The sequence below is a fragment of the Mangifera indica genome, chromosome 12 (genome assembly GCF_011075055.1).
Source record: "Mangifera indica cultivar Alphonso chromosome 12, CATAS_Mindica_2.1, whole genome shotgun sequence".
In the NCBI taxonomy this organism is placed as follows: Eukaryota; Viridiplantae; Streptophyta; class Magnoliopsida; order Sapindales; family Anacardiaceae; genus Mangifera; species Mangifera indica.
The window spans coordinates 349056-493234 of NC_058148.1; the positions used below are offsets into that span (position 1 = coordinate 349056).

Consider the following 144179-nt stretch of genomic DNA (forward strand, 5'->3'; position numbering starts at 1 on the left):
ATTTGGTTGCATATATATACCACTAACAATTTTCAACCTTGCACTTAATATCCCATCGCCCTCTGTCAGACTTCTTGAGCTAGAATTGAAATCCTTTCAGTAGGATAAATTGCTTCATAACATCTTTCAATTGTACTTTATTATAGAAAATATCATCAAGTTTTACATCATTCTCTTCTTGGGTCGATCTGGTACTACCTAATGATGTTGATAGTTGTGGAGAAAAATCAGGAAGCCACCTAAACGAATTAGTAAGGACATTATTAAAAAATGGCCCAAAACAAAATAAGATCTTCAAGCTACAAACTGTTTATATCTTTAGTAACAGGTGGCATATACTTAGGCTCTACCTCTTCAAAAGGAATATCAGACATATCATTTCCATCTAAGTCACCCCAGTCAGGAACCCTATCTTTCTCTCCATGAGCTCATGAGTTTGCAATGTACAATGGGTCATTGCTTAAATCAATCAAGTTTTCCAAATCATATTTTTTTTCACTCCACTAATTTTTCCTTCCTATCATGTAATTAGGGTACATGTAACAAAAATAAAAATACATTCCTGTAAGTATTAAGACATATCAATAAGACCTTAGACATCTTCATCATTTTGGATCTGTATGGGGTAGTTAAGCTCAATTTTTCTTGGCTTTATTGATAGTTGAAAGTAGTTTCCATTAGAGTAAGACCGCAAAGCTCCTTCAAAAGTTGAATAAATCTCTCAAATGTTGTTCTATAAGAAATTTTAATCAATAGTTTGGATCTTCCAATATATTCCATTGTGTTATCATCATCTTAAATTTATTCTCCTTGGTAATGAACCGATGCATAACTATTCATTTTAATTATCAATCCTATAATGATAAATTTTTGAAAAAAAAATAATCATTTATAACAAAAAATCTGTAATAACTATGTAAAATAGTCTTACAATGATTAATATCAAAATACCCCTCATATTTTTCCAATATTTTATTTAACTTCCTATAATTATTTGACATTTTATTTAACACCCTTGTATATTATCTTGTATCAAAATGCATCTATCTATTCTTAACATTCCATTTAAAACATTTTTATAATGTTTAATATTAAAATACTTCTATATTTTTTTAATATTTCATTTAAACATCTATAATTATGTAACATTTTATTTAACACCCTTGTATGTTATCTTGTATCAAAATGCACATATCTATTTTTAACATTCCATTTAAAATGTTCTTACAATGTTTACTATCAAAATACCCTCCATATTTTTCTAATATTTCATTTAACCCCCTAAAATTATCTAACATTTTATTTGACAACCTTATATGTTATCTTGTATCAAAATTTATTTATCTATTCTTAACATTTTATTTAAAATGTTCTTACAATATTTAATATCAAAATACCCTTCATATTTTTGTAACATTTTTTTAGCCCCCATACTTATTTAATATTTTATTTAATACCCTCGTATACTGCCTTGTATCAAAATACATCTATTTATTTTTAACATGTTATTTAAATCTTTCATATATTATGTAGTATCAAAATACCCTCATATTTTTTCTAATATTTTTTAACCCCTATAATTATCTAACATTTCATTTAATACCCTTGTATGTTGTCTTGTATCAAAATACATCTATCTATTTTTAACTTATTATTTAAATCCTTCATATATTATGTACTATCAAAATACCCCCATATTTTTTAATATTTTATTTTACCCCCTATAATTACTTAATATTTTATTTAACACTTGTATGTTGTATCATATCAAAATGCATCTATCTATTTATAACATTTCATTTATAATATTCTTACAATGTTTAATATCAAAATACGCTTCATATTTTTATAACATTTCATTTGGCCCCCCATAATTATCTAGCACTTCATTTAATACCCTTATATATTATCTTGTATCAAAATATACCTATCTATTCTTAATATGTTATTTAAATCCTTTATATATTGTGTAATATCAAAATGTCCTCATATTTTTTTAACATTTTATTTAACCCCTAAATTATTATCTAATATTCAAATACCCCTTTTACATGACGTACAAACTAGATTTAATAAATAAAATTAAGTTTTGAGTTAAGATTTGCATAAATACTTTTTTTCACAATATGACTTTTTCGATTTGAATTCAGAAATACAAATTTTTTCTTTTTGAACGAACCCGTAATAATTTATATTAAGTAAAAATGAGAGTGAGAGTAAGTGTTTGGGTGATATGAGAAGTGTGTGTAATAAGAGTAAGTGAGAGGGTTTATATAGATGTAGTGAAAGGTAATTTTGGTATTTTAAAAAAAGTTTAGGACATTTTTGCTTAGGAATAGAAAAAATTGGCATTTTTGCTTAAAAATATGAAAATTTGACATTTTTGCTTAATGGAAGGGTAAAATTGGCATTTAATATAATTTCTCTAATTATTATACCTATCAAAATTTATCAAATATAATAATCATTTATATGTAGTAATCTTCCAAATAATCTTCTAAGTAATATATCTTCAAAGTAATCTTTCTATTTTAATAATAAAACGTTACCCAAACTAAACGTCTTTTAGTGTTATTTCAATGGTATTTGATGTAGGGAAATTAAAATAATTACCCCTTTTATTGGGGCAATATACAAATTCACCCCAAATTTTGGGGTTTAAGCAAAAATACCCTTATATTAAAGTGTTTAAACGAAAATGTCCCAAATATCCCCTTAAATACCAAAACTACCCTTCTAAATTAAATTATTATTTTTTTAAGGGTAATAAACAAATTTACCCCTAATGTTGGGGTTTAAACCAAAATACCCTTAATTTAAGGCATTTAAACAAAAATGTCTCAAAATAATACCAAAACTACCCTTTCTCTATTTCTATATAAACCACATATCTTCTTTCATTTTTAACATATCTGAAAGAGAATTCTGAAGAGAGAAAAGAAGTTCGTGTTTAGGATTTCGGGCGAAAAGAGAAAAGTTCGTCATTTCGAGGTATTTATCACTGTCATTACTTCAATCATTATTATTTTATTAATAATGTAATTATATGTGATATTTTATATAATAAATTATAGTTGTATGTAATAAGTAAAATAATACAAATTAGATAGGTTATGTTGTAAATATTATAGTAGTATAGGATAACATGATATTACTTCAATCGTTATTATTTTATTAATAATGCAATTATATGTGATATTTTATATAATAAATTATAGTTGTGTGTAATAAGTAAAATAATAAAAATTAGATAGACTATGTTTAATAATATTATTCTGTCAAATTGAATTATAGAATAGGTATAATTATGCAATAAACATCTATAAATAGTATTTTCAATCGTATTATTTATGTTGATTATATATTTTATTTGGGTAATATAAAATTTATCCCAAATTTTAGGGTTTAAGCAAAAATACTCTTATATTAAAGTATTTAAACGAAAATGCCCCAAATACCCCTTAAATACCAAAACTACCTTTCTAAATTAAATTTTTTTTTTAAGGGTAATACCAAACATGATATTATACAATGTAAAGGTAAAGTGATATTTTCACAAATTAGTATAACATTAATTAAAATATTTAAATAGTCACAATATATAATTGAATTATGAAATAAGTATAATTGTGCAATAGACATCTGTAAATAGTATTTTCAGTTGTATTATTTATGTTGATTATATATTTTATTGTAGGATTAATCTAAATTATTGAATATGCTTCAATTAGATATGGGGGGAAATGGATAGAAAATAGTGACAATGTTATAAAATATGTTGGAGGTAATAGGAAATTGATTAAAATTCCAGAACACACATCATTCGAAAATTAATCTGAATAGTGAGCAACAAGTGTAATATAGATCAAAGGATATTTAACATTTAGTTAAGCAAGAAACCAAAGCATCTCGACGACGACATTCCGGTAGAAATTTTGAATGATGAAGATGTTGAGGTTCTTAACAGTCTATCTAACCTCTTCAAAGAATGTGTTCCAGTTTTTATTATAACTACAGTTAATGATGATAGTTATAAGGCTCAATAAGCAGATGAAGATTTACAAGGTGGTGAGCCGAGCAGTTATCCAGAAAATCAAACTATTGGTATAGAAGAGATTCAAAATATCGAGATCAATCTGAAACAAGAATTTTTAGAGAAAGATTTTGCATATATAAATGAAGTTAATGTTGATTCATTGTATCGCGTAGAAGAATTTTTTAATGGCTACGAAGAAACTTTTCCAGAGTGGAGTGAATTTGATGGAAATGTTGTACATGATATTCCAATTAAAGAATCAGAGGTTGAAGAGAAGACCTATGTTAATAAAGATATGGGAGGTACAAATAGTTTTCCAAAAATAAATCCTGCTAGTGGGAATGTTCGTACTGATGCATTTCATTAGTTATCACCTTTTCCTGATCAATCATCTACATCCGGAAGCTCAAAAGTATCTATCGATAGTAATTCTTCAAAAGTTGGTACATTATTTCCAAGTAAACAACATGTCATTGATGCGATATATCAAGACGCGCTTCGTAAGGGATATCAATTTTTGGTGAACAAATCAGACACGATTAGATGGATGGTTAAATGTCGTAACGAAGAATGTAAATGGCATGCACAAGCAGTTAGGGTGGGAGAAAGTGATAGTTTTGAATTATGTCGTATGGATAGTCGTCACACATGTTGCAAAGATTAGATATTACCTCATCATAGGTAAGCAGGTGCCCGAGCTTTAGGAAAAATTTTGAGGACCAAATTCATATTAGTTGATCATGTTTATCGACTGAATGAGATTATTACTGATATCGCTGACCGATATAAAATTGATATATCATACACACAGGTATGACGGACAAGAAATTGGGCGATTCAATCATTAAGGGGATACCAAAAGAGTCGTTTATGTTGCTGCCAGAGTATTGCTTCAATTTAGAACGTTGTAATTCGGGAACGGTGACACATGCACTAACGGATGAGCAGGATCGATTTAAATACTTTTACATGGCATTTCGTTGTAGTATCCGTGCATTCTAGCAATATATTCGACCAGTTATTTATATTGATGCTGCTTTCTTAAAAGGTAAATATTTGAGTCAACTATTTATTATTGTTGTATTGGATGAGAATAATCAGATATATCTACTTGCTTTTGGGATTGGTCCCAGGGAAGATCATGACACATGGTATTGGTTTTTAACAAAGCTGAAGGATTGTATTAGTGAGGTACCTTATTTAGCCATCATTTCAGATTGACATGTTAGCATATTTTCTACAATGGCTGAAGTATTCCCTAGTGTGCACCACGGTTATTGTTGTCATCACCTCCATTGTAACATGCAATCCAAGTACAAAAAGAATGTCAAAGTCACATGGATATATTGGAAAACAACTAAGGCATACACAGAGTATGAATTCCAATAGGTAATGAAGTCACTGGCCCATATGCACCCTGATACAACTACATACCTATGTGAGGTAGGTTTCGATCGTGGGCACGAGCATATTTTCGAGGGCATAGGTACAATGTAATGACTACCAATATTATTGAGTCATTTAATGTCTTGGTCAGACACACTCGAGGTTTACCTATTACGATGCTAATCGAGTTCATCAGAGGTACATTGAAGCGATAGTTTTATGAAAGAAGAAATCATGCCAATAATATGTGTTACTAAACTTATACTAGATTACTCACCAAATCTGTTTATATTTATATGATTTACAAATGCTTGTACCAGCCCAGTCATACCTTGGTTGAAGATAAGATTGCCAAATGTGTGCGGAAGTCTTCAAACTTGGAGGTGCATCCTATAACATCTGACCAATACCAGATCCTTGGTAGTGGCCAATATAATATCCTGGTCGACCTGACGGAGCGGACATGCACCTATAGAAAATTTCAATTATCATAGATTCCCTGCATGCATGTTATTGTTGTAGCCAGATATATAAAACTCACAACCTACATTCAATGGATGCATCCATACTACAACACAACTTTTTATCGTATAGTATATGCAAAGGCAGTCAATCCATTGGAAGATCAGTCATAGTGGATTCATCCAGAGAAGGCAAGTATTATCCACCCACCGTTTGTGCATCATCGTCGTACGGGCTGTCCAGCAAATAAAAACAGACGTCTTTCACAAAAAGAGGTTATTGAACAACTTATCTGTAGTCAATGTCACCAACCTGGACATACAAAACAGAATTGCAAGAGCCTAATTCCAGTACCTAGTTCTGTACCATCAAGTTCAAGAAGAAAAAAAAGGATGGAAAATAACTGCACTTATTAATTGTACTTATTAATTTTAATATAGATGTTGTTATTGTACTTGTTTCTATAACTCTAATGTTTGTGGTTATTAATTTAAATATAAATGTTGTTTTTATACTTGTTTCTGTAAATCTAATGTTTGTGATTATTACAGAGGATAGATTCTGATTATAAAATGTTATCTTTTTATATTGTTTTTTTCCATTATATTTGTCGCTTATGGTAACGATATAAAAGGCAAATGCATATAAATGAATCAATATATGGATAAACATATATACATATGAATAAATGATGTCGTATATACAAAAACAAATAACATATAAAATAATCGTCAATCAATATCCTGAAAAAATAGTTGCGTGTCTAAACGTGTGCGCAGGCGTAACGAGTCTTCCCACTCAAAAGATAACGATCGGCGAAATGCTAAACACTCGATGTATCGTAACATGAACATACCATAGTCACCTGATAGGGGCACCTGTTACGATATATCCACCACCCTATGCAATGCAAATGGATCATCCCATGGACTCTAGCCCGTGTTAGACCAAAATAATGTCGCAGCTAGCAAATGTGGTATCATCGATGTATATCCCAACATCTTTCGCCTAAATAGCTTCGGGTCAACAGTGAAACTCTGTAAGGAGTCGTAAACCATAATCTTCCACTCCTTCAAATCCAACACCCCTGCTACCCAATACGCATTATTGAAGTTTATTAGGATATAAACCTGCACACATTGATATAATACATATATTAAATCTTAATCCATTATTCTTTGAAAGGTACTGGAGATTTGAATACTAACCTCATCGATCACACCCTAAGGTTGCAAATGCAACTCAGGTGGATAATCTGCATCCACCATGCGTGTAAAAAGCGGAGAGAACTGGTAGTTATACTGATCTCTCATCCAGGCGACATACTCATGAGGGATGTATCCAACAAAGCAACTCAAAATTTTTGTCCAATTCTGTCGAACATTCGTAGTATCATTATGCTGGCATCGACGTAATAACCCCCAAAAACGAATCAACATGCTGGAAAAACAGAAAATATAACGTTATCAGGCCATAAAAGGATTATCTAAGTAAAATACGAAATTAATTTGTTAAAGTGAACTCACCTCATTAGACAATCATCCGAATGTGTCCATGAGTGTACCCCAAAATGCAATTTTGGTCCTCTCACCTATGTCATATACATGACGTTTCTCGAACAGGTTTGACTCTGTATACCACTTCTTGAATATTTTCTCATGCTCAGTGCTTGATAACTGCACAAGCGATTTCATCTATTGGCTCGATGGTTTCAAGTGGTTTGTGTATAGGCTACGAATGAAGGGTCCCTTCTTGACAATCCTACCACGAACTATACGAAAATACTACACCAAAACAAATAATACATCAGGTAAAATGAATAATAAATTATTTCAACCGAACTTATTAAATTTTTTAAAAACTTAAACTTTTTAATACCTTCTGTAATGCTGGAGTCATAGTTGGAGAATCTGCAAGTGAAGCTATATCGACTACATTTTCTTTCGAGACTGGCTGCAGTCAAATACACGAATTAACTAAGTAGGATGATAAATTATTTCAATCGTACTTATTAAATTTCTTGAAAATTCAATTACCTGCTCCTGGTCCTCATGTGCAGGGAGCTCAACAACATCATCAGTGACCTCGTCATCCTGGAATACAATATTGATCACCTATTTTTCTTTGCTTGGAGTGTTAAGATAGACCAAACGGAGATCTTATTGTAACAATAGAGAAAAGACAAACGACTATTGATATTAACAAAAGTAACAATTAATAGTGCGTATTCCGACACTTCACCTCAACCTCCTCCCAAAGCGATACTGGAGCATTTGCATGTGGTGATCGATCGACATCGCCAATATCCTATGAGAACATTAACATTTCATATTAGTAAATCAAACTATTGAACAAAAAATAACAAAGTATACATTATACAATGTATATACCTCTAATGTTAAAACAGACGTCATAATAGGAGCCGCAATCGGTATAGCCGCAGAAACGTCAAGCCACTATCACAATATCGATAGTAACAAGTTTAGAGAAAATCGAAAATTGAATGTGTAAATGAGATATAAGGTTTATATGTCAATGTTATACTAACTGGAATCATCACAGAAGGTATCGATAGAGAAGTCATGTGAAGTGATCCATCGTTGCCGATATCCTGAATCAGTATTAGCAATTAATATTAATTAATCAAAGAGTTATATTTATCAGGATTAATAGATGTACAATCAAAGAATTCAGATATAACATTTATTTCAAAAGGACGTTACAATTACCAAACCATTGTAGAAGGTGCCATCAAAAAAACCTTATGCGATGATATATAATTGCCAATATCAAGAGTCAATATAAGATCTTCTCAGGATGGTCTCTCATCAAACAACTGACATAATAATAATTTCAACATTCACGAGTTAACAGAAGATTAAAATTTATTTCAAAAGTATCATTCTTAATATACTCAAAGCAGTTAACACTCACATCGACAACAGGTGGAGACGGAAATGTCAGATCCCCTATCGATAGTATGTCACCATTGTCCCGAGAAGACTGTAATAGCATGTACAATTATTATCAGGTTTATATGATTGCGTATATAAATAGATGAAATTTCTAGAACTTTTTTACCTGTCCGACAGTATCTATATGGTGATGAGATCGTTCAGCCTCCGTACGAGTTGTCGTATCCACTATACAACTCAGTCTATTCTCTATAAGAGTCATCCTACCCTCAATGCGACTAAACCTATCTTCCATTTTAGCCTCCAACCCGGTAAGTCGATCGAAGATAAGATTTCCCTATCGAGCCAATGCAGCATCGAAGTAATGAATGGAGAATATGGTCCAGTGACAGGAGGATCATCTGATATGTGCTCAGTGGTAAAGGGCATAGACATAGGATCCGGTGATATGTGCTCCTCGACAGGGGACATAACAAGGTCGATAATCGAGCAAGAGTCAGTAGAAAGGGGGTTGAACATAAACGTCAATAGGAGGAGGAGCAACGATCAGAGAACTAATGTCAGGAGGACTTGATGATGCATCTCCTGACGTCAAAGAATATCGACTATCTGACACCCTTGTATATCAAACGATATTCTCATACCAGTTTGTATCTCTCTCAACCGAAGATAAATCTATCGGAAAATTAACATCATCCTGCAAAATATTTATTTTCAGTACTTTTTATTGTTATACCTTATATATATGTTAATGCTTAATAAATTAGTACTTATTGTATCTCCAGTGAAGATAGTTGAGATAGAATCTCATCCCGGAATGTCCTTCGTATGCCATCTCAACATTCGGGCAGCTCCTACAATTGGCGACATATCCACCCATCAATATAACTAGTCCAGCGTCTCATATACCCAAAACTGTAATATCAACATAAATCGGTTATTGTATATATTTACAATCATATTAAACTAATTTTATTTTAAACACATTTTTTGTTTAAATTAATAAGTACCATAACTACCTGAAACACTAATGGAAATCCCATGATGTCATACTGCTTAAGTTGGTTTTCCTTTTTCTTTTTCAGGCCAGAATCTATAGAAATTTGAGAGATATTATCACATACAGAGCGATATGTCATCTGCCACACTCGTACTCCCCATGGGTATGCATTAAACCGATCAAGATGATCAGCTAATTGTAATATTTTTTGGAGAATTGTTTTTCTCAAATCACTCCCTAACAACTCCATGTAAAGATAAAACAACAATGCTAACTTCACTGCATCAGTGTCATCCTCCCCTCACAGTCTCTGCTGGAAAACATGGCTCAGATTAGCATATGTAACTGATTTACACCTGTAAAAATATGTCTGAAGGATCCGATCTGTGGCGTTCGATGGAATATAGACGTCGATATCTACCATATGACTAAATCAAAGGCTTGTCATAATAGCAAACTCATACACACTGAATCTGACATCCACATCATTAACTCGAAACCATAACTCTTCTCGCAAGGTCACTTTATTTACCGCTCGAAGGATAAAGGAATGTATTAGAACCCCACTAAATCTACTATCCTTCAAGTCTAGGAAGTGTTCGAAACAGGTACGTCGAAAAATTTGTAATTGCCTCTCTGTTAATAATTTTTTTATCACGACTCCCACATCTCTATATCCACGTGTAGTAACTTGAGCCTTGAAGTGTTTTTTGGGAGAAAATCACATTTCATCCCTGCCTTCGTCCCTTTTCCTCTTTTGTCCAGCTCCCTATATAAAAATTAAATTACAATTATATTAAATTTATATCAATTTTATATTATAAATTATTCAATTCTATACATAGAGGCCTTATTCAAAAAAACAGATATCAAATTCAAATTCTACACGTCAAAAAACCTTAAGATAGACAAAATTTCAATTTGCCCCTCATATGGAAAATATCAAACAAGCCCTAAAATTATATATAATCTCATTCTGCCCCCTAATTCCAACCACACGAAATCGCATAGCGAATAACTCTAAAAAATCGCATTTTTCCCCCACCACGAGAATTCGTGCGGCAACCACACGAATTCGGGGGGTTGATCATAATTTCACGTGTCAACGAACTTTTCCAATTTATACTCTGCCCCAACACACGATGAAAAAACGTATTTTCACCCCCAACCACACGATATCGTGTAGTCCACGAAGTTTGAAAAGTGCAAAAAGCCACCTCGTCTTCAACAATTTTCACCACGCGAATTCGTGTGGTCATTGCCCCATTCGCGTGGTGACTACCAAATTCGTGTGGCCATATTTCACCTCTCAAACTTCGTTTTTCAAACTTTATTTCAACAACAATCAACTCTACACCTAATCTAACACAAAAGCCCTAAGAAAATTTATCAAAATCAAGCATTTTTGTCCAAAATTTTAAATCGGAACCCTAATGCTAAACACCCAAATTTTTACATAAAATCGCTCAAATCGTGAACCGAAATGCATAAAGAGATGACAAGGATTGTTTTACTAACATTTTTGTCTATCTTCGTGGCCAGAAACGTCGCAAAAATCGTCGGATAAAATCGGAGTTGTCGAGTGCGTGAAAACGCGAATTCGAAATTTTTGTTTTCGTGTGTTTGGCATTGATGCACGTGGTTATGGCCGATTTTGATTGGAGGGGCAGTTTCGTTTAACGGTAAAATGTAGGGGTAATTTTGTTTTACCCCCTTATCTTTGGGCAATTATTTTAATTTCCCTTTGATGTATTGTTAATGTAATTTTTCTCTTATTTTCCTGAAGGGTTGGAGAATGTCAGATTCGCTTCTTCATCCCGGGCGAGCATGGCTTGTATTACCGGGTTAAACAACACAAGTTGCCATCTCTTTCATTACGTTATACTAGCCCAAACCTATAACATCCACAACCAATCCTGAAAACATTCAGGGCAACAAGAGGTTGGCACTGATACCATGAAAACCAGGAATCTCATCAAGCCTAAAATTCTCACACTTGTTGCCAAATCCGAAACATTGTTGCCAGACACCAATCTGCCCTAACAACACAACACAACCTGAGTGGAAGAAAATTAACTGTGTTGCATAAAGTTGCATGCTTGTAATATACAGAGGAAACACATCCAATTTTTGTGTAAAAAAGTTTTCCATCCTCCAACAATGCAAAGGTAAATATGAAGTTTTCTTTACCAGTGAAAAGCTTTGAGAACTCTGCTCTCTAATTGCAGCATGCCAAGATTGGCAATGCAGCAGGGAGGAGTGGGGTAATCACGTGCAGCTTTATTGATATCAATCAATCAATCAATCAAATCCATTGTTGGGTTAAGTGCATAGAGGGGGCTTTTGACTGAGTGTGTGTCTAACTGCCTACTGCTTATATCCATCCGTTGGTGTGCACGTTTGCAGCTGAGCCTGAGTTATTGCTGCATTTTTCTTCTTCTGAGTTTTAACAGTCAAAACTCTTAATTAAAGTAATTTCAAATTGTCAAGTTCCGAGTTGATATATCTTTTTTAACTAAAATTAAAATAACATTGTATATAGTGTTTCTGATTTGTATTTATACATATTGTATATAGGATTAATCAAATTCAACTTTTCAACAGATAAAACAAGTTGAATTTAATCTCAAATTGAGTTTAAACTAAGAATTGAACTCACTTAGATAAATAAGTTGAATTTAAATTGATTTAAGAGTTAATTTATTTGATTTGTTGATTTTGAATTGATTTTAAACCAAATCTTTAAAATTTGAGTTAATGTAAAACACTTGTCTAAGTTTGGTTTAGATCACACCACTATGTGCGTAGTAACAAAGTCTAAAAAGTATTGATAAATTCTTCATGGGCCCGAGCTAGAGAAGAGAAATACACAACATTTTACAAGTCAAGATAGATGATAGAGAATTTCTAAAACTTGTGTTTAAAATCAATATGCTTTAAAATTAACAAACTAGTTTTGATTATTTTTGTAAGTTATAACACACGATCATGATCTTCAAAAGTGGGGAATACCCTTTGGTTTTTTTTTTTTTGGCATTTTCAGACATCCATTTATATCCAATCAAAATAGATAATGTAGTTGGGAAACTCAAAACTCATGCTCAAAATTAACAAAAATTTGATTGTGAATCTCTAAAACCCATGCCTAGTTTTGTTGTATCATTTTATTTTCTAAAATTCCATAAAAAATTGTACATGAATAAATATGGAACTCAAAAATTTTTTTTAACCTTGGATTATGTTACCACTTGTAGGGGTCCGCAAATGTAGTATTGCTTTATTAGCCTTCCCCCTTCAAAAGTTAAAGCAAGCTTGAAGTTTAAGGTTTTTTTTTTTTTTTTTAAATTTAGTATATCATATGGAACAAGTGAAACTATTTTATTATGATTATGGCTTATAATATAACGCCAAATCGAATCAAATGTGTTTGTTTAATGATGAGTTATGATTTTGTAGGTTATAATTTTATATAAAAACAAAAGAATTTGATTGACTAATCTAATGTCAAGTTTCCATCTAGTGAATTTATCTGTTCGTGCTTTTCCTGATTTCGAGTTTTCACGTAAATTTTTCGTGTGTTTTTTGGTTTCTATTTGTAGTTTATTACTTGTTTGCTAGGTTTTTGGTATTGGTATAGCTAAAAGTTGAGCAAGATTAAAGTCCGTCAGGAGAAATAACAAACAAATATACTACAACAGTCTCTTGAAACCAATTAATTTTTGTTTCTTTTCAAAATAAACAAAAGAAATTGTTATAGTAATAATAATACATCTGAGTGCTTAAAACTAGGAAAAGATTCAGCAAGCAATCCCTTCTTAAAGGATTCAATGGATTCTTGAACATCTACCTCAATTAACAAGCAAATATTATTATAGATTTCAACAAGACAAACACAAAATGTAACCCTATAAAACAAGGAAGCTGAAGCTGATAATAACTAGGTTTATTTCAATTAACCACTTGAAGTTAGAGCTTCAGGGTGATGATTTATATTGTTGCTGTTCTTCTTCTTCGCAAGATTGTGCTTGTTGTTGTGCATCCAAACTTTAAGCACTCTTCTCTTTACTCCAATCTCTTGACAGAATTGTTGCACTATACTTTCTTCTTGTTTCTGAATTTTCCACCCAACTTTCTCGGCAAAGTTGACCATTTTCTCCTTCTGATCCTGCGAAAACTTCGTCCTGTGTCTCTTCTTCACCGTCTGTGTCAGCCTCGCCTCCTCCTGATCGTCCGACTCCGACGGCAGTAACCCCATGTTGTACGACATTATCATCTGTTGAGGCCTTGAAGAAATAAGCCCCAACCCCTCCGGAGGCAAAAGGTTCAGATGATGATGGTGGCCTAAAATCAATTTTCTTCCACCTGTATTGAGATTGTGGAGACAATCACATAGAGGAGGGTGGTTTGGAATCTCACCTTCAATTTCTTTTCTGTGGAAGTTTCTATGGCAGTTGCAAACGGAGCAGTTTAGGGCTTCCATGGTGCCTTCTTCTCCACTGGGCATGAACTCTCCGCAGCCATCGGTGGCAGTGCCTCCCATGGCGGCTGCATGGTTTTTGAGGCATTCTCGGTATCTGGTCATCTTCTTGAAGGTGGTTGGGAGATGGGGGTCCTCCATGGGTGAGGAAACGGAGCCATTATTGTTGGTGGAAGATGGGAGAGGTAACGTTGAAGATGGGGTGATATGACCATGATGATGATAATGGTGATGAAGATGGTCATGATGGATCATGTGGGGATGTCCATGTCCATGAACATAGGTAGAGTTTAAGGGAACTGGGATGTCTTCTTCTTCATGACTTGAAAGTCCCATTTCAAGGTATCTCTCTTGCGGGTAAATTTGGAGACCAAAACCAAGAGAGAGAAAGAACAAAGACAAGAGAAGGAGCTTGGGATATTGGGAGATAGATTTTGTTTAAAAGCTTAACACTAATTATAATAAAATACAACCAAAAAAACAATAAATATTGCATAAAAAATAGAGAGAGGGATAAGAATCAAGAGGCAAACCCTTTTGATGATCAAAAGGAGAAAACAAAAACAAAAGCATATAAAATACTCCCCATGGATCATGCATAATTTTGAGCTTCAAGGCCAAACTAGGGCAAACAAGAAAGAGTGAAGATAAACCACATCATTGAAAGTGAGAGAGAAGAGAGGTCAAAGACTCCAACTCTAGCTAGCTCAAAAATGATATGAAACCCTAATTAACTAGGTAGAAATAAGAAAGGAGACAAAGAAACTACACTGATGATGATGATGACAATGATAAACTTCTCTTTGTGAATCTTGAATAATAAAAGAAAATAGAGATTAGGAGGACCTCAAGCTCACAAGTGGAGAGAAGACGAGACAAAGCTGAGAGAGAGTGTGTTCAGGTGGGTTTTGCTATTGAAGCAAGCACTAAATAAGAGCTTATACAAGTGTTGAGGACTGAAAAAAGGAGAGAGAGAGAGGAAGAAGAAGCAATTTATTTTTTTTATTTTGCTTTTATTTTTAATAGACGAATATATGAATAGGGTTGAGTTTAATTTTTTTTAGCAAATTAAATGAAATAAAAAAAAAAAAAGAAGTGGGGTGATTACTTTGCTTGCACTATCAGGGATCAAGTTTACTCCATGTCAGAGAGCGGAGAGAACAAAAGAGACAGAACCACAAAAAGAAATTACTTAATCTTGTAGTCTAAAAGGAAAATTAGCTAAATCTCTGAATTTCTGCCATTCAGCTTCAAACCTTTCGTTTATATGTTTGAGTTGACATGTTTGCCCGTATTTATAGCTGCAAAGATGATTTTAATTAACTCAAAGTATTATATGTAGTAATTTTATTATATATTTAAATATTATTTTATTTTTAATTTAAAGTGATTCAATCCTATAATAATATATCAATATTTATACTGAACATAATGTATTATTATTAGTATTAATTAATAAGGTTGAAATTAATTAGGACTTAAAGGGGTATCATGCTACTCATGTGAATGTTTTTTGTTGCCAGGAACTAAAATGTTAAAGATCATTAGATGTAATTTAATTTCCTCAAGTCAATTTTTTTTCTTTTACTTTTCTGCCCTCGTTTCATTCGTTGCATATTTTGCTATTGAAATCACGGGTTTTTAATTATAATAAAACTATGTATATATATTTTTAGTATATAATTTAAGTATATAAATATTGTATTATTATATAATTAAATAATTTCAAATTGAAGATAAAATAACATTAATTATATGATGATACATAATCTATATACTTATATTGTATACCAAAAATATACACATTTAGCATTGCTCTTTTAATTAATTTCAAAATCTTCATTGATCTTAAAGAAAGAAAGGGAAATTGCCTCCAAGGGGTAGTTTGATTGACAAAGATAAAGACATATCATTATCAAATTTTTGACTTTTCTGATTCGATGATAATGAAATCAATTACTAGACATAAAATCTTTTCTTATTTGGTGTGATTGAATCAGTCGTGATTGGGTCAAAATAGTATACTTAATTAGACATGAAAGGGGTAGCTTAGTTCAAGCAAGAGCTTTAGTCAACATGAACTTGAAAGAAAGGCAGTGAGGGAAGAGCGATACATGATAATTAATTATAAGGATTTTGGCAAAAATAGAAAGAATGGGTGTGGGTTATTTCGTTGAAGCACAAGAGTTAGTGATTTTGAAGAAGGATTTCAAAACTAGTTTTGAAATTATAAACTCATATCTTTGGACAACTCTTACGCATTCACCTGTGTGTGTTGTTTCATCGGATATATAAATAATGTGCATGGATACATGTTCAATCCCTTGAAATTAACAACTATTTCATAGACCTAAACTCATTAACTTATTTGCGTGCAAGTCATAGATGCTAATGTATGACTTATAGATAAACTGATATCAAGCTTAAAAGGGTCACATATATTAATGTGTAGTTTTGGTGAACAAATAGAATAATGAACAAGGAGAGATAGGATCGTAATATTTATTTATTAATTAAATTCTGACTTTATATAATTATTGTGGAAATCACTTTATTCTTTATAATCCATGCCTTTATTCTACAATGTGGTGCAGACCACATTTAGAGACTTTAATATTTTGTTTTTATCTCACTTGTCTCTTCTATTATTTATTCTTCTCTTCTCTTCTCTTCTCTTCTTCTTCTTCTTCTTCTTCTTCTTCTTCTTCTTCTTCTTCCTAACTATATATGTTTTTTCTTTCTAAGGGGGTGGGGTTTTTGGATTCACTAAAAGTAACACAAGCTTGTTAGTTTTTATTTGTTTTGATCAACAGTATAAGGTATAAATTAATTATTTATCTCAAAAATACATGAATTTTGGGTATAAAAAAAAAGAGAGAGAGAGAGAGAAGAGGGCCCACAAGAATTAGTGGCGTGGTGTGGTGTGGACGACAATTTTCAAGATGTTGAGAGAAAACAAAATAAATTATCAGAAAGGAAACACATTGACATCATGTATCTCCATCTAAATCACCATCACTGCCACCCCAAATTCTCTCTTCTGTCTTTGAGTGTGCCTTCAGCCCTTTAAACTTTAAAGCTTAAAAGATAAGATTTCCATCTAACCTGGAGATTTGGGACTCAGTTGTCTCTTTCTCACATTTTTCAATCCATCTACATATTATGACCCCAACTAATCAGGACCAGTGGACCAGCATCTGTCAGCCAATAGCTTCTATTGGCTTGAAAATTATTTTTGAAGTTAAATCAAATTTCACCAAAATTGAATTAAGTAATTTTAACAAAGTTGTCCCTTGTTACTTTCAACTTTCTTCTAATAACCCCATCACCTGCCAGCCTCAATATGCTTTCTCTTAGGAAACCAAGTCTTCCTTCTAATATCTTAATCATTTCCTTTCAAGTCCAAGCACAACCTTCGCTAGCTTGTGTTTATTATTTATGTAATTTAGTGTTATTTTTCTTGATATGATTATTGTATGTCAATTTTTTTTATCAATTTAGGTATCAATATTAATTTTTAATTTTGAATTAAGATTAAACTCTCTTTTACATGATAGTTTTAACACTTATTCATGCTTAATCTTTTAAATTGAAATTGAAATTATAGTATAGGGTTTGATTATACCTAAAGAATATCTTCACAAGGTTAGCCGAGATTCAAGGGACACAATGCCGTTATAGTAGTTTAAACATTATCTATATAAATATGTGGTTATATATTTCTTTTAACTTGTAACCTTGTAAATTAATTATAATCTTAGCACACGCTTATATGTAGACATTATTAGCCAAATCTCATAAATTTATCTTGTTTTATGTGTGATTTGATTTCCAAATTCCTGTCACTTGATTCATTTCTTAACACAGAGACCCAGTTTTGAATATATATTCTTTTTATTTTTGAAAAAAATTATGGTCACTTTACTTGCCAAAGTGAAGAGCTTTAGGGTTTGTTTGACAAGTACTCAATTAGGTATAATTCACAAACTAACCATTAATTTCTATTACTTTTTTCTTTTTCATGTTTTTCTTGATAAAACATGGAAAAGATTATAGATAAATTATTTAAATATTTTATGAGTTTCTGAATTCTTAAAACATATTTTAGATTGTAAAGTTCAAAAATAAAACTATAATAAATTGTATGTCAAAAAATACACAATATCTTAAGAATGAGTCAAGTTAGTAATAGGGTTCAACTCAAGCCTAACCAAGTCCAAATATGGGTTGGCTCAACTTCAGCTCGAATCTATTATGACTAACTTAAACCAAATTTGAGTCAATTTTATGTTGATAAAAAATGTCACTGAAAGATTGTCACTGAAATGAATAGTATCATTAATAAAATAAATAATATTGTCAGTTGAATAAATAAAGTCACCAAAAAGATAAACAATATTTTTAAAGAAAGATTTGAGTAGAATTTAAAATTAAGTTGTTTAGTTAAAACTTCAACTTAAATTTAGTTTAAATCAAACTGAATATTAATTCAAGACTATTTGGTTCAAATCACCTCTAGCTATTGGACTATGGTGCTACATATTATTCTTCTCTTAAAAAAATATGTATATATTTTTTAAGTTTTATTTTTTGGATCCTTCAACTTGAAATACAAAAAGAAGATAGAAATCTCTTTGCTTCATTATTATTACGGTTTGAAACTTGGCTCCCAATTCTTTAATGCTTTCACAATCAGCATTCACTCTTTCAGCATATATCTCATCTTTTATTGAATTCAATATTAACTAGACAATTTATATTTATTGTTTTCACAAATTAATAAATGTTCACTTTCGTTATTCATAAATGTTTTCCAAGAAAATCACGAGGATTACTCTTAATGTATCTTTATATCATCCACTACTGATAAAATAGTTGGTTAGGTTATAAGAATCTCGAGCATAAAGTTAGAAAATTTTGGTTCAATTTCACACCCTTATAAATACACTTAAATACATCATATATTAAAGTTTTTTGACATACTCATAAGTGAAAGGCTCTAGTGGTACATTACTAGGCTCTTTCGAAGATTGACTAATTTAATAGTCAAACTGTCTCAAATGAGTGATTAATATTAGTACATTACAAGGAAATGTATATTTAGGCAAAGAAGATAGAATGATTTTTTACAGTCTAAAAACATTAATATACACTGCAAAAATAAAAACCCCCCAAATTTCATTCCATTATGGAATGTGTAAGAAAGGGGAACCAAAACCACAGATATCCAACTTTCAGTTCCGATTTCTACCCAAAACCAGCTTACCACAGGTAGGTTCCGATTCCAATTTTATGGAACCAATTGATTTTGATTGTGGTTACGATTTCACCTTGTTAAAAACTAGAACTAGAACGAGTCACAAAGTAAATTCTTTGTAAATTGTGAATCTTTAAATAGAATAGATTAAATGACAAATATAATTCATGTATTTGGATCTAAAAAGAAATAGAAATACCAAAGCAAAGCGTAATGAAAATCAAGATATAAGAAGCATATCTACTCACCCTTTTTTTAATATGCATAAAATTCTTGGCTGGCTCGGCCAGTTCATCCATCTAATTCCGTTTCTCTTCGCATTATAGATAGCTACCATCTCATTCCTAACATCAACCAATCTTATATTTTCTATCTTTTTAATTATAAGAAACCCAATAGATAAGGGAGAAGTATTACTAATATAAAGTACTCCATTACACATATACATAATTTAAGCTAATACATGATTAGTTAAGCATTACTAATGTAAAGAAGTACTCCATTGGGCTTGGATGCTAGTTCTTGTAACTAAGTTGTACCCAAAAGATGAACTAGAACCCATTGGAGCTAGGTTGAATGAGTGGTGAGTAGGGCTAAATTCGAACTAAGTTGAGCCATGCTCGAGCTTAGCTCGATTTGCATGAAATTGAGTTTGAGCTCAACTCGTTTCAAAAGAATCGAGCTCGAATTGAGCTTTTGGCTTAATTCGTTATCAAAATGATGTCGTTTTAATACATATTGATCAAATAACATAATTTTATATCAAAATTTTTAAACTCGAGAGTTTGGTGAACTAAAACCCCAAAACTCAAGCTAAAAAATGTTGAACTTTTAGGTTCAAGCTCGCTTAAACTGAGCTTGTTATGGACTCGTTCAAGCTGAGCTTGAACAAACTCAGTTCGAATTTAGATCTAGTGAGAATAGTACATATAGGCTTGGACTTTGTTGCCTTGGGTGGAAGTGTTGGAGCTTGATTGTGAGGTATGGGCCAAAATCTTATCATAAAGTGGCATTATGCATGCATAATGATGTTTGCATTTGTTTTAAGTTGAATACTCCAATACCATTTTCATGCTCTTCCAAATTAAATATAACAAAGCAGTTTTTAGTTAGTTATTGGCCATCGGTTCTTGTTTAGGTTTCTCATGAGTGGAACCGAAATTGACTGGTTTCATAAATTTGGAATATAAACTACCCAAAATTGATCTGTTCAGGGTTAGAACCAAAATAGAAAGTCGAATATCTATGGAGACAAAGATAATTTCATCTTTAACGAAGACAACTGAAGAGAGAAGAAAGAGTGACCAACAAGGCAGGAGGGAGAGACTAACTATTGTGGCAACAAATCATCGTTGAAGAGAAGGAGAAAAGGAAGAATAAGGTTGCTACTGAAAGTTTCTAAAAATCTAAAGGGTAGTGATATGACATCAAGATAAATTTTTGCAATCCTGGATTGAACTTTTGGCCTTCAAAATATATCTACTGAATAGATAGAACTTTCAAATTTTGTTATTAAAAAGAACAAAATTTTCAATTTTTTCTATTAAAAGTATCAAACAAATGCAGTTAAGGTTGTTTTGTTTTTTAAAGCAATGTGATTAATTTAATACGAAAAAAGTTTGATCTCATCAATAAAAAATTCCAAAAATTTGACCCTTTTAATTAAAAAATTTGAAAGTTTAATTTTTTTTCATTAAAGAATAAGAAAACAAAATTAAATCAATTTAATAAAAAAGTGATTTTTGATATTTTCCGGTACTGTTATGCCTTATTTAATTGAAAAAGTTGTAAAAAACTTTTTGTCTCTGGTTATTTCTTTAGAAGATTTAAAAAAGTTTTTTTTTTCTTTATATGAGAGACGTCAATGGAGTAGTAGGACGAACTCTTTAGGATTTAACAGTAAAAATGAGTTTAATTGGGTTTAGGTTTTGTCTCTCAACACACACACACACACACACACACACATATGCATATATGAATGAATTTCTGTTCTTCACTGTGCAGATATTTGAAATGACGTTGTGGGGGTGATGGAATTGAAGATGCAACCAATTAATGCAAAGAGAGATTATATAAAAAGAAATCACGAGCATGAGCTTTCCGTGTTTAATTATTCCATGTGTTTTATGTATTCAAATCAAAGTCTTTATCAAGGTAGACTATGTAAGGGTCATGCATGGAATATAACAAGACACCATTAGACGTTTATTATCTTATCTATCAAAACTTTGAGAGAAAAATAAAAAATAATAGTACTCAATTATCTATTATTACATCAATTTATATAAATAAATTAATATAAAATATTTATACATATCTTTATTTTACAACCAAGACTATTAGAATTAATAACAATTACTTCAATTAAAAAATAATGTGTTGATGCACACAACAATTTTGTTGCCCAATCAAAAAGTGGAGGCGACTCTTCCCAATGAGTGTGGCATAGGGGTGGAAGGGGCAATACCCCTAAGCTCAACAATGATGTTTAACCACATGATACCCGTTTCTTATCATACAACGAATAAAATGTTTAGTCATTGTTATACACTACGCATGGTTTGGTTTTAAGATTTGCCTTAAAAAACTATGAGGGTTTGGTTTAACAACAAGATTCTTATTAAGACATGGTTAAGTGATGATAATTCTAGCATATGTAAACATATAATTCTTTTGTAAACAAACATATTTATTGTAACGTGAAAGATTTTTCTTTTTTTTCTTTACTTTTTATAACTATTTATTTTATTAATCTTACCTGTGTTAAAAAATAAAAAAAAATTCAGTATATAATATTATTATTACTATTATGAAATACATGAGAATGAGTGATGGTGTTGTCCATTCAAAAATCAAAGCTATATAGAATGTGTTGATTAAACCAAGTCAATTTCAGGAATATGACATTGGCTTGAGTGTTGTGTTAATGCAAAAACTTTCTGGGTATGGGACCCTGGTCTTCATATTCTTCCTCAGAATTTTCATTTTGTTTTAAATTTTCAAAACAAAAAGCGAAGACAATAAGAGCTGCTTGTTGGAAACATTTCCACCACTTAAAAATTTTTGTCCTGTTTTACAACCAAAGCTCTAAGGTCTCAAAGATCACAGTCACACACACACACACACACACACACACACACACACATATTATTTGTTCATTCAGCAACTCAAAACATCATTCTCCAAATTAAAGCATGAGATTCAAAGCCAAAGATTCAAAGTCATACTTTTACACACATCTGTTTCTATCTGTACCTCTTTCTGTTTTTTTCCCACGTCATCAACGAGAGATGGGATACAAGGAATACAATATTCGCTAATAATCAATATTAGTAGAAGTAGAGATGGATTTGATCCCAAATGTCTCCACTCAAACGAATTAATTTTGAGTTAGAATTTTAACTCAATTTAAGATCAATTCATTTATCCATTTTGTAATATTGTATATTCAATTGATCAATGTATTGTTTATCTATTCAACTATTTGTTCATTCTTGTATTAAATTAATTCAGTTTAGAATATATAAAAATTTGAATTATGAAGTTAACATCACAAGTATAATATTCGATTCACTTGACGTTGATCCATATCGATCATTTTAAGAAGGTTAATACTTGGTTTAAACATGAAAGAAGAGATAAAAGATGTATACATGAGATTGACCAATTTTCTTGGTGTTTTGAATTTGATGTCAAAGGGTTCACAAAAATTTTCAACTTGTTGCAATGTTTCCATTTATAAATTAATTAGGATGAAATAATAAATAAAATTTTAAAAAATAGTTGGGGAATATTGCTTTATTAAGGCGTCTTTGTGTATTTGGAGTTTAGTGTTTTTGTAATTTCCATGCTCTTTACTCTCTCTAATCCATCCAAAACCAGATGAATGGCCAACAATGCAGCTGAAAGAGAAAGGTGACGAATAAAAAGAAGACAGGCAAAACCGTTTCAACATGTAGCAATATATCATAAAATAAAATATCACTGCATTTTAAACCCTTTAATTAATAATACTAAAATACTTTCTTAGATTTTTTATATTAACCTATTAATTTGTTATCATAAAAAAATATTAGTCAATTTAATTTTTCAAAATTTCTAAAGGCAAAGTGTACTAATTCGATTGATTGATTTTTTTTTGTATTTACAATTATCAGATTATCTTAAATCCATGTTTTTGGCTTTTGAAAATTTGGTTGACCAATCCCTTTTGATCAATCAAATCAGGCGATAAAATTTCTAATAGTTAATACTACATAAATGTCAAAGAAGTGTCACGTTACATCCGGTTGATCGAATTATATTTCTTTTTAGAAATTTATTACGACTAGATTTGTGTCTAACTATTACTTTCCTCATTTTTCTTTATATAAACTCAATCAAATCCACTTGGAAATAACTTTTACAAGATAAAATTTTCATATAGCAAAACATTATTAAGTTATTCACTTTCAAATCTTTCTCTATAATCAAACTCTTGCTTATTTACTTTGTTGATTTCGTATATATTAGATTGTATTACACTTAAATGTTCATACACACACTTTGAGAGAGTTTTGAATTTCATCTTCTTACAAAATTGTGTTGTGAAAGAGTGAATTTCACTCTTATTTAAGCTAGAGAATTTGATCTATAGTTTTTGTAAAGGTTAATATTTTCTTGAAAGTAATGTGTATTATTAAGAGAAACTTGGGAGAAGTTTTGTCAATCAAGGATTAGTATAATACTCTAAAGGATATAACTTGGAGGAGTGGATATAAGTTAGGTTATGTCAAACTACTATATATCACGTGTTTGATTTTATAATCTTTTGACCTTAAATTTTGTGTTATATGTCATTTGTAATTTAGTTTGTATTGATTATTTGTATCATCAACTTTTAACATTCTCATCAAGTGTATTAAAATGTGTTAACACTTATTAAGTTGTATAGAGTGCTTTAATCCTTTAATTTGGCAAGAGAAAAAACCTAATTCATCCCTCTTAGGGTATTCAACCCTTCAAATATGAGCATTGTTGATTAAACTAAGAAAAGGTCAAACCTTTGTATTGAAATTTAAGTGGACTCATGTGTTAGCTAGCTAATAAGAGCTAGACCAAATTTAAATAAGTTACCCTATAACAAGTACAGATAATAGCTCAATTGCTCTTGGGAAGAATGTTGAAATATGTAAGTCAAAATTTGGAAATAAACAAATAAAAATGAAAGAATATTTAATATATTGAATATCTAAGTTAGAATTACTTAAATCATTTTAACTATTAATGCCTAAAACATGTTAAAACCCTAATTAAAAACCAAAATATGAAATATAAATAGATTCATATTTTGTTACTATATATTTAAATTCATATTTATAGGAATTAAAGGGCTATGGAAGGAAATAAATTGTCATGTCATGTCATGAGTTGGGCGGTGAGGTTTTTTTATTGGACATACATTGCCAAGTTTGAGAGGCAATGTCGGGATATTTGATTAAAAGGTAAGACATTTATTAATAACATATAACATCATACCCTTAATCTATTTAGTATAATAATTACAGAATTCTATAATTTTTACTTATTTAATATTATTAATTTAAGTTGTTTTTTTTTTTTAAAAAAAAAAAACTTCTAATTAGAGGGGGAGGGAAGAGATGATAATAATATATATGATTTGAGGAGTCTGATCTTGTCATCTCTCATTTTCTGACTCTCTCTCTCTGTGCATTTGCGAGATCCCATAAAGATAGAAAGACAACAAACGCATGCTTAAAAAATAAGCATCTACTGCCTTTTAATTTGCCTCTCTCTTAAATTCTGTTTGTTGTTCAGGTCCCCCACACCCTCTCACTCTCACTTTCTTTTTAATTATACGTGCGCGCTAGCTGTTTGAAATTATAAGTCTTACCAATCTCATTCGCCTCTCAACTTCATATTTTTCAGTTAAGTATCATATATATATATATATATATATATATATGTAATGAATGACAGTTTTACTAACTCCATTTATCAGAAAATACAATCCCTCTATGGTTCAATATTTCTCTTAATTTTTCTTATATCCAAACTTGAACTCTCTCGCACACTAGAATGCTCTTATTATAAGTGAGAAATGACAACAGTTATCATTGAAGTTGCTGATGATGATTTCAGTACATTGTCTGCTACATTAACCTCTCTGAAACTTTGGGGCCAACCCAAAAAAAAAGCAGTTTGTAGCCAATAATCAGAAAGCACTTTGTCTTACATCTAAAAAGTTGATAATAAACATATAAAATATTAATATTATAATACCAGACTTACATTGCATGCCACCCCCAATATATTGTTGCGATTCTTTTTAACCCATTAGACCTAGTAGTTCTTGTTTAGATACCAAAGGAAGGAATAGAGTAACCAAGTAAGCGTTTCCTGTTAAAAAAAATACAACCATTCTAAGATAATTTAGGTGATAAAAGTATGAATACAGGTCGAAAATTTGTTAAGAGTAATTCTTGGTGGAGTGATTATGGGGGTATATATAGATTTAAAATTTGTTAAAAAATATCTTAACTTATATAATACAATAGCAAATGACAAAAATATCTATATATATATATATATATATATATATATATATATATATATATATATATATATATATATATAAGCACATTATTTTACGCAAACATTATACTCTATTATTTTTGTCAAAAAAAATATTTACATTTTGTTTTATACTATTTGAAAAAATATCACTTTTTAAGGTTTATCTACACAATTTTATCATACAATTTTTTATTAAACATTTATATCACTTTGTTAATTAAATATATAAACTATTATTATCTTCCTTTTATTATAAACAATATAATAGGTGATAAATAATAATAAAATTAGTTTATTGTAAACAGGAGGAACAGGAACAGTAAATGATAAACAGACTATTGTGTATAGTATAATAAGTGATGAATAGTAAAAAATAATAATAAGTGATAATAAACAATAATATTTTATAAAAAATTCTATTATAAACAGTATAATAAATAATAAACAACTAAAATCCTCCATACTGTAAACAGTATAATAATGGATAAATATATAATACTATAGTATAAATTCAATATTTAATAATAATAGAATATTTTATTAATTATAACAAAATATTTTAATAATTAAAAAATTTTTATGACATAATTATTATGTATAAAAAAAATTGTAATAAAATTATATAACCCTATCTAAAAAATGGTATTTTTTCAACATTTTTTGTTTCTGTTACACTTAACACTACAAAGTGCAAAGAAGACAGAACATCTCTGCTGATGAAAGCAATGAAGAATTCAAAATCAGTCTGTGTTGCGTGTAAGATGAACCCTAATGCAGCAAGAAAATGAGTAAAATTTTGGTCTTAGTGCTTCCTGCAAATGCCAGAAGTTTTTGCATATTTACGGATAAGGTCTTTTCCCACTGTCTAGTCACATCAGAAAGAGGGGAGGTGACGGGGTGTGGAATGGCTGATGGCGTCCAAACTGACCCATCTATTGAAGATTCATTTCTCTTTTTGATAATTTTTCCTTTAATCCAGCTCTGGTAACGTCAGCTGAGGAAAACAAAATAAAAAAAAACTGACCCATCTATATGTCTGAAATGCTACAGTCTGCAAAACTGAGCATTGCTGTCGCATTAAAAATGAAAAGTTTTTGTCAAAAAAATATACTGCACAGAAATCTACATCTTTAAAATTTTAAAGTCTGGCTTATGGGGATTCAGGATTTGCCAAAGTTGTAAAAAATACTACATTTTTTTAGTGAGAAAAATTGCTTTTTCCAGTGTGTATTGGTGCTGTGATATTTTTGTTTTAGCTCTAATGGAGCTGTCATTGATCAGGTTGGTTCATTCCAAGGAAGAGCCATTACTGCAATACAAGAATCATGCAACATAAATCTGAGTGCCCTCTTGTCCCAACAAAGCTGTTCACGGTGGATTGCCCAAATCTAGTGCAGTTCTTCCCGCCTAAACCATTCAGCATCATCATTAAGAAAAAAAATAAAAAAAAAGTTTATTTCTTTTATTGCACACATTTTAAGATATATAATTAATTAGAAAAATAAATTGTCAAAATATGATTATGAGTTTAAATAAGAAATAAAAAAAATCCACCCATATAATAATATATCTATGAACACTATTATATACAATATATATATATATATATATATATATATATATATATATATATATAGTATCACTCTTCTTTTTTAATTCTCTTTTATTTACAAAAATATTTAATAAAGAGTAAAACTATGTATACTAACAATAAATAGTAATTTATGTTCTAAAACAGATGTGTGGGAATCTTATCAGGCAAGAATACAAATGATGCATTCTTCATGTTCTTCGGCATTTTCACATTTTCCACAAGCATTAGGTAGCAGAGGGCATTACCAGGCCATTGCTGTTTCTGAAGACAAAAGACTCAGTAGTGCCTAGACTAGAATCAATGATCACAGAAAGGCAAGAACCTAATGCTTCCATTGTGAATGTTCAATGTTATTTTCGACCAAGAATACACCACCAACAGACAATAGTTTCCATTATCTTGTTGGATCACAGGTTATTTATCAAAAAAGGGAACTTGATCACATCTAATTGACTAAAATTTCTCTGAACCTTTATAAGGTTTTGAGGTTATCCTCATCACAAACTGAATAAAATATGTTTTCCACAGGAAACATGTTAAAACTTACCCTTTTGATAAAATGGTATAAACTTTACATATCTGGAAGAAAATTAACAGGTTTACTGATCAAGAGTGATAACATGTTTTTTGTCCTCAAACAAGTATCATTAACATAATTGTGTTTATGGAAACATATTAAGCCACAATTTTTTGTATAAGAAGTTTGTAATTTACTGTGCTATTCTAGTTAACATGGAAGTAACCCCAGGAACAAACCTCACTTCTTAAGGAACATTTCTCTGAACTCATTATTTGACTTCGGCTTCTCATCTTCCCCTTCACCAGGTTTTGGATTTGTTGCAAGCACACCAAGTGGTCTGACGTTCCTTGGAATTGCAAATGTGTTCCTCCCCTTCAGCTGAATGTTATCACTTTGTCTATCAGCTGCAGAGCGTGGCGCTTTAGACTCTCTGAAAATCTGATTGCTACTTTGTGCTGCCATTTAACCCAAAGAGTAAGAAAATAAGATGTAGGAGTTGCAAACTAAAACATGCAAATGTCTATAGACTACAAGCATAAAAAGGCAGAAACAATTAATCACAAATATAAAACATAATTCCACTTTGCCTACCATGTTCACCAGAGGCCCCATGACCAGCAGAACCCTTTCTGTTTTGCTTCGGATTTGATCGTGCAATGCTTATCTTCTTCCCAAGAAACATTTGCTTGTTCTTTCGTAGAGCTGCAGTGAGCTGTGCATCATCAGCAAAATCCACATATGCCAGGCCCTTCAAAAATTGATCAGAGGATATCATAGATTAGTAAGGAGAAGCCTCTGACTGATGCTCTGCAGTAAAAGGGATGCTGGAATATGTGTAAATCTGTATGGTACTGTGGTTGAATCTCACAGGCATATCACATGTAATCAAAATGAAAAATTATGCAGTCTCAAATAAGCCGTCAGACCAATACATGTGACAAATCATGCAATTTAACAATTATTATGGAATTTAAACAATCCACAGGTTTATTTGCGACTGCAGAATCATTTCTTTGGAGAGGAGATTCATCTTAAAACCAAAACCGTAAGAACTAAATAATTTATTGACATGAAGAAATCAATTTGAAGTCTCAGGCGCACTCTTGGGAAATTTGATCAAAGACAATGGACTGCTTATCAACAAAAGAAAATAATATCTCTTAGGGCTATTTTCTTTGCATCAGTGCACATTATGCATACATATGTTGAAATTTAATGGTCAGGTGACCTAATTTAAGGATTTGAGTCATTTCACTTTAAGACTGATGTGCACATGAAAGAGCCAGTGGATAACATCCTCTTTTTTCATTTGAAGCACAAAGAACATTGACAAATAATGGAAGAGAGAGAGATACCCTTGACGTTCCAGTGAACTTGTCCCGCAGAACTCGAACAGAGACAACCCCACCAACATCACTGAAGAAATTTTTCACATCTTCAGAAGTTGCCTAAAAAAAGTTAAAACCATCAAAATTATCTCTCTGTATTTGCCCATACAGCATTGAAAAAGAATAAAAAGCTATCTCTCCCATAAGTTTGCGAGAATCTCTACTTGCCCTGAGGTTAAGGTTTGATACAAATGCAGTACACTCGTCAGTATATGCTTTGGCTCTTCCAGGGTTGAAGTCTTTGATGTGCTGGTCATTTGGATGCTCTTCAACCTTGGGCTTTGCTTCTTCTACTTCATTTTCTTCAGCAAAGTTCTGTGCTCGTCCCATTTCCTTCTCATGCACTTTCTTTGGCTTTTGGGCAGTATTTTTCTGTCTCTTAGCTGGAGACTGTTCGTCATTCATGTTTGAATCTGTTTTTCTCTTTCCATGAACATTTTTCTTATGCAACTTCTCTTTCTGATCTATTAGTTCAGGAACAGACTGGGCTTCCTGCTGCAACCTAAATAATTGCAGCTCTTCTAAGCGAGGTGTGACCTGAGAAAAGGAACAAAGACAAGCATCTTAACCACCTGTTTTAACATGCAATGAGTTGAACTAGCAAGGATTGCATACATTCAATAAATACTAGGCAGATTTCTCATAATCTAAAGACATCTTTAACAGCGTTTCAAATCAGAACCATAAATATAACATAAATACATATACAGCTTTATAATTTAAAGAATACCTATATGATTAAAAAAAATTAAAGTCTTTTATTTTTGAAAACAAGGAATATAAGGAACTTTATGAAAACATGTTTGATTAGAATAAATTGAAATGTATTAAAAAAATGCATATAATCCTAAAAATTAGTGTAGAATCAGAAAACAAATAAAAAATTTCTCAGTTTCTTTTAGTTTTTTCTTCAAAAATAATTTTTCAGTTTTATACCAATTATATTTTCAACTATTTAAAATATTGAGATAAAACTTAAATTTTTGAATTTTCACATTACTTTTCAAAATTATTTATGAATCACAAACAAACTGGCCTAATACTCGTTGAGGAATATACTCATTGAGGAATTCAGACACAAAACTATCTTGCTACAATACTCATTAAGTTACCACTTAAACTAAAATTTTAAACATATAGGCAATGATTCAACAGTAGTATTTAAGCTCTGACAAGAAAATAGCAAAGAGTTCATAATATGTACTGAGGCACATAAACACAACACATTCTTTGAGGTCATCGAAGACAATTGCCAATGTGGCACATTTTAGTCAAACAAATGCGGTTCCTAGATACAGCAGACTTCAGAACCAGATAAAATATCACTAGTTAAACACTTAATTTTTTTTTAAATAAATCTACGCATATTAATTCTCAATAGCAATGCAAAGGTATCATATACATTAGACTGAAAAAAGAAATAAGAGATCAATTGGCACTTAAAACAAATAAATTAAAACTGCAGCAGGAACGTGAACCTTCTGTGTGGCGTGGTCAAAATCTTCAAGTGTCCCGTATTCCCTCTCAAAGCGCAACCAGCAGTGGCAAATATCCTGAAAAATTCTGTTTTTAGGAAAAAATATATATCAACTAATCCAAAATGCAGTATATAGCAATTGAACAAAGTCACTCTGGAGTCATGGACCCAGAAGAACATCACAGGGTGGCCAGATTCCAAAATAATATTTTCAATATCTTAAAATCACAAAGCAAGAGTTCCCAAGACGTAATGAGATCATCAATGAGATCATATAATAGGAAGAGGAGCAAGAGTGGATAGTTGACAAACAATCCAACAAAATATAGGAAGGCCAATCAAGACAAGATGAAAATAAAAAGATTACCTTTATCAAATTAAACCCTAAATTGATCATAGATCAGAGAGAACTTAGATGACTATGTGATAGGTCAGATAAATTATTTACATCAATAAGCTTTCTTTAACCTTTATTATATTCTGACATGAATTTCAAAAAGTGAAACTTGAATTAAGAAACTTTTCTTCGAACATATTGGAAAAAAAAAGCCAAGCAGAAAAAGATATCAGCCTATTGTTCTTCAAAAACTACTCTGCTACTTATGGTTTAGCTGTGCTTCATATATGCCATCAGAGTATCAGTAACTCCAAAGTTTAAAGTTTAAAAAAAAAAAAAAAAACATCATGGATTTCAGCAAGCATGACCAATAGAGATACCGTCATTTATCACTTATGTATGACATGGAAAAATTATTAAAAGGTATCAGTAACTCCAAACTTTAAAGTTAAAATAAAAAAAGAAAAACTATCATGGATTTCAGCAAGCATGACCAATAGAGATACTGTCATATATCACTTACGTATGACATGGAAAAATTATTAAAAACCACATGTTAAACCATTATGATACTGGTGCCTGGGCAACAGGTTGACCTATTGAAAGGCTGCTCTCTGAAAATATCCTCAGCTGCAGAGCATGATTATGTAATAAGATTTCAAAATATCTTTATAAAGTTCACTACTTGATAAACCAACTTTTAAAAACCTAGACTTAACCCACTAGACCCATACAATGCTTTTTGTCTGGTTTTAACTTCCATCAGCAACAAAAAAGAGAATAAAGAAAGATATGTTTCCATTGCAGGTGACAAATATCAATTGATTAAACAAATTTTAGAGGGGAAAAAAAGGGACAAACTGAGAAGGGAGGAAAAACCAGTTTAAAAATATTCAAATTCAAATTCTGTCCATAAATAAATCTAGAATAATTGAAAGCATGTAAAAGAATTATACCTCTGAACCTGTCCCACTAAATCGTTTACTGTAGCATCTCTTGTAGATAGACCTCGCTTCATTTAAATGACCTAATTCAATTTCCATTGCTATATAACCTTGCCAGGCCTCCATCAATGACCCACTGCAAAGCCAAAGAGCAAGTTATATGGAAGCAATACAAAGATGATTCATAAATAAATCATATTGAACTACACAGGATAAGAAAGAGAAAAAATTTAATTGGCCAAACCAGATCTTAATCAGGCTCTCCCAAACACCACGAGCTGCGGCTTGATCTTTTCCCAAATTTTGCTCCAAACGAGCCCAATAAGCATACATATGCAGCAAACCATCTGTATTCTTCATCTGTTGAGATAAGTAATCGGATGCACGCTGAAAGGAAGAAACTACATAGCTAAGTATTCAAGCATATATACTACATCCAATCATATAGGGCCTGCAACTTCGATGGTATACTAAAGAGCTGTCAGGCTGATTGTTTAAAAACACAAGCACTGAAGACAGCCATATATACCACAGCATCACTGTTGCTTACACAAAAACAATGTATAGTTGAATATGACATGCAAATTTCATAAATTAACAGTTACATATAGATTTTTTCTGTGGATGCAAAATATATCAAAGCAATTTTGACTTGTCATCTTAGTGAAGTTGATCATAGCATCATGCAATTTCCAATGCTGAATGAAAAAAATTTTAACAAAGGACACTACTCCATGTTTAAACAATTAACAAAGGGAAACAATCTAGCAATTAACAAAAGCCATCTTAGAGTATCAAGACTTACACACTGTAACTTCTAAATGAAGTGGTCATAATGGTACTCTAACAGCACACTAACAGAAGTTAATTAAAAGACTTTTCTTGACAGTGTAAGTGTAGAAGCACTTGATTCACATTTGAAAGAGATAAATATGCCTGGAACCTGAAATAGGAGACTAGCTACTAGGTCCACATTTTCTTCATCCACAATTTACGATGAATACAGCATCTACAAATGTCTTTGAGAAGCTTCAAGTTATTGTCATCTGGTAAAAACAAATTTAACAAAGAAAAATGAAACAGTATACATATACAAACCTGAAAAGTTTCCCTTATCAATGAAAAATCCAGTGCATCCTCTTCTGCTCCAGGTAAAAGGATTCTCCGTCTCAACCCATCCACTCGAGTAAGGAATAAGTTTAGGTACTGAAACAACAAGGGCCAATTATTAAAGATCTTTAACGCATAAAACATAGATGTAACAAGTTGCAAAGGGAAGTAAGCCAATGCTTGAAAATTTGAGAAAATAGCATCTTTACCTCCTCAATGGTTGAAAAAGTGCATAGAAGAGACCTCTCAAAAACCTGAAATTGGATATGAAAATCTATTTAAACAACACTAAAGCTTGTGAATTTCATTGCTCATAAGCTACTCAACAGATGAAGGGTAACAACTTAAACTTACATTAGACATCTCTTTCTCATGCACATGGCAACGTTCTAAAGCAAGCAAAAATCCAACCCAGAGTTCACCAACCCAGGGACAATTTTTTGTAGCCCTAGAATAAACATCCCGCACAATATTTCCTACCTGAAGAGAAAAAAGATGATTAATTGCTAAAATTACAGATGGCTGAAACATGTAGAATCGGAATGAGAAAATATGAGGTAAAACCTTCAAGGTTTTATCTAAATAGTGAGTATAACCAAGCCAGAGATCACTTGATACAGGAAACTCAGTAATAGCACGTTCATAGAGAAGTTGAACACGGGCCGGATCTCCAGAAGACTGCTCAAACTTCAAGTAGATCTGCAAAAATATGAAATTTAAATAATATTATTCAAACTTTAAGAAAAGGAAAAGGAAAGTGGCCTATTGCCACATTGCAAGTTCTTCCACAACCCCCCACCCTCAGGAAAAGGAGAAAATGAGGAAGAAGAAGCAAGAAAGGCCATGAGAAAATTATAATGAAATTTCAACAGCAATTTTGTTGATAAACTAAAAGCTTAAGCTGAAATAATTAAGGGAACAACACTGGTTTTAAGCTCTGTACCAGGCATCTTTATGTGGTACATGAACCATGCCCAGATTCAGACAAAAAACCAACCCAAATACAGAGGGATGTAATAGATGGGAGATTCAAATCATTACCTTCACTTTAATATCATGTTAAGTTACCAGTTAACCTAAATGCTTAAGATATCATGTAAGAGCCCAGCATTATTATTTAGCTGTCTAAAACAAAATCTGATAGCAAATTCCACATACCATTAATTGTTGAAATTTTTCGGAGTCAGATATACCCTGCTTTGCAATCTGTTCTTCAAAATCAGCTCGAGCATTATACAACTCCAATGCCTTTTGGTATGCTGAGGCAACAGTAGATGGAATCCCATCTAAATCGCTAGATTCAACATCTAGAGCAGTTCCAATTTCCACCTCCCAAGACTTGTAGGCAAGAAGGGTTGACCTTAAGTTAGCAATGGGAACAGACAATTGACGGTGGAATATACTTCGGATGCGCTGAACCTGTTTTTCTTTTTCCTACAAAAGAGCAGTAGCTTCCCAAATGTAAATTTTGAAAACAGGGGCCTTTCTTGATACCATAGCACTTCATATGCAAGTGAAAGAACAAAATTTACGAAATACACATTATGATGACAAAAAGAAGAAAAGAAGTTTCTAAAATAAACTGCACATGCAAATTGAGCCGTGGTTCTAAGAAATATAAAGGAAGACCAATGCATGCATCATAACCATAACAACAAACCAATAGGATGGAATAAGTAAATTAATTAAGAGAATGAATCCTCTTTGGGCACTTTTTTTTTCAAAAAAGTTTCAATATACACACACACATACACACACACTCACCTTAATGTTGGTCTCATCAATGGTATGGAGAATGGCTTGCTCAAATTCCCTGTATGCTTCCCATATTTTACTGCCTTCAGTAACATGTAAACCAGCAGCGGTTATAGCACGCTCAAATAGATTTCTTGCCTTCGCAATACCATCAAGTGTAAATTCACGTACAGATGGATCATACTCTTGCACAAATCTCAAGTAGTCACACCAAAGTGAGACAGACTGCATCAGAACAAGCTCCTGTCAGTTGTATTCGATTTTAAAAAACAACCTAGTTAAAGGACTTCAAGGAATGGAAATAATTTTGTTATCTCATGATTCCACATATCATGTAAAATCTGACTGGAAGTAGCAAGAACTTACTTGGCCAAAAAAAAGTAGGGAAAAAAGATGCCAACACGCAATTGAAACTTCCAAAATGTATTGCCACTCCAAATAGATTTTTATTCCCCAGAAGTTTAAAAATGTTTATCCTATTGCCCAACTTGGTAGAAACATTTGATGATGCATCAAAATAGAACCATGTCTCATAAAACACCATCACAATGCAAGAAAATTGATATCAATTCTGAATTGCAAGGCCTACAGCTACAATCATCCCTAGCATGCAAATGAAACTAATGAGCCAGTTTTATCATTAGTAATTACATATTGAGATAATTTGGCAAGTTAAAAGTCATAGATCTAGCAAGCCAAATCTTTTCCTTTATCAGAAAAATATTTTTTGGATAACAAGAAAATTACCACAAGTGAGAATTCTTAACATCACTATGTTTTAAATCCAAAAATCAATGCATTAAAGAATTCAAAATCCATTATGATAACAGGAACCTACCAGATAATCAGAAACTCCTCTTTCATAGATCTTCTCGATCCCTAAATATGCCTCAGCTCTGCAAAGTTGAAGCAAAGAATCAACAAGAAACTAAACCTTCAGCTATAGAGAGTAATAAAATCTTAAACTATATTGAAAACTTTAGTACCAGTCATGTAGAACAAGAAAAGTTCATAATCTTACAATTTAGCTGAGCCCCCTCTATTTTTTGTTTTGGGGGTAACCATTATCAGGAGGTACACTTATTGATTTTCAAAATTGCGCTTCATGTTTTGTAGAAACAAATACACTTATATAAAAGAGATGCGAGTTATGCAAGAATGCAAGCAGGCTGTCCAATGACAAGAAGGAACTTAAAATCTATAAATAAACAAAATATCAGAGCCACAAATTAGCAAAAACTACCCTCCCAAGTCAAACCCATCACTGCTTCCTAGTTGTAAAAAACGGGGAAAAAAAAAGAAAGAGAAAGTGAAAAAAAAGAGAAAAACTAAAAACTTCATTTCTATTACTGAGGCCAACATTAGAGCTAAAGTTCAGTAAGAAGACACATGAACTTTAATTCAACATTTCAAATGAATCCATTTAATTTTCCTCTTTACCTTCACAAATAAAGGCATACTTCTCCGTAAACATAAACCCTGAGCAAAGAAAATTTGATCATGAAACCAAAAGAACATAAAATAAAACATACCCAGTTGAAATAGAAGCTTCATCTCGAGCCCACTCTTGCCACATAACAGGAGTCAATGGAAAAATCTCATTCATAGCTTCGCTTGCTTGCCTCAGCTTTTCAATCTCACCCATCTTCCTCAAAACCCTAATGTACTAAAACCACCACCAACAACAAAACAAAGAAAAAAGTTTTATTACTAAAATTAAAAATCCAAAAGCCGGGTATTGAAATTCACATTCAAGTGGAAATTTAAAAAAAAAAAAAATACTTGAACATGGACTTCATAGTTGGAAGGTTCACTGGCGAGGTGGGACTCGATATTTTGAAGCTCAAATTTTTGCTGTGCTTCATCTTCTGATTCGGAGTCCGAGTCTGAGTCACTTGACTCGATCGAGTCTGGAGAGTTGGGCTCTGTTGCTTCTGGGTTTTCATTAGTATCCGCCATAGGCGTGTCTGTGTCTTGTCCTTCTTCTCGGGTTCTTGAAGCTAGGGTTTGATCTTCCGGTTCCATTGTTTTGCTCTTGCTCTCTGTTTCTCTGGGGTGTCCTGGGAAGGATCGGGCTTATTGTACTGCCACCGTTAGTTTTTAAAGTCCCATCCCCAAGTTGAATTGTGTTTTGGAAAAAGTAAAAATAATTTATTTACCATACACGAAATTTTAGAGTTGTGATTGGAACTTGTTTGTCATAGGTTAAATGATTATCTGATTATTTTGTCAAATTGAATTACTTGTATTTTTAGGTCGGTTGAGTCAAATTGAATTAAAGTCAGCATATGCATGTCTCAATTTTGATTATATGTGTTTTAGATTTAACATTTAATATTTCAATATACAGTATTAATTTAAATATTATTTTGGCTAAACAACAATTTCTCACCCAAGGTTTGGTATAAACATTTAACTTTTCATCTGGTAATTATTAGAAATCTAAATATCCATATTTCTATTAAATTTTACTATTATTGTTATTTAATAAAAACATTTAAAAAATTATAAATACATCATATTTTATCTCATTAGGTTTAAAAACTATTTTTACCCCATCAAGTTTTAAAACGAAAAATGTTATCCCATCTTCCCCCACCCAAGGTTGGAAAATTAAAATTTTCCCCCTAGATTTTGAAAACCGTCATTAGAGATGATCGCCTTCGATGACGTTGGCTCTCCCTTCTGGCTTAACTCTCTTTGTTGATAACTTTTCAGTCACTGATGAAGCCCATCTCCTCCAACGAAGATGATTCGTCTTTCTTAGAGGAGATGGGCTTCGCCGATGGTTGGAAAGTGATCAATACAAAAAGTTAAACTGGGAGGGAGAGTCAACGTCACCTGAGACGGTAAAGTTTGTCGTCTTCAATGATGGTTTACAAACTCTAGAGGAGAAATTTTGATTTTTTAAATTTCAGATGGGGGTATATGAGATTTTCAAATTGGGGGGGAAAATGTAATAAAACTTAATTTTTTTTGTTAAATGATAGTTTTACACTTAACCTTAACTAAGTTTTCTAACGAATGAGTGAGATTTTTGGATTTTCAAACCTCACTGATGTGGTATTGAGATAGTATCTAAACTTGGGTGGAAAGTAGTCACTTGGCCTAAGTTTGAAAATATTTTTGTTGTTTTCGAGCAAAGTAACTTGCAAATTGACAAACCCCATTGAAAACACAAACACAAAATTGGGGTGAATTTACTCCAAATAGTCTCCCCTCACATCAGTCAATCTTAAATAGGAATTCTAGCTTAACAACTTCATTTTTTTTGTACCAATAACCATGTTATTATTCGTCCAGTTGAGAGTACAGCGATAATAATATTGTCCATGACTCAAATAAAAACTAAAACTGTAAATTATAAATAATAAAATTATATATATTTATTTTAAAAATATAAATATTTATGTATTTAATATATATTATTAAATAATTAAATAATTTTAAATTAAAAATAATATAAAATCCAATCACAACAAACCATCCCTATATTTAAAAAAAAAGATTTGGAAAAAAAGCCAACCAAACAGGCCCACAAGTTCTAAAAACAGAAGGTTTTCAGTAAAAGCGAGAGTTGAGACTGAAACCAAGCTCTCTTTGTTTCTTTCTTTTTCTTACGGTACGTTTCTCGTCTCCTCTTCCAATCCGTAGTCGTTTTCTGCTTGCTTTCTCACTCGATTTTTACCCTAACACTTTCTTTCATCTCTCTCTGTAACTAGGGTTTATTTTCTCAAACTTTTCATATATTTGTTTGTATTATTGTAATTAACTGTTTTCATTGTGTAACACGATAATGCGCATATAGGAAGCTAGTTTTCGCAGCTGATTTTTTACTTCTTTTATTCATGATTTTTTTTAAAGTTTAATAGGATTTATAGTGCATGACTTTTTCTTTGTTGATATTGTGAGAAATTTTGGATTATGAGGGTTTTTTCTTTGTAGGTTTTCATTTTTACCTCTGGATTATCTTTCTATGTTTTTTTTTTTTTTTTGGCTTAGTAGATTAACGTTGATCTCCTCATTATGTATCTAAGGTTTGTAATCTTTGATTTTTTGTTTCTGAATTTTCTGTTTAGATCGTGATATAAATAGGATTGTCAAGCAACAACAATATGGCAAATTTACAGATGACTGGAATTCTTGAAAAGGTATTATCGTTACTATAACTATTGTTGTTAATTTTGATTATTTGATTGATTTTGTGTGTTGCAGCTTTTTATTTTTGACCCTTCTTCGATTGTGTGTAGATTACTGGTAAAGATAAAGATTACAGATACATGGCAACATCCGATTTGCTGAATGAATTAAACAAAGAGGGTTTTAAGGCTGATGCTGATCTTGAGGTTAAGCTCTCAAATGTTGTGGTTCAACAACTTGATGATGTTGCTGGCGATGTTTCTGGATTGGCTGTCAAATGGTATGCAAATTAATTATTGATTGTGTTTTATCAACATGTTTGGTTTGTTACATTTCTTTCTTGCAATAAATCAATAGGCACAGAGAATAGTTTATCATTGCTTGCATCTTGTGGTATTGCAGCCTTGCTTCATTGGTTAAAAAGATCAGTGAGCCATGGGTTGTTGAGATGACTGAGAAGTTATGCTATAAGTTGCTGAATGGGAAAGATCAACATCGTGACATTGCGAGCATAGCTTTGAAGACAATTATTTCTGAAGTCACTACTCCATCTCTTGCACAATCTATTCATGCTTCACTAACTCCAGAGTTGACAAGAGCAATAACTGCCCCGGTGAGCTCCTAGAAATAGTCTATCAATACAGATTTGCTTGAAAATTTAGGGAAATTTGATACAAAAAGTGTGTATAGTATAACAAAGGAGACATTTAGAATGCTTTAGTTGGCAGTAACTTTGTTGGGGATATCGTACATCCAACATTGGAAGGACATTGTCTGTGAAGTATCACCACCAAACTGTTAAGGGTACTTCTCCTGATTACCCTTTCTGCTCCCTGTTGGCATCTTCTAACTAGAAAGAATATTATTATAGACCATCTTCATAGTTGATTTATAGGCAAAGGATACTTAACTCTGTCAAAATCAACATGTATTGTGCAAGTTTGGAGAACTTCAGTGATCTACAGGGTTTAACAAATTTCCATTGGAGTGAGTTTATAATGTTTAATGCATGGAAATGTCTTGGGCACAAGGATGAGAATATAGTTATGATTATTCTTTGACTGATGTAAACACTCAGCAGTTTGGTTTCTGTGTGTTTTTCTCTGACATTTCTTTTTTGGGCGTTCAGGACAAAAGCACAGAGATAAAATGTGAATGTCTTGATATATTATGTGATGTCCTGCATAAATTTGGAAGCCTAATGGCTAGTGATCATGAGGTGCTATTAACTGCACTTTTGACTCAATTGAGTTCCAATCAAGCCAGTGTAAGAAAGAAGACTGTTTCATGCATTGGTAAGACTATGACTTTTGGACTAGTTATCTTTCAGGATCATGAGTTGAATCCATTTCAATATTGTTTTCCGTCATGAAGATCAAACTAATTGTTTAGTAAAATCAATAGTTGATATGAACAATTTCTTTGGTCTTCAGCATCTCTTGCATCAAGCTTGTCAGATGATCTGTTGGCAAAGGCAACAGTTGACGTTGTTCACAATTTAAGATGTAAGGGCTCAAAACCTGATATGATTCGTACAAAGATTCAAATGATTGGGGCCTTAAGGTAAACTTCATATACATTTCTATATAGTGTGCATATGTATCCTTAGGTGATATTTATATTTTGAAGAAAGTGGATGAAAGTTGAAGTTAAAAGGTTACAATTACAACCATTTTTGTTGGAATGTAAGTGAATAGAGATGGAAAGATCACAAGATGTGCAACTTTTAAATATATTTAATTACACCCAAGCATTTCTTTTCTCTGATGTTCTTTTCTGCTTTTTCTTGAAATTTAAATCTTTCTTTAATTAACAAATTATGACACTGGTGTTTTAGTCGTGCTGTTGGATATCGCTTTGGACCTCATCTTGGAGACACCGTGCCAGTGCTGATTGACTATTGCACAAGTGCGTCAGAGAACGATGAAGAGCTTCGTGAATACAGTTTGCAGGTTCTCTTTCTCCATATATGTGTTCTATGTTTGGGAGGGAAGGGGAAGATTCTTCATATGATTGTTTGTCATGTGTGCTTCTCTTTTTTCTGTGGCAGTTGTTTTTTTGATGCCTTTTATATCTATTAATTTCTGTTTGCAGGCACTAGAAAGTTTTCTTCTCAGATGTCCAAGAGATATTGCTTCCTATTGTGATGAAATTCTTCATCTTACTTTGGAATATCTAAGTTATGACCCAAACTTTACTGATAATATGGAGGAAGACACTGAAGATGAGACTCACGAGGAGGAAGAAGATGAGTATGTTTTCACTATGTGTAAACATAATTTATTTTTGCATGATAGACTTATTACTTATTTCAATCTTTTTTTTAGTGATAGTGCAAACGAATACACAGATGATGAAGATGTCAGCTGGAAAGTTCGAAGAGCAGCAGCTAAATGTTTGGCAGCTCTTATTGTATCTCGTCCTGAGATTTTATCAAAGTTATATGAGGAGGTATATCTGTGACTGTATTTTGGAATGTATGTATTTGGGTAACTTGCACTGATAATTAGATTTTTCCATTTTCCTTTGGCCATGGATTTGAGCTTAAGGTTGTAACTTTAGGGTTTTGGTATCAAGTAATAGGTTTTTGAAAAATAGGTTGGTTTCTGTAATGTTGCTAAAAGGTCCCCATTATATTCTTGAAGCTAAAGATGAACGATGGGCTAGTCTTGGTAATGAGTGTTTGATTCTGTAGCAATAGGTTATCCATCATAGTGAAATTGTTAAACAGGGATATCCATCATATTCACCATATTGTCAAGAAATCTTTACCAGTGTAAGACCATGTTTAATGCCTTTTAACTCCACACGGAGCCAAAGAGTTAGTTTGCTTTCAAGGACAGTCCACTCCATCAAAATTTTAAGTTGCCATTGTGATCAGGTCAAACTCAATAAAGTTGTAAAAGACCAGTGGCACTTATTCCAATACTATATTTGTCATTATGCAGTCCATGATGTAGGTTGTGGATGTTTCATTTCTATTCATGCCACTGTTCTCATTTCAGGATTGCTGTTTAACTTTTTTGAATAATTGTGGTGGTCCAGTATTTTTGGTTTAACCTTTTTTTTGAAAATTTTTTATTGTTTTGTTTTCTTGGAGGACAACTTTTAACAGTGTTATTCTCTAATTGTGCAGGCGTGCCCTAAACTGATTGATAGATTTAAAGAAAGGGAAGAAAATGTCAAGGTGATCTGGAAGAAATAATTTCTACTGATATTTGGTTACTCCTGGATTTTATCTCACATTGTTTTTCTGCAGATGGATGTATTCAATACATTTATTGAGTTGCTGCGTCAAACTGGTAATGTTACAAAAGGGCAAATTGACACAGATGAATTGAAGTGAGTACCGTTTATTATTAAAGTGCCAGTGTTATTTTAATTGATGCGTTTTCTGTGCATGGTTCTCCCAAGAATTTTGATTCCTGAATATGATTTTAAGCTTCTTAAGTTCAATTCTACAAAAATTGTATCACCTGCTACAATTTTTTATATTCCTTTGTAAAATGTACTAAGTGGAGATCATTGAATGTGATTGGATCCATAAAATATATTCCTGTCTAATGATCTTTTAGAGGTTTTATGGTTCATTCGTGGATTGCCCATTATAACAATATGCTTCATAGCCACCATTGGTTTTTGGAAAAAATTGATTAATTGATGCATATTGACACCTTCCAGCTATACTTTGAGGTCTGTAGAAGGCAATTTCTTTGTTGGTCTTCATTCTGAACATTGAATTATAATTATCTGTTGTATTGACACTATTGACATATCATTGTGAATGCTAACCTTGTGCAGCCCAAGATGGTTATTGAAGCAAGAAGTTCCAAAGATTGTTAAATCAATAAATAGACAACTACGAGAGAAATCTATCAAAACAAAGGTAAATGTTGTAGATATCTTGGGTTTTATCTGTACTGTGTGCAATGTAATCTATATGCCATTCCTCTTCAGGTTGGTGCATTTTCTGTTTTGAGGGAACTTGTGGTTGTCTTGCCAGACTGCCTTGCAGATCACATTGGATCACTGATTCCAGGAATTGAAAAGGCATTAAATGTGAGTAATATTGATTTGTGTTGAAACTGAATTATGACTCAGTTTAGAGTTTCTTCTGGTGTTGACACTTCTATTTTTCTCTCCATCTCTCTCTCTCAATATTTATTCCAGGACAAATCATCTACTTCAAATTTGAAAATTGAAGCTCTTGTTTTCACACGATTGGTTTTGTCTTCACATTCACCTTCTGTTTTCCACCCCTACATCAAGGTACAAATGCTAGTTCTATTTTATTTACTTCTTGGTTTGTATTTTGGGACTTTTTTGGTTTTTCTTATTCTGGCATTCACCTCCTATATCCGAAGCTCATTTATCTAAGGTTTTCAAAGTCATGTTTGTCTAAGGCAAATGGTGCTTTAAGGTAGTTTACTTCAGTGCACACTTGTGCTAAGTTGGCCAGGCTTCATTAATGAGCTTTTGATTTTGCAATAGGAGTGGACAGACGTGCTTGTTTTCCTAGAACAAGAGGAGTGGTATGTTCTTGAGAGATTGAGTGTTGGCTGATTTATTTCTAGGTATCAATAGCATGTCTAACATTTAATTAACTTAATGAGTCTGAGGAATATGGTCTAGTATGGTGTTGTGTGGTTAGATATATGAGAATATGAATTTTTTTTTATTTTCATACTTGAACCAAAAAGGAAACAAATATATCTATGATTAAATTTTTGGTTTGCATAGATTTTGAATTAGTTTGTGGAATATAGGAGTCATATCTGCTCTTTATTTGTGTTTTGAATCTTTAAGTACATGAATGAAAAATGGCTTGATCTTCTAAATATTATACAAGAATGGAAATTTTCTTTGATCAATTTTTCACTTATCTACATTGAAAAATGTTCCTATTTACTCTTAAGAATTTGTCAAGGCAAGTTGGAAGGAATTCCTCCCCTGTGCTTGTAGTTGAATTTAAATTAATAAATGAACTCACCTGGCGTGTTTCCAACTAATCTTCTTGCAGGCTCTTTCTAGCCCAGTTATATCTGCTGTTGGTGAGCGGTACTACAAAGTAACTGCGGAGGCATTAAGAGTTTGTGGGGAGCTTGTCCGTGTTGTCCGCCCTAGTATTGAGGTGAGATTGGTGTATATTCTCATGCACTTCAAGATTTGTTAGGATGCTGTACAATTATTTGACTTCTGTGCTGCAGGGCTTTGGTTTTGATTTCACACCTTACGTTCATCCTATTTATAATGTCATTATGTCATGCTTGACAAACCAAGATCAAGATCAGGTCCACAGAATTTCATGTTCTTTTAGTTATTTCTTTCCATTTATTTGGTTAAGGTATAGTTGTTGATTTATATTTTTGGCTAGAATTTACTTATATTATCTCATGCTTTCCATTTTTATAGGAGGTTAAGGAGTGTGCTATTACTTGCATGGGACTTGTCATTTCAACATTTGGTGATAACCTTGCAGCAGAATTACCTTCATGCCTGCCTGTTCTTGTTGACCGGATGGGAAATGAGATAACTAGGCTTACAGCTGTAAAGGTTGGTCTGTTGAAATATAAATTGCTGCCGTGATCATGTTGTTGGAACTCTTGTAATTTGGTTTTGTGCTGGTGCATGTGCTTGATTTTGTTGGTATGGTATGACTTGTTAAAGCTTTCATCATCCAAAAGTTAACATGCTATTTGTAACTGCATTAACTAGCCTTGTAGATGGTTCATGAATTTATAATCTGATAATAATTCAAATTACATTGCATTGCCATTATGTGCCATGTGGGATGATGCGAGTAGTGAATTCATGTTTCTGCATGCTTTCACTGAATGTTCCCTCACACTCCTGCTGAAATTGAAGGGATGCATTTTATTAAAGTGATTGGTCATCTTATCTTCTCTTAAAACACCCACATAAAAGGAAAACAGTCCATTTCCTTTCTATTATAAAACTGTTATGTCAATGAAATGAAATGTATCGTAAGGTCAATTATGTGCCCTCGAGGGGTTATTCTATTCTCTTTATTGGTTACTCTGTTGTAAAGTCTGTTATTTTTCATTATTGAATCAAAAGTAGCATCTTGAATAGCTGAATACTTGTAGTTTCTTTGTTGGATATATAGGGTATATTGTGCATTTGTTATATTTCATTATATTAATTTTTTTATGCATAAAACCAACTTCATCCAATTTAGAATTTTTGGATATTAAATTTGATAATAGGATCTGTTGTTGGATGCCTCTAGTATTCTGTAAGGAGTTGGTTACTTACAACCTAGATTTGAATTCAGGCACTTGCTGTCATTGCTGCTTCACAACTGCACATAGATCTCTCATGTGTTTTGGAACATGTACTCACAGAGTTGACGGCATTCCTGCGAAAGGTGTGGAAATTTGTTTATTTGCTGTTGAATTGTAGATATGTCTAGAAAAATATTGACTTCTCTCTTAACTTGGGAAATAGGCTAATCGAGCACTAAGGCAGGCAACATTGGGGACACTGAATTCACTAATTGTAGCTTATGGTGACAAAATTGGTGGATCTGCTTATGAAGTTATTATTGTTGAACTTTCAACATTGATAAGGTTTTTACCTCCTAGTTGGGATTCTTTTGAAAATTTGACATGGTTAAATGCTTTGTTGTAAGTTTCTTAGCCATATTTCTTGATTTGTCTGTATTGCAGTGATTCAGACTTACATATGACTGCTCTTGCCTTGGAGCTCTGCTGCACTTTAATGGCTGACAAGAGGTCAATCCCAAATGTTGGTTTAGCTGTTAGGAATAAAGTTCTTCCGCAGGCTCTGGCATTAATTAAAAGCCCTTTGCTGCAGGGTCAAGCACTTGTGGTACTTACTGTGCTACTATGGATTTTTTAATCTTAATTGTCTTGAATTGTTCAATGTCTTTAATCTTTGTTTGTTTGATATTGCAGGCTCTGCAAAGCTTTTTTGCAGCCTTAGTCTATTCTGCAAATACAAGTTTTGATGTTTTGTTGGAATCTCTTCTTTCAAGTGCTAAACCATCTCTACAGTCTGGTGGGGTTGCTAAACAGGCTCTTTACTCTATAGCCCAGTGTATAGCTGTACTCTGCCTGGCTGCTGGTGATCACAAATGCTCAACAACAGTGAAAATGCTCACTGACATTCTTAAAGATGATAGCAGCACAAATTCAGTAAGTTAAATCTTGAGAAAATGTTTTGAAATTTTTTATTGATGTCTTATTTGCATAAATGGGATACCAGTGAGGGGGTTGAGGATAGGACTATCATGTTTGCCTTTGTTTTACTGAATTAGATACACCTAAAATTGCTTTGGTGGTGGCTATATACTTTAGGAACAGTTGATTTTCTTTCAATACTTTTTTTCAATTTGATATATGATTCTCCAATTCTATACCTCTCAAATATCATGTAGTCTTCTGATAATTGCATTTACCATGGTTTTCCAGGCTAAGCAGCACCTTGCATTGCTATGTCTGGGTGAGATTGGGAGGAGGAAAGATCTGAGCTCACATGCACACATAGAAACTATTATCATAGAATCCTTTCAATCTCCTTTTGAAGAGATCAAGTCTGCTGCGTCTTATGCTCTTGGGAACATCGCTGTTGGTAATTTATCCAAATTTTTACCATTTATCTTGGACCAGATTGATAATCAACAGAAGAAACAATATCTCCTGCTACATTCTCTGAAGGAGGTATGGCTTCACAAATTAGCATTCTCTATTTGACATGGAGGCATTTTTCCCACCGAAATTTGTGTTTTAATTTCTAAATTTTCTTTATGCAGGTTATAGTGAGGCAATCTGTAGATAAAGCAGAATTTCAGGAGTCTAGTGTTGAGACAATACTTAAATTATTATTTAACCATTGTGAAAGTGATGAAGAAGGTGTCCGTAATGTGGTAGCCGAGTGCTTGGGTAAAATTGCACTTATTGAGCCAGCAAAACTTGTCCCGGCATTAAAGGTGTCTGATTATTACAGATCAAAAGGGCTGTTAGCTTTCTCTTACTCAACCATATGGTCTGTAGCATGGATATGTAACAGTATTATTTTTTTGTTGTGTTTCCTAATTGTCCTCTAGGTGAGAACCGCTAGCCCAGCAGCATTCAATAGGGCGACTGTTGTCATTGCGGTAAAGTATTCTATAGTGGAGCGGCCAGAGAAGATTGATGAGATTATACACCCTGAAATCTCATCATTCCTTATGCTTATAAAGGATCAAGACAGGGTAAGTCTCAATTTTTTTTTCTCTTGAGCACAAATGTAGAATTTTTGTTTTGCAGTGAGTCGAGGTGGTTCAGAACCTTATGGTTGTATAATATGGATGTGCAGCATGTCAGGCGTGCAGCTGTGTTGGCTTTGAGTACATTTGCTCACAATAAGCCAAATCTCATTAAGGGTCTTCTTCAAGAACTGCTGCCACTTCTTTACGATCAAACAATTGTTAAGGTATCTTATGAATTGATTGAAGATTGTAGTTGATCCCCCTTAAATGTAGGTTCTTTTTCTGCAGTGTACTGTATATTGTTTTTATTATCTTGAAAGGTAGATTTTTATGTCAAAGTTTCTTAAAAAGATTTTGAAGTCATTGATTAAATTTGAGCTGTTCAGTTTATTTTTCTTTTAAAATGTCCAGGTTTTCTTTGCTTTCCCTGTTTTATGTATTCACAACGCCATCATTAGATCCCTGTTCATCATATTTTCTTATCATATATTCTTGGCTTGGTGCAGAAAGATCTTATTAGAACGGTCGATCTTGGTCCTTTCAAGCATACTGTTGATGATGGACTTGAGTTGAGGAAAGCTGCCTTTGAATGTGTAGATACATTGCTTGACAGTTGTCTTGATCAAGTGAACCCTTCATCTTTCATTGTACCTTATCTAAAGTCTGGTCTTGAAGGTAAGTGTTTTGCCTAATGATATTCTTGAGTAAACCTTCATCTTCCATTGATCCTTTTTGACATGTCTGTTGCACTTTTATTGTAATGGAGTTAATGAATTTTATTACCTTTTGACTAATTCAATTCCTTGCTTATACTACAGATCATTATGATGTTAAAATGCCTTGTCATCTTATTCTTTCTAAGCTTGCAGATAAGTGTCCATCTGCTGTATTAGCAGGTTAGTGATGTAACTGCTTACACTTTCTGAATTTGGTTTAAATTTACCAAGACTAAAAGTTACTAAAGTATATAAAATCTCACATGCATTATCTCTTTCAATTCAGTGTTGGACTCATTGGTGGACCCTCTCCAAAAGACTATCATCTTTAAGCCAAAGCAAGATGCTGTCAAGCAAGAAGTAGATCGTAATGAAGACATGATTCGCAGTGCCCTTCGAGCAATCGCATCCTTGAATCGAATAAGGTCAGCTTTCATGTCCATGAATCCAGTTCATATTTCTATCCTCCTGTTAAGTAAACATAAACTTGCCAATAAGATTGAATACTGCATTGCATGACTGAATCTCAATCTATTACACTGATCATAACCACAAATAGTATGACCATCAAGAGTTCACCGGACCAATGTTTTTAGACTCGGATCAGATGCTGACCCAAAGAAGGGGCCAGTCCGCTTCATCTGATGGTTGGATCGTGATGTGTACCTCATTTGTTGTCTCCTACAATAGTTCTCCTTGCATCAATAATCTGCTTGGAACCACAGATACTCCAAGTTAACAATAACACTCTTCAATCAAACAACAATAGTTAAGATAAAAACACTCAGTAAAACACAAACTTCAGCAGCAATTTTTATTAAATAATTGACTAGAAAAGTTCTCACAATTCACAGATTATTCTGAGTAACAGAGTTAACATAAAAGTTCTCACAACTCACAGATTATTCTGAGTAACAGAGTTAACATAAACCAGATAAATTATTCTGGCAACAGATGTGCCAGATCCTCTCAGGCCTAAGCCCTCAAATCCCCAAATTATCTGCTCCCTCGCCCCTTTGCTTTTTATATGCTGATTTGCTTCTTATCCATCTTCTCTCCAGCTGTTAAATGTGTCATTTGCTTTTTATCCATTTTCCTCTCTAGCTGTTAAATGCGCTCTTTGCTTCTTATCCATTTTCCTTTCTCCAGCTGTCAAATGTGCCAGTATTTCCTTCCCATTTTGAGCTGATGCTAATCCATTTTTGTGCATTGTTCCACTGTTTCCAGCTATTTTCCTTCTTCGGTAGACCTGCTTAATGGGTGGTGTAATAGATCATTGAACTATTTAAGTAAATAGTAAAAATAATGTTAAAAAATATTTTGCATGATTAATCATTAAATATAAAAACTGAATTACATTAACAGAAAAATTAACTTGGCTTGATGGTGTGCAAACTATCAATTGATGAGGTGGTGGGTTCTCAAGTTCCATCAATTTCAGAATTTTTTTATTTTCCTTATAAAATACAAAAGATTGATTTAGTGGAAAAAAGTAATAAATCAAAAGTGATGTTGCTCAATGGTGCTTCCTCACTTACGTAAAGGTTGAGACTTAGGTTTGAGTCTCAGACTTTGCACAGAAAAATTGCAGTTTTATACTGGCATTAGTATGCTGATGTCAGCATATAGGTCAGTTCAAAAGCTAAGGCTGGTTTTGGGCCGGTCCAACTGGCAGGTCCGGTCTTCAAAACAGTGCACTGGACTGCTTTAAGCTTATTTAATCCACATAGCATATACTTGTTCTGAATGCTTCTTGTTTTGCAGTGGAGGAGATTGCAGCCTTAAATTCAAGAGTCTTATGAGCGAAATTTCGAAATCTCCTGTGCTATGGGACAAATATTACTCCATCCGAAACGAGTGAGCCATGCATGCCCACGCCATCAAGCCTGTTATATCAAAATATTCCTGCAAGGAATTAGAAACAGAAGATATTCTCTGATTTGGTGCTTGCAAAGAATAGTAGCTTTTAGGATTTAAAAAAAAAAAAGTGGAAAACATTATAACACCATTTGAGGATCGATATACAAAGGGGTTGAGATTGAAAATTTAGAGTCTTAAAATTTTGCTTGAAGCAGCAGCAGCCAGCTTTATACACAAAGATACTTGTATGTCAGTGTACAGGGTCAAATTTTTTGATTGCCTCTTTTCTCATTGTCATTATCATATTGTTCTCTTAGTTTCTGTTCCTGCTCTTTGCAGAATTAGGCTAGAAAAAATGCAGATTTTGTTCTGCATTTTTTAAGGCAGAAAGAAATATACATTTGGTTGCACTGATTAACTTTATATTTTGGGTTTGAGTCTTTGTAAAGCTTGTGAAATCTTGATTTATTTTGTGGAGTAGTTATGAGTCTAGTTACTGTATTTCCGGGTTTATTTTTCCGACAAATATAAGTGGGGTTTCTAGTTATTAAAAGAAAAAACTTTATATCCAGTGGGGTGTTGGAAGTGGTGGAATCTAACTGGGGATTTGCCATTTTAACTTTTATTGTGCCTATGAATTTCTGTCCTTTCATATGGTTGTGCTATGAGAGGAATATTGGTTAGGTACACAACTCTCTTACCTTTTATGATTGTTATAATATATTTGATTTTTTTTTTTTTCCAAATTGTTGACGGGTTTGGGTTTTAGGCAGGGATGAATTTGAATTGAAATGGCTTAGGTTTGAATTCTCATAAAGTTCAAATGAGTTGAACTTAAAACTAAAGGTTGAAGATCAGTTCAGCTCAAGTGAAAAGGGTCTCTGTCTTTTTTATAATAATATTATATACATAATTTAAACATAAATAATAATATATCATTATATAATTAAATGTTATTTAATTTTTAATTATTTAATTATATAATAATATATTATTATTATTTATATACAAAAATTATTCATATTACTCATTTTTTTTGTGACTCTTATCCTTCGCGGACAAATCTTTGAGTAACTCAACATTTTCCTTTTCTTTGGCATCTTGGAGTTCACCCCAACTTGGATAATGAAATTTGCACTAAAATTGTTTTCGAATTTAACACTTTCATGTTCAATTTGGTTTCGCATTGAATCCTTTTAGAAATCAGATTTGGATGGTATGCTAGCCACTTTATCCCTTTGTGTTCCCTCTGGCCCCAACCCCTCACAAAAATAAGATAAAGGGCAAAAGCAGGTTGACAGGAAACAACTGTTCAGGAAAATACTACCATTATTCTACATAAACAAAAGTTCTTAATAATGCAGTTGTGTTTATATCATGTTTAACAATATTCCTTCCCCGTGTCATTACTCACTAGCAGAAGAAGCCCATTCACTTTGGGGTTAACTACAAGACTGAGCTGGTTCACCGCAAGAAGACTTATGGCCTGGATACAGAAAGCACCAGAAATATTATGTGGTTGCCAGTCTACTCTTCGATCTCAGCATTTCCTCCTCCCTTGAGATGCAGGTGCTTTTCCCTTTTCTGAAACTCTGTCAAGCCCTTTCCGCTTCCTGTTACACCAACCTTACCTTGGGGGTCATCAGGAGACTTGAAAATGCTCTCTCGTTTGCGACCCGAGAAGAAACCTACCTGGGGAAGCAGAGTGGAAAATACTAATCAGAGAAGTTTCTGAAATCATATTTATCAAACACAATGTTCTGGAAATGTTAACCAATATTCAAGATCCCCTTTGCAGGGAAGTAAACAGGGATCAGATTATAAAGACAACACAAATTTTCACATCACCTTTTTCTTGAGGAAAATTCAAGAACAAGAAGTTAGGACTACTCAAGAGGCAAGGTAACACACAAATGTCGTTCTGCAATTTAAACTCACAAATTTTATATCCCAAACGATATTATATCTTTTCATTAATCGTGTTTGTTGCACACAACTGATACCAACTTTTTCCTAGCAATGAAGATCTACAAGTTCATGATGCAAGTAAAACTAAGAACATATGCGGGCATACCTTCTTAGTCTTGCCTTTTGTCGTCTGGAATTGCTGCCAAGCATTTTGTCGCTTGTTTTGGGAGACCTCAAGTTGCTCAAACCTCACCTTTGACTTAAAAGCATGTATTTTCTTCCGTTTGGCGGCTTTCTGCAGATGAGCTAGTGTTATAAATGTTGTCACCACAGTATCATATCAACTAATGAAATTAACAAAAGATTAAAAGAAGGTATAAGTGCAAAGGCAGTGGTAGATTGAGAATCAACAACTAAATCCATGAAGTGATACAGAACAAGTACAGCATGAAATAAATGACTGCAAACACACAAAACTTTGTGAACAAATACTACTTACTACATCCTCTGGGTCTTCAGGATTTATACGAAGCTTTGCAGGTAAACTTCGTGACTGAAAGTCAATTGCAGCAGCTTGCTCAATTTTCCGTTTTATTGCTTGTTTTGTAGCTTCAGCTACCTTCTCAGCTTCCAACAAAGCATTAACTTGAATGGGCCTTACATTGGCAGGATCAACCTGAGATTAGCAACCATCCGTGAATAAATCACAATTTAGTTTTCTAATTTAATTCTAGATGAACCATGGAAACTCACACCCTGCCTCACCCCCCCTATATCTAACAACAAAAAATGAAGCTATAAGGGCACTGGCTAAGAGCATAATGAAAAAAAAAAAATTCAAATATATGTGTTCATGAATAGAAATTCAATTATTCAATAATGAGACAGAAAAATACCTCTTCCTTATTACCCCAACCATCAAATGCTACATAATATCCATTTGGTGTAATAGCCTCAACAGTACCATCATACCTGAATATTCAACTAATCAAAAAGAGAAAACGGGGAAAGGAGGTAAAGCAAATGTATAAAAACAGAAAAATCTAGTAAGAAGTGGATATCTTTTTATACAAACCATTCCCCATCTTCACTCCAAACAGCTTGAACTTTTGTGCCCACTGTAAAATCCCGGTGATGGGCAGAGATGCCACCTGATTCCTAAACGTTAAAAAGGAGAAGATTGGCTGAAAAATCTGTTATGGTTATCACATGGAATTGTATACAAAGAAAAGACAACCATAAAGTATTCTTGACAAAAAATGACGTCAAAGAACAAAAAGATACATCAAGTTTATATAGATGGAAGATACCAGCCACAATGATTGGCAGGCAAATAGAAATAAATTCTGTTACTGTGCAGAATCAAACAAGACACATTACATTGTTATAGCTACTGCTAGAAGAAGCCTATATATCCACACAAAGACATGAAACGAGAGTTTATATGGCAAATTGAAATACATGCATATAGCTGCTGAAACCAGCATATCCAGGACATTTATGCTAGTACATGTAATAGAAAGAGAAGAAAAGAAAACCAAATTTTTTTCACATCGTGGTCAACACAAAATCTTAATGTCATGAACTGTAAAGGACATTCTGACAAAAATATCCAGAAATAGTATATAAAAGTTGCTACTTTACCGTTTTATTTCCATCAGACTGGAGTAAACTAGGAAATGCATTATTACTTGTTCCAGTATCAGATCCAGAAACCGTATTTTGTTTTGCAGTTGCAAGGAGTTCCTCAGTCAGAGTAATCACCTGCATTCCAAATCGTTTAACACAAGTCTAATACAATTAAGGAATACAATTATTTAGATTGTAAAAGGTAAATAATTGTTAATTTCAAACTTAGAATCTCATTGTGACATCGGAAATCAGGTGAGAGGAAAGCATGCTTGACATCACGACACATAGCACCACCTGCACAGGAATCAAGATAGAAGTGATGTGCAACTTGTCGAGGCTCTAAACTTTTTACACATAGCTCCAATAATTCTTTTCCCATTCTCCATGAAGTTGCCAATTCAGGAGAATATGAACTTTATTCAACATAAGAACCATCCTCACCTTTCTAAATCATAAATGAAAATAAACCTCCACGGGATCCATAGCAGTTAATTCTTGTTGCCTATTTGAGCAACATGTTGATCCTTCAAAATAGGAGGAAGCTAGATGATAAAAAGATCTACAGAGGACACCTAGACATCCAAACAACATCTACTGTGATTTTATGAATTCTCAGTGCTAAAAAAAATTTACTACCTTTTCACATAAGAATATGCAAACTAAGACCATATATAGAAAACTCAAGGAGAGTGAACCCCGGACACAAAGAAAATGTGACAAAACAAATAACTTAATGATAAAACTTCACTGAAATAAGTAAAGAAAGATAATATCTAACTCAACTAATCATAAGACTTACCTCAGTGAGCTCCTTTTCCATATCTGCATATTCAGAGTTTCCAGGATCATCAACCAAAAGTTGTCTGACCTGTCCAATCAAGGGAGAAAAATCATTACTCATTGGAGAATAACATGTATGCAACAATAAATAAATTTAGCCAGCATTTACCCAAAATTTCGCATGTATGATTAAATTTAGGAGGTGAGATAGATAACCAGCACCAAAAGAAAAAGACACATAATAATTTAGCAAAACAATTTGAAACAATTAGGGGTTGATTCGAGTTGAACTGAACCCAAATAGGGCTCAGCAAGAGCTCAACTCGAATCTAGAAAAGCCAACTTGACATTAAGATCAACTTGTTCGAATTGTTAGAGAAAAAGAAGAATTGTTCGAATCCAAATGAATCTCCTAAGAAGAAGAAAAATCGTTCAAGAATGTTCAAAGAAGAAGAAGAATCGTTGACAATGTGAACTCCAGTTTGAGCCAAGCTAAGTTCAAACTGAAATTTTTTCGGCTAAAACTCAGCTCGTTCAAGCTGAAAAACGATCCAAGCTCAGGCAGTTTGGATCAAATTCACCCCTAGAAACAATCATATATTGTCCAGATAATAGAACAATGAAAACCCCAAGTTCAATCAATGACCTTAAGCGTAAAATTTGCTGCAACATATGCTAAAAATAGCCCAGATAAAAAAAAACACTTTCACAGTAGAGACGTCTCTCATGAATATAACCACGACGTTGAAGAACAATTTTGACTTTATACACAGTCCAACATAAAATTAATATAAATAGTCAGACTCTAGATATCAACTCATTAAAGCTAAGTCACACCATAACATTTACAAAAAAATAATCGAACCAATCCTACAATAGCTCGAACAGAGCACCGAACTATTCATTAAATAAAACCCTAGTTCGTTCAGTTTGAGAATACCCTCAACTTTAAATTTCAAAAAAACCCTAATCCCAACTCGCAAATTGGCAAATACCCATTTCGTAATTCTCAAAATTACGAAAAATAAACACAATCTAAAAAAATTTGAAACCATTCACTAATACAATAATGAAAAAAGTAACCTGTTGGAGCCATTCTTTATATGTACAACCATTCACGAACTATTCATTAAATAAAACCCTAATACGTTCAATTCGAGAATACCATCTACTCTATATCTCAAAAACCCCTAATCGCAGTTCACAAATTGGCAAGTACCCATTTCGTAATTCTCAAAATCAAGAGCAAAACATAATCTAAATAAAAGTAGTACCTGTTGAAGCTGTTCTTTATACGTAGAAAGATTTGAAAAGAGCTCTTCTATACTCAACTCTTGTCCCCCTTGCATCTTGTTAACTTTATGAATTAAAGACAACAACGAAAGAGAAACAAAAAATATCAAAACTTGAAGTAGACGATCAAAACTCAGAGACAGCTATAAAGAAGATCAAAACTTCAAAGAGAACCTTTCCCTTGATTTGAATCCCTTTAAATCTGTTTATCTTATTCTTATGACAGAAGCAATTGGGCTCGATTCCGACCCATTTACATATAAAATAAAGGCCAAACGACTATTTCCCACCCAAGGTATGCTGTAATGACGAGTTTCCACCCTTTAACTATGGAAACACCAAACACCCACCCATGGCCGGTTAGATTTAACCAAACCCTAACGGTGGTAAATTTAATTGCATTTCCCCCCCTAAAAGTTTAAAAACTAACATTTTTTCCCTAAGCTAAGTTTGAAAATATTGCATTTCCCCCCCTAGGGTTTATTTCCAAACCCTTCCAATTTCCAAACCCTTTTCCGTCGCTTTCTCCGGCGCCATCAACGGCCGTCTTCCCCTCCCGACGGTTTCTCTTCCACCGACGGCGCCTCTCAACTCGACCTCAACGTATCCGACGCAGAGATAAGCCGTCTGGGAAGAGAAATCGTCTTCCCAGACGACGAAGACGAGATCGATCGATCTCGTCTTCGTCGTCTGGGAAGACGATTGTCTTCCCAGATGAAGACGACTCGTCTTCCCAGAGGACGACGAGTCGTCTCGTCGTCTCGTCTTCGTCTGGGAAGACGTCGTCTTCCCAGACGACGACGACGACTGGGAAGACGAAGAACTTCGTCTTCCTCGACGAAGTTCTTCGTCTTCCACAGCTTCTTCGACTCCGATTGGAAGTCCAAATGGGAGGAAAGAGTTCTCTGGAAGGTGAGGATGCTTCGGGAGGGAGAGACCGTCTGCAGTGGAGCCGGAGACCGTCGGCAATGCTTCGGGAGGGTGAAACTGCGATTTTTGAAAACTTAGGCTGGGGGGGGAATTTTAGTTTTTAAAGTTTAGGGGGGCAAAATATATTCTATTTTAGTTTATTTTTAATATTCTAGAGAAAATGACAATTTTACCCTTGTCACCGTTAGGGTTTGGTTAAATCTAACCGGCCATGGGTGGGTGTTTGGTGTTTCCATAGTTAAAGGGTGGAAACTCGTCATTACAGCATACCTTGGGTGGGAAATAGTCGTTTGGCCTAAAATAAAATCAGATTGCCACAATGGCGCCCAATTTAACCTTACATAGGGCCAATAAAAGTATGCTCACAGACCATTAGTACAAACTTGAATACAAATAATGATATATTACTATATATTAGAGTGTTTTGTTTTTAATTTAAAATTATTCAATTAAATAGTGATAAATCAATGTTTGTATACATATTTTTATTAAAAATTTTAAGGTGTATACATTTGGAAATTTGTATGGTTTGGGCCTTGACGAGTCTGACTAACGGTTGGTCCAACAATAAATTGAATAAATATTAAAACAATATTCAACTAAAAAACATTGTGATCTGGTGGTATATTACGTATATTCTTAGACAAAAATTTGGTTACATCATGTTGACATCAATGTAATAAATTGATTGACGTGATTTGTTCGATTTAACCGTAACTTGATCTAATCTAATAGCTAACAATAATTTAGACATTGATTTGAATCAAATTAACCACCAAGTCTCAATTGAACTGATTCAAGTAATTGACCTGTTCAGGTTTTAAAACACTAGTATTAATCAATGATTGTAAATCATCTACTATAGTTAGTTAGTTAAGAAATCCAAAACATAAGAGATTAACTATAACTATACAAACATATAATGGATATGGTTCAATATTTAAACATAATTTTCTAGAGTTTCTAATTCATTTCATGTACCCAATATGGATTTAGGGACAAAATTTGCAATTAACACTTCATGTTTAGTAATTAATTAAATAGATTTCTTTTGGCCTATCTTTTGTACTTTATACACACACACACACACACACACACACGGATGGTTGACATATTAACTTGATATATCAAAATATTCTAATTGACATGGTTAATATGGATTGATATGGTCAAATATTTTAGTTGATATGGATTGATATAGTCAAATATTCTAATTATCTTATAGATACTGTTAGACCTCTGTTTAGCTGCTTAATTGTCTCATTATATATTTTTTCTTCTTTGTTAGCATGTATCTTGGTTGTATATATTCTTAGATAATATTGAAATACACGAGTTGGATGTTTTACGCAATATCAATTTTTCTCAAGGTATCAAAGCACTTCTTCACATAAAATACAAACTAAAAGCCACTGTTTCTAGCCTGTGACATGACAAAGAGAGAAACAACAACCAAGAATGACATAGATGAATCTCCATATCTTTTTTGTTGCTTAGATCATCTAGGCCTAATATTTGTATCGAAGCCTTACAACGGTGACAATTTTGTCACATGAAAGAGTTCCATAGAGACAACCTTATATGCAAAGGGCAAGGGCAACTTCATTTAGGGCTGGATTCGAGCCGAGCCAGCTCGGGCTCGAGCTCGGCTCGGCTCGGTTCGAGCCGGGCTCAACTCGGCTCGATCGAGCTCGAGCCGAGCCCGAGCTGGCTCGGGTTGGCTCGGTATATTTTTTTAAAAATTTTTTTATACAAAACGGCGTCGTTTTGATTTTTATATATATACAAAACGGTGTCGTTTTGATATAAAAAACGAGCCGAGCCGAGCTGTTACCGAGCCGAACTGAAAACGAGCCGAACTCGAGCCGAGCCGAATTCGGCTCGAGTCGAGCTCGAGCCGAACTCGAGCCGGCCCTCAAAAAGCCGAGCCGAGCTCGAGCTGGCTGCAAGCCGAGCTCGGCTCGGCTCGAATCCAGCCCTAACTTCATTGATGGAAGTTTGCCTCAACCAAAAAATACATTGTCAAATTTTCAACGATGGAAAAGAAAAAAATGATGCTATGGTGAAGGTGTGGCTTAAAAATTCCTTAGGAAAAGAAATCCAAGAGACTGCTCATGATATATGGAATGAGCTTTGCGAGAGATACAGGCAAAGCAATGTCCCTCACTTATACAAAATTCGAAAGAAATTCTCAAATTTGGTTTAAGCATATGATGAATCATTGACTCAATGTTTCACCAAATTTAAAACCTTATGAGAGGAATTGCATATGTATGATGCTATGCCAACTTGCACATGTCATGCCGCAAAAGATCATCAACAACATTGAGAGATAGAAAAGGCACATTAATTTTTGTTGAGATTGAATAGTGGATAAAGTAATGCCCTAAAACCAATCGTTTTGGATATTTGTGACTATGTAATGTATTCATTTATTAACAAAAGGTTATTATTCATGTATGTTGATATTAAACATAATATGTTTGTAAAAATAATATATTCTTAGAATGATAAAATCATGACAAGAGGATTGGATAACTGATCATGAGAACCATATGACACATTAGATGTTCATTTTAGAAACGCCTATAATCTCGATATTACTATGACCAAGGACACCAGTGATAGTGATGAAATTATTATAATGTTAAACATTTCTATCATTTTTATCAGTTTATGTTACAAACTTTTATTTTAATATGTTTGGCTACATATACTATGGGGAGGATGCCGATGTTATTATGTGATAGACATTTTTTGTACACTTTTGATAGTTTTTGTAAAAAAAAAAAGGTATTTTTGTAATTTTTAGAATTTATGAATAAAGTGTTATTCAAGTTTTTATGTGATTCACTTATGAGTTTTTGAAATAAATGTATACTTAAATGGTCTAATAAGTGACAACTCCCTCTAGAGAGTAGTATTGCTAGAGGGTGTGCTGCAAGTTGATATCAAAACATAATTTTGGTACCCAAAAGATATATTAAGTATGTGTGTAGCTAAATAAAGTAAGAAAGTAAGCCCCTCATGTTATGTTGACTGCATTTGTAGCCGATCATTATAGGTAAAATTTTATGATATCTGTTAAGTTTATATGAAGACTTATAGTTCTAGGTTTTTTAGGAAAATAAGGCATACTAGAAGAAAAACTAGAAATGATAGAGTGACAAACCTAGGACAATTCCCTATACAAGTTTGAATACTTAACATATTAAAAATTTAATCTAATAGGTGTTGAAAGAGCAGAGACGTGCTCTAGCTTAAGTTAATGAGTCAGTTTAAACATTAGCACCACAGGCATAGGGCTCAATGGATGAGGTATCCATATAGTTACCGAGGACAACCAAGATTCAACTACTTCCTATTTTTAATTTTCCCAACATAAGAATCCATTACAGCTGAGGAGTGGATGAAGTTAGTTAAGAGTCTTATGACCTTGTATGAGATGACAAACTAGGAAAGGATCATGTATGCCACATATTTTTTCAAGTCTAGTGCTAGAACGTGGTGGAATCTGGCCTAAGAGATGGCAAAAATTTCATAAATGTCTTGGTCAAAGTTCAGAAATAGATTTGAGGTAGAGTACAAAAGTGGAAACATAGTCAAGGAATAAGCCAATAACTTTAATAATTTGGCGAGGTATGCCTCTGAGATTGCTAATACAGAGATTGAATGGATAAAGAAATTTGTATATGGGTTTGATCTAACTATAACCTGAGATATCATAATGGGTATACAGCCGCCCTAGTCGTATAATGAGGTCCTAAGTAGAGCCTTAAAATCTAAGGTATTTTAAAGAGGATGTATGGCCAATCCATACTTACACAAACCCTAGTGCCAACATTAGTGTTTTAATCAAGAAGCAGTAGTGCTTAGACTCAGAGAGGCCTTTCTTCAAGTAGAAAAGAAAAAGGTCATTCTAACCTAAGGGCCATAAAAAAGGTTAGAAGGGAAACAAGAAGGAAATGGACCATAAATTCCTATGTGTCAGAAATGTGGCAAACATCACAAGAAAAAATGTTTGACTAGGTAGGTAGTTTGCTTCAGATGTTGTTAGTTAGCATATATAGCTAGATTCTATCCTAAGGCTCTAACTCGAGTCAAGTAACTAATGGGAAAAATGACTACAAGAGTGTTTACCATTACACAAAGACCTGTTGAGGCCAACTCGTCCATAGTTACTGGTCAAATTTCTTACTTTGGTACCTTTTTATATATTTTAATTGATTGTGATGCTACTCATTGTTTTATAGCCAAAAGTTTAGTTGAGAGGTTAAAGGTATAACTAGTAAGGGTGGCATAAAGAGTTAAGATAAAGTTACTAGATGGCTAGTTAGTGGTTAATGATGAGATGCTTCTAGGACAAACCATTGAGATTAAGGGTAGGTAACTACTTATGGATCTGATAGTCTTTGAGATGTTGGATTTTAACATGATCTTAGGGATGAATTTTCTAGGGAGAAAAAAGGTTGAAATTGACTATCAATGTAAGAAGGTTTTATTCTGTCTAAAGAATGGTGATTAGTTTGAGTTCGGTAAGGGGCATATCAAAAATATGATGATTAAAGCCATGAAGGTAAGGAAAATGTTAAGTAAATGGTGCATTGATTTTCTAGCTCACATAGTAAGTAAGGTAGAGTCAAACTTAAGTATTGATAGGATGCCAATTATTCAAGAGTTTTCAGATGTTTCTTAAAAGAGTTATTAGGATTAGCTTATGAACAAGAGATAGAGTTCATTACAAAGTTAACACCAGACAGAATGCTTATTTCAAAGGCACTATATAAAATAACCCCAACCGAATTATAAGAGTTAGAAAAAAAGCTCCAAGAGATACTGAAAAATTGGTTCATAAGACTGAGTCATTCTCTTTGAGGAGCTCTCATCTTTTTTTGTAAAAAAGAAAGATGGATCCATGAGGATGTGTATAGAGTGGTTGTATCTATTTGTGCTTATTTGATTACATGTGTGTGGAAATTGTAATGCACAACCATGTAGGTAAGCCATATGTCCGTGTATGTTGTGACAAGGGCAAAATGGTCTTTTCTTATGTGATTCATGAAATTTGGCTAAGTCTGGAGGCATGCACACTCGTGTACGATGTATCCTACCCTAGTTTGCATACCAGTGTATAATTCATGCATGGCTATGTATTAGGAGAGAGTACACCCTTATGCATGACAAGTACACCTCTGTGTACAATTAGGAAAAATCAAGGAAAAGGTATAAAAGGTTAGTAATGATTATTGATAATAATGGTAATGACTATTTTACTCCTATAAGGGATGAAAACAAATGATAAAGCCCTTACGAAGGTTGCTTGTGATGGGAACTCTTATAGGCATGTCTGATTATGTGAATGACAATATGAACCACAACTGGAGTGATTTTGAGTTGAAACCACCAATGACATACCTTGAGAATTTTACCACCAAGCTATGTGTAACATGTGTTCCACCAAGTTGTGTGCAGCATGGATTTATTACCAAGCTATGTGTAATGTGACTTGTTACCAAACTATATGTAGTATGATTGTGTCACCGAACTGTGTGGTGTGATGGTGAAAACAATAAGGTTAGTTTGTGTGACTATCTATATGACCTTAACCTTAAGCTTGGTGCATATGTACTAAGTACTATATATAAGTGGTGTCAAGGATATCACATGCTTTCACTAGACATCGAGGATGTCATTTTTATATTGTTAGATATGAGTCATTAGGGATGACGTCGATTGTGAAATAAGGCACAAGGTATCAAATTACTTAAATAGGCATCTAGGATGCTAAGGAAAACATCCAAAACACCACAACCTCGATGGATATGAGATATTTGGAAATATTATATAATATTGTGCTATGTGTTTACCTACTTATTGAGTGTGTTTCACTTATTGTGTTTCCTTGTGATATTGCAGATAGATTTATTTAATAGTGGGGCGGCTGTGAAGGTAGCAAGTTAACATAAGAAGTTGCATAAGGTGTGAGGCATTTTAGTCAATTATATTGTGTTTTTTTTACTTGCATTCATTTATGTACATGGTTTCCTTTATGATTTAGTTTTCAAACACTAGATGTGGATTAAAATATCTATGGTTTGACTTATACACTTTTGGAATTATGAAATTTGATATTTGGATTTGAAAACTAGTACCAATGCATTTATTACTTTACTGCATCTCTTAGGAAATTTTGAGTTAACAAGTCTCTTTAGATACATATTTTAAGTAGAGGTATGAGTCCAAAGAAAAGTGTTATATTTTTGGTATTAGAGCATGGTTTTAAAAATCTATAAGTGTTAAGTATTAATATGTGCATAAGTGTTTACGTAGCCTTCATACAATGTTGACCGCTTCTGCATGCTGACTATTGTGATTATTATATAACCTACATTTGAGTTATGGTATGTATGTAGCTAAACTTGTGTGTGATTTTAGAATGAGGAGGTCCATGAGAGTTATAGGCAATGAACAAAAGGTAGTTAGGGAAAAACACAGGGGCAAGCTTTTGGTGCAGTTGCAACACCACAGATGGATACTCTTATAATTAGATAAGTTGTTCAATAGATTCTTTAGGAAAATCATGAGGCATCAAAAAGTGTAACACATCTGATAGAGGTCCTTCATATTGCTAAACACCTACTAGTTATGAATATACAATCTCAATAAGACCGAATAGGTGAAAGACTTCAGAGAACCACAATTTTTAGAAGTAACAAGGGATAACTACATCTCATGTATAGTTTAGCAAGCAAACACCAACTTTAGAGTTTTTCAGTGGTATAAAGACAGGGTCAGTTCTAGTTCAGGATTGGCTTAAGGCCATAGAGCTCTTTAAGATGACAAATCATGAAAAGATCTAAAATGTCACTTATTTAATGAGAACTTATACAAAAGATTTGGTAGTGGACACTATAAGACGCTCATTAAGTAAGTTTAGAGAGGCCTTTGAAATAAAGTTCATAACACCTGATATTCTCTATGTCTAGGTACAAAAGTACCTTAACCTAAGACGGAAGTACATGACCATGAATGAATTCTTCATGAGACTTAATGCACTGATTGGATATGCTCTAGGTGTGGCTTACATTGAAAAGGGAAAGATAAATATTTTCATCATTAAATTGGGGTCAAACATAGCAAAAGATATGTTATATTATACGAAGGCATTTGGTAGAGCTTAGAGGTTAGACATAGCAAAAATGAGAAGACCAACCAAGGTGTGATGATCCTCCTCCTTGCCATAGGTGTGGGTGTAGGCACACAAGTGACTACACAGGACAAAGATTGTGTTACCGATGTAAATAGTTAGGTCACTTCACCCGTGAGTGCATAACTATAGTACTAGTCCATACTAAGTAGATTACTAACGAAGGTCAAGCTAGGGTTTTTGTTGCCATTTTGGCATAGACCGAAGCTAGTCTATTTAGTATGACGAGTCAATTGTTTTTCCATTTTTGTTATTTATATATGTTGATTGATTTTAGTGCTATGCACAATTTTATTGCACGTGGTATCATTGAGATGCTAGGATTATAGCCTATATCTATTGATAATATATGCATTGAAATGTTTGATAGAGACAAATTTCTTAATAATCAGATATTGAAGGGTGAGACAGTGACCTTGACAAGTAAGAAGATGATAATTAATCTGATTGTATTTGATATGTTTGATTTTAATATGATTTTGAGTATAGATTTCATAAGTCGATATGGAGCTGAAATTGATTATAGAAAGAAGAAAGTCTGGTTCTGTTTAGATGATAGTGAAGAGTTCACCTTCAGTGAGGGTCATAACTGAGTATGATGATTAGAAGTGTTAAAGCTAGAACAATGTTGAGTAAAGGTTGTACGAGTTACTTAGTGCATGTTATGAGTGATAATTTAGTCTCGAGTTTACAATCCACTCTGGTTGTATGTGAATTCCAAGATGTGTTTCCTAATGAGTTACCAAAATTACTATCAGAGAGAGGAAAATGAAGTTTACTATTAAGTTAGCTCTTAAGAGAATGCCTATCTCTAAAACACCATATATAATGACCTTAATCAAACTCAAAGAATTGAAAAAGCAGTTGTAGGAACTTCTGGATAGTGGTTTCATCAAACCAAGCTATTTACCCTAGGACGAACAAATAATTTTTGTGAAAAAGAAGAAAGGGTTGATGAGTATGTGTATTGATTACATAGAGCTAAATAAGATAACAATAAAGAACAAGTACACATTGTCGAATATTGATGACCTATTTGATCAATTAAAAAGTGTTTCGGTCTTCTCAAAAATTGAATTGAGATATAGGTATCATCAAGTTCAAGTTGTCAAGAGAGACATTCCAAAGACTACATTCTGAACCAAATATAGACACTATAAATTTGGGGTGATACCCTTTAGATTAACAAATGCACCGATAATCTTCATGGATTTAATTAATAAAGTGTTCCAAGACAATCTTGATAGATTCATTATGGTGTTCATCCATGATATTTTAGTGTACTTTAGGACTTGTGAGAAGAAAGAGCAACATCTGAGATTTGTATTATAAAGATTACATAAAGGGGGCGTTTGGTTTGGGTAATGTTTTATTACCAAAATAGAAAGATTACCTTAAAGATAGATTACTTAGAAGATTACTGGGTATAAATGATTACTATGTTTGATAAAATTTGGTAGGTATAAATAATTATTGTGTTTGGTTAAAGGTAATAAAAGATTACTAGTAAATTATTTTACTTAAATGCCCTTGAATATAATTATTTAAAAATATTTTTTTATATTATTTGTCATTAATTAAAAATAAATTTATTTTTGTCTCAAAAAATTAATAAATAATAATATAATTATAATAAAATCAAGAATACCTTGATAAATTTTAAATACCTAAGGTGAATGTGGTATTCAGATTACCAACTATATCACCTGTCACGTCAGCATTGGTAATAGAATATTACTGTAATATTTTATTACTGACAAACCAAACAAGGGAATAAAAGATAGATTACCAAGGTAATCTTTCAATACTAGAACCAAACGCCCCCAAAAAGTAATTATACACTAAGTTCTCCAAGTGTGAGTTCTGGTTAAATCGAATAGCATTTTTGAGAGACATAGTATTAACTAATGGTATCGCGGTAGACCCAAGTAAGGTTAAGGTTGTGTTAGATTGATAGAGACCTAAGATAGCTAAGAAGGTTTGAAGCTTCTTAAGATTGGCAAGGTATTATAGATGGTTTATGGAGTTGACCAAGAAAAATATTCTTTTCAAATGTTCTGATGCTTCTGAAAGGAGTTTTTATAAGTTGAAACAAAGATTGACTTCTATGTTGGTGTTAGCACTAACAACCAAAGGTGAAGATTATGACTTGTATATAGATGTTTCTCACCAAGGTTTGGGAGCTATGTTGATGTAGAGAGGAAAGATGATCATTTATGCCTTTGTAGCTTAAAGATTATGAGATTCGATACCCTACCTATGATTTGGAGTTGGTTATTATGGTGTTTACTTTGAAATTTTGGTGGCATTATTTGTATGAAGTGAAATGCAATATGTACACAAATTATAAAAGTTTAAAATATTTCTTTACTAAAAAAAAAATTGAATATGAGTTAAAGAGGTGGTTAGAACTAGTAAAAAACTATGATTGCCCAAAATAGATGATTTATTTGATCAACTAATATGAGTTATAGTGTTCTCAAAGATTGATCCAAGATCAGGTTACTATTAGGTAAAGGTGGTTGAGCAAGATATACCCAAGACAACAATCTGGACAAGGTGTAAACATTTTGAGTTTGTTGTAATGTCATTTGTACTGACCAATACCTTTGCAGTGTTTATGAACTTGATGAACAGGGTGTTCTATGACTGTTTGGACAAATTCATAATGGTGTTTATTGATGATATTCTAATATATTCCAAAAGTCATGAGGAATATAAGGAGCAACTGAGGTTGACTTTGCAACGGTTAAAGGAAAGACAGTTGTATGCAAAATTTTCAAAATATGAATTTTGGTTGGATAAAATTGCATTCTTAGAGCATATAGTTTCAACTAAGGATATATCAATTGATCTGAGTAAAATTAAGAATGTTAGACTGACAGAGGCCAAAAACTATCAAAGAGGTTCAAAGTTTTCTGGGTCTAGTTAGGTACTATAGATGATTTATGGAAATGTTTGCTAAGCTAGCAAGACCTTTCATAGATGAGGGTTTTTGCTACTCAAATAAGTGTTTTTCTTAAGAAAGAGTTTATTCTCAAATGAACTAATGAAATAAAGGTAGAACTTTATGAAGTTTTATTATTATAAGATACCACAAATGTTAGACAGGACAATGTGTCATCACTAATGGTCAATCATAATAAGGAGGTCACTTTATCGAGCAAGCCAACTCAAGGCACATAAGTGCTATATAAGTCTAGCCAAGTATGCTAAGAACAAAAAGGATTTAGTTTTCTCTTGACTTAACATGGTGACATACTGGTTATCAATGACGATGAGCCCATGACTTATACTGATGTTGTTTCAATCTAGACTTTGAAAAATGGCTTGAAACCATGAAATTTGAGATAAACTTCATATACCAGAACCAAGTATAGACTTTGGTGGATGCACTTGAAGGGATCAAACCTGTAAGGTGCAAATAGGTTTTCAAAAGAAAAATCGACATGGAAAGTAATAAGCGTACCTATAAAACATTATTAGCTACCATATGTTTCACCTAAAAACATGGCATTGACTTTGATACTAGTTGTTATGCTTAAGTTTATTAAGATTATGCTTCTTATAGCTATATACCATGACTATGAAATCTAATAGGTAGATGTCAATATTGTCTTCTTAAATGGTAACCTGGTAGAGGATATGTATATGACATAATCCAATGGTTTCATTCTTGATAGACATATAGATAAGGTATGTAAGCTACAAAAATTCATTTATGGACTAAAGTAGGCAAGATATGTAAGCTGCAGAAGTCCATTTATAGACATAAATAGGCTTCAAAGAGCTAAAACATTCTTTTTGATTAAGTTGTACACAAGTTCAATTGCATTAAGAATGAAGATGAACCATGTATGTATAAAAAAGCCAGTAAAAGTGTAATAACATTTCTAATATTGTATATCAATGACATATTAATTATTGGAAATGATATACCAAACTTACAATCGGTAAAGACTCTATAAAAGACTTAGAAGAAACAACCTATATCCTTGGTATCAAGATCTACAATGATAAATCACATAGATTGTTTGGATTGAATCAAAATACGTACATAGATAAGATATTGACTAGGTTCAATATGAAAGAGTCTAAGATAGGATTCTTGCCTATGTCTCTTGAAAGAGATATGTCCTTAGATACAATCTGATAGAAACAAGATAAGTCAGATCCCATATGTATTCGTTATAGCATTTTCATATACGTTATGCTATGTTCGAGGATTGATATCTTATATGCCTTGAGCATTTATAATAGATATCAATCTGATCTAAGTGAAAGTCATTGGAAAGTTGTCAAGAATATCCTCAAATACATAAGAAGGACAAAATATACTTTTTTGATTTATGAAAGAGAGATTAACTTTACTGTATGAGGATACAATGATGCTAGTTTTCAAACTCATCGAGATGACTTTAAATCCCAATCAGAATTTGTGTTTTGTTTAAATGGTAGTGCAATTAACTGGAAAAACTCTAAGCAAAGTATAGTTAGTGATTTTACAATGGAGTCCAAGTACATTGCTCTCTCTGAAGCAATGAATGAAGCTATTTAGATTAAGAAGTTTATCACTAAACTTGGAGTGATTCCCAACATTATTAAGCCAATTGAGCTTTATTGTAACAACAATGGAGTCATTGCTTAAGTAAAGGAACCAAGGTCTCACCAACAGTCTAAGTACATACTTAGACGATATTACCTAATTTAAGAGGTCATTCAACGTGGAGACATACAGATCGTAAGGGTTGAAACAGATGACAATTTGACAGACCCGCTGACCAATCCTTTGTCGTAGTAGAAACATGATACGAATATTAAACATAATGTGTTTGTAAGAAAAATATGTCTTTAAAATGGTAAAATTGCAACAAAATGATCAAACAATTTATCGTGAAAACCCTATGACACATTAAATGGTCATTCTAGAAATATTCATTATCCCGATGTTATTATGACTAAGGGCACGAGTGATAGTGATGAAATTATTATAGTGTTGAACAACTCTATCAAAAAGTGGTAACAGTTCTCATATGTCAAAGTTGTTAGCTGAAAGCTTGGTGCAACACATGAGTACATGTTATAGATGTGTTCATTAGATAGACCCAACAGGAGAATTTCTAGATGAATAGTTACTTCAATGTCTATAAGAATAAATCCTTTAACTTATGAGGTTTATGTGGTCTTTAGATTTGAAGTCATTCAATTAGTTTCGTACAAATATTGGTATGGTTTGACACTATCTAACATGTCGTCATAAAGATAATAATTAGTCATATGAAGATTTGTATGGAGCTATAGTGGATTAATAGATAATTTGTCACTCACCGAGTACGAGAGGTGATATCTTGCAGAAGAACACTAAAAGACATCATAACTACTCAAATATATAACCACAATAGGATTAGGTTCTATTCTGATTTGAGTCATTTGGTTATTGATGTGTATTAGTTCATACTAAGAAGTCACTAAGATAGACACATATCTATGTCTTAGCTTCAAGAGATATCGATTAATGAAAGGATTGAACTATGTGCAATTATATAATGGCCAAATGACTATTTCCCACCTAAGGTTTGATGTTTTCTCAAGTTTCCACCCTTTAACTATGGAAACACCAAACACCCACCCATGGCCGATTAGATTTAACAAAACCTAACGGTGGCAAGGGTAAAATCGTCATTTTATCTATAATATTAAAAATAAACTTAAATAGAATCTTTTTGCCCCCCTAAACTTTAAAAACTAAAATTTTCCCCCAGCCTAAGTTTTAAAAAATTACAGTTTCACCCTAGGGTTTCTTTTTGAAATCTCTGGCTCCATTGACGACGGTCTCTCCCTCCCGAAGCATCCTTTCCTTTCGGTGATCTCTTTCCTCCCATTTGGACCCCCCATCGGAGTCGGAGAAATCGTGGAAGACGAAACCCAGTCGTCATCGTCTTCATCTTCCAACTGCGATCGGGCTTAATCTTCGTCTTCATCTTCCAACTACGATGAAGAAAACTGCGATCATCGTCGTCGTTAGATAAGTCGTCTGGGAAGATGATTTCTCTTCCCAGACGACTTATCTCTACGTCGAATGAGTAGTGTAAGAGTTTAGGGCGGTCGTCGGTGGAAGAGAAACCGTTGGGAGGGGAAGACGACCGGTGATAGCGTCGGAGAGATAAACCCTAGGGGGAAATGCAATATTTTCAAACCTTAGGGGGGAAATGCGATATTTTCAAACTTAGCTTAGGGAAAAAATGTTAGTTTTTAAACTTTTAGGGGGGAAAATGAGATTAAATTTACCACCGTTAGGGTTTTGTTAAATCTAACCGGTCATGGGTGGGTGTTTGGTGTTTCTATAGTTAAAGGGTGTAAACTTGAGAAATCATCAAACCTTGGGTGGGAAATAGTCGTTTGGCCTTATATAATTGATAAAGTTGAGAGTAGTTTACTAACACTCTATCAGATGAGTGGCCATCATACCTAGTTAGAGGCTAATCTTGGTATGTCTAGATTTGATATGAATCTAAATATTACCAATTTGATAAACAACTTATAGGTTACACACACACACACACACACATAAGAGTTAATTCAGATTCTAAGGTATTGGATTATTTGGTAATCATCCTGGTGTACATAGGGTGATATAAATTCTGGAATGAATTGGGTTTATGTAAAAGGATTAATTTAGCCCTATTTGACTTTTATTGAGACAAGAAAGAGCGGTCGTGTAACACAAATGACCATTCCTATTAAGTAAAGGGGAACAACCATGCATGCGATTAATGCATGACCATTCATGGCATTCTCAATTTATACGAACGTGATTTCATAATTTAGAATGTTTATTACAAACCCTAACCGTTAGCCATGACTCCTAATACACACATATACTATCCACAAAGCCCTAACTACTTCTCATCAGTAGTAAAGCCTCTTCAACTTTGTGTTTCAAGTGGATACTGAGGCGCTGCCTCGTTTATGGGTTGCATAACGATCTCAATAGCCATGTAAAGTTTTGGATGAGCCTTTAAATGTAAGTGTTGTTTCATAGAACACCCTATGGTTGTTTATGCATGTTCATGCAATTATTCACTATAACATGATCTTGGTGAGGTATTCAAGTTTCTTTCTCTATTTTTTTTTTATTTTTTGTAATGTATTTCACTGCCCTATTGGTATTCGATGACTAAAAAACCCAATAATAGTAATTTTGGTTGTCTTCAATCAAACATTTTATCCATGGAATTGATGCTAACTTTAAGTTAGATATTTTTTTTAGCCTTACAAAAAGAGCACACAATTACACAAAGACAATAGCCACATCCCATATTCAAAGGTGCAACCTTTCCAACAAAGAATGATCATTCATTGAGGCAAACCAAACAAACTAGAAATAATTATCAAAAGTATGTGATCATTGTGGAAAGAATGGGCACCTTAAAAAGGAATGTTTTGAAATTGTAGGCTATTCACCAAATTGGAGGACAGGCCAACCAAAGGGACAACAACATGGACTTAGTGCAAGTCCAAATGGCCAATGCACAATAGCTTGACATAATACATAATAGAAGCAAGGACACAACGATAGTATAACTGTTGTAGCTCATCAATAAAACACAAACTTGCAAGAATGCACCATTCCAAATTTGGGACTAATATTAGAACAAATGTCAAAACTAATAACAATGTTGGATTCTCAATAAAATAATGGTAATGAGACCTTAGCTTTTGGCAGGTAAAGGCACTTTTATGACTAATCATTGGATCATTGATAGTGGAGCCTTAGGGCATATGGTTGGTAATGATAAAATATTTTATTGCGCTAGACATGTTTCATCTTATCCTCTTGTTAAAATACCCAATGGTATAATACTAGAAGTATTACAAATTAGACATGCCTAAGCCACACCAAACATTAAATTAAAGGACGTGATACACATACCTGGTTTTATTTGCAATATTCTATCTGTAGCCAAAATTACCAAGGACCAAAATTGTTCTATAATATATTTCCCTTATTTTTGTATTTTTTAAGACCTACATTCAAGGACGTTGATTGGTCTAGGTAAGCGTTGAGATGAGGTGTATTAACTAGAGAAAGTGCATCAAATTGCAAGTCATAACATGCTTCGTTCTGATCCAATTTTGTGGCATCAATGCCTAGGCCACCTACATTACAATAAGTTGCATTGTTTATTTCTTTTCCAAATAAGATTGATAACATATGTGATGCTTGCCATAAGGCAAAGCAAACTTGATTATCTTTTCCTTTAAGTTGTACACATAGTGTTAAGCCTTTTTTTCTTATTCATGTGGATATTGACCAACCCTCTTTAAGTGGAGCACATTATTTTTAACTATTGTTGATGGCTTTTTTAGATGCACTTAAGTATTTCTCATGAAATTCAAATGTTAAACTCGTGATTATATGACCATGTTCTATAATTTTGTTGAAACCCAATTTGGCACTGAGATACATGTTATTCATAGTGATAATAGTACAAACTTTTTATCCTTAAATGACTTCTTTATAGAACATGGTATTGACCATCATACATCTTATGTTGGTACTCCATAACAAAATGTTTGAGTGGAACACAAGCATTATCAAATACTTGATGTAGTTTGAGCATTATGTTTTCATGCTTATTTGCCCTTGAAATTTTGGGGGGAATGTGTATTAATTGTTGTTTATCTTATTAACTTGATTCCTACACCCATTCTTAATAATAAAAATCTTTATGAAGTTCTTTTTGTTAAGAAACCTAGTTATGAAAATTTGAGAGTATTTGGATCTCTTTGTTATGTCTATAATAAAACACATGATAAATTCTCACTTCGCTTTACACGATGTATTTTTCTTGAATATTCACATGGTAAGGAAGGTTTTAAGGTGTATGATTTAGATAAAAGGAAAATATTTGTGTCAAAAGATGTTATCTTTTATGAAAGTCATTTTCCTTTTCAGCCAAAACCTTTTGTGACCTCTCAAGAACCCATCGTGAAAATTTTGAACAATTTCTTGTACCACCATAACAAAAACATAGTTGCAGGAAGAAGTTCCTTCCCAGACAATCATTCAACCAAGCCATGTATAAATTACCTTACATCAATCTAACTCATCCACATCACATAACATAGCCAATGCAAAGCCACATCATAATCGACAGGTGTCCACAAAATTAACAAGTTATGACTATGAATTGTTACCCTTTCTAGTTCCACCTCCTGAAGCTCCTCTACCAATAATCAATTTGAGTAAGTTTTGTCCTCTTTCACAAATTTTATCTTACTCTCATTTTTTCAACTCACATAAAGTTTTTCTAGTTTCTTTTCTTCCATAGATAAACTCGGGATTTTAACCAAGCTATTCAAGACTCAACATGAAGACATGTTATGCAACAAGAAATTAATGTATTTGAACAAAACCAAACATAGAGCCTTAAAGAGTTATCACTAGAAAAAAGGCTATTGATTCAAAATGAGTCTATAAAAGATCAAATATTAGTCAAATGGAACAGTGAAATACTTCAAAGCACATCTTGTGGCTAAGGGTTATACTCAATTGAGGGGATTGATTGTCATGATACATTTTCACTTATAGCCAAGATTACAATCAAGATAATCAGGCTACTCTTCACTTACTACAAATCTAGTTTTTCATGAATGTGCCAAACACATCAAGATTGATTGTCATTTCATTTGAGATTAATTGCTTACCAAGGAAACATACACCGCACACATTTCTTTTTCTCATCAAGTAGCTAATCTTCTCACCAAAGCATTAGGAAAAGTTGTTTTACTTTGTCTTTTTAGCAAGTTAGACATTGGAGATCTCCACACTCCAACTTAAGGGGGGAGTGTTGAGAATATAAGGTTGACATATGAAGTTGATATGCCAAAATATTGTAATTGATATGAATTGATATGAATTGATATGGTTGATATGGATTGACATAGCCAAATATTCTAGTTACCTTGTACATACTATAGGACCCTTGTTTATCTGCTTTATTATCTCATTGAATATTTTTTCTTCCTTATTAACATGTATCTTTGGTTGTATATATTCTTAAACAATATTGGAATACACATGAGTTGGATGTTTTACCTAATATCAATTTTTCTCACAAGTATAGCCTAATACTTGTATGCTAAGGAAATAAAGGCAATGAAGATCTTGATTCATCTAAACTCAATAAATAAAAAAAATATATATATTTTGATGATCATTGTTATCTATTTGGTCACCAATAATACTTTATAGCTTATATTTATTTTGATAAGAGTACTTTTTAAAGGGATTAAACTTTGTCTTTATTTCTATTAAGATTATTGAACTCTCATATTTTTATATTGAAAAAATCAAACTTGTATCTATAAGGGACTAGAATTTTAGCATTTTCAATTGAAGGTAACGCACAAACACAATTAGGATTGTTTTTTTTTTTATGTTTTATTGTGGAAGTAAGGTAATTATTTGACACATTCAATAATAAATATTTGAAGTTCAATACCTTTAATGAAAAAATCTAAAATTTAATCTGTTTAATAAGAAAACTTAGTTCAATCCCTTCAATAAAAAAAAAAAAAAACAAAGTGTAGTCTCTTTAATTAAAAAATTTGATTATTCGATACCTTCATATATTGTTCTCCTCTATTAATAAATATAAATATTGACATATTATCATATAATTGCAATATTTTCAAAGTCAAATCGAATGTAGGCTTAGTGAAGGGGGCACGTAGTCTAATCGGTGGTTAGACAGATAAACTGTTCAAATAAATAATCAATATAATATTAGAAATAATTTTATATAGTTAATCATTGAATAACATAAAAACAAACTTCACCTAATGACACACATATATTCTCTAAATTGATGGGTTTAAGTGTTGGGTTCAAATCTTGGCGATGGATTTTTTTTATTTGCCCAGGTTTTAAATCACAAACAAGGTTTGCTCAATTAGTTAGATAGATTGGTTTAGTTTGTGAACCATTTGTGATTGACTGATTTTAATTAAAAAAATAACATGCAATCACATAATGACACGTTAATATTTTTATTCATGTTTGAACCTATTATTAGTGCATGCATGTAGTATTACTTGGTCATTTTGGCCGTGTGTGTGTGTGTGTGTGTGTGTGTGTGTCTCTCTCTCTCTCTCTCTCTCTCTCTCTCTCTCTCTCTCTCTCTCTCTCTCTCTCTCTCTCTCTCTCTCTATATATATATATATATATATATATATATATATATATATATATATATATATATATATATATATATATATATATATATATATATTAACCCTTTGAATTTAACTACATAGTGCTTGGGTTTTTGGAACAAGGTATTATCAAATTGATAACCAGATGAGTGGAACTCCAAGAATTGGGGCAAGAATATTGTTTAAGTGGACAATGACATTCTTTTAGCCAACATTTCATATCATTGGGGGAAGGGATCAAATTGCAATAAGAAGACATGTTGGAGACATGTTTCTTAACATAAAGTAATTTTGTGATTGACAAGAGAAACAACATAACTTCTCACACTAGTTGGGTTTTGAAATTGGTCATCTATCTCTTTTCTTACTTTATATGTAAGTAGTGTTTAATTCAATTTTCTTCTTTATGTTTGACTTAATAACATTTATTTCCTTTTGGATATTTGAGAATAGGGTAACCAAGCGTAACTTAAGTTTGATTCAAATGAAAAATGGTTCAATTTGAGTTCATCAAACTAAAGTTAAGGGTTGTTTGAGTTTAACCCAATCTTTAAGTTTGAAGTTTGAAGTTTGAAGTTTGAAGCTCAATTCGAATTCATGACTCAAATTTATGGTTTGAGTTCGTAGTTGATTGATACAACAATATTATTTTATTTAGTAATAGGCAAAATGATATTATTTTAATAATTGTTTGATATAATTCGAATTGAGCTGTAAGCTGAACTCGAATTGAATGGATGTTGTATGTATGTGTGTGCGTGTGTGTATCCTGCATTCAGCATCTTTCATGTAGCTTGTTGAACTTAATTATACTAAAAAAATACATGAAATTATATATGATATCATATATATAATTAATATATATAATATTCATAACAATGTCATCACATGATAATTTTAAGCTATACTTTTATCTCCATTAATATTCCCACTGTTATTCTTTGATGAATTATTATAGCTATTGTTCTCGCTCAAATCCTCCCCTTGTTTCATCATGTGGTCATATTGCTCCTGTTGATTATTCCTCAGTGGAGTAGAATTCCGAGAATGCCACCTTGCCCAGAAGACATAATTTACAAAATTCAGCATGCTGAGCACCGCAAGCATCCAATAGAAAAGGTCCAATCTGTCTTTGTTGAGATCATTGTCACTGAGCCACCCTTCCTTCGAAGTGATTTTGTTTACCACAGAAACCAAAACTGAGCTTAAATAAAACCCAATTGAATAAGAACAGTAGGTTAAAGCAGTTAAAAATGCCTGCATGCCTTGAACGGGTTGTTTATAGAAGAACTCAATAAGGCCAACGGCCGTGAACATTTCTGAGACGCCAAAGATCAAGAATTGTGGGGTGATCCAGAAGATGGAAATGATTTTGTTTGAGTTTAAAGCTAGATCACGTCTCCTTTTCTCCATGAGGGCAGCTGCAACCATCGAAAACGTTGCGAAAAAGAGTCCAAAGCCAATTCGTTGCAGAGGGGAGATGCCTGATTCATGGCCTGTAAACTTTCTTGCAAAGGGGACAAAGAAGGTGTCATAGAGGGGCACTAGGAAGATGAGGATTATGTAGGGGATGGATTGAAGGGAAGCTGGAGGGATGCTGAAGGAAGTTGTGAGTTTTGTGTTCATGGTGCTCCCTTGTTGGACTGAAAATGTTTGAAGCTGAGCTAAAATTGTATTGAAAATAATTGTACATGCAAAAATTGGCACCACTGAGATTATGACTTTGGCTTGTTCTACTTGAGTGACACTGCACAATCTCCATGGACTTTCATTTCTGTTGCTTCCTTCTTCAACTTTGATGCAGGCTTTGTCCAAGAATCTGATCAACATAAATTCATTGTAATTAATTAAGAGAAATTATTCAAATATTTTCAAGAAAACTATCATGTTTTTTTTTTTTTAATTATAGAGACCAAATATTTTTCAATTGAAAAAGGTAAACTCTCAAATTTTTTTATTAAAAGAATTAAACTTTTACATTTTCTTATAAAAATAACCTAATTATCAATATTTTTTTATTAAAAATATCAAACATACATATTTAAGATTTTTTTTTATTGTGCTATAAAAGCGAAGTGATTAATTTGATATCTTTAATAGAAAATAATGAAAGTTTAGTCATTTTAATAAGATAATATAAAAGTTTATTCTTTTTAATTAAAAAATTTAAAAATTATTTCCCTTCGATAAAAATAACTGATAGTTCAAAAATCAAACTAACTACCTAAACCTCGGAGTATGGAGCAATACAGCATTGTTTGGATTGCCAAGGGTGAGATTGTTTGGGCTTCCATGAAGCATCTCAGGGTCTGAGGGACAAGTTTGCTTTCTCTTTAAAATGGCCGATACAAAAACCTGAGAAGTTTTTCAGAAATTATTATTAATTATTCGTTGTTGATGAATATAATAGATGTAGAGAACAAATAATGAGATATTGTCTACTTTTATTTTTTTTCATCATAATATTTTGTTTTTAAAAAACATCTTGCAAGAAAGAGATGTTAAAAATTTATTTAGTAAACTAATATTATAATAATTTTAGTTTAATAAAATTAGATAATTAAAAAGTTTAAGAACAATTTATAAATAAATTTAAATTATTAATAAAAATAAGTTCAATATAATTAAATATCATAATCTAGACAAACATGATCAGTAAATTAATAAATTTAAAAAATATAAAATCAATTATTTTTATATCTCTAAACTAATTTAATATAGTATTTTATAACTTATACGATGATCACAAATTAGAATGATTTTGTTTGTTTTTAAAAATTAATCTTATAGGAGAGATAATAGACTTGTATTAACCCGAACCCTTAATTGTTGCTCGATCAAGGATAACTTAACCGTTGATAATTACCTGGGCAATAGGGGTGAGGAGGCTGCCTTGAGGGGTCTTGTTTCTATAATAAAGAGTGCCGGAAACCAAGCTGATGAGGCCAATTGCCATGGCGGCCGCCGAGACTCCAAAGCCAACGTCCATGCCGGAATGAGTTTGGACATAAACAAGAACAGTGAGGGCAATAAGTTCACCCATGGAGAAGGCAAAATATGCAGCATTGAAGTAGGTGGAGATCTGCTTTGATTGCCTTGGATTATTCTGATTGAATTGGTCACCTCCATGAGCAATCATGTTTGGCTTCACACATCCACTGCCCAACGCCACTAAATACAGTGCTAGAAAAAATATAAACTTCTTGAAGCCCTTTGCTTCTTCACAGTTTTCTCCGTCAGTTATTACATTGCAGGGTGGTGGCTTCAATTGAGGAAGATGAGCTTGAACTGATAATAATATAAATCCCTGAAAAAAATTGACATAAAAACTTTTTTTTTTGTTTTCTAATTTCAAAATATTCGAGACTTTCGCATTTGAGATTTTACAAATATTAACTTTATTATTTCAAATGAGATAACAATTTCTGCAAATATTGAACCATCAACATTTTTATGTTAAAATGATTGAATTTTTTTTATTAGAATGATCAAACTTTTAAAATTTTCTATTAAAAAAATCAAACTTTTAAATTTTATCTATTGGAGTATATAAATTTTCACTATCTTTTATTGAAGTTATTAAATTAATCACTTTGTTTTTAACACAAAATAAAATAAATAATTTTGATTATATTTGTTTGATATTTTCAATACAAAATATTCAAAGTTTGACTCTTAATAGAAAAATTTAAAAGTTCTGTCTATTTAATTAAAAAAAGTAAGAATTTAATTCTTCCAAATATTGTTATCTCATTCGAAAGAGAGACTTACAGAAAGTTCGACAAAGCCAAAGATGATGATGGCCCAGAAAGTCCCAAGATAAGAATCTGAGAGGTAGCCCCCAAGGAGGGCCAAGAGGAAGATAGTGCCAATAAAATTTGTGACAATATTTGCAGAGTGTGACAGAGAATAGTGCATCTCATTTATCACATAAGTAATGAGATTGTTCCCAACTGCAGCAATGGCCATTATCTCAAATGCTTGAAGCCCTGCAGCCAATTATTTATCAATTACAGTAGTGAGCAATCACAATTCACAAGTCAAAACCATTACTTAATTCTTTTATATATAAAACAAAGTGGGATGAAATTATTTAACTCTCTTACTTTCAGCACTAAGTTTCTACTGTTTTACCCACTAAGATAACATATATGAATATTCACAATAATTTTAGAAAAACAAAAATACGGCGGATACAAACCGAGTCAAATACAAATATCTTTTGACTTGAGTATGGGTTGAATGGAAAATTGGATGATTCGAGTGTTATGAGACAAAAGTTAAGATTAGCATAAATTTAGTTCAATTCTTAAATTCAAAGTTTAAATTTTAGTTCAAGTTCATAATTTAAATTTGTAGTTCATTAACTATATGATATTATTTTATTTGGCAAAACAACGTTATTTTATTTGACAAAACGATATTGTTTAATCAATTATTTGATATACTCGAACTATGTCACAAGCCAAACTTGAATTGAGTTATCATTCAACTCACAAACCAAACCAAGCTAAATTCTTTTTAATTTAAGTTCGATTTAGCTTCAAAATTGAGCTTGTTCTACCAACTCAAGTACAATTTAAGTTTGATATAAACAAATTTGAGTCCAACCAAATCTAACCAACTTCTAAGTCTGAGCCGACCCAGGGCAATTAAATTGTCTGACAAGAGTCAACGCTCAAGAATTAATGCCAGAAATTGAGTTGGAACCATTCAACAACTAGGCTAACTGAGCTTGCTTCTTCATCTAAAACTCCCTCAATATTTAGCTATATATGAGAGCTAGTGAAGCCAAGAAGCCAAATTACTCTCAAAAGCGTAAGATCAAAAGATAGATAACAATATATATATATAGTGAAAAGGATGTTAGGTATGTACCGAGAGCGAAAATGGCAGCTTTCATTCCTTCATGTTTAATAGGGTTGGAAGGTCTGCCTCTCCAATCAACAGTGTTGTCTTCAACAGGAATCCTTGCTTCCATTTCCATCTCTTTCTTTCTTTCTTTCTCTTTCTCTTTCTCTCTGAGATTTGATTTTTTCTGTGTATAGATTGCTATAGCATAGAGTGAAAAGGTAAGATGATGAAGTTGGAACGAATTGTTGTCTTACTCGATGGGGAAACTTGAGGTGAATTTATAAGCCAAAGAGGTGATGGCATGGCGATGGCACCCCTCTTACTGCATTTCTAATCAATAACTTCAAACTCTATGATGACAAAGTTTTGGGAGCCCCACATGCACAACATACCACGTGGATAACACTTGCTCCAAATAAACAATACACCGTTATTTTGTTCTAGTAGTTGTCTATTTTAAACACAGTTTGTTACGATTTTGTGTATTATTAAGATATTATTCATTTTAAACAAATATACTATTATAGTTTTAAGCCTCACGTGCACAATAAACCACATGGGTAACACTTGGCCCAAATAAATATTACAACATTATTATAATATAATATTTTAATCTCTTATTAAGATATTATCTATTTTAAACATATAATTTGTTATAGTTTTATCCACCATTGAAATATTGTCTATTTGGGACATACAATTTATTGTAATTTTATTTTTACATTTTATAACTCAAAAAACGTTTTAATAGTTTAAATACTCAAAAATTACTTAACCAATATTCTGTTATCAACCTCAAGTCATATGAAATGTTCATATATATTTAATATCTCTCATATATTTTGTTAATATGGAATTTGCTTACAAATAAATTATGTACTCTTTCTACTTTTTGAAGTAAGAAATTTTTAGATATCGTTTTCCTATTTAAGAGGTTTATATGCACAAAGAGTAATGTAATACACACTTATAATGAGTATTAAATCGAAACTAATGATGATTTATTTTCATATAATTAAGTATTATTATATTTTTATATATTGTTTGGTCTATAATATAACTATATACACTTTAAATAAATATTAACTTTGGTCAAATAATAACGAGTTATTAAAAATAAAATAATATCAAATCACATAAAGAGATACCATCATTAATTATCAGTTTGGTACAAATTATAAATTCAAATAACACTACATAAAAATATATAAAATATCGATTTTTTTCCTCAAAAATTTAAGTTCACATGCATGCGTGCATGTTCTATTGAGTTATCGTTTTTCTTGGCATTATCATCTCATAATAATATATAAGATACATTATAAGATTCTTTGCATTTTCTTATTGTCTTATTCATTTATGAAAATCCACAAATTTACTATTTTTTGAACTCTAAAAGGCTAAAATCCTTGCATCAAACACTCATAATAATTTTAGGGCTGTCTGCCAATGAGTTGAGTTGCTTGTAGGAGCTCATGGTTTGGCTTGATTTGATTAAAGTTGAGTAAACCTTAAGTTTGAGTCACTTAAGTTTAACTTTTGAGTCAAGCTCGATTTTGATGTTGGTTGAGTTGATGACACATTTAAAATCTCATCTCTTGACTTTAAATTTAGGGAGCAATTATAAATGGCCAAAAGACTTATTCCCACCCAAGGTATAGTGAAAACCTAAAGTAATTTTCTCAACCTTTTGAAAACCCAAATACCCACCCATAAACAAAATTTCGTTAAAAACCTCAGTTAAAGTTAAAGGTAAAATCGTCATGTAACAAAAAATTTTAAAAAACATGAAATTAATTATATTTTTCCCTTTAAGTTTTAAAAATTAACAATTTCACTCCTATGTAAAGTTTTCAAATTTTGAAAAGTAGCATTCCCTCCTCGCCCCCCTCCCCAAACTTAGGATTTTCTTTGTCCCTACTCCAGCCACCATCTTCAATGAATGACAGTTAGTCTTTCTTTCTCCTAGTGATGTCTCTCAATCTGAAGCCTTTGGACAATGTTTAGATCAAAAAATCCAGATGCGAAGGGTGTTTGGATTTCATCCAAAAGGAGAGGGCTTTGAACCGAGAGACATCATAGGAGGAAGAGGCATTACTAGGAGAAAGAAAGACTAGTCGTCGTTCGTTGGAGATGGTGATCAAAGTAAGGAGGAAGAAACCCTAATTTTAGGGGGACATTGCTACTTTTTAAATATATAAATTATGATATTTGAATATAAAATTTAAGATTATAAGATCAAACATAAATTTTTTTAGCTGAGGTTATCTATCTTCCAACTCGACTTAATTGACCAGAAGCAACTATGACAAGCAACAAGACAACTAAAGAAGTTTCTCAAGCAATGAGGGACGTGGGTAGATTCTCTAGTTTGAGATAGAGAGAAGACCTCATTTAATATAATTTTTTACAAAAATTTTCTTATATTTTTTCCATGATAGTAAAAGGAAGTCATTTCTAACTTTCCCATCAGGGGATTTCCAATATTTTTAATATTAACTTTTATTCAACTAAAATATGAATAAGTCATTTGAATTGTATTTGAAATAGAAATACATTAATTGTCGTAATTTGAATGTACTTTTTCTCGTTAGTCATATAAATATAAAGGAACATGAAAGGGAGAGAAAACATAATGACATATTGCTAAAATTTTGTCTAGCATAGACATTGTTGACAAGCCTACACTCTTAGTTATAAAGTTGGGTAATGTAAAGAGTTGTATAAATCTCCTCTTGAACACAATCATTGTTGGAATTTTGATAGGTCTTCAAGAGGAGATGGTGTTTGATGCTTGTATCTCTTTCTTAGGATGCAAGCCTACGTAGATCTTAGTTTGTTCTTGCACTATCATTCCCAGTGAGAAGGATAAGCATAGGTTGCTCCTGTGTCCTCTTGTTGGAGGATGTGTTGTTTTTTTGTTAATATATATTTTACTTAAAATAAAAAGAAAGAAAGAAAGTGATGCTAGAGGTCATGAATCTATATCATATATATACAATCTTCACTATATTCATTATACTTGTACATCATCCATAGGAGATATAAACATCACATAATAGGTTACACTGTGGACATAGGTATTCCAACCATTGAAGCAGAATCTTGTTAAAAATCGTATGTCCATATTCTTTCTTAATCATTCATTTCACCCAATAAAAGACATCAAAGTCTTATCATATTCTAATTGCTCTTACCATAACCATATTTGCACAAGATTTTGAATTACTTATATCGTTTAGTGACGAGAAATTAAGTCAACAATTTCTTTCATCAAAATTCTAATTATAATTAAAAGGTGACAATGCATATGGGAAACAAATGATAACTTCCAAAACTATAATATTGTGTTTAAACCTTCTTTTTAAAAGGAAAGAATAAAAAGGAAAAAGTTGACTATGCGTAGGAAATAAATGATACAATGAATTAAGCTATCTGTATGGCTTGTAAGCTAAACTGAGTAAAACTTTCTTTACCTTTAGTTTGACTTGATTTCATAAATAAACTAACTTTTTTTTATTTGAGTTCAACTCAAATTTAACTTAAATGAATTTGAGTCGAGCTGGTTTTTAAGATCGAGCTAGCTCGGTTTGAATTTAGCCCCAATCCCACTTATCCAATATTGATATTAACTTAATTAATTGGCACAAAGCATTACATCATTAAGGATATGCCGCCCACTAATTACAAATTTAAATTAGAAGGAGATGGATTCTTCATTGCACTTAGTGAAAGTAATTAATAATTAGTTGTGTTTGCTAACGTACTTGATGTGGGTAAATACAAAGACAATTATAAAATCAAGTCAAAAAAAGGATCACAAAAGCTATTTGGGAAATACTAATATATAGTGCTTACATGTCTTATGCAATGGTGGATTCAAACCAAATCCAAATAAGGACCAAACTGAGTTTGACTCAAATCCGAAATGGTCAGTTTTAGATTGAGCTTGACTCGCTTGATTAGCGATGGATTCATCAAAGCAACTACTAAAAAGTCATCATAGTAGAAAAAGAATAGTCATCATATATGTAGAAAAAAAAAATGATGAATTAGAAAAATGATGAATCTGTAGGTAAATTTCAGACAACTTAATTAAGTTGAGTTAGAGCAAACCTTACTCAAACTCGGGTCGTTCAAGTTGAAGATCGATCCGAGTTGCTTGAGTTCACCATTAGTCTTATTTGTTACTATAAAGAATTTATCTTCAAGGTTCATTTCATTCACTTCCTTAAGAGATCAACAAGAATCTAAATTATCATTCAACTATTCTTTAAAACTATCTAGTACGGTCACTTCAAAATTATTTTAAAAAACTATACGATGACATATGTTTGTTTATATAAAATTTGTACAAAAGATATTGGGAAATTAAATTAAATACCCCATCTTACCCTAAACTAAACAAAAATGCCCCAAAAATTTTTTAAAAAAACCAAGACTATCTTCACCACTTCCATATAAACTCTCACTCTCATATATTTCTCATACCTTTCTCGCATCATTCAAATTCTCACTCTTACCTTTATTTTTACTCAATATTTGATTTATGGGTTTGTTTGAAAGGAGGAAAATTCATATTTTTGAATTCAAATCGAAAAATATCGATTCGTGAGAATAAGGTATTTACATGAATCTTTACTCAAAACTTAATTTTATTTGTTAAATCAAGTTCGTATATTATGTTAAGGGGGCATTTTGATATTTGATAATATATTAGGGTGTTAAAAAATATTAGAAAAATATGAGGGCATTTTAATATTAAACAATGTATTAAGTTTTTAAAAGAAAATATATGGACATTTTGATAAAATATAAGGTCGTTTGGATGCAACACAACATCTGAGGGTATTAAAAAAATGTTAGATAAATAGAGAGGGTATTTTAAAATTAGACAAAATATTAAGGTGCTAAAAAATACGCCTATAAGAATATCAAATTTGTATACGTTAAGAAAATGGGCATTTGGATATTAACCAATATATGAAATAAATATTTTGGCATTAGATAATGGATGAGGGTGTTTAATGAAATGTAAGGAAATCAGATGTGGCATATTAATAGTTGACCATATATGAGGGGGTTAAATGAAATTATTAAAAAAAATATAAGATTTTTTATGATAAATATTTATATTTTTACTAAAATTTTTCATTGTAGGATTGATAATAATTGAAATGGTTGGTTATGTTGCTATTCATTTCCAAAAAGAATGGATCCAACGTAATCAGAATACAATGAAGTATATTAGAGGTTTTAAAAAATTGGTAAAAATTCCAACTGGAATAATATTTGAGGGATTTATCCAACTTTTAATGAAAATGATGGTATCAGTCCGATTTGAAACTATATTCAACTATACATGAAACTAAAAGGTATCGAGCTTGACTCCTCGGTAAAAATTGAAAATGATGAAGATGTGGAAGGCCTTATTGACATGTCGGAATACTTCTAGGAATGTTTTCCAATTTTTGTTACATGTATCACAATCCAAGGACAAGAAGATGAAGAAATAGGTGGCAATGATGATAGTGAAGTGAAAAAGGAATCTGATAGGGAAGACTTGATTGATTTTCAAAATGATGCATTCTATATTGCTACTGAATTCTTGGAGACAAAGAGAGGGTTCCAAATTGGGGTGACTTTAATAGGAACAAAGAGACTAATGTTCCTCTTGAGGAGCAAACTTTAGTGATATGTCACCAGTTAACTGTGATATAAATAGTCTCTAGCTTGAAGATTATATTATGAATAGAAAGAATTATTCTAAATTATTTTTTGATAATGTCCCTACTGATCCATTTAAGTGGCTACCCGATTTTCCTCTACAACCTTTAACATCATCAAATGGTGCGAGATCAATACGAGAGGGGAATGTTGTAAAACTTGCTGACATTTTTATGATAAAGAACACTTGAAATATGTTATGAATCAATTTGCCTTAGAGAAAAGATTTTAGTACAAAGTGTTGAAGTCAGACATGGTGAGATAGAAGATTAAATGCTATGATGAGAAATGCGAATGGTTTTTACTGGGAAGAAGAATAAAACCCAGTCAAGTATCTGAATCCGTAACATGAATCCTACACACACATGTTCAGTAAATAAGATAAAGCTACATCACAAACAAGCTAGGCTCAAGCTTTAGGTCAATTAATAAAGTCAAATTTTGTGTTGATTGATCGTATTTATCAGCCTAAAGAGATCATTGTTGACATAGTCAATAGGTATAAAATTGACATATTATATTCACAAGCTTAATGGGCAAGAAATTAGGCATTACATTCATTGAAGGGCTCACCGGAATAGTCATTTATGCTTTTACCTAATTATTATTATAATTTAAAACGTGTTAATCAGGGAACTATGACGCATATAAAAACAGACAATGAGCATCGTTTTCAATATTTTTCATGACATTAGGTTATTCCATCTGTGCATTTAAACAATATCTTCGACAAGTTATTTGTATTAACATTGCTTTCCTTAAAGGTCGATATATGAGACATTTGTTTCTTGCAATGGCCTTGGATGATAATAATCAGATCTACCCAATTGTTTTCGACGTCAGTAAAAAGGAAGATCATCAAATGTGGTGTAGGTTTTTGACAAAGCTTAAATATTACATTAATGAAGTACTAGAGTTGGTAATAATCTTATATCGACATCATGATATATACTTTACAATGACTGAAGTCTTTCTATATGTACAACATGGATGTCGGTGTAATCACCTTCTTTGTAACATGTAATCAATGTACAAATACAACTTACAGGTAATGTGTTTATACATTTCTAAAATTTTTATACCTTTGAAAATTTTATAAATTTTGATAATGAAGTGCTCATATTATTTATAAACTCATAGGTAGCATATGTATACTGGAAAACAACGAAGGCATATATAAAGGTACATTTTGAGGTTATGATGAAATCTATTGATAAGGTGCATCTTTAAGTAAAGGTTTACCTATGTGACGTAAGGTTTCACTGATAAAGTATGGTACATTTTCTAGGGCACAAGTATAATATAATGACAACTAAAATTGTAGAGTCATTTAATGACCTTGTCAGACAAGCACGAAGTTTGCTTATCATGATGTTAGTCGAGTTCATTTGGGGCATATTACAGTGATGGTTTTACATGAGGAGAAACCATGCAAGTATGTATAGCATTAATACTAATTATCTAATATACCATGACTTTTTACTCTTATGCTAGTTTATTAACAGATGTGCCAATGCTTTTTAAAATTACCAATGAATGCCCCCATCATGTTACATTATAGAGAAAGAAGAAGCTTGGTTGCCATATGTTGAAGGCTGCACACTTGGAGCTTCACCTAATTACAAATATTCGGTATCAAGTTATAAGTAGTGGTGGATATATAGACATTGTGGACTTTCATAAAATGGCTTATACATGTAAGAAGTTTCAATTTTCATGTATTTCATACAGGCATGTCGTTGCTATTGTAAGACATATGAGGCTCACAAATGTATATGCATGGGTTTATAATTTCTTCTTCATCGATTACTATCGTGCAATGTATGCAGAACCTATCAATCTACTGGGAACCAATCAGAATGGTTACTTGTCACCAAAGAAAAATTTATCCTTCCACTTATTCTTAATCATCGTCAACCAAGCCACCCTTCAAATAGAAATCGACATCCTTCACAGGGTGAGATCATTATACCAAAGGTTTATGGTCACTGTAATATACTAGGGCATGTTTGAACAAATTGCAAAAGCCCAATACTAGTTCTATGCTCTGTGCCATTGGGTTCATCCAAAAGAGATCTTCACAACCTTCTATTTAGTTTGATTAATGTTTAACTTATGTATTTGTTAAAATGAGTTGTAATCGATTCATTTTGATTAATGTTTGAAAGTACTAGTTCAAATTAGATGTAATCTATTTAGTTTGAGTAACGTTTGATTTATTTACTTATTGAAATTAGTATTATTTATGTAATTCATTGAACATTATATCAGCATTATTTATGTTCCAAACATGTGTTAATTTCATTAACTCAATTATTATGTTTTATCCATTATTTAAGTTCAGATTCATACTTTATTAGGTAAGTTGCAATAAAACTGAAAAAATGAAAAAAAACCTTAAATCAAACTCTCAACCAATAAACCATTGCAAATAAATATATACATAACAACTCAAAAATAATATGAATAACCAATGATATATACAAATGTATATCTGCGATATACTCGATGCAGTGGAAATACAACAGTGAGGCCAAACGTCTACGTATCAAGGTGGATGACTCACGGGGGAAATCCAAGCCCTATGAAAGTGTTATACACTGTATGAAACATAACATAAAAATATCACAATCATTGGAACCCTTACCCTGCTAGGGAACACCCTTCGCTCAATGTAATATCAAGTGATCCTCTCGTGGTTTAAGCCTAGCGGTGGTCTAAAAACTCGTCCTAACTAGTAATGTTAGGATGAATGTGGTGTAAGGTTGCATCTGCTGCATAACCTCATCATGTCTGTTTGTATAAGTTGTCTCGAAGTTATATACGATGATCGATCAATCATGTAAATACAAGACTTCAATGACCTAATAAGTGCAATCGAAGTTTATATAGATGAAAACCTATAATAGACACACATGTTGTATATAAGTAAATTATAATAGAAACACGCATATATAATACCATATCGACCTCCCCTCATGGTTTGTAAAGCAAACCGAACATATAATCCGTTTTCACCATCTTCATGAATAGCTAAGCCACTCGTACTCATTTGGCGATGTGGTACTCTAACTCTCATATGTCATCCTAATATGCCCCACGAAGAAGGTATGGGTCGTCATCCAACTCTATGGGACAATTGTTTGTTGCTTATGTTGGTATCGACATAATAGTGCAAGAAGGAATGTACATGTTGAAATGGAGATAAAACATGAATTTTATTAAGTTTTCACGGATATATAAAACATTTAAATAAAGTCAATAAATATAGACCACTTACATTGTCAACCAGTCACTCAAATAAATCGACAACTATATGCCAAAAAATGACTTTGGATTTTGGTCTTATGCAATAAATGGTCATCGGATGTTCTAGCTTTGGTGTACCACGTGAGGAAAGCTTCTTTACACTCTGTAACAAAGGATGGAATGGTCCAAACATATTGTTTCACCTTTAGTTTTATTAGATTTGTATACGAAGTGTAAATGAGTGGACCCTTCTAGATGATTGTACAATGAGTGGTCTACACTAACTGAAAAATTACATAAATTTGTTAATTCAATCATTCATCTTACTTAACAAACATGATGAAATCAGTTAATGTTATCTTCTCGACACCATATTATCAAGTTAACCATCTGTACCCTCAAGATGGATTGGAAAAGTAATTTAATATTATCAGTGATCAATTTATCTGAAAATGTACAAATTATAATGGATATACCTCATCCTACTCTTCCTATAATATAACATCGAGTAACTCATCTCCCTGTAAATTAATATCAATGACCTATTTGCTTGCACTGGGGAGGTCAACAATTAACCATAATTATTCATCCTAAAAAGAAGGAAAGAACAATCTAAATATATAGAGTAATATTTAACTGCATTCAACTAACTGAATAAAAATAATCTATGGTACCTCCATGATCAAATAAGTGTACGTGGAGAACTCTCAATTGATACTCTCTCATGGCCAGTACCTTATACGAATATTAATAATAAATTGTTTAATGAAATTTCATATAAAATATACTAACAACAATTAATTACAAACCTCAGGTGAAGGAGCTAAGGGTCTCCCAACACCATCGTGAATATTCTGTATGAAGTTAATATACATGTTAGACAAATAGATAAATACAGTTTATGAAACGAATAAATAAGATGTGGCTTTGTCACTTGCTTGACTATATCTAGTCATGAACACGTCACAATATCCTTTAAACAACTTATATGATCCTCTAACCTAGACTTTTGAGAAGACATCTACTTTTACAATACAGACATTTGGTCCCACAAACAAGATATCTCACCTAATATCATATTGCCCCAATAGGCCAATGCAACATTTAAAGAGGACAAAACAGGTGACAAAATCGATAGGCACTCGTGCATGGGGTGTTTAGTAATAGGGCCATGAATGTCATGAAGATGTGTGGTCTCAATGGTTGGGGTCTCAATGACAAGGCATGTAGTCTGCTTGGTAACAAAGGTCTAAATATCAATAGGTGTCTTAGGAGTAGGGGCTTGAATATCCATAGGTGGCATAACTAGAGAAATTATATCTCCTGTTGAAGAGGCTGCTAAAAAAGATAAGGATGATTAGGGATCCAATATACCCATGTAGGCCACAATGTCAGCATTCCATCATATAGCCTCTTCAACTGTTGACGGTTAAAATAGGAAAGTAACATCATCTTACTTAGTCAAATACATAATTAAACATATTTGCCTTAATCAATAAATCAATCAACTAATAAATTAACAATTACATACCTTATCACCGATGAATATAATTCTCATATGACTCTATCCAAGAATATCTCTTGTATGTCACCTAAACATCCATGGAGACGAATCAATAACAATTAAGTCTACCTAATTATACAGGGTATCGATCGTCTTGCAGATCTAATACTGCAATGTAAAACATTAATATTTAAATTCAATTAATAATTTTTTATTGACAATCAATATATATAATTAACAAATATACACTTACTTGGAATGCAAGCGAGAACACATAAATATCATATTTACGCATATCCAACATCTAATTAGAGCAAATTTTATCACTCATTTGGGACATTGACTCGTATGTCATTTTTCTCACTAGAACACCCTATGGGTAGGAATTGAGACTGTTCAAGTGATTGACCAATTGGAGATACTCTACATATACTTTCTTTCATCTATTGTTCCCTAGTAACACCATATGAAGGCAATACAACAAAATCATTTTGACGACATCAACATCGTCATCCTTTCATGGCATCATGAGGAAAACTCACTCCAAATCATGATACTGCACCTTTTGACATTCCCAAAAATAGGTATCCCAAATCCTATCTCTAGATCCTCATAGAATATATGATGAAAGTGCAATAATCTGATTGAAGGTAACTCGATCATAAGTGCAAACTCGAATGGGCTGAATTTCACGCCAACCCTATTAATCCTAAATCAATACTCATTTCTCCTTAATCTCTGATAAAACTATCTTAACATGAATGAGTGCAACAATACTCTGTTAAATCTTGTATTTGGTAATCAGAGCAAATGCCCAAAACAAGTCCTCTCAAACAATCATAACTATGTATGTGTCAATGTAGATTTAATCTTAGATATTGTGGGTCGTTGTACACGAGAAGTAATCTCTGCTCAAAAGTGTCATGCCTCATCTGGGATTCTTAATTAGCTATCCTCACATTTTCTTTTATGGAAAATATTTTGTAAAAAATAAATTATTATCATGACAAAGTTGATAAGAATTTCATAAAAAATAGACATAAAATCAAAGACAAAAATAAAAAAACGAATATCAAATTTAAAAACTACAAGTCAAAAAATCCTAAAATGATAAAAACTAAAAATCGATTTGAAATTTGGAAACTATAGGTCAGAAAGCCTTAGAATGACAAAAACAAAAAAATCGATTTAAAATTCAAAAACTACATGTCAGAAAGCCCTAAAATGAAAGAAATTAAAAAGCAAACCTAAAATTTGAAAACTACATATCGAAAAACTCTAAAATGACAAATATCAAAGAACAAACCTAAAATTTAAAAATTGCACGTCAAAAAATCAAATAGTTATAAAAATAAAAAACTAACTTAAAATTCGAAAACTATATATTAGAAATATAAAATGATAAACATAAAAAACAAACCTAAAATTCGAACACTACACGTCAAAATATCTTAGAATGACAAAAACCAAAAAATCGATTTGAAATTTGAAAACTACACATAAAAATCCAAGAATGACAAATACCAAAAAACGGATTTAAAAATAAAAAACTATATGTCAAAAAACATAGGAATGATAGAAATCAAAAAATGGACATTAAATTCAAAAAATACACATCGGAAAACTCTAAATTAACAAAAACAGAAAAACCGAACTAGAATCACAAAAATAAAAAAAGAGACATGAAATTCGAAAACTACATATAAAAAAAACCTATGAATGAAAAAAATAAAAAAATAGACCTGAAATTCGAAAACTACATATCGAAGAATCCTAAAACAAGAAAATAGATATGAAATTCGAAAACTACAAGTCGACAAACCTTAGGAGTGAAAAAATATCAATTTGTCATCTTTATCAGTTTTTTGCCCTTCCATAGGTCTGATAGTTTTAATTTGCCCCCTAATCAATTTTATGCTCTACAATAGGTCCTACAATTTGAAAAAATTAATTTCTCCCTCCCTCGAGGTTACTATTCAAAATATCCCTCCTCTAAGGTTTCCCTTATAATCTCTCAGGGTGCTCACTATTTGAAATTTCGCAATTCCCCCCTCCCACATGGCGTCGATCCAACTCAAGGGAACTTTTATCTACCTCAGGGAATCCCAAAGTCCCCCGAGGTGGATCGTTGGCCATAGTCATGCACTTTTGATTGAAAGTATCATTTCAATCTCCTATTTCAACAACAATTGAATCAATATGTGTTTTGTCTATGTACATGTTAAGAAATACAAAAAATGAATAACTACACCTAAAAGTATCAAACTATCACATTTTTTTATTGAAAAAATTAAACTTTACTTTTTTTAATTGAAATTATTGAACTTTAAGATTTTTTTTATCGAAGAGACCAAAGTTTCTAAATTTGTTATTAAAGTAATTAAATTTTTAATATTTTTTATTAAATATATCAAATAAGTATAATTATAATTGATATTTAATTTTGTTTTTAAAAGAAAATAATTAGTTTAGTATCTCTAATGGTAAATAATGAAAATTTAACCTTTTCAGTCAAATTCTAACAGTTTAATCCTTTTATTTGACAAATAAAGTTAAATTCTTTTAATTTAAAAAAATTGATAGTCGGATAGTATTGTGTTGTTATCCCCATTTTTAATATTTGTATGAATTTTTTTAACAATTTTTTCCATGACACGCGGCAATAAGCTATTGGTTTGTCGGCAAGAAAGGTCAATTCCAACTTAATCGTTGATGTATTGCGGTGCTTAGATTTTCAAGTACAACGGAAAGAGTATTGAGGGCAAGGAGGGAGACAAAGTGGAAGCAACACCATTTTAATTCTAGGTGGATCCCACAAAAAGCAAAACTCAATTCTCATCAACCCAGTTTATAATTGACGCTCTTGACCTCCGTCTCATCCTATCCATTGGTGCCACTTAAAACACTCCTCCAGTTGAATTAAATTTAAACTCATATTAAATTGAATTTAACTTAATTTTGAAAAGTTTAATATTTATTTTTTGAAGTAATATTTGATCCCTTTCAATAAAAAAAATCATCCTTATTCCGATTAATAATAGGAAATTTTATAATATTACTGATAGATGTAAACAGGTTGAATTTGTGTTTATTATTACCAAATTTATTGTGCTTGTGATTATACTCGACTACCATATTACTACACTCATAAAAATTTAAAATTTTATATTTATAATCCTACAACTTATCTCTTTACTAAGGGATAATAAATAAATGTATAAATTATAAAATACAATTTTTTAATTAAATTTGAGTCACTTATTTCAATCTTAAATTCATCAAATTTGATTTAACATATAATCAATTAAGTTTAATTTGAGTCTAATTTTATTTAGTTTGACTCGATTTGATTACAACCTTAATACGACTATAAATATCTACTAGACTCAATCTTATTTGGTGAACCTTGACCGGTGAAATTGTAATCATCTCAAGGAATTTGATGAAGTAAAAGTGGTTTCGGAGTAAAGCTGATGAGCAAGGCATGAGCACTAATTTGTTTTCTCAAATTTGAGAAGATGACGTAATCTGCTTTGACAAATTGCGAGAATGCTCAATTTATACCACTTGGGATTTTAAATATTTTATTTATTGGCCATCAAAAGTTATCACTTTAATAATGATTAAGTTGCTTTTTAGTGTCTGTCAACCATATTCAATCATTTTTTTTATTTAAAATAATGTACATTATGGTTTTACCTAAAACACCATCAAAATGATATTCTTGCAAGCATTAGATTTGATATGGGTTAATCTTAAATAATTCACAATTTGGAATCTGACTCAAAGTCAAATGAGTTTACTCAAGATTTACACGAAATTAATGAGTTAAAGTTCAAATTTAATTCAAAAATAACTTTATTTTGAATTCAATTTAAAAATTTGAGAATTAGTGTGTGTGTGTGTGTATGAAAATAAAATGATAATATCTATTATTAGAACTATTGAAATGATTAACATAATTTACTTCTAGGTAACTTAGCAATACAATAACAGTAACTTGATCAAACCATTGAATTTATCTAGATTAGGCTTTGGCCATCAACACTATTATATATATAAACAAATTGGTGGTCTAGTGTTATATTGCTTGCCTCCCAATTATTGAGATTAAGGTTCAAGTTTTAATAATTACAAAAAAAAACAAAAATAAAAAGTTTGTATAACATTAGAAATTACCAGTGATTAAATTGGAATTGCAACCGCAGAAAAAAGTCAAATGATTTAAAACCTTTTAAAAACTTCTCCTAAACTCAGTTGGTTATTAGTAATATAATAATTTAATTTTCTTTTTCAATAAAATTATCTGTAATTATAATGAATATCAATTTATATATCAATAATAATATATCATCATTTTGAAATAGACATATATTGATTGAGAAATCCACAAATGGTGGCTTTGATGCCCATATAAATACATGCAGCAATCTCAACCCTTAAAACAAGTCAAATGAACTTGAACACAACCCACAATTTTTAAAGGCAAACTTGAACCAATCCACAAATGAGTTTCATCGAATCATTCTCCAATCCATTTTCAAAACCCTTTTCGTCATTTTGTATAAAGAAGTCAAAAAGGCTTGCTGGTTGGATTGGTGCCTCCATATAGCTCTTTGTTCTCCACCATCACTATTTCTTCTCCTTTTGTGGAGAATTTCATTTCTTTCCACTCACTTCCCTCCTTTGTTTTTCTACTCTTGTTTACAAATTGACCCAATAGTTCATATCATTAAATTGTGTTCATATTAACTCCAATTCAATCTAAAATAAAATCATTTCGAAAATATTCAACTCTAACTGAATATTCATCCAAATAGCTACACACTTACTCACAATGCAATAATGTTTTGGGTTGTCAATATAACATATATCATTTCTAGTGTAACATTGTTTTTCTAATACAAACGTTTTGAATTTTTTAAAACTTGGATTTAAGTTTTCTCACCTTTGTAAACTATTAAACGACAAAATTTTGTGGTTTTTTCAATATTTTTTTAACTTTAGAAGATTTTGGTTGAACTTTTTAAGTCAATAGAAATTCGCTAATTAGGAATCTTTATTTTTTTTTCATATAAGTACTACCCTTAAATAATCAAATAAATTAAAACTGAAAATTGGTAGATATCGATAAAATTCTAATATGGATCGTTATGTATTTTATCACACCAATTTTTATAAATCCTAATGTAAGTATTGTCTTTTTACCTATATTATATCATATAATAAAATCATATAATTAACCATGCATTGATTGAAAAAATGACTCGCTTGATATCTTTCTCTAATGTCTTTGAATCCTCCAATCACATTCTTTATTTATAAACCTTGAAATACTTTTTATACTGTTCAAAATCTATAATACAATAAAATTTTATTGAACAAAGTTAGATTCACCTATCTTCTAAACCTATCCCTCTCACAAATTCTAATTTTTTTAAAGAATATAAAGTTGTACCATCAAATCAATCAAAAAAAATTAAACTATTAAATTTTTTTTTTTTTTAAGAATAAGATTGTATTATTAACCGTAAGTAATATTATATATATATATTTATTATTAATTTATTTATACATAAAAAAAATAATAACATATGATCAAATGATGAGCTCAAGACATGATTAGTTTATTTGAGTTTGACTTAAAAAATATATAAACCTTTTTATTTTTTTGTTATTAATTTAAATCTCATAATAGATAAGTTTATCAACTACCGCCAATATTTAAAGAGAAAAAAAATTAGAGATATAAGTATAATATTTAAAACCTTTAAAGGTTTAATTATATTTTATTCAAATCCAACAATGAGCTTCCAATCTCACGGAGTAACCATCCTTAAGCTCAACTCAATTAACACTCTTAAAACTAATATAATAACATATGATTTTAGAGATGTAAAACTCAAGTTTTGCCTTAAGGCAATTAAATTAAACTCAAACCAAGCACTACAAAGTTTCACTGGATAAGCTTGCGAATTTATGACTTGAGTCAAGTAAGATATTATTAAGCTCCTAAAGATTTTAAATTTTACACTTACACCTTTAAAATTTTTTTTTTGGGTTATTTTGAAAATAAGAAACAATTTATAAATTCATAAGTTATGAGATTTCAATGTAATAACTTTAAAATTAGGACTTTAAATTAATTATTTGAATAGAGATTGAGTAAATAATATTTTTGCAAGTTCAAGTTGAGATCTCATTGGCTCTATAAATCAAGTTCTATCTTAAGATAATTGAGTCAAACTCAAATCAAACACTATTTAGCTCAACTCAGTTAAACTATCACATTATGGTATAATTCTTTATTTATAGGTCAAATCTCGGGTAGTTTGGATTTCTTAAACCACACAAAATGGTTTTGAGAGGAAAAAATATAGTCATGTTGAATCAATCAACCATATCTTCCAATTGATATATAAATCTAAAGCAAGAAACCGTGATCTTTCTTGATGTAGACATGACAAAAGTCTTCAATTCTTTGAATAGATTTCAAAATTATATGGACCAACCAAGAATTCAAACGCTATAGGCTCTTGTTTGACATTTTCTCATCCTTACAATCTCCCAAATATCCGGTATCAGATTGATTCATGATTGGTGCCAATTTTGACTTGTTTGTCTTACATAGCTAGATGTCTTATTACAATCTAGTTGCATGTATCTCCATGTGAAAGTCAAACGAAACTCACGCTTTAGGATGATCAATTCAAAAAGATCATAAGCACATAATTCGACTCCACTAAAGTATTAATAAGCCCCAAAAATTTTAAATCCTATACTTATACCTAAATATAAAGATAATTAATATATACAAATCTTAGGGTCAAAATTAATAATTAAAAAATTATTAATAAGCCCTAAAAATTTTATTTTTCTAACCGAACTTGAGTAGGTAAACTTGTCTCAAACTCATGCATGAGTCAAAATCTCATCAATTGAACGAATTCATACTCCTCCTAAAGTAATTGAGCTTAACTCTAGTAAGCAAATACTCAACTCAGCTCGATTAGTAATGACATCACTCCGATATGTTATTGCGTCACTCTTTCATTCAATTTATACCAAGTCAATATGTATACAAAATTTATGTATAATATTATTGATTGTATATGTGAGATCATAAGCAATAAATATATGTGTATTCAAACTCAACTCAAATAAAGATCAGTTTGAGTTTCACTTGAATTCAACCAATTGGTAAACAATGTTGTGAGAGAAGATGAATCCCAAAAAATAAAGAGCTCTAATGTGACAACGTTAGTAAACCCTCAAACTCTTGAACCGGTGTGTTATATATGTGTGCACATGTACGTGCGTACGTGTGTGTATATATAATGTTAAGCTGAATGCATCAAATGATGAATAATAGATGTCTTAGTGCATCAAAATTCATCTGCTTGTATATATTTATGAGCAAACAATTTGATTTATTTAAGGATTTCATAGTACAATTTATTCTATGAAGCCAAATAGCGTATAGATGAGAAAAAAATAATAACAATCATCATTGTTGGAAACAATTTAACATGACATAAATTGAATTTTGTAAATACTATAAACATAAATATGCGTACCCCACTTCGAGTTTGCGATGAAACCCATTCGAACACACACCTTATTTGCCCATATATTGCATTCCTTTTAGGAGACAAGAACTACTATGCAATTTTGGTTCTGTGTGTGGAGAAGAAGAAGAGAAAACTTCTTTTGAAAAATATTATGTTGATTACCTTTGAGAGAAGACAGTTTTGAGCTTTAAATAAGAGTCTAATTGCCAATAACTTCAACACCAACTACCCTTGGCAGTTAAAGTAAACTAGATCAAGTGGACCCAGACCTACTATCTCTCACTTACAAATGACAAAAGACTTGAACCAAATACTTATCTATAAAAATCCTATATGAAAGTACTTTCATACTTAGGAGTTAAATATTATGTATTTATTAGGAATAGCATAGTCATTTCAACCCAAATAAAACAAAATAAAACGTTAGGCTCGCAACACCTCAGACTTACTCGATAACACTAGCTTCTTTTAATCCCTCATTTATTATTGTGTTATTTTCCTTTGTATTCATGATCAAGTCTATTCTCCCATATGAATGACATGATTAGCCAATCAATGGACACATATAATATATAAGTCTTTCTCTTCTACTTAAAATTCTTAATTTAAACTTAGTTGTTTTGATAGTCATATTTTATAGATTGAATCATATGTGGCCATATGCGTCAAGCTAAGATAGCAACACTAAGAGTAAACATCGAACAACAATAAAGAGTTAAAGGGTATTAACATAAGGTAATTCTCATAAAGTTTCACATAGTAAAGGGGCAGGGATTCATCCTTTCACTACTTTAATTTTTATCTTACTTATGTACGCAAGGTATGAATCATGTGCTACAGTGTGTAATTTCTGAAATATCATTCCTAACATTGTACAGATCTTAGTTCAATTGCTATACCTAACGCTTAGGCCGAGTTCTTAATCATCTTCACATTTGTCAGTATTTATCCATATTAAGAACTCACATCTGGCATTTACAAGTTGTTTGCACGTGAGGAATCCAAATCAGTCATTTTCAAATGTATCTATCCATGACCTTATCTTGATCAATCATCAAAGGGACATTTTAACTTCAATAAATATTTCCTTAAGAAATTTGTCTTTTCTTAGCATGTTCTCTTAGCATCACTTTTCTCAAGAATATTGTCTCATCTTTACATTCTTTTTCAACGTCAAAGGCGATTGCTTGTGTGAGTTAGCCAATCTCTAACTTATGTGAGATTAAAATTTTCTTGAGCTAAAAACGATGTGTATATAGTGAAAACCCAAGAATTTCGAGATGCAAGTTCAAATAAAAATAAATTTAAATTCATGGTTTTCGACGTTGAGTCATCATACAATATATAAATTCAACAACTTATCAATCATAGTCTATGCAATTTAAGAGATTTAACATGTGCAAGATATACTTTTCTTGGAACAATCTCAATCAACGGATCAGTGACCATGCAATGTGTAGAATTACATTGTATGTTTATTTTCCTTTTGGAAATGGAGTCTCTTAAAACATTGTGTCTAATGTCGATATGTTTGAGTATCCTATAAAATTCAGGATCTTTTATTTCAATGGATAACTATTACTTTGACAATATTGTTTTGTTTACTCAGATTCACAAAGAACCGTCGTAATTAAATAGTTTCTTGCACAATCACTGAATAGGCTATATACTCGACCTCTATTGTGGATAATATTACACATCTTTGTTTCTTATCGCTCTAAGATATAGGCTTTCTAGAGTAAGAACGCATAGTCAGAATTTGATTTGTGTTGGTCTAAATTATTTTCTTAACCGGGATCTAAATAGTTAATTAAACGCAAATTCAATCCTTAATCACATAAATAATAATCCGCAAAACTTTTTAAAATATATCAATATTCTATAGACAATCTTTCAGTGTTTTTTTCAATATTGAATTATATCAACTAACCAACTTGACAACAAAAAAAAATGTCTGGACATGTATGCACCATAGCATACATAAGACATCTGATGACATTTGAATAGGTAACTATTGACATTTCTCTATTTCTATCTTAAGTTTTAGGACATATAACTCAACTCAATAATTCATCATTTGACACAGGAGTATCAACAAGTTCATAGCTAACCATATTGGATTGTTCTATAATTTTTTGAATATTACGCTCTTGTGATAGAGTTAAAAGTTTCTTCAAACAATCCCTTTGGATTTAATTCCTAATATGTAATTTATTTTCTTACATCTTGTACGTCAAAAGTATGGATAGTCATCCTTGGATTATCATTATTTACTTCAACTCATTTCTAACTTTTCACATATCGTCACTTGTATTGACAGAATTACAAATTTGTTATTAAACTTCATCACTTAAACATAGTGGTCTTGATTGATCATTTTAAAATCATAAGGTATTAGGTCTTATACAATTTCAAGTACTAGTGTTTAGATGACAGTTTTAGGTCATTCAACATTCTTAGACCTATAACAACTAGATCTATATGTCGTTTCACACAAATTTCTTTGTCAAGTTCTCCACTAAGGAAAATTGTCTTGACATTCATCTGATATAATTCTAAATTCAAATGTGTTACTACAATTAGAATCCAACATATTAAGGTAAATCTTAGAAATGACAAAAATGTTATTCTTCACAATTTATATATACTCATTGGGTATAGTTATTCGCTAAAAAGTGAAATTATATTTATTTATTGAGTTATTCCTTTTACGATTGATTCAAAAAACTCATTTGTTCTTAATAGATTTTCAACCCGATAGTTAGTCAACCGAAACCTAGAATTGATTTGTTTTTAATGTATTTCATATTTTCTTGTAATGCATCTTAACATTTTTCTAATCAAAAAATGAGACAACTTCTTTTATGATTTTAGGTTTTTCATCATCTTAGGTGGTGAGTCACTAGAGTACTTTCAGATGTCCACTCATATGCAATTGAGGATTATCACTCTCACTATTTAAAATAGATTGAAGTTTAATCTTAATGTTTCCACTAGATTGAAATGAACAAAACAAGTAGTAGAGGATCACTACTCTCACTATCCAAAATAGGTTGGAGCTCAATTGCATTCGCTCCCACTAACTAAAATAAGTGTAGGTATTCTCTCTTAAGACTTAACTAATGATTATTAAGATGTACCTATTCTCCTTTTTCTCTTATCTCATTTAGATGAAACATTTATCAAAATCATCCATATTAAGAAAAAATATCCTCTATGAATATAACATCTCTTGATAAAACTTTAGTTAATCTTCCAGTGGAATCCTCCTTAATGAACACATACATTTAAGTGTTCAACATATTTGATAAAGATACATTCCAATCTTATTGGTTCTACTTTTTCAAACTTATGGGAAAAGCTATGGATAAATACTGCAAACCACTAAGTTATGAAATTTGTGGTGGGTTAAATACCTTGCATTTTATTAATTTGGGTATAATATCAAAATAGTGGATTTTCTCTCGTACATTAGTAAGCGTCACTCTTTAGCAAGCTATAATGTATTCGTTCAGTCCCAAAAGTTTTAAATTCTTATCCCAAACAAGATCATTAATTACAGGGCTAACAGTCATCCTTGAATATTATTAGATTATATACTATCTATTTTCCAATTAAGAGAGTACGAATGATTATATATAGTCTCAATATACACCATTAGATCATCAAATAATCACATCATATACACAATGCGATAGTCCCTAGTCAACAAACTTGCATCAATTAGAAAAATATGTTTTGAAACACCAATATGTGTTTGTCACGCTCTAAAAAAGGGTTTCACACATGCTAGAAAGAGTTATTCACGCATTCATGCACAAAAATACGACCCTACATGACTTCACATGCTGAGTCAACATCACACACACCTTCACACATTGAAGCGATACCTATACGTGCTTTCACATCCCACCATGCATCAAGAAAAGACTGTCACACACTCACACACACTAGTGACCGCAAATTAACTGCTGACCTTCGAGGACCAATCAACCTTTGACTATTGACCGTTATCTGACTTATGGGTTTTGACTCAGGTCGGGTCTAGTAGACCCATTAATCGATAGGTTTTGACAAAATAATTGACCAATAGGTTAGGCAATCATGTTTTCCAACTCGATTGTAACCTGGACTTGCATAGAACCCAAATTATTTTGGCCATTAAATCAATTGTTTTCCAGCCATCCTCTAATGACTAGACCATAGGGCTTTTGTAGCCCTATGGGTGATCATCCTTCTTGGACCAACAATGTCCTCCAATGTCATCAAATTCTTGTGATAAGGCAGCGAGAAAAACATGCCTTTTTTATCTCAGATTTGGCTCTAAATCTATCAATTTTGGCTTTATTTCTACCTAATTCATAATTTAAAACATGTAAAACAATTCCAAGCAACCATCCAACTTGTTTCCTATCACCAATTTCATATAATTTTGGTTGAATGTAATTCATACCCAAAATTCAAATTTAAACATAAGGAAAAGGACTATTTCCCACCCAACTTTTAGGCCATTCTCAAACCCATACCCATGAGAGATGAAAAACCCCTATTTCCACCTATGACCAAACTGTCATCCAAATTTTCAGTTAGAGACAAAAGTAAAATCATTATTTTAATTATAAATCTTAAAACTTTAAAATTTCATCATTTCCCCCCTATAGGTTTTAAAAACTAACACCTCAACCCATCCTAAAAGTTTAAAAAGTTTAGATTTCACCTTTAAGGTTTGCTTCTTTCTCTGGCTACCATCGTCAACCGACACATTCCACCAATCTCTTATCAACGACTACAAAGGACGACGAAAGACTACCCTTCATCACCCAAATCTGCACGATGATGTATTGTCCAAATTTGGAAGAATAGACGAAGGACAACACTTCGTCGTCTCGTCTAGATGACACGATGAGTGACAAAAGGCAACAAAGTGTTGTCCTTCATCTTCTGGGTGGAGCGACGAAAAAAGACGTTCTCATCGCACGGTGGTGCAATGAAAAGATCTTTGTCTATTCACCGTCTCTTTGTCGCCCCGCACGACGAAGAGATCTTCCTCTCTTCATTGCCCCATGTGACGAGGAGATTAAGGTCTCTTCATTGCACCACCACCATCGCACCAGGAGAAAGAGAAGGCCAAAGATGACGTCAGAGACGATGTCGAAAGATGAAGTTGAAGAATTGGGGTGAAACTACTATTTTTGAAAGTTATGGAGGGCGATTGCATTTTGAAAAATATGGAAACCCTAGGTTTAGGGGTGAAAATGTTACTTTTCAAAGTTTAAAAAGTTTAGGTAAAGGTGAAATGTTATTTTCTAAAACCTAAAAGGGGTTGAAAAGTAATAAACTTTATAACTTTTTAATATAAACAGTAAAATAACTATTTTACCCCTCCTTTTAACAGAAAAAATTAACAGAAGTTTGCCTATTGGTGAAAAAAGAGGTTTTTCATCTCCCGTGCATGTAGGTTTGAGAATGGCCTAAAATTTGGGTAGGAAATAGTTCTTTTCCCCTTAAACATAATTTCAATCACAAATTGAAATTCCAGATTATAATAATAACATAATACAAAATTTAATTCACAAAAAATATGACATATTCGTGATCTATGCTCTGATACCAATGTTGGAAACAATTTAACATGTCATATATTGAATTATGTAAATACTATAAACATAAATACGCATACTCGGCTTTGAGTTTGTGACAAAACTCATTCGAACATGACATGAGGTATTGACATGAGTCATTTCCATGATCCTATTTGCTTACGTATTGCATTCCTTTTGGGAGAAAAGATCTACTATGCAATTTTGGTTTTGTGTGTGGAGAAGAAGAAGATAAAACTTCTTTTGAAAAATATTTCTTTGCTTACCTTTGAGAGAAGACAGTTATGAACTTTAAATAAGAGTCCAACTGCCAATAACTTTCACACCAACTACCCTTGGCAATTAAAGTAAACTGGTTTGAATCAACTCATCATGAGTGAACCCAAACCTAATAATCATGTATTATTACAATATGTGATGCAAAACTAAAGTAAAATGGTTGCCATTCAAGGCAAGCATTGGAATGATGTCACTGAATTATGATGAGAAAAGAAAACCTCAGGTACCTACCATAAAGCTCTGCCCAATCTAATATTTCATAAGGTCCAAGAAAGGCTACACAATGTACAAACTAATAAAGATGTATTATTATATTATTAAATGTTATTTTAACCATTATTCAAAATCATCTAATAGACGTCATCATTGATACCACATATCATTACTCATTTTAACATATATATATAGAGTACACAATTAACAAAAAAAAAAAATACTCCAAGTCTATTTGTATATGTCTTACAATAAAATTCGTTTGTTGAAAGTCTTGACTAGTAAGTTGATAGTGAAAGTTGGAATCGAGTTCATCTTCCGATCAAATATGTCTAACTGCCAAAAAAGAAAAAATAGTTAGATGCGTAAATGAAAAGGAAAGAAAAATGTGTGTATAGTAATATTATTTGAATACTAATAATTAAAAAAGAGTGATACTATATGCATAAATAATGACATATTACTACATGATTAGATAGTTTTAAACAAAAGATAACAACACTCAATCATATGGTGACATATCATTGTTTGTGCATATAATTTTATTGATAAATAAAACTATGTAAACAAATAATATATACAAACTATGTCATTTAAAGCCCTTTGACATATACACTCTTAAAATCTTATGTGTTAACTTTGAATATAGAAATATAGTTTATAAATATAGGAAAATTAAAGTAATTAGCCAAAACAATGGGGGTTTAAGGGAAATTGTCCAAAAATTAAGGATTAAGTGAAAATGCCCTACTTTTCTACAATGACCAAAATGCTCTTACATATAAAGCAAGACTTTTACATATTCTTTCCAAAATTTCCCCTAGTACATTGTTGAAATTCAAAGGAATTATGGGTCTCCCACAAGTCTTCTATGGCGCAACATGCATTCGTGTTTTTCGTCGACTTTTCATGTTTTTCGACGATCAAAAATGACAAAAAAGGTTAGTACATCATCTCTAATCTTGTTTAAATCAATTTATTGTTAGGATAATTGTGATTTGATAAAGATTTTTAGTGTTAAATGTTTTTTATTTTGAATAATGCATAAAATGTTTTAATTCTTTGTTTTGGTTTAAAATTTTTTAGGGCTATTATGTTATAAGATGTATAAATTTGATTTGTGTTAAAATTGCAGGCTAAAATGAAGATTTTTTACTAGAAAATATGTTAGTTTAGTTAGAGATCCGACCAGGGGGACCCTTGTAATCCCCGAATTAAATTAAATCTCCACCGAGCTAGAACAATGGCTCTTAGGATGGGGGGAAATTTTCATTTTTTCAAAGAATTAGGACCTAGCAAAGGCAGGGGAAATCCATGGGGGCGATTGGGAAATTTTATAGAGACCTGAGGGGTGATCTATGAAACATGGGGAATACGAGGTATAGAGGAAATTGAATTTTTCGAAACTATAGGGTCTGTAGGAGATCAGAAAATTGATGAGGGGGAAAAGGAAAACCCTAGGACTTATGTAAGAGTAAAAAATATATAAGGGGATAAATTGATATTTTTCATAGCTAGCGTTTTTCAAAGTGTAGTTTTTGAATTTTATATCTATTTTTCTTATTTTAGGATTTTTCGACATATGTTTTTCAAATTTAACATTTGTTTCTTGATTTTTGTGCTTTTTAGGCCTGTTTTATTATGTAATTATTGAATTTTAGATCAATTTTTCAGTTTTTATCATATTAAGTTAATTCAACATTTAGTTTTCGAATTTTATGTCTATTTTTCCTAATTTAGGGTTCTTAGATGTGTCATTTTCAAACTTCATGTCATTTTCTTTATTTTTGTGCTTTCTAGGCCATTTTCTTATGTAATTTCCGAATTTCAGTTCAATTTTTAAGCTATTTCAATATTTAGTTTTTAAAATTTAGAACCGTTTTTTTTTTATTTTTGGTCATTTTAGGATATTTCAACTCGTACTTTATAGATTTTCAAACAATTTTTTTATTTTTGACATTCTAAGGAATTTCAACGTGTAGATTTCGAATTTCGAATTTCAATTTCATTTTTTTCGATATTTGTCACTTTAAGGTTTTTGAAAGTGTAGTTTTCAAAATTTCTTCCAATTTTTCGATTGTTGTCTTTCGAATATATTTTCATATATACTTTTTTAATTTCAAATCGATTTTTTAGTTTCTGTCATTCTAAAGCACTTCAACATTTAGTCTTCGAAATTCAGGACAGTTCTTTTGTCATTCTAGGGTATCTTCACTTCTAAATTTCAAATTTTTGAGTGATTTTTTGGTTTTCAACATTGTAGGGTATTTTAACATGTAATTTTTTAATTTCAATTCTGTTTTTCGATATTTGTCATTTTTAGGTTTTTAGACATGTTGTTTTCAAATTTTAATTCAATGTTTTGATTGTTATTATTCTGGATATTTTGACTCATACTTTTCGAATTTTCAAATAATTTTTCAATTTTTAACATTTTGGGATATTTCAACATGTAAATTTTTAATTTCAGTTTTGTTTTTTAATATTTGTTATTTTTAGGTTTTTGGAGTATAATTTTCTAATTCTAGTTTAGTTTTTTTATTGTTGTTATTCTAGGATATTTCGATGTGTACTTTTCAAATTTTAATTTGATTTTTCAGTTTTTATTATTTCAAAGTATTTCAAGTTTAGTTTTAGCAATTCGTGATTGTTTTTTTATTTTTGTCATTTTAGGATATTTTGACTCATACTTGTTAGATTTTTGAACATTTTTTTAATTTTTAGGATATTTCAATTCTATGGTATTTCAACGTGTAGATTTCAAATTTCCCCAGGGCAAATTGATCCACAACATCTTTTAAGTGTTGTTTATTATGAAAAATATCACAAAACTTTACAACATTCTCTTCTTGAATCGATCTTGTACCACTTAATGATGTTAAAGATTATGGAGGAAAATCGAAAAGCCACTTAAATGGATCAGTGGTGATATTGTTAAAAAATAATCCTGAATAATTTTTACTACCATTATAGGATCTTCAAGCTGCAAACTATTTATACCCCCAATAACAAGTGACATATCCTTAAACTCTATCTTGTCAAAAGAAATATCAGTCATCTCGTGCCCCTCAAAGTTATCCTAGTCAGCAACTTTATAGAATGCATCATTATCTAAATCAATCAAGTTTTCCCAATCAGATTCTTTTTTCACTTCGCCAATTTTTTCTTCTTTTTCTTCTACTTATCCTTTGATCGAGGTACATGTAACAAAAATAGGAGTACATTCCTTGAAGTATTGAAACATGTCAATAAGACCTTAGACATCATCATCATTTTGAATCTATACAGGACAATCGAACTCAATTTTTTTTGGTTTCATAGATTGTTGAACGTAGTTTCTAATTGGATCAAGACCACAATGTTCACTCAAAAGTTGGATAAATTTCTTAAATAGTATTCTAGAGGAAATTTTAACCAATTGTTTACAACCTCCAACATATTTTATTGTGTTATCATCAGGTTGGATCTATTATCCTTGAAAACGAACATAAACATAACCAGTTATTTTAATTATGAATCCTACAATGAAAAATTTTGGAAAAAACTTAAATATTTATAAGAAAAAATCTACAATAATTATTTATTGATATATATGTCACATCTAATTTCACAAAATGTCTCCATCTACTCTTAACATATCATTTCGATCTGTCTAAAAATGTTTAATATTAAAATGTCTCCATATTTTTCTAATATTTAATTTACCTCTATAATTATCTAACATTTCATTTAACACCTCATATGTTATCTTATATCGAAATACATCTATCTACTTCTAACTTGTCAATTAAACCATCCTAAAATGTTTAATATCAAAATACCTCATATTTTTTTAACATTTTATTTAAACTCCTATAATTATCTAGTATTTTATTTAGTACCCTCATATGTTGCTTTATATCAAAATGCATCTATTTACTCCTAACATATCATTTAAAACTGTCTTAAAATGTTTAATATCAAAATACTTCCATATTTTTCTAATATTTCATTTAACCACTTATAATTATCTAACATTTCATTTAATACACTAATATGTTGCCTTGTATCGAAAAACATCTATATACTTCTAACATCTCTTTTAAAATCGTCTTCAAATGTTTAAATCAAAATACTTCTATATTTTTTTAAAATTTTATTTAACCCCTATAATTATTTAATATTTCATAAAACACCCTCATATGTTATCTTATATCGAAATACATCTATCTACTTCTAACATATCATTTAAAATTGTCTTACAATGTTTAATATCAAAATATCTCATATTTTTCTAACATTTCATTTAACACCCTCATATGTTGTCTTGTATTAAAATGCATCGATCTATTTGTAACATTTCATTTAAAACCTTTCTACAATATTTAATATCAAAATACCCTCATATTTTTCTAACATTTCACTTAACCCTATAATTATTAAACATTTCATTTAATACCCTCATATTTTGTCTTGTATAGAAATATATATATTTATTCCTAATATTTTATTTAAATCTATCATACATTGTGTAATATTAAAATGCCCCTATATTTTTTTAACATTTCATTTAACTCTTAATTTATTATCAAAATATCCAAATGCCCCATTTACATAAAATACGAACTAAATTTAACAAATAAAATTAAGTTTTGAGTTAAGATTTGTATAAATACATTTTTCTCACAAATTGATTTTTTTCAATTCGAATTTAGAAATACGAATTTTTTTCGTTTGAACAAACCTAAAGTATAAAATATTGAGTGAAAATAAGAGTGGGAGTGTGTTAATAATATGAGAAGTGTATTATAAGTGAGGGGTTTATACAAATGTGGCAAAAAGTAGTTTTGATATTTTAAAAAATATGTAGAGTATTTTTGCTTGAAAGTTTGAAAAGTGGTCATTTTTACTTATAAATAGGAAAACCAGACATTTTTACTTAATAAGGGGCAAAATGGGTAATTATTTTAATTTCCCATAAATATATAAGTTATAAAATTTATATATGATATTTTAAAATAAAGGGATTTAGATATATTTTTTACTCAAACTCAAATCATTCATTTTTATCTCAAGCTCAAAGTCAAGCCAAGATATTACCAACTCGACAAACTTGAGCTCACTCTTAAAATAACCAAGTCAAGTTTGAATCAAACACTACTTGATTTGACTCAGTTACACCCATCTTGCTGATTAAGATTTACATCCCTAGTTGAACACTTGACGACAATGGTGACTATCCATCAAGATCCCGATGGAGGTAGGGGTTAAATATTATGAAACTTAAGAAAGCAATGGGCAATGAAATGATGCCTCTAGCCAAAAAATTCACAGCAAGCTTTCCAGAAAACTAAGGTTCAATCGGCAAAAACAGTCCTACATCTGTTCCACGCATAAATTCAAGATGCTTCAATTCTAACACGATTAAATAAGGCATCACTCATATATTTCAACTATTTACTCACCTTTCTTAACGCTTTTCAAGTGCTGCAATTTACTCTTTTAACTATGTTATTTTCTCGAATATATAAGAGTCCACTAATTTTCCGCCATCACTTATATGCTTAATAATACATTAAATTAGAGAAAAGATCTAATTTATTAACAATTTCAGTCAAAGGGCTGATATGATGAACCATGATGTCCTAAAAATTATATTATAACCAAGGTTAACCGGACTAGCCAGCTAGTCCAACCATTAGAACTGCCTCAGTTGATGGTTTGCCTCTGGTCAAATCCGAGTATTGACATTAGTTATATTTTATGAGGAAAATATAAAAATTTTAGTTGTTGACCATTAGTATGATTTCCCAGCAGCGGATTTCCATATAAAGTATCACAGTCCTAATAATTCATGAACCCTTCTATGGGTTTCTTAAATATTTCTCACCTAAAATGTTGTACAATCAGCAAAAGGAAAAATAACTATAACCCGAAAAGCCAATTAAGCCTCGGTTGAAATGATAGCGATTCCCTTGTAGACTCGATGTCCAATAGACAAGAAATGACTTTTGTTTAGTCTTGCCTTTTACAATGGTGATGAGGACATACGAATATAAACCAATATGAGTGATGATGACTTGGAGAGAGTATTAGGTCGCAATGATCTGATAGCTTAGCAGATAATAGTATCACAATGCTTCCTCTTAAAGGGCCAACAAAGAGGAGCACCATAAGCGAAGTTTAAGCCTTGGTTGACACGGGAGAGCAACCAACAGCTTATCATGCCTACATCTCAAGTAAGACAACATAAAACACAAGGGTCAACAAAGGCATTGTTTAAGGTAACTAAGGGTTGTAAGTGAAGTTGAAACCTTCAAAGCTTAAATTAAAGTAGACGAAGGAGAAAGGGAAGGTTAAAAAGCAAGTCCAAAACAAGTTATCTCTTGTCTACTGGACATCGAGTCCTCAAGGGCTAACTTGTTGACCCACAACTAGGTTTATTTCAAATTTCCTTTGAGCTCGAGCCAACCTATTGGCCCTTGGGGACTCGATGTCTAATAGACAGGAGATAACTTGTTCTTAGGCTTGCTTTTTGAGCTTCTCTTGGTCTCTCATTTATTTTAATCCAAGCTTTGAAGGCTTCAACTTTGTTTACAGCCCTTAGCTATCTTAAACAGTGCTTTCATTGGCCCTTGTATTCTACATTGCCTTACTTAAAATGTAGGCATGGTAAGTCATTGGTTGCTTTTCCATGTCAACCAAGGCTCAAACATTGCTTGTGATGCTCCTTTTTGTTGGCCCTTTAAGAGGAAACATTAATGATGCTATTATCTGCTAAGCTTACCAGATCCCTACAATCTAATACTTTTTCTAGGTCATCATCATTCATATCGGTTTAGATCCACTTGTCCTCACCACTATTGTAAAGGAAAGGCCGAGCACAAGTCATCTCTTGTCTATTAGACATTGAGTCTACACGAAAATTGTTGTCGTCTTAACTCAGGCTTCATTGACCCTTCGAGTTATAATTATTTTTCCTTCTATCAACTATCCATTTTAGGTGAGAACTATTGAAGAAACCCACAGTTGGGTTTATGAATTATCAAGGCTGTGATATTTTTATACAAGAACCCATAGTCAAGGTTCCTTCAAATTTCCTTTGAGCTCAAGCCAACTTATTGGCCCTTGAGGACTCGATGTCTAGTAGATAGGAGGTCACTTGTGCTTGGGTATTCTTTTTGAGCTTCTCTTGCTCCCTCATCCACTTTATATATATATATTGGTTTGTATCCATTTGTCCTCATCACTATTGTAAAAGGCAAGGTCAGACACAAGTCATCTCTTGTCTACTAGACATCAAGTTTGCAAAGAAATCATTGCCGCCTCAACCGAGGCTTCATTGGCTCTTCGAGTTATAGCTATTTTTCCTTTTGCTAACTATACAACATTTCAAGTGAAATATTGAAGAAGCCCGTAGACAAGTTCATGAATTATCAACGCTATGATATTTTATACGAAAACCTGCAACCAGGGTTCCTTCAAATTTCCTTTGAGCTCAAGCCAACTTGTTGGTCGTTAGGGACTCAATGTCCAATAGACAAGAATTAAAGCATAAGGAAAATTTTTGTAGTCATAGAGCCTAATATTCAACTTCAAGATGTCCCAAATGATATTGCAATAAATAAGTTATACCAGACCAGATATAACTTATGTTGTGAATGTTGTAAGTCAATTCATACATAATCCCAAGGAACCATATCACAAGATAGTTCACCGAATTTTACAAGATCCAAAAGGATCACCGAACAGAAAAGTTGTAATCAAGAAGAGAGAAGAATTGTCACTTAAAGCCTATACTAATGGAATCCCAGACTTTATTATGACAATAAATCAACTATTAACATTGCTCATAATCTTGTACAACACAATAGGACAAGGTGGCTATTGATAGTCAAGTTTTCACAAAAGGTTGTCTACTGCAGATTGTCAGAAGTTCAAGAGCAAGTTTAAAATGGAAGATGTCAACTCACTAGCTTGAGAGTGTTAAGAAATATAATTTTTCCTCTTACTTAGAAAACCATAAATTGTTACTATTTTGTTAGAGATTTAGTTCTAATTTTATTCTTCATTTTATTTTCCTTTATTTTGCTCTCAATTTTTTGATACAAGTGTCGGTCAAATTAGTTCCTAATTTTTAATTCTATTTCTATTATTAATTGTATATAAACCAAGAATATTCTTGAAAAATAATAAGATTAAATTTACCGTTCAATGTGGATCAATATCAATTGTAATACACTGACCATTAAAACTCGTTTTTAGTATAAAAAAGAACATAAACCACGGAAAATAAATTAATAATTAACTGTATCAGCAAATTTATAAGGGATCAAAACTCCTTACCTTAATAGAAGAAAAAGATACAAAACAAACAGAATGTGCATATTCTTTTCACAAAATTAACGATGAGAGGGTACCTACAAAATTGTATTTGTTTTCTCAGTTGTCCGTGGGAAAGTGTAGCTTCTTCAAAGCTGCTCTTGTAGCACCCCCTCCCATGCTTTAGCAGCAGGAAGCTCTTGTTCTACATACAAGAAGTGATCCCTAAATTTATGCCTCTCACCCTCTATGAGAATTAAACAACATTAATGCCAATTGCAAGAAACAAATGAAAGACGTAGAAATATAGGCAGATAAAAAAGACTCATATCACTCGCGCATAGAAATTTGTACATCAACTCAACCATTTAGAATTAATCAAGTCAAAAAAAAAAGTGAAAAGAACTTTCGCAGCAAAATATGAGGATATCATAAAGTTTCTTATCTTAGATTCTGAAGATATTACCATATATTATCCCACGTAACTTGTCTGTTTGTTTCATGGAAACTCTTCAAGGTCATTTTTCTCTTAGACTAGCCTGAAAAAAGAAAAGGAACTGAAAGAATTAACCAAAGTTGTCACAATTTACCTACTTCAGAAAAACTTATAGAAATATGAAATCATAGCATAAAGACAACGTTTAAAGATATATTGTAACCCACATCTATGAAAACACGCCAACTTTGCTGAACTTTTCATTCAATTCGTCCCAATTTAGCTTCATAATCATGAACTTGCTTCCCCGCATTGCTTAAAGCATCAACAAAATCTGATTTAACCCACACAAACGAGTCAGAGATACGCAAGACACCAAAAAGATTTATACGCAGAAAAAATTTAAACAATGAAGCCGTATAGAGCACGGACCAAACAAGTGAAACAATCAAATCTTAATATCAAAAGTTCTAATCTCACAATAAACCGAACACTTATATTGCATCTCTTTGAAATAATCTAAAGTGCTTTACAGTCATTTTGTAGTTTTTAATTGAACTATGTAACAATTTTTGTCTCTTCCAAACTTAAAAAGTATATGAGTCCATTTCTAAAGCATTTAAATGTTCCACTTGAAACAGCAGTTGATTTTATGCGTACTTATCCTTGCAAAAAACCCATATATTAAATTGCTTCTGTCAAAAGAACTCGTAAGCACAAGCGTAAGTGTTTTTTACTTTTTGTAGCAAATTCAACCTTAATCAAGAAATTAGCAACAAAAATCAATTAATAGTGATCGTACCATTTGACGGCACTGATAAGTGCAAAGAAATTAGTCGGACGGTTGATGCAACGGCTCTGGTGCCGCCACAGCTACCGGAGGATCTTCATAGATGACGAGGTGGCGACCAGAGCTTCCGCCGCATCCGCTGCTTCCAGGTGAACTCTCGACGATAGCTTTATCTAAATCCGTCCGTTAATTTTTTCAGAGGCACCAAATCTACCAGTAGAATATTAAACCTTGGATTGGATGCTTCATTTATACTGAAAAGCCCAAGTATTTATAAAAAAAAAAAAAAAAATTAAAGAGAATCTCTTAAAGGTGGTTGTGGTGTTGTTGTCTATCAGGCGACGGCCAGGTTTTGACTTTTTCTTATTCTTTTAGAAGAGTTTGCCCAAATATTTATTTTAAGGAACTTTTTCAGCAATTTATGCTTATCAAATTTTAAATTAATCAAAGTTTATGTGTGCCTTTATGTATTTAATAAAATTAAAAAATTCCAAGCCATTATGTTAAATCAAAGTTAGTTAAATTGATTTCTCTTTCCCCTTCGAAGCCATTATTTTTTCTTTTTAATTAACGTGGAGGACTAAAGCTCTCAAGTAATTTTATTTTGTGAGCTCGAGTTCACTTTATGATCAATGTAGACGTTAGACTTTGTCTGGTTGAGGAATTTTTTTTCTTTATGGGTGAGATTGTCGTTTTAACATAATTAAGGTGGAAAATTATCGATCTCCCTTTATTTTAACACCTAAAATATATAGGGTGATTTTGTTATGGCTAAATCCTCATAGGAAGTTTTGTAATTTTATCATTTTTACGTAATGTGGATTGGAGCTAATCTATCTTAGACTTAAATTCATGCTCGACTCAAATGAGTCAAACTTAAGTTAAAGCTCTAATTCGACAACTCAATTTAAGTTTATGAGTTCATTGATAATTCTTATTTTTCTCCAACCATTCTTATTTTTCTCTTATAATTCTTTTTTGTTTTATTCTTCAACAATTTATCATTTTCTCCAATATTATTATTCATCATTCAATTTGACTCAACTCAAACTTGGGCTAGTTATTTTGGATTCGAGTCAAACTCAAGTTAGTCTTTGGTCAGATTTAGCTTGACTTAAATCGAATCCACTCCTATGTATAAGTGGAATTAATGTCATTTATTTTTTAATTTATCTCAAACTCAACCCCTAACCAATTCAAATCAATTGTTGGTCTTCAAGTAGCATATTAAGTTTACCAAACTTTAATTAATGGCCAAAAGACTTGTTCCCACCCAAGGTTTGGTGTAAAAACAAATTCACATCTGTAAGGTTTCAAAAACCTAAACACCCACCCGTCCCTAAACTAATGTTAGAATTTTATATTAGAACTAAGGGTAAAACCGATATTTTATCACCAAACTCTAAAACCTTGAAAGTTTATATCATTTCTCTCTCCCCTTAGTTTGAAAAACTAACAATTTTCATCAGGATTAAGTTTTGAAAAGTTGTCATTTTCCCCCTAAGGTTTGGAAAATTAATCTGAAAACAAATTCGACGAATGGACAACATTTGGATGATGAAAAGACTTCATCTTTTGATTCGACAAAATGAGCATCGTTTAGATGACATTTCATCTCGTCGTCAAAATCAGGACGACGAAACATCATCCTTCATCATCTAAACGATGTTTCATTGTCTAGATTTAGACGAAGAGATAAAGTATCATCCTTCGTCATCCAAAAGAGAGAGATGATGACGGTTTAGGGTGGAAAGAGGCAGTCGTCGAAGAAAGACACAGTAACAAGAGAGTTGAAGAAAAAAAATTTAAGAGAGGGAATGTGACTTTTCAAAAATTGAAAACTTTAGGTAGGGGTAAAATGTTTGTTTTTTAAAACTTGGGGGAAATGAGATAAAATTATATATTTTTAATATTATTATTAAATTAACAATTTTATCCTTATATTTAATTGAAAATTCTAACAGAAATTTAAGTACTAATGGATGTTTGAATTTTTAAAATCTCGTAAGTACAAGTTTGTCTTTATATCAAACCTTGGATGGGAATAAGTCTTTTGATCTTAATTAATTAACGATAATGTTACACCTCTTAACTTACCATATCTTTCTAAGTTATAAGAGAACCAAAATATTCTTCACAAATATTCCCATGGTTAAAATTTTGCCATTTGTATAAATTGTAACATTACTCATAAACCTAGCAAAATGGGCAGTTTATCCGCATTACTTGTGGATACTTGTTTTAAAAACGAGTATAAATTTTAAGTTTTTAAATCCTTATCCATCTAAAGCCCATTTTTATGGGTGAGTCCAATATACTCATGGGTTACCCATAATATAAAATCATCTAGAAATAACATTTATGTTACACTAATTTCTTTCTTTTGTGAGATGCTTAAAATTATAATATAGAGGCTTTGAAAGCTTAATAACACGCTTTCAGTTATACATGGTGGATTTTTCCACCTCATGAATTTGACTTTAGCCAAAATATAATGTGAATGCATTGATGGCCTTGAAAAATTTGCTTTGAAAATGGCCATATGTTTGTCTGGAGAGGCGACCATGATTTGTATAAGTAGCCCCCTCCTCACTTCATTTGGAATATATATTTTCTCTTCATCCGGAAATTATATTTCCCTCAATCGCTTTCGCTCTCTTCTTCTCCTTTTTTCTCAATTCTTTTTTAATCTATTTATCTTTTTATATTTGTGCATTATATTTATAACATGTTATCAATACGATCAGCTCAAGTATATTATAATCTTTCTGTTATATCGTTATATTACTTATATATTATAAATGCGGATATCTTAATTATCTTTTAATTTCTATTATGCTTCTATTTAATTTTTCATTATAATTGTATCCTATTTGCAACACGAAGTTTACAAAATTGTAAATCTAGACTTGAAATCCTAAAACCCTTGAATTTAGACCTAAAGTTTGAAATACCATAAATCTGGATCCAAAGTTCTGAATTTTATTTGTAACTTAAAGTTTACAAAATTATGAATCTAGATCTGCAGTTTTGAATATCATGAATCTGGATCTGAAATTTTGAATATAATTCATAACCCGAAGATTACAAAATCATAAATTTAGACCTGAAGTCATAAATATTATTTGTAACCTGAAATTTACCAAAACCATTAATCTGGACCAGAAGTCCTAATATTATTTGAATATTTATTTTTATTATAGTAATTGTATTCAATTTATTTGAATATTTATTTATTTGCATCTTTAGTTATTTGAATATTTATTTATTTGAATCTTTATTTTTATTATGGTAATTGTATCTGATTTACAACTTAAAACTTGTAAAATCGTGAGAATATATATATATATATATATATATATATATATATATATATATATATATATATATATATATATATATATATATATATATATGGGCCCGAAGTTTCAAGTTTTACGATTTGCAACTTGAAGTTTGTAAAATCATAAGAATACATATAAATAGGTCAGAAGTCCCAAGTTTCATTAAAGTCTTTATTTTAAAATAATGATATCACATTTGTAACCTGAAGTTTGCACAAAGTGTGAAGAATACTGACTTGAAGTCCAAAATATAATCAGAATACGTATTATAATATTCTGAATACTAATTACAAAACCAGAAGTTTTCTAAGATATGAGATAATATATGGATCTAAAGCTTCCAAAATTAATCCCAATATTTCTCATACAAAATCAGCTATTTTGTAAATATGAGATAATATTTGAACCTGAAATTTCAAAGATTAACTCATATATATTGTCTACAAAATCAGAAGTTTTGTAAATATGACAATAATTGAACCTGAAGTTCCTAAAATTGGATGGATAATATTAAATAGGCTTTTTACATAAGTCTCCATCTAGGATTTATGAGTCTTAAAAAACTAACTAAATAAAATGTCACAGAAGGACAAATAAAGGCTATTATTTTTCGGCATCATATCCTTGAAAGATTGCAAGCGAAAATATGGATATAATGATAAATCTATTAAATTTGTGAAGAAATTTGAGAGATAAATATGAATATCAGATTCAATAATACTCTCAATAGCTCTATAATTTAGTATAACTCTGCAATGTTCAGAATCTTTTCCTGAATATGGAAAATAAAATATTCTCCACATTTTATTTTATGCTTCTGTAGTAGCAATATCGGAACAGGAAATTATGAATTAATATTTTCTCATTATACGTCGTTCCTTGAAGTAAATGTAACTACCAGAAGTAGTTATCATGGATGTGAGAAATAATATAAAATCTCAGTCACACCACTAGAAGTGGTCTAAGACTGAGACGAAGTAAATTATAATGCAGAATAAACTACAAAACAATAAGTGTAGTTATAAATATCATTAGTGGTGTACCTATAGTACACACAAATATTGGGTAGATTTATATTAAGCACCCATAAAAATTAAATTTTTGATAAGTTAAATCTTGTCAATTTAGAATATATATTTTCCCTTCATCCAGAAATTATATTTCCCTCAATTACTTTCGTTCTCTTCTTCTTTTTTCTTCTCAATTCTTCTTTACTCTATTTATCTTTTCATATTTGTGCATCATATTTATAACACTTTCTTATATTTGGACCCATTAAAGCATCCATTTGGGTGCTAATTAAATAAATTATGTTGACATTCGGCCATCTTTTGTATTTTTTTCTCTGTCCAGATGGTTATTCATTTGCATTTCATCATCCATCTTACAATCATATTGATATTTTAATGAAACTGCAGGAGCTTTGCGGTTGTATTTTTGTTGTCCTTCAAGTTCTAGTAAACATTTGATTAATTTTCACTTTAAATTTTATTGGATAACTAAAATACAAAAATATTAAACTTCAATAATTACGGGTAACTTGCACATTTGCCCGTATTTGTTAGGTTGAGAATGAGTTCCTAAAATATTATTCATGTATGTATCTCGATTTGTATCTATTTTATCTATACCCCTTCCAATCAGCCTTACACGTAGCCTGGCCTGCGCCGCTGTTTACTAGGCCTAATTACTCTTATATTTTGAAAAGGGGTAATTTTGACTTGTTTATGGCAGAATCTCACTTGAAAATAAAATAAACATAAAGTAACAATAAATTTTCTTTCTAGAAGGTGAGGGAAGAAATATTTTTGAGACAAACTTAAATTGAATAAATCGAGTTTGATTTAATTTCAATCAATTTAAGTTTAAATTAATTGAGATCAAATTTAAAATAAATTTATTTTTAAATTGAGTTTAAGTTATAATTTTTGTCAATCTTAATCTCCTTTTTTTGACTGTAAATTGATTTTAAATTAAATTTTATTCAGTTTTGATCTGGATCAAATTTAAACCTGGTTTTGGAGAATATTTATCAATTTTTGTAACACATTTTATAATTCCAGCTTTTTATAATATAAATACAATAATAAAATATTTTTTAAAAAATAAATGTAAAAAAATTAGTGGTCAAAGTGACAGCCTTGTACGGGAAGATTAAGAATGGCACAACCCATACAAACACGAATCCCTCGTCAGGCTTACGTGGCAATAATCATTTGCTTTGCAAATAGTCAATTATACCCTTAGTGAAAATTTTAATTCACGAAATGCCCTCCAAACGTAATCACTTGCAATATTTCAGGGTTTCAGTGTTTCCCATTTTAAAGGGTGTACCATATGGTCGCACCTAAGTCTAACATGTTGCTTTTCGAACTAAGAGACTCCCAAGTTTATTGACGAAAATGGCCCTCATAAATTAATTAAGGCCAAAGGATTTTTTGTCCACCCAAAGAATGCTCCTTTCGCAATTTTCTCCCATTAATTTTAAAAAACTCAAATATTTACTTATTTGTTAAATTTTAGGATTACTGTTAAAGATAAAAATGTTATTTAACAAAGAATTAAAAAAATAAAAATTTATCACATTTTCTCTTTAAGTATAAAAATCTAATAATTTTATTTCACTTAAAATTTGAAAAATAATCATTTTTTCCTTAGTTTTTTTTCTCCTCTCTTCAGCGAGCAGCTCCTTCCTAGTCGTTAGCTTCTCTCTCCCTCCCGGTCTTGCCGCCACCCTCCTCTAGTCCAAAGAAGACGAAAAAGTTTGTGTCTAACCAAGGGAAGGTAGTAGCGAGATCAGGAGGGAGAGAGAAATCGATCAGGAGGGAGAACGTTGACAACAGGGAAAGAGTTATTTACTGGAAAGAGGAGGAAAAAACCTAAAGAGAAAATAATTATTTTTCAAACCTTGGGAAAATGTGATAGATTTTTATTTTTTACATTTGTTGTTAAATAATACTTTTACCCATGACAATAACCCTAAAATTTAATATGTGGGTAAGTGTTTGAATTTTTTAAAGTTGATTGAGAGAAACTTAGAAAAAGAGTATTCTTTGGGTTAGAATAAGTCCTTTGGTCAATAATTAATATCATCTCACTAATTATTTAATAATTAATATAATAATAAAATTATGTACAACTAGTTTTAAATATTCAATTAAATACTTAGGTGTGTGTCATTATGTGATTAGATGATTTTGAATTAAAAATAAAATAATACTCAGTCATATGATTGTGCTTCATTTGAGATTTAATTAGATTTTCTAAAGTAGATGTACATAACCTTACTTCTAATATTGTATGTGTTTAACTAAATTTAATTAAGGAGAGATTCGAATTAAGTCAAGTTTAAATAAGGGTAAACTTAAACCTAGTTCAAATCCATAATGATCGACTTGATATTAAACTCATTTGCTTAATTGTTGAATGATGTTGTTGGATAAAAAAAAGGTCATCAGAGAAAAGAAAAATAATTGTAAAAGAATAAAAATCTTTGAAAAAGAATAAAAATCATTCAAATTCAAAAGAATTTATCATATAAAAGAAAGATGTAGACAAATCATCAAATAGAAAGAGTAAGAAGAATCGTTAATGAGACAAATTTTGATACAATAACTCAAATCAAATTAGGTTCGAACGAAAATTTTTCAACTCAAATTTAGTTCCCTTAAGCCAAACAATGATCCAAACTTAAACATTTTGGATTGGATCACCCTTACGTCCTATCTATTTGAACTATTATTTTTAAGTCATATGTACATGAGTTGTTGATCACTATTTATACCATAGTAGTCAAGTAAATTATTTTATCATATATTAAAAATTTAACTTTTTTATATCGTGTATCATATATCGTATATCATATCATAAAATTTGAAAATTTGTAAATACTTCTTAGCCACATTGTCACTTCTCCTAAAAAGATAAATCGATTCGTATTAATAAATTATTAATATGAACTTATATGTGTATATATATATATTATATCAATTTTAGATTTGTTATAAAATATATATAATTTTTTATATGTACTATATCTTATTATAAAAATCTAATTATTATAATTTATTAAACACCATTGCCATGTAAAAACATGCCATTAAGGTTAATATAAAAAAAATATTTACGCAAAGTCTTATGCCACGTAAAATGTGTCAGCACAAAACGGAAATCAAATAAGGTCAAAAGACTATTTTCTATTCAAAATTTGTTAAAATAAAATTTTTTTACTTTAAAGTTAAAAAACTATATTTACATTATTATTTATTTTTATTAGTAAATTTTGTTAAGTAAAATGGTAGAAAAATTATTTTGTATAATTTTTTATATTTTCTCTCTTTTGCTCATTTTTTTAATATTTTATTTATACCTTATTTTTTAAAAATTTTACGGATATTAATGAAAATTTTTAAAAGCTTTTAGAAATTTAAAAAATAGTTTTTAAATTTTTAAAATTTCAGTATATCTCTTAATAATTTCAAAAATAATAATTATGTCTCAAAAAAACTTAATAAACTATAATTTAAATTTTGCTAGAATTTGAATATTTTAAAAAAATTTAAATGATAAATTTAAATTTTTTTAGAGTTTATATATATAAAAAAAATGTGTTACCAATATTGTGTAATTATAATAAAAGACTAAAACAATTAATTATAAGAAAATCAAACAAAATTTGCTAGTAAAAATAGATAAAATATAGAAATTTATAGTTTAATAAAAAATAATGCCACATGTTGAATATGTGTGATTAGGAAAACAAAATAAAATCAAAATGAAATATAAACAGGCTTCCAAAATTCATAGAGTAATTTTAAATTTTCATTCTTCCAATTTGGTTAGTGATTAAGATTGGATTTAATCCAAGTATTATAAGTTCAACTTTGTGCTTATTTCAAATAGATCAAATCAATTTAAACATTAATATCTAAATTAACTTTGATCAAATCCAATAAATTGTTGTTTAGCAAAATCTGAGTTTTGATTTATTGATTTTAAACATTTTAAAATAACTATTTTAGATTTAAAATCATCATGAATTAATATTTATTCAAACTCGACTCAAATCAAATCAAATCTAGTTTGAATCCTAATGAAAATCTCCAAAGGGGGAAATAAAGGGTAAAATAGTAAATCCATGGGTAATTATCATATGTTCCTTATATAATAATATTGATTAATTTATATTTATACTTGACCAAATTTAAGGCTAATTTTCTTGCGCGCGAACAAATGGGACAAGACCCAGAAGTTGCAGGGATTTTTCAAGCAACGAAAATCTGGATAAGATTTTCTTCAAAATTTTAAGTCAATTTATCTCTATTTTGACTTTGATTTTTTTTTTTTAAATATAAATCTTAATATTCATATTAAAAAATATGATAAATATTTTCCTCAGTTATATTTATAAATTTATGTTTCAATATGATTTATGAATAGTATATATTAGTGCCATAAACATGATAAAATGTTTAGGAGATTTCGTTATAAATAGTAGAGTTTTAATGATGATAATAAATTGATATATAATTATATAATTTGTTAATAATATATTAATTTATTTATATTAGTTAGTATTCATCATTTGTTTATTTAGTATTGTTCATAAAAAAATTCTATTTGGTTTTAAATTTAAGTGTCATAAATGGTTAAAAGTAAAGTTAGACTCGAACTGAATTAGTTTAATTCGATTTAGTTTAATTCAAATTCTTTTTGGTCAAACTTAAGTCAAATTTAAATTAAAAGAATTTACTCATTTTTTTCAATTAAGCAAAAATCAAGCCAAAGAAAGTTCCATTCGGTCAAACTCACTAGTAGATGGTTTGAGTCAATTTAAATTTATCTCACAATTATATTCGAGTTAAGTCAAAGAATTATCAAAATGATAATGTTTTATCTAAAATTACATAAAACAACATCATTTGATTAATAAATCGTGAATTTAAGTAATGAGCTCAAGTTGAGTTTCTAACCTTGAATTTAGGGACTTAGTCAAACTCAAACTACCTTAAACTTTGCCTCGAGAAACTTAAACTAAATTCGAATCGAACAATTTTTTATTCAAATTAAATTCAAATAAAATAATATTCAAACTCAATTCGATTTATATCCACCTTTATATTCTCAACAATTAGGCAAATATATAATCCCATATATAACAATCTGATTTCTAACCATGCACTGACTGCAGGAGGGTGTGTTATATATGCAATTTCTAAAACGTTTTTGTTATTTGACATCCTACAAAATTATGCCTTTGCCGTCGATATAATATTGATATGGAAATTTTAATAAAGGCCAAAGGACTTATTCCCACCCAAGGTTTAGTATATTTTCAAACTCATATTCACAAAATTTCAAAAATTTAAATACTCATCCATCATCTAATTTTTATTAGAATTCTCTATTAATAATAAGGGTAAAAACATTATTTAACAAATAATATTTGAAAAATAAAATTTTATCTCATTTTTACCCATTAGTTTTAAAAAATAATCATTTCTTTCGAAAAGTCACAATTTCCCCCTTGTTAGGTTAAACTCAAAAACCAACCAATTTTTGGTGACAAAATCCACTCCGACTACCTTCATTGAGACTAGTGACTTTCAACTGCACTCTTTGTCACTCTCGATGATGGAAGGACCGACAAATTCAACCGTTCTTAGCCAAATCTCAGCAAATCTCCTCCATCTCCGGCAAATGCAAAAGCAACTAACTTTTTAGCCAAATCTCGTTTGTTGTCAATCTTGAAATGAAAAGTCTATAGTTGACTCCCTAAATGAAACTTCCATCGTTGTTGGCTCTTGAAATGAAACGATCAAAAAACACAAGCGGTCGACAAAGATAAATCTTAGTCAATTCTCAATAGATCAAATCGACGATATCAGTGCTCTAAGGAGATGCCGATTTGGGGGGAGAGAGTGCGCCAGGAGAGACAAAGACAAAGCTGATCTTTACTAGAGCGACAATAATGCCGACAAATTCTGATCACTGGTAGAGATGAAGATAAAAAGAAAACCCTAATAGGGAAACAATAACTTTTCAAAACTTAGGTTTTGGGAGAATTGTTATTTTTTAAAATTAATAGATAAAATTTTATTATTTTAATATTATTTGTTAAATAATAATTTCACCCTTACTATTAACAGAAAATTCTAATGGAAATTGAATGATAGGTAGGTATTTAGGCTTTTGAAACTTCACGAGGATGTGTTTGAGAATACACCAAACCTTGGGTGGGAGTAGGTCTTTTGGCCTTTAATAAATAGATAATTTGCTAAATTTTAAATGTATAAATTACATTAAACTATGTTTGACATATTATTATAAACTTTAAATCATATTTTTACTTGATAATTTATGTCATAAATTATTCGTATTTGTATCTTCCTACGTAATTAATTAGGGTTTTAAATAATTACACATTTTTGTTTGTATAATTCAAAATCAATTAATTATATGATAATATATTATCTAAGTACATAATTATGTTATGTACTTAAAAATGTATATATATAATTTTATTATTTAATTATTTTGGTTTGATATTGAATTCAACACATCAATTGAGCCTAACATCGATATAATTTAATGTTATATATATAAACTTTTAATATAAAACAATGAAATAAAATTATATATGCAAATATTTCTTACTAACATATCCGTACAAACTAATGTAATAATTTATTATTAGGTGATGTAGTTGTTTATTTTTTTTTCTTACTTCAAATTGCAAACTTATATGTCTTTTTTTAAGTACATAAATCGTATGTTATTATGTCAACTTGTCTAAATAAATTAGTAGGAAATGTTTACATATGTAGTTCATTCAAAACAATTAGATTACTTATACTAACCTTCAAGATATAGTTTATGTGGTAAAGATGAGAGCACCCAAGCATCAAAGATATGACATAAGTTTGAAATTCACTTGACTTATATCAAAATTAAACTCTTAATTTACCGTATAATGGTTATAGGGATAGTTACTAGATATGAGGATTTGTCCTTCTTGGAATAGTAATTTTAGATCGATTAGATCAAAAAAATATCAATATCAAACTCTTAATTAATATAGTAGTAGTAAGGTCAATTATTAAATATTTTAACTCAAGTAAGAGTTTTTTGTTATAAAAAAAAAATCACTTAGACTATGTCGTTCATTTTTATATCTTTAACATGAATGAACTATAACATGACATACTTTTATTTTTAGTAATACGTGTATAAAACACGAACGATAATTACATTTGTGTATGAAAAAGATTCTCTGAATAGACAACCACTAACTAAAGGAATGCATGTTATACACACGTGATAACGTGACACACATTCATTCGATAGTGATATCCGTATTACCAAATTCTCCGAACACACAACCAACAACTAAGGGAGTGCATGTCATACATGCACGATAACGTGGCACACTTTCATTCGGTAGTGAAACATGTATTAGCAAATTCAAACATTTAAGAAAAATAATGGTTAAATTATAGTTAAAATTGGAAATTTTGTTTAAGTTTAGAAAAAAAATTATGTTGGGATTTAATGTCTTCAATAAATGGATAATCTCTAACAAGAATTAATCATTAATATTTCCATAATACAGTTCTACATACAGTATAAATATACCTCTGCATACTGGGTAAATACACAAATTCAATATAAAATATATGAAGAAAAAGGAAAAAGCTTAGAAGGAGAGAGAAAGATAGTGTGTGTGAGAAAAGAACAGAAAAAGAGGCAGAGCTGGTCGTGTCGGCTTCGACCAAACATTGACGAGATGTACATGCAATAGCATATACTTGTGTGTATATATATTTTTTAGGATTCTAAATAATTTTATATTTTTATTTATATTTATCGATCCATTTGATTCAGTGCCCTAATTCTGTTTCAAGGTACGCTCTTGCGCTTGCTTTTTTGCTTTCATTTTTTTTTTTACGGTGATGCGTTCCGTTTGGATGCTGAGAAAACGCGAGAAAATGATGGGTTTTGAGTTGTAGTTTGTGGGCTGTGTTGAATTTTTTTTTGTTTTTTTATTTTCAGTGTAAATGTTTAGTTTTTGTTGACGTAGCTGTGGATTTTTCTTTCAGTTGAAAGAAGTTATTGTTTTTGTGAGATCCCAATCGATTTTTTTGTTCCTTTTAATTGTTTGTTCATGTTGTGTAATCTTGTAATTTTTGTTTGAATTTTTTTTTTTTAATGTATGGTATTAATTTGTTTGTTTATGTATGGTGAATTATTTAATTTTTATTTTGATAATCACGATCCCGGTTTATTGAGTTTTGTACGAGGACTGCTACTGTGCCGGTGCCCCCAGTAAGGGTACTGGCTAGTTAAAATTGTAAAAAATGATAATAAATTTATCAATCACTTGTGAAATGATCTTGTGGGTAGTTCTTGCAAGTCAATATTAGTAATCTAATTTTACCGTGGTACTAAAATCGTTGATTCCGGTATGGGATTTACGTGTCTCACCTTTATTTCTACTTTCTTTTTGAGTTGCATTGGAAGTTGTGAAATTCTAACTTTTTTGATTGAAATTCTGCTGATTTTTTGCCCATAACATGATGAAAGATTGAAGGAACATAGTTTTTTTCCTGACAAATGGCGTTAAAGGTTTTAAAGGCAACTTTGTGTCCTCATTAAAGCATAAAGCAGAGTTAGGCTGACCCAATAAAGAGAGTCATTAGGGCTTTTGATAAGCTAGTGCTGAAGCCATCTGTGAAAATAATAAGTGATGGTATTAAATGCACATCTTGGAGCAAATTCAGCTGAGGGGTTTTTTTCAGTTGTTGAGAGAATTGATTCTTAATAACTTAATGATGTGTTTCTTTATGTGCAACAGATTTGGTTGAGACAAAACAATTGCTTTATTTTAATGCTTTTGTTTGTAGGTTCATCTGAGTGATATCTTGTGGTGTTTGGTGGTTCTGTTATGTCATTTGCAATAGCAGCGCCTTTGAATCCCTCCTCGGGAGCACCCGGTTCAGGTATACTTGTTAATGGATTTTATTTATGGTTTAGTGATGATGGATTTTATTTATGTGTGGTGTTTGGTAATTTTTGGGAATTCTTCTTTTGCTTTTTAGGGCAAACTTTTGTCATAACCTTTTCTTAGAGGCAAGGATAACATATTTTAGATCACACTGTACTGTTGTTGGGGACCTGTGTTTTCTAAAAGAGAAAAAATTAACAACATAAAACCTCATCTAAAATGAATGAACTTTCATTATAGCATCTTTTGTTGCATGTGCTTGTAAAGTGTATATTTGTTTGGATTAATGTGAGTTGCTCTCTGCCTTCATGTTTCAGTTCATTATCTTCTTATGCTGTTTCCATGCCATTCACTTGTAGGGTCCAACAATGAAACTTTGTACAAGGAACTATGGCATGCCTGTGCTGGACCTCTTGTCACCCTTCCTCGTGAAGGGGAGCGAGTTTACTACTTTCCACAAGGTCACATGGAGCAGGTATTTTGAACTTTGCATGCAACTTGTGTCTGTTCATTGTTGAGAGAATTTGGGCATACGTGATACTGTAGATCTATGGTTTTCTTAGAACTGTGGAACCCAAAAACTAAGAAACATAGAGCATACCGCTTTAATATCAGAACTAGATCAGTAATATGTTATAACTAATAATTATGCCTTTTTTTTTTGTAAATTTTAGCTGGAAGCATCAATGCATCAGGGGCTGGAACAGCAAATACCTTCATTTAATCTGCCATCTAAAATTCTTTGTAAAGTGGTCAATGTTCAGTGTCGGGTGAGCTATGATTACTCTATTGTATCTTTGTGAAGTTTCTGTTGATTTGGTGTTATTACTTAAGAAAGTAGTCTCTTTTTCTAATTCTTTTGTTCACTTGTTATTTTTACCATTCACTGTAGGCCGAACCTGAAACAGATGAAGTTTATGCACAAATAACTTTGTTGCCAGAACCTGTTGTGAGCTCTCTTTATCTCACTGCTGTGTTGAATGAGATGATTTTCAGAAAGCATTTGTTTGCTTAACACATTGCTTGGAACACATCACAGTTTTTATTTATATATTTGTTGTTTCTTTTACTCCCCTTTCGATATCAGCAAAGTGAGGTTAGCAGGCCAGATTCACCTCTCCCAGAACCTGAGAAGTGTACTGTCCATTCATTTTGCAAGACTCTTACTGCATCTGATACTAGCACCCATGGTGGATTCTCTGTCCTTAGGAGGCATGCAGATGATTGTCTACCCCCACTAGTTAGTCTCAACTTGTAGTCTTTTTCTTTCATCAATAGTTACTTCAGCATGATATATTGAATTGTTAATTTTTTTGTGCTAATATCACCCATTATCGTTTCAGGATATGTCCCAGGAGCCACCATGGCAGGAATTGGTTGCTACTGATCTGCATGGAAATAAATGGCATTTTCGACACATTTTCAGAGGTTCACATCGCTTGCCATGGTTAATTTGATCCTTGTAGACTTAGTCAAATCTGAAAGTTTGTAATTTGAATTATGTGAGCTGCAACTGTTTGTCTTTCTTTTCCAAATTTTGTTAGGTTTCCCTTGTCTTTTGTACTCCCTTGTTTGTATCAATTTTCCTAGTAGTGCCAGAGGTTGTTGGATTAAAGAGCTTTTATGGCTTAATTTCTGCTGCTATAATATTCAAGCAAATTTGCTCAGAACTTGAGTAATTTATATCATTTTGAGGATTTTGTGGCTGTTGTATTGCAGGCCAACCAAGGCGTCACTTGCTCACCACTGGATGGAGTGTGTTTGTTAGTTCTAAAAAGTTAGTCGCTGGTGATGCATTCATTTTTCTGAGGCAAGTTCTATCTACGTGATGAAGCTGCTTATGATTTTTTGTTGCTTCATTGCCAAGATTTGTTGCATTGTTTGTTGATGTTTTAACTCTTTTTAGGGGTAAAAATGGGGAGCTGCGTGTCGGAGTTCGGAAGCATATGAGACAACAAACAAATTTGCCATCTTCAGTTATATCTAGTCACAGTATGCATCTAGGTGTACTTGCAACTGCTTCTCACGCCGTTTCAACTGGGACACTCTTTTCTATCTTCTACAAGCCTAGGTTAGTCACTTCCCCCTATTTATTTCCAATTTAGCTTTAAGGCACTGAATGATATGACATACTGATTTTTCGTGGGTTAGTGCATATTTTAATATTTAGTCATGCACAAACTCACTCTCACTCACGGACACCATATTTTTGTCTTACTTTTAAGAATTGTCTTATTGGATGGAGCTAGAACAAATTTATCTTTTAATATGAAAGGTGTTTCTTCTCAAATTTGTTCTGTGTGTGTCCATTTTGAGATACAAAAAATAAAACATACCAATTTTCTAAATGGACAAAGCCTAGAGCAGTAATGATAAAATGAGAAATATAATGTTTTGATACTTTTTGTGTTACCAAATTCAAATATGTATTTCAACTATTGATGTAATTGCTTCTATAACTTGTTTTTGGTAAATTATGGTTTAACGGCAATTTTTTTAATTCTTTTTTCATCATCAATGTATTTCTGATATTAATGTTATGTGAACTTGCTTTCTGTGCACCAGAACTAGCCGATCTGAGTTCATTGTTAGTGTCAACAAATACCTTGAAGCTCAAAATCACCAGCTTGCTGTTGGGATGAGGTTCAAGATGACATTTGAGGGTGAGGAAGTTCCTGAAAGAAGGTAAAGATAACTCAATTGATATTTCTTGAAATGGGAAGCCAGGAACATTTTGTTCACAAGGCTTGTTATTTCTTTACAGGTTCACTGGTACAATAGTTGGTATGGGAGATAACAGAAGTCCAGTATGGCCAGACTCAGATTGGAGATCCTTAAAGGTTAGCAACTGTCTCCTTTTACACTCCTAATTAGTTCGAATTTCAATCTAAGATACTAAGATGCGGATTTTGGATGCCACTGTTTTAATTCATACCTCCTTGTTGTGTGCTAATTAAGATAACCGGTGGTTCTAAATGAGTGATGTTCAACGGCTCATATTTTTCCTTTGTAACAGGCCAAATTTTTTGCCTTGTTTGTGGTTTCAATTTTGACTTGCGAACGTTTATGTCATCTGGTCTTGCTTTTGTTCAAATTTGTGTTAGGTTCAATGGGATGAACCTTCAGCAATCATGCGTCCAGAAAGGGTATCACCATGGGAACTGGAGCCTCTTGTTGCTGCTTCTAATACTTCAAACTCCCAACCACCACAGAGGAACAAGCGGCCACGACCACCTGTGTTACCAATACCATCCTCCGGCCCAGATCTTTCGGTCCATGGTAATATGGTGATTTGTACTCTGTTTCCTAGTTCGAATTCTTTTTTCATGATTTACTAACTTTTTATTTTCTTCTGTCAGGTATGTGGAAATCCTCTGTTGAATCTCCTTTTTCATTTGGTGATTCACAACATGGTCGAGTCCTCTACCCATCACCAAAATTCTCTTCTGCATCGAAGGGCAGCACTCTTGGTTTTGGTGCAAGTAGTCCACTGGCAGTTGTTTCTAGCAACTCAATGTATTGGCCGAACCGAGTGGAAAACACACCTGAATCTTTTACACCAGTAGCCAGCAAAGAAACCAATGAGAAGAGACAGAGTACTGGGAATACCTGCAGGCTTTTTGGCATTCAGCTATATGAAAACTCCAATATTGAAGATGCTACACCTGCTTTTACCATGTCTGGAATGGTGGGTGATGATCAACCACTTCCTTCTGCAGATGCGGACTCTGACCAGCATTCTGACCCATCAAATATTAATAAGTCTGATGTTCCTTCTGTATGTTGTGATGCTGAGAAGACATGCCTTAGATCTCCTCAGGAGTCGCAGAGCAGGCAGATTCGTACTTGCACAAAGGTAATTCACTCATTTGGGTCTTTGAATTTGGTTGTGAAATGCGTATTGACTATAGAATAGCTTTAATCTTTGAAATTTGGACTCTTACTGATGAGATTAGAGAAATAATCACGTAATTTTAGTGAAGCTGAAGGGTCTGGGTAGATTTGTGAACTTTTTCTTGGCATTTTTTGATTTGATTTGCTGGCAGCATGTTGCAATGTTGATATAGTATGCATATTTTTTCAGGTTCATATGCAAGGTATTGCTGTCGGGAGGGCTGTTGATTTGTCACGCTTCAACAATTATGACGACCTTCTCAAGAAATTGGAGGAGATGTTTGACATCAAGGGAGAGCTCTGCGGATCCTCCAAGAAATGGCAGGTGGTCTATACTGACAATGAAGATGACAGGATGATGGTTGGAGATGATCCCTGGCAGTAAGTCCCATGTTCATAATTTGTTATTGTTTAATGTATTATATGTTTCAAATCCCTTCTCTTTATGTATTCGAGTTTTTATAAAGTTCTGGTTTTTTTTCAGTGAGTTCTGTGACATGGTGAGGAAAATTTTCATCTACACAGCGGAAGAAGCGAAAAAGCTGTCGCCCAAGATTAGTATTTCGGCCAATGAAGAGGTCAAACCAGCCAAACCTGATCTCGACACAGTTATGAACACCGAGGAGCAATCATCTATCATTTGACCTGGGTGCTGATGGAGGGATAAAAATAAGCTGACTCAAAAAAATTTTCTCTATAGGTTGTTCAGTGTCATTCGAACAGAGTGAGAGTTGCCATAGATGATTGCAATTTGGGTGTCAAAAAGTTTCTTGTTTAGCTTTTGCCGAGGGAATCTTATAGTGTAGTTAGCTCATTCGAAGTATGAATGAGCTTATAAGTTTGTTTAGTCAGTCTGGTGATTAGGTAGGGAGATGGAGATTAGATGTTCTTGTTTCCTGTTTCCTTTTTCTCCAATGATAATAAAATCTTTTTTCCTTTTTATACATGATGTACTGAACTTTTACTTCATGTATATATATATATATATATATATATATATATATATATATATATATATATATATTTATAGCTTTGCTGTCAGTTGCTTGTATATATAGTTCTTTTTCTCCATAATTGCCCATGTTCTTGTTTCAAGCATAGTTTACCGGTGGTGCTTATTCAGAAAGCGTCGTGTTTTGTACTGATAATGGTATAATTAGTGTGATATAATTGAGGTTTCATTATCAAGTCATAAGAATATACTTGTGTTCTGCGGTTAAGTCGGTCACTCTGGAGTTAACTCTCAAAGTATTAATCATATGTAGTGACCGTTGGAAATTCTCCGGTTTTAAGCTCATAATGAATTTGAAATTCTGACATTATGATAAACAACTAAGTAATATCAATTCTACAACCAAAAAAAAAAAATGGGAATCAAATCTACCACTCCGAAAAGAGAAGGCTAGAATCAAATCAACTACTCTAGAAAGAGGAAGCCTCTTTTGTGGATTCAAAGGTGGGGATCTATTTGGTTTTTACATCTGAATATCTTCATAACTTTCTTCCATTTTAATTGAATTTAGTGGTCAAGACTTTAAAGGAAGGCAGTTTAAATGTTTTTTCCCTTAAAAAAAATTTATATAAATGGATGAAGGAACATAGGAGAAAGGGGGAGGATAGAAGGGGTAGAGCAAACATAACCCTTTGTGGATGTATGTATTTTGATCATTGGATTTGATAACGTGAAAACTCTTTTATCTCATTTATTTATTGTATTTATCTTAATTCATTCTCTCATACATTTGTACTAAATCTATCCAAATTATTTTAGATTCTAATTGTTATCATTATAGTCTATTTTGTATAAAACTTTAAATTACATATATCTACTGATGACAAGAAATTATATCAACAACTTGTTCGATTTGAGTTTGACCATGAATTGATGGCTTCTTGAATATTTGCTTTTTAGGGACCAATTTTTTGGCTTGAGGTTGAATTAGTTAAAACATAGATTAGCCCTTTGAGTTGATTAAGATGTGTTCCAACACTGAAAAAATTGATGAAAACTTGATTAGTTTAATGTTGTAATATCCCATTTTAGCATTATCAAAATTGGTTGAGTGTATATTTATCTATCTTAGTTTAATCCTATTTTAGTTCACTGCCTTAATGCAATAGTACTAAGGTTTCAAATGAGTTGAGTTGCTCGTGGTTTAACCTGATTATTGTTGAGCTAAATTCAAGTGATTTGAATTTAATTTTCAGGTCAAACTTGATTTTGTTGTTGCTAGTCGGTAAACTCGCGAGCTTATGAATTGTGTAAGTCTATAATATGTATGTATCTTTACAAGACAATTGATATTTATACACATATATTGGATATATGAATGAATTAAAATTGATTGGGATCGAATAAATTAAATTTAAATTAATTTGAATATTATATTTTAAGTCAGTTTAATTAATATTCATCACAAAATTATTTTTTAACTGAGTTTAAACTTTGTATGTAGACATTGAGTTGGATCATAATCATACGTTCATACTATAATTTCAAGTTTCCATTATTTGAACCCGAGTGGATCCACCACACACTTTTACAACGACTACATAATTTGACTTTCTTTACTACTGGCTATCCAACGGTCACAAAATTTAAAAAGCAAGCAGAAACGCTAAATTAACGCTCCAAAATCAATTTCATATTCAGATCTCTGTCATTCTCGTCCTTTATCGCCCAAATCCTACATGAAAGCCATTAAGAAGCTCAAGTTCTGGTCAAGAAAGAAGAGAAAGAAGAAGCACTCTTCCGATTATAATCAACATCAACATCAATCTCAACCTTATTACTATCAGCCTTTTACTCCCTCCACGTGTCCCCATTATCACCATTATTATTGCCCTTGCACCTCCTCGGCTCCCGAGCCCTCTGCTCCTCCGCTGCCGCCATGGCTGGACGCCGACGAGACAGAGTGTTATGAGTCTTATCACTACGAACCGAGCCAAACCCAGATGGAATATTCTGAAGAAGACAATGAGGAAAGCAGTGCCATTTGTCCAGAATTGAAGAACTGTGAGAGTTCTGATTCATATCAGCAATATATGGCTCCGAATCCGACGTATGGGTTGCCGGTTGCGGCGGAGAGTGAAGGAAGAGAGAGGCCTTCTGGATTCTTTGCTTCTGTTGCTGGCTTTGGTTTCGATTTGTTTCGTTGCTTCTTTCCTTGCTTTCACATTCGAGAAATCGGCCATGAAAAAATTTGAATGTGATGTGTATGTACTTATGTATGTATGTATGTATGTATGATCTGTTAATTTTGGCAATTGATTATGGATTATAATGCAGATTAATTTCGCCATCTAATAAGTCTCTGGATTTTTCTTCAATTAATTTGCTAAGAAATTCTAGTAACCAAGAATTTTATACCCAACAAAGTCTATGATAATATGGTATTGTTGATGCGAAAAGATTTCACCCATAAAATCTACTTAAAACCAAAGGTGAGATGTAACAGGAAGATGTTTGTTTAATTGATGGGAAGCTTAGGTTGTTTGTACGGGATTGAAAATGACTAAGGCTCCAAATATCAAACTAATTAATTTATTTTCAAAACAAAAAATAAAACAATAAAGAAAATGTCGAGAAATTCTTATCTAAGGTTTATAGTGAGGGGGTAAATGATTTTATTAAAAAGTTTGGGATAATTTTATCATCTAAAGTTTGGGGAGTCAAAGGTGACGCTGACTTTAATAATACTACCAACTTACTTACCTTTTATTATCCCTTTTTAACATTTTGGCATCGTTTACTTCTTTATTTCCCTGAAAAAGACGCAACACTCACTCTTCAGCATCTCCACGCCGCTGCCACCTTCCACACCGGCTCTCGTTCCAGTAAGCACCGATCCTCCTTACTTTAGCGCTTAGTTTTTTTTCATTATAATTTTGTTTTAATATTTTATTTTACATATTTCACTCAACTGTAAGAAACCTTCGATAGAAAAATGAAATTTTTAGCACTTGTTTTAGGATATGCAATTTTTTTTTTTTTTACATGTTATGCTGAATATCAGGTTGTTTTCTTTTAGTGGTGTGTTCGATGGCACGCTGTTGGTATCAAAACACTTTTTTTTTTTTTATGTGTGTTTCAAAAGTGATTTTTGAAATCAATTTGTAGCTTTCCTGCGGTTTTGAACTGTTTTGGCTTAAAGTTTAAGCTTTTTGTGCAGTGTGTTTGGTAACTAAGTTAAAAGTAGTTTTGAGTAGGGATTGCAATACAGCCCTTCAAACTGGATCCCATGCTGTTGCTTCCCAAATGGGGAGGGAATTCCCTGAGAGGGCAGGGATGGGGATGGGAATGATAAATCTCTGCCCCACCCATCTAACTGAAGTACTTAATGGTCAGTTTGATGACACGCAATAGATATAAAAATGATTTTTTTTCAACAAAGTGCGTGTATATATATATATACACACACGCGCGTGCGTGTGCCCGCACAGAGGGTGTTGAGTTGATTGCTTTTGTTAGCTCAGGAATTAGGGTTTTCTTTCTTCTATAATACTGTTTGTTAATTGATTTTACCATAAGTTATACATTTTATGTTGCAATGCTGCAGTTATAACTCATTGGTGTAATGTTAAAAACAATTACATTCACTGGTTTTTGGATCAATTTGCTACTCTTAGAATTTGCAGGCTCTTCTTATGGATTGTTTCTTTTGATAACAAGTTCCATTTATGGTTTCTTTTTTGATGAAAAGATGTATGTATAAAAACTATAACTAATTAATTTGGATAAAGTTATCGTAAATTGGTAAACTGAAATGAGATAGGAATTATCTAATTTTATCTATATTTAAAAAGGGAAAATTAAATTTTTTAACCAGCCCACAAGTCTTTAAGCAAGTATTCGTTTGGTGATTAGCTTAGAGTTTTGTCTAAATTGAAGCCAATAAAGGATTTAAGTTGGATGTTGGTCTCAAATGATTGAGGATAATAAAATCTCTTTGTAAATATGGCTAGGAACTGATCTGAAGTGATTTCCTGACTCTTATTTATTTTAAACAGATGGAGATCATGATGTTTTTTTTTTTGCCTAGCAAATCCATTGCCTTGTGAAAACTTTGTAAATAAATCCACAGTCAGCTTTTGTATTTCGCAGTTTTCTAGCTTTACATTTGCCCCAGATTCTTAGTGTTATAGTCCTGTATTATATATCTATTTGGCAGTTTTTGTTCTTGTTTGAATGACTGAAGTTGTAGGCTTCATTTATATTGCAACTGATTTAATTATTGATACGGGGGCTTCATTTATATCAGTTTGCAACTGTTTTAATTATCAACAAGTGTTCAGGAATTTACATTGCCCGAACCATAATCCAGATTGAACTAAACCACAAATTTTCAATTCAGTTTGGTTTGGTTTGAAGCTCAAAATGGTTTGGTTTGGCTTGTGATTTTGCCAAACCATTTTTTTTTTCAGCTTGCTTTGAAAAATTTCTTAAACTACCCCAAACTAGACCGTGCACACGCCTGATTTTTTTAAATCAATTTTACAGCTTTTGTGCTGTTTTGAACTGTTTTGGCTCAAAGTCTAAGCTTTTGTACTGTGTGTTGGTAACACATTTAAGTTGAAAGTGGAGTCATGTTTAAATTTTTGGTGTGTTATGTAAGTGATTTTTTAAATCAATTTTGCAGCTTTTGTGCGTAACCAGTGCTTTGAAACCTTTTTGGTGCTGTAAGCACTTCACACAAGGTGTTACGATTAAAATTCTGTGTTCTGCTTGCTAAAAGATTGGAACTTTCAACTTGATATTCTGTTAAATCTTCAAGTTATATTTGTTGAGTAAGTGCCTTTGTGGTAATCTTGTAGTGTTTTATTGAAGTGATTTTTGAAATCAATTTTGCAGCTTTTTGTTTCTATCCAGCTTGTCTGTACATTTCAGGCTTCCATGGCCAATAGTATTGCAGCAGGTGCTGAGCTTTCATGCTGCTTTGCAGCATATAGTAGAAACTCTCACAACAAACCAAACCCCACTAAAACCCTGTTACAGAAAGGCGAAATTAATGGCTTTTCCAGTAGGTTTCCCCTGTTATCTGTGTCTTCCAACAAAGTGCAGCCCAGAAGAGTTGAAAACAGTGGCCATATGTTTGCAGTTTCAAAAAGTAGTTCCTTTGGCAGGTTAACATATAAGGATGCTGGTGTAGATATTGATGCTGGGTCTGAACTTGTTAAGAGAATTGCAAAGATGGCTCCTGGGATTGGAGGCTTTGGTGGTCTTTTCCCGCTGGGTAGGATTTATTTGATATACTTACTTTGGAATTAATTACTTTGTATTTAAAAGCAAAATTGATAGCTTTATCTTATAATTTGAGTCTCATTGGTACACCTATACATTGAGTTAAAATTAATATGCAATTGCGAGAAATAGAGTGAAATAGTTTATTGACTATTATTGAGGGTATCAGTCTCTGTTTCTATTTGTTAATAAACACCTATGCAGTTTTATTGTTGGAGAGGAACGGTCTTTGACATATTTGGGAAATATAAGTTTAATTCAATGTGATGTTTGTCATGTGGAAGAAATTTCATGCTGGGAATTTACATAAGTATTCATTTTAGAAAGTTATGATGCCAAAGACTTATAATGATGCTGTTTTTGTTAGTATTCAACTCTGATTTGAGTTTATATGTCAATGAGGTGTTTGGGTTGCCAAATTTTTTTCAAAATCAAAAGGTGTTATTCTAGTGATTGTTGTAAAATGTTTGCTCTCAATTTGCTGTTTATCTTTAAAAGTTAGATAGACTAAAGGTGTTCTTGTGGGCTTATTTGGTCTAGTTTAAGTTATTTAGTAGGAGCTTGTACTTTGATTGCTCCTTTCTTTATCTAAGAATACTTCCAATTTCAAGTTCCCTACCAAGGATTCCCTTTAATAAACGAACATTCGAGTCATTTTCAGCTGTGCATCACCTCTGGTGTACCTTCCTGCGTTAGTGTTTTTAGTACAGAATCAGTTAGGTGAATGATTCTAGTTGCTTTGGCCGTGAGAGATTCCTTTTAGGTGCATGCCATAGTACAAGAAGAAAACAGGACAAATGTTTTCAAGTTTCTTCAAGTGGCTGATGCTTTTCACAGAAGTTTGAATTGATTTTGCCATCAGCATCTTGCTGTTTGGGTTCTATGGTTTACTGATCAACTTGTTGTAAGCAGGTGATTCTTTCCTTGTTGCTGGCACAGATGGTGTGGGAACCAAACTTAAGCTGGCATTTGAAACTGGAATACATGACACTATTGGGATTGATCTGGTAAAAGTTTTCAACCAAACTTGTTTTGTAGATTTTCAATTTCATAATTATTTCTCTGACATGCTTCCTATTCAGGTTGCAATGAGCGTTAATGACATTGTTACATCTGGGGCAAAGCCATTATTTTTCTTGGATTACTTTGCTACAAGCCACCTAGATGTTGACCTTGCTGAAAAGGTATGTGTGGTGGTGCTTAATATGTTTGGAGTGAAGACCATAAAAAATTTCCCACTATTACAAAGTGGTTCTTATTAATTGTATGGCCTTCATGTTCAGGTTATAAAAGGCATAGTTGATGGTTGCCAACAATCTGACTGTGCTCTTTTAGGAGGAGAGGTATGTAATGTGCCAGGGAATAATGTTTACTAATTGAATTATAGTATGGATGAATGTTTGAATGTGTTTAATGCCTTTCAGACCGCAGAGATGCCAGATTTTTATGCAGAGGGAGAGTACGATCTCAGTGGTTTTGCAGTTGGCATTGTTAAAAAGGATTCTGTTATTGATGGGAAAAACATTGTGGCTGGGGACGTACTCATTGGCCTGCCATCTAGTGGAGTCCATTCCAATGGTTTCTCTCTTGTCAGAAGGTAGTATTATTATAAGAGAATGCTCTGGTATTAAGGCTTCACTGACAATAGCTTTCTTTGCTTTCTTCCAAGCTCCTTTAGAACTGATAAATACCAAACTCCTTGGGATGTATAATTGTATTTTTACAGGGTTTTGGCTCGAAGTGGCCTTTCACTGGAGGACCAACTTCCTGGTGATGCAATTACATTAGGTGAAGCTTTGATGGCCCCAACTGTTATATATGTTAAGCAGGTCTGCCATCAACCTCTGTTTCACATAATCTCACTGCATATTAGCATGTTGATTAATGCTAAAACCGTTTTCTTTTGGTCGAAAAGGTGTTGGACATAATCAGCAAGGGAGGGGTGAAAGGCATAGCGCACATCACTGGTGGTGGTTTTACTGACAATATACCTAGAGTCTTTCCGAAAGGCCTTGGTGCTGTCATCTATGACAACTCTTGGGAAATCCCACCAGTATTTAAATGGATTCAACAGGTGAAAGCAACTCCCTGCTTACTAGAAGCTATAAATAGATTAATAGTAAAATTATGTGCATTAATGATGAGTACTAATTTTTGTATTAATAATGACATTTTATCATTTGATTGGATGTTTCTCCAAATAATATGATAACACGTCATTGTAAGTACACAAATTAGTACTTATTCGGCTGAATGACTGCATATTTGTTGTATTTCTCTTTGGTTACACAACTTCTCAGTTTATTATTCATGGTTAGGCTGGAAAAATTGAAAACAGTGAGATGAGGCGGACTTTTAACATGGGAATTGGGCTGGTTCTAGTTGTGAGCCAAGAGGCTTCCCACAAAATACTCGATGGAGCAAACGGAGCCTATAAAGCATACCGTATTGGTGAGGTTGTGAACGGCGAAGGAGTTGCCTATCACTAAAACATGTATCATACATTTTACATGTACGTCAACTTATTTCTTCATGTCTTTGTCAAGATGAGGTCCACAATTGCGGCTTGATTGTAACATTTCTATAATTTGAACCTTCACAGAATCACACATGCTATAGATTTTAATGCTTGTAGCTCTTTCAATAAAATGGGAATTGATATTGCCATTCCCATCTGGTAATTTTGCTCTAGTTTTAATTCTGAGATAAGGTTTTTGTATTATTTATTGTTTCAAGCAAGCTGAAGGTTATGACATTACTAAATGAGAGGCTGAATCATTAAGGCAATTTTTGGGGTCAATTTCTAGGACCAAGTGTTGTTCATTTGATTTGATTTAGATCCCTAAAAATTGCAATTTGTTCTAGTATTGAACTTAATGTCCTGGATCTGTACAACGATTTGGGGATGCTGACTCTGGTTAAGTTATCAAGTCTACATTTTATCTATAGAGATTTTTTCAACAAATCTGTTTAAATTCGAATTGGCTTGAATCGAATTTGAGCCGGTCATTTCAAATTCAAACTGAATTTGAATTGATCCTTGTCTAGACTCAGAATGATTTGAATCCTCCTATTAATGCTTAAGAATTAGTATGGCTTGAATCCACTCCTATTTATGCTTAATAAATAAGTGAGGTTTAAGACTGTCCGCTGTCTCAAAGTTATTTTCATCAGTCGGAAGTGCTTCTGACATAAAAACAAGTGAGGAGGATTTGGTTGGCCTGAATTTGTCATATATCAGTAGGGCACTTCTGTTTATCAAATATCTTGTGGTTAGCTTTAAACAAGCAGCTTTGAATCAAAAGTAGACCGCTGAAATGGAAGGTTGTTGATGATGTTCATTGACTGAGGATTTTGTCGTCCTTATCTAATATTTTTGCTCTTATCGAAAGGCCAATAGAAGCCAATGTCAATTATAGGTTCCGATATGGTGAAACTTCCTGGAAAGAGAAATGAGGCACAATCATGGATTATTTACAAGACCAACATAAGTATTGTACTAAACTGAGTCAATACCAAGGAAAATTGTGTCAAAAATCATTTCTTACAGCCACAAAAAGTCTGGTCACCAAAGGCAAGATGAAATTAAGAAAAGATAACCTCTCAATTCTTTGAAATTGTTTATGCCTACAGCCTACAAAAACTGAAACGCTTTGTTCTTTCAGCCATCAGTTACTTAGTCCTAACACAAATCTTCAAAGCACACTAAAAAAATGGCCAAACGACTATTTCCCACCCAAGGTATGTTGTAATGATAAGCTTCCACCTTTTAACTATGGAAACACCAAATACCCACCTATGGCCGGTTAAATTTAACAAAACCCTAACGGTGGTAAATTTAATCTCATTTCCCCCCTAAAAGTTTAAAAACTAACAATTTTTCCCTAAGCTAAGTTTGAAAAGATCGCATTTCTCCTCCTAGGGTTTATTTCCAAACCCTTTCACTTTCTCCGGCGCCATTGCTAGCCGTCTTCCCCTCCCGACGGTTTCTCTTTCACCGACAGCCCCCTCAACTCCACCCAAACCCATCTGGCGTAGAGATACGTCATCTGGGAAGAGAAATCGTCTTCCCAGACAACGATGACTGGGAAGACGAATCGTCTTCCCCGACGAAGTTCTTCATCTTTCACGGTTTCTCCGACGTCGATCGGGCGTCCAAATAGGAAGAAAAAGATTGCTAGAAGGAAATGATGCTTCGGGAGGGAGAGGCCGTCGGCAATGGAGCCGGAAATGTCGCCGGAGATTTCAAAACGAAACCCTAAGGTGAAACTGTGATTTTTTAAAACTTAGACTAGGGGAAAATTTTAGTTTTTAAAGTTTAGGGGAGCAAAAGTAGATTCTATTTTAGTTTATTTTTAATATTATAGAGAAAATGACGATTTTACCCTTACCACCGTTAGAGTTTTGTTAAATTTAACCAGTCATGGGTGGATGTTTAGTGTTTCCATAGTTAAAAGGTGAAAACTTGTCATTACAGCATACCTTGGGTGGGAAATAGTCGTTTGGCCTAAAAAAATTTAATATCTCCTCACAAGTGAATTATTGTGCATTCTCAGCAAAGTGTCAAGTGTCACTGCAGTCCATCCCTCCTCCTTTTGGGCATACACCATTTGATTTAGGGAGTCCACATATATGCTTATGTTGCCGAAGCCGTATATTTGCTGACTGTTATGTGTCCTTCCATGTTTAGGATTAAATAGTAACTCAACGACTTCTTTCAGTGTTATCTCGTGTTGTGCATCGGTACCATCCAAATGGGAAGCAGCAGCTGCTGCTGATTGCTGAGCTTGAGCAGCTATCTTCTGCTGAGCCTCAAACTGCCTCTGCTCCAACACCCTAAGATAACTAAGGTTCTCCCTCAAGCCAGGTTGGACCACTTTCATACCATCAGCAGCTTGAGACATCATGTCAAGACCGAGATTTAGTTGAGTCCGGATAATTTCATTGGCTAGAAGTTCCTGTGGAAGAAGTCCCTTCCATCCCATATACCATTTATGAATCTCTTCAAAGTTCGGAGAAGTGTTCAACCAGTGATACAAAACCTGCAGCCACTAAGCAAAGAAAAATCTCTCCATCAAATCAACCATCAGATGAATTGGAATGGCAGAAGCCCAAGACACAACCCAATAAAACTGATCAAGCTTTTAGTTTTCTGGGCTAATTTGGAACTCTTGAAGTGCAGCTTGCAATTTTGGAATAATATATCTTCGCATGGGCCGCTCCCAACTTGTTGAATCAAACACAGTCTTCCATGGTGACAATATGGTGTAAGCAGATACATCAATTGGATGCCAAGCATCAAGAACATTACTCAACTTTATATGTATGATATGATACAGACCCTCCAATTTATGTCCCAACATTGGGAGCCTTGGATGCACCCAAACATGGATTGAAACAGTTTCTCGACGTGGGTCCCACGCGTCCACAGCGGTTGACAATTTTGGAAGAATTATTGTATCCAACATGGTCTGAAGAATGGAACAAGGCAGCAGATTCTCCCATGACTCCAAAAATCTAAGCATTGGCTCAGGATCTCTTGCATCCCAGGTATTGATGCCAGATATTCTCACCACAGGTAAGATAACTTCCGAAACCAGTTGAGAATAAGGTGTTGATATATCCCATAAACCATGACTATCCTCTGTTTGCAACAAATTCTTCCATGTTGACACAATTGCCAATTTATGTGATGGATTCTGAAGAGGGTCCCAACCTTGAAACATCCTTATAAACAGAGGCAAAGCGTAGAGAGCAGGGAGCACATGACAAGTTACAGAGTTTATAAGCATGAGGAAATCTCCAGTGCAAGTCACTAAAATAGTTTTCCAGTGAGTCCAATGTTAAAGTTCCTAGTGAATTTTCTCTCTCAGTTTGATCCAAAACGTTCACAATTTTCTCCATATTGTCCATCTGCTGCTTCTGTTCATCCACCATCTTCTGCCACTTCTCCTCCTTTTGCAAGCTCAATGCAGTCTCTTTTTCATTCCTCAAATCATCATCAATCTTCTGAATATCAAGCTCAGCCAAATCCACAATCAACTTTAGATTATACTGTAGCTCAGGCATTGGAACATCTGTTGGGAATCTAATTACAAAAGTCTACCATCGCAGGCAGCCCAGGGGGTGAGGATGATAGCCCAGCTGAGAGCAAATGTGAAGACCAAATGGGTGAGGGCAGATCGGACAGTGCACCAAAGCTGCTGAAATTAGTTGAAGCCTCCTTCTTAGAATTCAGAGAAGAATCCTTAGTGGTGGGATCCATCTACGGTTAAAAGGCTGCACATATAACGGGAACTGCATGGAATAGATAGGGAGGAGAATAGTATTCAGAATATTGTTTTTTTTTTTTAGTCGAGAAATAGTTTGGAGAGGGCTGGATCTCGAAACCCAGCTGGACTACTGTTCACTTTCATTTTCTGTTTCTGTTGCTTTTGTTATCATCTTTTGTGGATTCTTGATTTTCCAGAGGAACTTATTGTTACATTCTTGGAACATTGCTGTAGCTATTTTTCACATTATGCATGTGAAATGAAATATGATTACTGCTCTGTTTAATCTCATTACAAACAAGGCTCAAATATAATTGATGGAAAGAACAATGAGAGTGAGTTTATGATTGTGATTGTCTCCCATCTCCCTTACTGTTGTGAGTGATTTGGTGATGTTGTTTGGATTGTTGTTGGAAAGGAACTGGGATTGTGAATCTGTAAAAAGGAGCTGTGTCTGGAACCTGCTGAAGGAGCTGCTGAGCGCTGCTGGAACCCTCAGCTAGGAGGTCAGTTAGCCAAACATTCAGGTTTGCAACAACATCCTTCCCCCTTGCTTTCTCCTCTGCATCCAAATTCTCCAAGTTTGTCAAAACCCTAACTTGTGGCCCTCGCATATCAATCACCTTCTGAGCCACCTCAAACCCTTCATCTTGTTTCTTTGCTAACAATTCCTCCATGGTAATATACTCTTCCTTCTTCCTCCCCTTTGTCGGCTTTGACCAAAGCTTCTCCTTTGCTCTTCCAACAG

The 144179-nt window shown here is 32.0% G+C and overlaps 8 protein-coding genes, 1 long non-coding RNA gene and 1 pseudogene across 18 annotated transcripts; 4 read left to right on the forward strand and 6 right to left on the reverse strand.

The window, feature by feature from the left end:
* Window positions 1-13575: 13575 nt before the first annotated feature.
* On the reverse strand, window positions 13576-15245 carry LOC123192742 (zinc-finger homeodomain protein 4-like). Its single transcript, XM_044605389.1, has one exon. The coding sequence runs from the start codon at window positions 14610-14612 to the stop codon at window positions 13752-13754; it is 861 nt and encodes a 286-aa protein (XP_044461324.1). The 5' UTR covers window positions 14613-15245; the 3' UTR covers window positions 13576-13751.
* A 12992-nt stretch (window positions 15246-28237) lies between these two features.
* On the reverse strand, window positions 28238-37350 carry LOC123193466 (squamous cell carcinoma antigen recognized by T-cells 3). Its single transcript, XM_044606476.1, has 16 exons — window positions 37017-37350; window positions 36767-36900; window positions 36073-36130; window positions 35244-35459; window positions 34638-34913; window positions 34044-34178; window positions 33834-33959; window positions 33689-33733; window positions 33468-33575; window positions 32614-32756; window positions 32382-32505; window positions 31090-31164; window positions 29780-30148; window positions 29579-29671; window positions 28815-28971; window positions 28238-28678 (listed from the first exon to the last, which is right to left on the reverse strand). Exons 1-16 carry the CDS (start codon window positions 37257-37259, stop codon window positions 28461-28463), a joined length of 2520 nt encoding a protein of 839 aa, XP_044462411.1. The 5' UTR covers window positions 37260-37350; the 3' UTR covers window positions 28238-28460.
* Window positions 37351-38760: 1410 nt separating this feature from the next.
* LOC123193464 (cullin-associated NEDD8-dissociated protein 1-like) lies at window positions 38761-50754 on the forward strand. Of its 4 annotated transcripts, none has more exons than XM_044606474.1 (29): window positions 38761-38856; window positions 39314-39385; window positions 39485-39654; window positions 39777-39987; window positions 40504-40669; window positions 40808-40937; window positions 41212-41326; window positions 41469-41626; window positions 41702-41825; window positions 42511-42561; window positions 42634-42716; window positions 43176-43260; window positions 43332-43433; window positions 43545-43643; window positions 44395-44505; window positions 44582-44665; window positions 44787-44927; window positions 45670-45762; window positions 45843-45964; window positions 46064-46226; window positions 46313-46552; window positions 46829-47077; window positions 47170-47346; window positions 47464-47610; window positions 47715-47831; window positions 48114-48282; window positions 48426-48503; window positions 48610-48748; window positions 50088-50754. In XM_044606474.1, exons 2-29 carry the CDS (start codon window positions 39350-39352, stop codon window positions 50182-50184), a joined length of 3657 nt encoding a protein of 1218 aa, XP_044462409.1. In that variant the 5' UTR covers window positions 38761-38856; window positions 39314-39349; the 3' UTR covers window positions 50185-50754. The 4 variants fall into 4 exon arrangements, with proteins under 4 accessions (XP_044462409.1, XP_044462407.1, XP_044462410.1 ...); XM_044606472.1 differs by lacking the exon at window positions 38761-38856 and adding an exon at window positions 38892-38957; XM_044606473.1 differs by lacking the exon at window positions 38761-38856 and adding an exon at window positions 38979-39175.
* Window positions 50755-51477: 723 nt separating this feature from the next.
* Window positions 51478-56034, reverse strand: LOC123193594 (survival of motor neuron-related-splicing factor 30-like). Of its 5 annotated transcripts, XM_044606641.1 has the most exons (10): window positions 55971-56034; window positions 55778-55860; window positions 54523-54591; window positions 53964-54017; window positions 53736-53855; window positions 53167-53249; window positions 52988-53063; window positions 52591-52767; window positions 52258-52386; window positions 51478-51875 (listed from the first exon to the last, which is right to left on the reverse strand). In XM_044606641.1, the coding sequence occupies exons 2-10, from the start codon at window positions 55850-55852 to the stop codon at window positions 51711-51713; spliced, it is 948 nt and encodes a 315-aa protein (XP_044462576.1). In that variant the 5' UTR covers window positions 55853-55860; window positions 55971-56034; the 3' UTR covers window positions 51478-51710. The 5 variants fall into 5 exon arrangements, with proteins under 5 accessions (XP_044462576.1, XP_044462578.1, XP_044462575.1 ...); XM_044606643.1 differs by lacking the exon at window positions 53964-54017 and having other exon boundaries at window positions 55971-56030; XM_044606640.1 differs by lacking the exon at window positions 55971-56034 and having other exon boundaries at window positions 55778-55964.
* A 20016-nt stretch (window positions 56035-76050) lies between these two features.
* On the reverse strand, window positions 76051-92623 carry LOC123193087 (protein NRT1/ PTR FAMILY 4.3-like). Its single transcript, XM_044605871.1, has 6 exons — window positions 92515-92623; window positions 80032-80256; window positions 78925-79142; window positions 78020-78460; window positions 77378-77508; window positions 76051-76972 (listed from the first exon to the last, which is right to left on the reverse strand). Exons 1-6 carry the CDS (start codon window positions 92621-92623, stop codon window positions 76051-76053), a joined length of 2046 nt encoding a protein of 681 aa, XP_044461806.1.
* Window positions 92624-104228: 11605 nt separating this feature from the next.
* LOC123192682 lies at window positions 104229-114072 on the reverse strand. 2 transcript variants are annotated; one of them, XR_006496914.1, is made up of 5 exons: window positions 113690-114072; window positions 113115-113221; window positions 112918-112990; window positions 112554-112698; window positions 104229-104486 (listed from the first exon to the last, which is right to left on the reverse strand). It is a non-coding gene; the product is annotated as an uncharacterized LOC123192682 (long non-coding RNA). The 2 variants fall into 2 exon arrangements; XR_006496913.1 differs by lacking the exon at window positions 104229-104486 and having other exon boundaries at window positions 112309-112698; window positions 113690-114069.
* An 11623-nt stretch (window positions 114073-125695) lies between these two features.
* Window positions 125696-131860, forward strand: LOC123193211 (auxin response factor 1-like). The gene is made up of 15 exons (XM_044606043.1): window positions 125696-125924; window positions 126924-127019; window positions 127384-127499; window positions 127699-127794; window positions 127917-127973; window positions 128112-128264; window positions 128368-128452; window positions 128744-128834; window positions 128931-129095; window positions 129590-129709; window positions 129789-129864; window positions 130129-130303; window positions 130384-130880; window positions 131109-131299; window positions 131403-131860. The coding sequence occupies exons 2-15, from the start codon at window positions 126965-126967 to the stop codon at window positions 131560-131562; spliced, it is 2037 nt and encodes a 678-aa protein (XP_044461978.1). The 5' UTR covers window positions 125696-125924; window positions 126924-126964; the 3' UTR covers window positions 131563-131860.
* Window positions 131861-133510: 1650 nt separating this feature from the next.
* LOC123193696 (leucine-rich repeat extensin-like protein 1) lies at window positions 133511-134222 on the forward strand. The gene has a single exon (XM_044606773.1). The coding sequence runs from the start codon at window positions 133610-133612 to the stop codon at window positions 134123-134125; it is 516 nt and encodes a 171-aa protein (XP_044462708.1). The 5' UTR covers window positions 133511-133609; the 3' UTR covers window positions 134126-134222.
* Window positions 134223-134607: 385 nt separating this feature from the next.
* On the forward strand, window positions 134608-139850 carry LOC123193695 (phosphoribosylformylglycinamidine cyclo-ligase, chloroplastic/mitochondrial-like). 2 transcript variants are annotated; one of them, XM_044606770.1, is made up of 9 exons: window positions 134608-134755; window positions 136770-137151; window positions 138072-138166; window positions 138242-138343; window positions 138443-138502; window positions 138584-138756; window positions 138886-138988; window positions 139075-139233; window positions 139478-139850. In XM_044606770.1, the coding sequence occupies exons 2-9, from the start codon at window positions 136812-136814 to the stop codon at window positions 139646-139648; spliced, it is 1203 nt and encodes a 400-aa protein (XP_044462705.1). In that variant the 5' UTR covers window positions 134608-134755; window positions 136770-136811; the 3' UTR covers window positions 139649-139850. The 2 variants fall into 2 exon arrangements, with proteins under 2 accessions (XP_044462705.1, XP_044462706.1); XM_044606771.1 differs by having other exon boundaries at window positions 134629-134755; window positions 136806-137151.
* Window positions 139851-141639: 1789 nt separating this feature from the next.
* Window positions 141640-144179, reverse strand: part of LOC123193557 — a 4627-nt pseudogene continuing 2087 nt past the window's right edge.

What these genes read in the sequence shown, in the direction of transcription:
- LOC123193594 (XM_044606641.1), bottom strand. Translation starts at nt 55,852, where the DNA reads ATGCAAGGGGGACAAGAGTTGAGTATAGAAGAGCTCTTTTCAAATCTT. An exon ending in ATAAAGAACAGCTTCAACAG is followed by an intron (nt 54,592 to 55,777) that starts GTACTACTTTTA and finishes TTGATTGGACAG; the next exon opens with GTCAGACAACTTTTGGTTGA. An exon ending in CCTCTCACCTGATTTCCGAT is followed by an intron (nt 53,856 to 53,963) that starts GTCACAATGAGA and finishes TTTGGAATGCAG; the next exon opens with GTGATTACTCTGACTGAGGA.
- LOC123193087 (XM_044605871.1), bottom strand. Translation starts at nt 92,623, where the DNA reads ATGGCCAACGATCCACCTCGGGGGACTTTGGGATTCCCTGAGGTAGAT. An exon ending in GAATTGCGAAATTTCAAATA is followed by an intron (nt 80,257 to 92,514) that starts GTGAGCACCCTG and finishes CCATCGAGTAAG; the next exon opens with ACAACAATTCGTTCCAACTT. An exon ending in TCCTCACCCCTATTGCCCAG is followed by an intron (nt 77,509 to 78,019) that starts GTAATTATCAAC and finishes AAAACTTCTCAG; the next exon opens with GTTTTTGTATCGGCCATTTT.
- LOC123193696 (XM_044606773.1), top strand. Translation starts at nt 133,610, where the DNA reads ATGAAAGCCATTAAGAAGCTCAAGTTCTGGTCAAGAAAGAAGAGAAAG.
- LOC123193466 (XM_044606476.1), bottom strand. Translation starts at nt 37,259, where the DNA reads ATGGAACCGGAAGATCAAACCCTAGCTTCAAGAACCCGAGAAGAAGGA. An exon ending in TTGATGAGACCAACATTAAG is followed by an intron (nt 34,914 to 35,243) that starts GTGAGTGTGTGT and finishes GCTCTTTTGTAG; the next exon opens with GAAAAAGAAAAACAGGTTCA. An exon ending in GAGAGCCTGATTAAGATCTG is followed by an intron (nt 32,506 to 32,613) that starts GTTTGGCCAATT and finishes TTGGCTTTGCAG; the next exon opens with TGGGTCATTGATGGAGGCCT.
- LOC123193464 (XM_044606474.1), top strand. Translation starts at nt 39,350, where the DNA reads ATGGCAAATTTACAGATGACTGGAATTCTTGAAAAG. An exon ending in TGACTGGAATTCTTGAAAAG is followed by an intron (nt 39,386 to 39,484) that starts GTATTATCGTTA and finishes GATTGTGTGTAG; the next exon opens with ATTACTGGTAAAGATAAAGA. An exon ending in TCTAAAGTCTGGTCTTGAAG is followed by an intron (nt 48,283 to 48,425) that starts GTAAGTGTTTTG and finishes CTTATACTACAG; the next exon opens with ATCATTATGATGTTAAAATG.
- LOC123193211 (XM_044606043.1), top strand. Translation starts at nt 126,965, where the DNA reads ATGTCATTTGCAATAGCAGCGCCTTTGAATCCCTCCTCGGGAGCACCC. An exon ending in CTTTGTTGCCAGAACCTGTT is followed by an intron (nt 127,974 to 128,111) that starts GTGAGCTCTCTT and finishes TTTCGATATCAG; the next exon opens with CAAAGTGAGGTTAGCAGGCC. An exon ending in AGATTCGTACTTGCACAAAG is followed by an intron (nt 130,881 to 131,108) that starts GTAATTCACTCA and finishes ATATTTTTTCAG; the next exon opens with GTTCATATGCAAGGTATTGC.
- LOC123193695 (XM_044606770.1), top strand. Translation starts at nt 136,812, where the DNA reads ATGGCCAATAGTATTGCAGCAGGTGCTGAGCTTTCATGCTGCTTTGCA. An exon ending in CTGTTATATATGTTAAGCAG is followed by an intron (nt 138,989 to 139,074) that starts GTCTGCCATCAA and finishes TTGGTCGAAAAG; the next exon opens with GTGTTGGACATAATCAGCAA. An exon ending in TATTTAAATGGATTCAACAG is followed by an intron (nt 139,234 to 139,477) that starts GTGAAAGCAACT and finishes ATTCATGGTTAG; the next exon opens with GCTGGAAAAATTGAAAACAG.
- LOC123192742 (XM_044605389.1), bottom strand. Translation starts at nt 14,612, where the DNA reads ATGGGACTTTCAAGTCATGAAGAAGAAGACATCCCAGTTCCCTTAAAC.